The sequence below is a fragment of the Perna viridis genome, chromosome 7 (genome assembly GCF_037379345.1).
Source record: "Perna viridis isolate PV_CMFRI_1.1 ecotype Kerala chromosome 7, ASM3737934v1, whole genome shotgun sequence".
Taxonomy (NCBI): Eukaryota; Metazoa; Mollusca; class Bivalvia; order Mytilida; family Mytilidae; genus Perna; species Perna viridis.
Window position 1 is genome coordinate 19,874,680 of NC_142451.1, and position 121,896 is coordinate 19,996,575.

Here is a 121,896-nt window from a genome sequence, read left to right on the forward strand (position 1 = left end):
CATAATATTGTTCTAACACAAATTAGAGGCGGAGCCTCGTTTCTTAATTATGACCTCCATAAAGTAAACATTGTTGGTAATCCAAATTGCAGATGTGGATTCAAAGAAGGAACTCAATACCACTTTTTTTCGAATGACATTTATACCGTCTCTTAGGGCAGAAATTAATGAATGATTTTTCGTGGTTACCGGGAAATTTGCCAATTAATCTAGAATCATTTTTACATGGACATGAGGATCTATCCAACGAACACGTCGTATTATTATTGAAGTCTGTTTTGGAATATATAAAAAACTCAAAGAGATTCCTTGATGCTTAAGTTTATATTACTTCCGTTGAACAGGCACACCAGGCACACATGTCTCAGTTTGTTTATCTTTTGTCTTCCATTTTTAACCTTTTAAATCTTTTTTCTCCCTTTCTTCATCTGTTTTATATGACTAATTTTCAAAAAAAATTATTTCTGTATGCGCATGCTCACAAGACAAATTGTATATTTTTGTAACGGGAAAATGCTTCTTAAGTAAGATGTCCTTGTGTCTATCCCTTTTGTACGTTATTCGACCAATAAGATATATTTACACTAAACCTGAATGAGACATCAGTGATTCAATCATCATTTGCGAGTCAAGAGTTGCCTTTCTTTTTATTGGTAATCAGCTTTTCTTTTTTTCTATAACTCTAACATGTGTACATGCAATTTATATGCGTTAACATAAATATTTTATGATATTCGTTCGAGAAGTTGCTGTCCTAAAATCCACCATATTTTTTTCAAAACGCCGTTTCTATTACTTTTGTTGAACAGGTACACCATGACACAAAAACACACACGTCTCAGCTTGTTTATCTTTTGTCTTCCATATTTAATCTTTTAAAGCTTTTTTCATGTCCAACTTGAAGAGCTAGAATTGTAACTTTTGGTAATTACCTATTTTCACCAAGATAGATCTAATATACCGCAAAACTGTGTGGGAAACATTAAAATCTAGACATGAGAGAAGAAGGCTTCACTGTCCTAAAGGTACCGTTTTTACCAAATTCTAACATATGGTTTCAGATCCAATTTGTAAATTGTCTTGAGCTGTAGGCATGTCTATGAACATAATCCAGTTTGTAAGCTATGAATAGTTATTGTAACTGGAAGCTTCTACACATAATCCTTGTCATCATATCTGTTTACATGACTGAAATAAAAGAAAAAAACAATGAAACTTGTATATGATGACACAAGAAATAAACCAAAACAAAAGCAAAACAAAATAAAACAAACCAAAAAACAACCCAATGAAACAACAGCAAACCGTAAAGACCAATTTTTATTAAAAAATCTTTATAAACAAAGCAAAAGCAACAACAACAACGACAAACAATAAATATAAAAAAAAAATAAAAAAAAAACCAAAAAAAAAACAAAAAAAAACAAAAAAAAACAAAAACAAAAATAAAAAACTAAAACAAAACAAAAACAAAAACGAAGAACACACATTTAAAAAAAATAGAACATTGTAACTTCTTGGAACAAGGCTTCTGTTTTGATATCAATAAAAGGCAATTTATTATTCAACAAACCGTCGAATGAAAAGTAAAACTTCCCAGTTGAATCGTCTGGAAATACGTCAGTGAATCGTTCAAATAAGGTAACGCATTCCAATTTCAGGCGATGAAAAAAGAAGCTTTGACACCTTTTGTTTCTACAAGAAACACTATAGTGTATAAGGGTATATTCACTTGTAAAATTATATCTGCCAAAGTCTTGAACTAATCGTACAATCAGTGTTGTTGATTTTACTAGTCTTTTTTGTGGAAGAATACACCAGGACGAAAGAAACACACAAATAAAAATGAATCAGCTTTTTATCGGCCTTGATGGAATTTCACTTTGTCTGTTGAAATGATGAAATATTTCAAAAAAAAAAAATAAATAAATAAAATAAGATAAAGTAATAAAAAAAGAATAATAATAATGCGATTGTGTCTTATCTTTGAATTCTTACTTAAAGTTTACTTGCCTAGTGTTATTAAATATCAGAGCTCAATTACCTGGGGATCCTTCTGTTTAAAACAGTTCATTTAATCTTGAAGTTATAAAGTCTGTATAGATGTTTTATATAGAATGATATATTGGAAAAAGGATTCGAGTTATGAAAGTCATGTGTCATAATAAGTAGAAGCAATATAGTATATTCATGGAATAATATACGAATATATAGAAAAAATTGAATATGGGATAGGCAATCAATCTTTTTTTCTATTCAACTATACCCTTTATGCACTTAGTCTTTATCAAAATTTATGCAATTGTCCGCATTAAGAATAGTGTTAAAATTCTTTTTTCATACCTTAACACTTTCCAATGTAAAAATTCATCATAAATATTTTTTTCTTTTATGAATTCGCTAGGGAAGGCAAGACGGAACAAAAATTAGAGGGATGATTTATGAATTAAATTATCAAAATGATAATTTAAACATGGTAGTCACCTGATTCTCGTATGTTAAAGTTTCAGCTTGGAAACACATCATAGGTTTATGAAAAAAAAAACAACAAAAAAACAACAAAAAAACAAAAAACAAAAAAAACAAAAAAAAAAAGAAAAAAAAAACAAAAAGGAAACAACAACAAAAAAACCAAAACAAAAAAAACCAAAAAAAACAACAACAACAAAAAATCAAAAACAAAACAAAAACAAAAACAAAACCAAAAACATATGATTATCATATTATGCTCTATTTATAGATAATCACATGTTGCAAATGTGAATCTCATGTGTGGCTGTTCAAGTAAGAAGTCAAGGATTAAAAAAATAATCATATAGAAGTGCTAAAATAAAAAAAAGGGTTTTCAATTTATATAAATCTATATATGATTGTTACACATAGTGTTGCAGGTTGTTCCCCCAGCTCCCACATTGTCACAGGAGCATTTTAGATAAGTTTCTATAGCTTCATGAATTTCATCGTATTTTTTAAAATGTTTTGAGGGCGGCTATCTTAAAATAGCAACAATTGTTTTGAATTTTGATTTGACTGATAGGAAGCCATTGCAGTCGCCATTTTTTTTAAAACCGAGTATGAACCTTCTGCGATTGGTTTGTGTTTTTTTGATAATTTGTAAATGGTTTGGACGGCGGCCATGTGAAAATTTTCAAAACCTTTTTAGAAATTGGAGTGTTATTTAGTTTGGTTTCAACCCGTTTCTGAAGAGATGTGCAGAAGAAAGACGAATTTGTAAAGCAGCATTAAAAACAGTATGTTCCCCAACGTAGTTGGGTGAACATAGATATAAAAGTAAAGCATCAACAAAGCAAATTAGAAGAAAAAGATAAAAGCCAAATTGCACTGTACTTTTTTTGACAATATGATAAGCAAGCAGATTTTCCCAATATGTATGTAAGGAAATGAAATTACGTCAATATGTAACTCTTATATGTTGGTCACCGAATTAAAAGTTTTATAGTATAGAATGCTAATTTGCTTTATATATTTCAATGGCATTATATAGTTATCTGTCCCAGATTGATCAAAGTAAGCCTGGTAAATACGATAGCTTGTCTTATCTACCTACTGATATGTACTAATCAGAAGATTTTGACAATCTAGTTGAAATAAGACCTACGCTTTGTATCATTCTGCACTAAGGATCTATAACACTCCATTCTACTTTTCAGATTGCCATGTTAGAATCTTAGGGGTTTTACCGTTTGAATATTGTTTTTCAAAATAATGAAAGCTTATATTTACCAGGCCTATCACTAGGTTCATCGAAAGTTTTAGATCTTACATGAGGCGGCAAATAGTCTAATTTCAATTTCCCTGAACGCGTTTAATAAGCTATTCAGTTATTCCTTGTATTGCACACGGTAGAATTTCCGTTGATGAATATGGCTTTCTATTTCGATAGTTTTGCTTTAGAGCACTTCTTGTATACAGTTAATTGTTGAATTTGGATTTTAATGCTGCTGATGAGAGGTTTAACAATTTTGCAGAGCATATCGAAATTTGCAACATATATTATTGGGATTTGTTGAATTTTCTTATTTGCCTTTTAAGGCCTGATTTCAGGTGCCTTTAATGTAATATGATGTTGAACCAAAAAGATCAACATGATTGAACCAAACAGGTCAACATGATTGAACCAAAAATGTCAACATGATGATCTTAAACATAAGTGATATCAACGACCAAATTTCTATTTCTCACACTTGTATCTATGGATTGTTTTGATCGTCAGAGCCGCCACAATCAACAATAAAGTGTGTAGTAGAGTAATCAAGGGAACCAAGGTTATAGCGGTAATCCAGGGACAAAGACCAGACACGGAAAACAGACATACACAACAAGGTTTAGAATAGTTGATATTGCAGAAATACTCTTGTTTCTGTACTACAAATAACTTAAAGCGTATTGAATCTCCATTTTAGTACCAAAAACTACGAAATGCCAGTGCAATGCAAAGTTATTTATTAATTCCGCAGCCTCTATATCACTTGCCAGTTCAAACTAGTATTGTCATTTGCCTTTCAAAAAGACGCATGCTTATACTAAATGCAATTTCATTTACTAAACTGGAACTCAAAATATAGAATATTACATTGTTACACAGGATTGCTTGTATGCATCTTCAAATGGAAATACAATACATGATGTGCCATTAATACGTCAAGTCACCATTTTAAAACCTAAAACATTTACCTCAGAAGGACCATAACTTGCAAATAAATTATTGTCAGTAATACAAACAACATTAATGAATTATTAAAAAAAAAAACTTTAAGATGTGGCCAATAATATACACCGTTAGATGTTTAAAAAAATGAAAACTCTAGTGAACAGTAGACATCAGTAGTGCATTCCGAGAGAAATTAAAGCAGATGATAAAGAAAACCACCTAAAGAACAAAAGGCGTTACAGCAAACGCGAATCCTCTTAACTCATGTAAATGGATCATAAGTGTAATAATAATTTGGGTAAGGCTATGAACAAACCGTATGTTGTAGAATAGTACTTCCAGATAGTGTCATCTGCATATGCATAGATAGTAAAACGTTTGTAAATAACACATTCCCTCTTTATGCGATGATGAAAGAAGCTTGAACAACCCATATTTCTAGAAAATACACTACAGTGCACAAGTGAAAATACATAATTTTTCTTGTACTCGGGAAGTGTCTGTCGCCAAAGTACATTCGCCGAAGTTGATTTGACCAGTCGTTTTTTGTAAGAATATACATCTGGGGACGAAATACACAAGTAAAAGAGAATCAGTCGGATCACCATAATGAATGTCCCTTGTTTACTGGTTTGAAGTTTAGTTGAATGTTACAGAATATTCTATCTTAATTATGACTTTTTACATAATAAATGGAATGATTAGTATTCTAAGATTTATTTGATATGATAGGATTTGCAAATTGATTTGCATAAATTGAAACCTATGAGGAAGTAAATTATGCAATAACCAATGACCATTAAATTTGTTTGGCTTCTCAATAAATTGATCATATGAGAATTATTGCAAAATCTAGAATGATATAGCTAATAAAACAATTAAATAAAAGCAGCTTCCGTTTGAAAAGGCAAACAACCGTTGGATACACGCATACTTAATAAAGCTAAATATTGCGAAAAGCAATAAGAAATTAAAAGTATGATATTTATGATGGTATAAGCTGTACCAACATTTCCATATTAAACAATTAAATCGACTATTGGATGCAGAACATATTCTCTGTGACATTTTTTAAATGGCAGTATATCCTACCGTGGACAAATAAAAGAAAGGAAATGAAATTAATGAAAAAAAAATGAATTTATTAAATCAAAATCGTAATTTTGAAGAGATTTTATGTAGGAGAGTATTTTGCATAAATCGATATTATCTTTCCCTAAATATTACTACCAAAATTTTAGTCGACGGTATATAAAAAAGTATTGCACAGTCTCTTATGAGGTAATTGTATCTTTATTTAATGGTTGTTAGTTTATATTCATATTATATTAAACATATTTTGCAGTATTATCTGTAATTATTACGTTTGATTCACAGAGAAAAATACATGATAAAATATGTATCATATGGTGTATCATCCCGAGATATTAATATGAGCGTTAGGGCCTCTGACACGATGTTTTATATTGATCGATCGTAATAAGGGAACCCATACTCAGTTAAAATCCTGACTTAAAACATTATACATTGTTGTTTTTCCAAAGAAAATGGTACACCTAGATACAAATGTATAGTTCTTGGTAGGGAATCCTCATACTTTGTAAAAATAATTTCACATCATCTTCCAAATATACAGGGGGAGAAGTTTACAAAATGATGGATGTTTTTTTATAGACAACATATTTGTCCAGTGTGGTGGACGCGTTTTTCAACAAACGGTCGGCATTTCTATGGGAACAAATTGTACTCTTCTTGCAGACCTATTCCTTCACTCTTATAAGGCTGACTTTATAGCTGATCTGATCCGAAAGAAAAAATATCTTTTAGCTAGACCGTTTAATCTCAGTTTCCGCTCTATAGATGGCGTATTATCTTTAAACAATCATAATTTTGGGGATTTGATACATCGCATCTACCCCAAAGAACTTGAGACAAAGGATACTACAGACAATGTGAAGTCAGCCTCATATCTTTAGCTACACATATACATCGATGGTAAAGGAAAACTATTGACCAAACATTCATTATGGTGATCAGACTGATTCTGTTTCACTTGTGAATTTCGTCCCCAGATGTATATTCTTACAAAAATGTAATGATATGCTTTGGTGAAATTGAAAATGATGCAAATATATCACTGATTTTAAGAGTTATGTCCCTTACCCTAGGTCTACCTCCTTAAATTAGTGTTTTTATCTATAGAGGGTTCTCAAATATGATCGAGTTTTGGAGTTTTTTTAGGGAGGAGAGATTTTTTTTTATTTCAAGACAAATATGTCATTTTTTTTTCATTCTCATTAATCGACGTTGATCTAGTTTGTCCTGTGATTTGATATATATATCTAATTCATCATTTAATTGTTGTTTCTTCAATGGGTGGTACGTGTTTGGCAAAAAGTTTAACTTATTGAACCCTTGTGTTAAAATACTTGTTTTGACACAATAAATGCATTTGTCACATTAGTACACCATATAAAAGATTTTACAAAGAACGTGTATTTTTTCTGTATTTATTTAAGATTATTTTGCTACATTCCCTATTGTTTATCTATATAATGCAGTAAAAATCAACATACATGATGCTACTGATTTACATTTGTATTCAAGTTCATTCAACATAGAATCATAAAAGCGCAGTCAAGCAATTCCAAACCATTTGATTTTATTCATTGTGCCTTTTTACAAGGTGATTTATTCTAGACCAAATAGATGCGTGATACTTCGTTCAGCTGTGATATTCTTCACCCTGGATAATATGTTCTTTATGTCCTTAGCAAGTCGATAGCACTGGTTTCTTACGATCTAATGTCAAAACCGACATTTTAAATGTACTTCCTGTAAAAATTGCCAATCACAAACTAACTTGTTTTTTTAGATTGTTTTGTTTCTGTAAATCCCCAAAAAATTGAGCATGTTAATATGGATGTTGATATATGCACTTAACCGATTACATTAGACCATATTGAATTATCCATGCGCCTAATTATATTACGCTTAATGTCTACAGCCTCAACACTTTGCAAACCTGCTGGTTACTTCAGATAGACTATGTAAGCTTATGCAGAGGAACGCCATTTAGTTTTCAATCGCAAGCTTGTAGTTGTACTTAAAACGCAATGTAAATGGGGTTCTTACTACAATTTCGTAATATTCAAATTTTACAAAAAGGGGTACACTGTAAATGATAATGATAATCTTATAACTAGATCTACTTCGATTAAAACCCAAAACTCAATCATATTTGAGAACCTTCTACAAATAAAACACCAGTTTTAGGAGGTAGACCTACGGTAAGGGACATAACTCTTAAAAGCAGTGATATGTTTGCATCATATTCAATTTCACCAAAGCATACCAAGCTTTCATTTGAAACAGAATGAAATCCATTCAAGTCACTTTGATGCTTACACAAGATTGATGTAAAATGCTGAATTCAAACGTTCCAATGATTTGTAAGAGTTGTATCCCTTACCCTAGGTTTACTTCCTGAAAATGTTGTAATGTGAAAATTTCATCCTTGGTTTTGCTATTTTCGTTCTTATCCCTATTTTACCTGAATTAATTGTTACTATGATGCTAACCTAACGATAGTCGTGATCGAAAATTTCTTATTTTTTTTTATCAAGTTTTTAATTCTTTACAATACTAATATGGCGATTCGTCTCCGTGGTATGCGTAAGGTATCTCATGTCATTTAGTTCATTTGCACTCATCTTTGTAGAAATGAGTTATACCAACACTTACCAGTTTGTTTTAGTTCTGTGTAAGATATGTTTTTAAGTAAAACCAAGTGGATTCATCTTACATAACAATTCTTTTAATTTGTGACAACAAAGTCAACTAAGGTCTAAACTGAATTAATCGTTAAACCAATATTTGATTTTAGACCAAAGTTTTAAGTAGTTTCCACATTTTATTCACATATGATTTTCTTTGAAGTGTTCATGAGATATAACCGCTTCCGTAAGATAATGAAATACACTAGTTATCGGAGAAAAGTTTTCATCTGTGAAATTGAACACTGAATTACACTTACTGTAACAATTGATATTTTTCATATATCTACACTGCCGTCTGGATCTAATTTGAAAAAAAATATTAAACACAGTAAATGCAGCTGAAAGTGCATCCAATAGAATCGTATACCAAAATTCAGAATATTATGTTTTTTTAATACAAACATTTTACAAACATTCCAAACAAATCAAATAAAAAATGTGAGTTTTGCTCACAAAACTAATACCACAACTCCCCTATTCAGATTCACCCTTTGACCTTTAAAATACATATAACAGTAGGCGCACAATGGTAATATGTAATAATTAACCTGTGAAAGTTTCATTAAATCCCATTCAATGGTGTTAGATGAGTAAGAGAAGAGCCCCCTCTGCATAACGGAGAGAAAGAAGGAAATACGGTAAAAACAAATAAAGAAAGAAGGAAAGATTGACACCAAATCAAAGTAATTGTGATACTTAAATGAATACGTCAAGAAGAGATGACATGAGAGAGTAATAAAGAGAACCAAGGTTATAGCGGTAATCAAAAGAATGTAATCCAGGGACAAAGACCAGAAATGGAAAACAGACATACACAACAAAGAACCTAAAGTAACTAAAATCATACATACAAAGTAACAAAAGCAAATGAGCAACTCGGACTCCACTAAAACTGGGAGCATGGACCAGGTGCACCGGTAGGGTAAGCGTCCTCTGCTTTTCTAGAAACACCCACCGAGTTGCTCATTAAAGGTCAATTCCGGGGTAGACAAACGAGGAAAGGAAAACTAAGACACGTTGAATAAATTTTTTTTCATGGCGCAGATGGATACACCATAACGATCCACGAGTTAATGAGCTAAAAAAATACAGGTTATTGCAGTTGTTTCCTCACGAGATCTGATAAATTCGTCGTCGTCTAAATGTAAGAGTAAAAATGAAATTGACTTCTGTAAGATAGCTTGCTTATTAAAAGAATTATATAAACTCCAATGGTTATATACTATAACAAATAGTTGTTAGAACAATACAGAGTCATAAAACGAGTGACAATTAATTTTTAAAGACAGTTTCAAATTTGTCTTTTTCAAATGCTTTACAAACATATTGGATATTAATGAATTAAGCATGAATTATATGTCGTTATTAAGTAAAATCTTTGATGTCAGATCCTATTTTACGGACGGAAAGAATATCTTAATTATTTAAGGATTGAATTTTTACCAAGGCATGTGAAATAACCAACTCTGGGGCAATACACGATTCATGAATCGCGAGCGGTTTATGAACAAGCGTTAACTGCTCTAAAGTTGGTTATGCGAGTATAACTTGGTCAAAAATTTAAAACAACCCTTATGATTTTTCCCTTAACGCAAACCTTATTTAGTTTGGAATTATTTGAATTGCGAAATGCGGACCAATTGACGTTAATGACGTCACAGTACAAGTTATTTTATGGAAAATAAACTATCTGTACTCGGCGTCACATAAATAACATACTGCTAAAATTTGAATAAAAATATTTTCTGCGACTTAATTGACACCTACCGTCGTTTAAATTGTCTTAAATGACTTGCTCATTCGTTTAGCCAAACGGCTTCTTCCTAAACATTGAATCGTTAAATTCCGGTCAGATTTTAATTCTCGGTGCCAATATTTACATTGTAAAATGTCGGCCATGTTTACATTGATCCGGTTGCTAGGAGATGTTGTTTACGTTTAAATGGTTTGTCCAAAAACCGAAGAACCCAGAATGCATTGCGGCGTTATTTCGGATACCTCGGATTTATTTTACGCGAACAACGTACAATACCAAGAAGTTGATCAAGCAGACGATTGTCACCGGAGTTCGACGGGAACTTACGAACTTCGTTTGTAAACAAATCGTCCCGTAAAAACCAACATGGCGGATATTAGTATGGGATTTTCCCGTAAGGATTTGTTACGCATGATTTAAGCTAATAAGCGACTTGTTTAGGGAGAAGCTGTTTGGCTAAACGAATGAGCAAGTCATTTAAGACAATTTAAACGACGGTTGGTGTCAATAAAGTCGTAGAAAATATTTTTATTCAAATTTTAACAGTATGTTATTTATGTGACGCCGAGTATAGCTAAGATCAGAAATAAACAATCAAATTTGATTATTATTTTCTATTGTTACACTATTTTTGTCAGCCGCAACTCATACCAGACTTTTCATTTTCGAATCCGTTTCTTTTGCTGTAATTCTGGTATTCAGTATAGTTTATTTAGTTTACTCGTAAGCAATCAATTGTTAAATATGCTGGAAACAACTTCATATGATATTAAATCAGTTAGTATTATCAGTTGCAAGACCAAAGAACTATTAATTATTTGAAACGCCCAGTATGGTTTAAGTGTAAGTATTTGTAAGAATCAGGCAAAATGGGGAAAATCGGACCCATGCATGTCAAAAACCCACCGATCTGACAATGTAATATCACCCAAGAACACGTTCTCTATTTGAAAAGACCATTATTTGATCTCTGCATTACTGGCTTTGATCAGAAAAAAATTCAATAAAATCTTTGACAGAGTTATCTGCCCTCGAAATGTCCCAGCATGATATGGAAAATCTTGTCTGTTTTCCTTGATTCTAATGGTGCAAATATTCAAGTTACACTATCAAATTTTAAATGATGGTCTTTTTCATACCATGTTTCACCCACTGCCTGATTCTTACAGATACTAACACATAACATATCAATTCATCGATTATGTTTCATAACGAAAGGTTGAAAAACTCTAGTGAATTCGTAAGAATAACAGATCACCACTTTGTTTCGAATGGAGGTTGAACACTTCTTAAAGATGTTCAAATCTGTGATGTTTGTGTGAGTTTACTGTGCTTGCATATCGACGTAACATGACCAGGATTGATATTGGAAGTATAAACAGATAAATTGCAAGAGCTGGGCATCAATTGATTTTGAATCATGAATGAAAAACAATGTATTCTGTCGTATTTGGTCGCATCTGTATGTCTGCTGCAAGCTTTTGAAATTAGAATTATGAGTTCAAATATTAACACTGCTAACACAGGAGTTGAATTTTCAGGATCGATTGGTAATACTGTGGTATCCTCCAGTATTGAATGCATGGCAATGTGCAGTAGCGTTGATAAATGCGTAAGCTACTTTTACAGCGAGTCGATGAAAAAATGTGTATTTCACTCTACAAGTTTCACGTTTAAAACGCCGTCCGTGAGAAATACGGATTGGAAGCATTTTCATACACATGATGGTAAGTGGTGAATGAACTAAATTGGTAAAACAGTAAATTATACTAATGAATTAAAATCTAAAAATTCAAAAACCGACAAACAAATAATAAATATACAAAAAAAACAAAAACAAAAAAACAAAAAAACAAAAAAAAAAAAAAAACAAAAAAAAAAAAAAAAAAAAAAAAAAAAAAACGAAAAACAAAAAACAAAAAACAACAAAAAAAAAACAACAAAAAAAAACAACAACAAAAAAAGAAAAAAACAAAAATAACAAATCAAGTATCAAAAACAACATATACCCAACATTTTGAAATGTCGGTTGTTTAAACTTCATTTATATCGAAATTTTCAAACACTTTCAGTGTTTTTGTAACATCAATATACTTTAATTATTGTTAAATTTGGATAATTAAATACCCATGATTTTACAACCTCTTTCTAGCTAATAAATAGCATGCGATTTGAAATTTAAGATGCCAAACACCACATTGCATTAAACGGAATTGACCAGATGATCATCTGCATTGGTTGAACTTGAGTATCTCAAGTTAAATACCAGCTTTGCTAATGAACTCCTTTTAAATTTAAATGTCATTTAAGCATACATCTTCACTCATGCATTTATACTGCTAAAGGAAGATTTTTTTTTTCACGTGGAAAAAATTCAACTGTTAAGACTTTCATTAGTTGACTAATTGAGTAATCATACAATACTTTAACAATACAGTTGATAAAGATAGCATTTTCCATATATCCGTTACACCCTTCATTTCGTTCATTATAAAGCTAAGACAACGTAGCTTCGATGATATAATGTGATTGTCTTTATGGATATAAACCACAAAAATCCCCAAAAATCTTTCGTAACGCAGTGTTACAGTGTGAACCAATCAAACACACGACATGAGTGACGCTGACGATCAGCTGACTGTTCTAATACTTGGTGTAATTGTCGTTTTCTGTGCGTAGAACGTACACTCAATACTTTGGACTCATACGTGGTATCATGACCGACCAACGGATTTCTTAACGTCATTGGCGATTATTTGTTCATGAAAATCATTTATGTATTTTATTTGGCGAAATATTTTTATATAATTATCACAGAAGCAACTTTTTTTTAAATATGGATGAAATATATCCCCCGCGGTACCTTCTCTTTCTATGTCGTAAAGAAGTCAGTATTCGGAAAAAAGATTATTTTAATGGCGAAGTTTTTTGTTTCAATACTTTAGACGACAGCGTTTTCATGAAAACTGCGTCTACCTTCAAAAGAAAGTGAAATCTTATATAATGATCCCAGTAGCAATTTAAAATATGGATGAAATGTATGTTCTCTAGCAGTACCCTCGCTCTATGTTTTAAAGCAATTTTCGGAAGAGAGCCTATGCAAGTAAAAGGGATATAGTAAAAAGGTGACTTCTACATATATGTTTTAATTATTGCGTTTCAATACCTTAGTTGAACATGAATGCGAATGAATAATCTACCTTTAATGTTATACATCCGTGTACTATTTGCAACACGTTTGTCAACAAAAAAAATGAGAACTCGTGGTGCATCATAATTGGTAGCGGTTAAAACAATTCTGCAGAGGGGTTATTTTAGTTTACACTATGTAAATATCTTCTAATATTTCGTATGTTGTATGATTTAAAGAAATATATTATGAACATATTAGAATATTCCAATTTAACACTTTCAGCTTTTGAGTATAATTTCTCCGCATCAATAGAACAATTTTAATAGGGGTGTTTATCATTTCTTACAATCAAATTGTTTCATCATTTTTTTAAAATCAATTCAAAGGTTCAATTAACAATAAAGTTTTTAACGAACAGTGCAAATGCAGTTCAGACTAACCCAATATTGCGCGGGAAATTAGTGTCGCCATTGCCTGAGAAGATGTTACGGGAAAAAATATGTAATTTATTTTATAACTCAAGATGTGTTTAGTATTATTGATTTACTAAAAACAAAAGTTTTAGGTCTGATATGGTTACACATGGCAAGGATTAGTTAAGTCATCACTAGGATTTAATTCTATCTAATATAAACATGCACTATCAAGCAGACATTTCTATAAACAAGCACTCATCAAAATGCAAAAAAAAAAAATTCTCCACATATTGGTGCTACATGTGTACAATTTATTAGAAGCAATTGAGTGACCCAGATTTGCGAGTCTTAATTAACCAGTATTTGAAGAGTACATTATTGTTTTCAGTTATGTACATGTAAATTATGTAAAATTTTACAGAGGTCTATCCTACTATGCTGAAAATTTTATTTTTGTAATATCCATATATTTATTGCCCTATCATAGGAATCATATTACCAACTGAAAGGGTTTTCTATCTATACATGTAGCTACAGCATGTACTACAAGTATTATGCATGATTTTCAAGATAAAAGTTGAACTACCCTGTCTTTGTTTACACTACACACAATTACTTAAAAACTCTTCCACCAATTTTGATAAATTTGATTTATTGTATTTATTCGACTGACTTACAAAAAACAATAATATCGCATAATGATTTGACACCGTTCGCCGTTGTCAATGCATGTCCATAGACAGTTAGTTTCGTGTGATGAATACATGGAATATAAGTATTGTGTTCTTTCTCCTTAAGATTCAAAATGTCAGGAAAGTGGCAACAAGTTTTGCCCACTAATTTTAGTGGGGATTAATAGTGATAGAGGTGTCCAATCCTTCCTTCCGTATCTTAATTTTACTCCTCCTGCACCATTAAATGGAATTTAATGAAATTTTCATATAATGTTTTGGTTGCGAAAATTGGAAATTTTGCATTTGAAAAGGATGTGGTTACAGAATCACAGCGGCATCCCCTTTAAAAAAAGTATTGTAGATGAATAAAAAAAATCATGTAACAGTGAAATTAGTGTTTTATCATTTTCCCAGTGGAGTCCGAGTTGCCCATTTACTTTTGTTACTTTGTTTACATTATTTTGGTTATTTTTTGTTCTTTGTTGTGTTTGTCTGTTTGGCTTTGTCCCTGGATTACATTCTTTTGATATCCGATAGAATCTTGATTTCCTTAGTTACTTTTAAATAAAACAATTTTGACTACAGAGATTAAGCTTCATTATTACTGATTCAATAGATGAGTTCATTTAGCAAAACTGGTAATTACCTTGGGCTACTACAGTTTAACAAGGTCAGAGGTTAAGGTCGATTCGATTTAACTGAAGAGTAAGAGTCTATATATCTGAGTAACGGTGTACGAATGAGTGATTTGCATTTACAATACAATTTAATGGTAGGAAGATGTTTAAAATGCATTTTTTTGTTTGTTTGTACAAACTGTTTGGTGATTAATTGTTATATTTTGAATATAAGTTTGTACAATGAATATTCTTAAACTTGTGTATTTCAGAAAAAAATGTGTCTACGAATAACATTTTCCAAATACTTACAGGTTCAGGAAGGTGCCCTACAAGGTATTTTTACTATCGTAAACTGGACTTCTGTTACAAGGTCGGCTCAGCGGAACCAGTCAATTTCTTGAATATAAAGTCTAAATGCACAACATTAGGTGGAAAACACGCTGCAATTAATTCATTACAACAAGAAGAATATTTTATAGAGATTTTGGGTAGGTGAAATTCGAATTTTCTAGAAATATCAAACCTCAGAAAACCTCTTAATGCACAGAACAGTTGTAACATATGTTTTCCATCTATTTTAAGAAAAACATAAAAATCTAAGTTTTCTATACGCTTTAAGGCCATGATAAAAAACACACCAAAACATAAGTTTAGAACTGACGGCTTCATTCATGAAATTCTTGCGGTAATTTTACGTTTTCCATAAGGCATAGTATGGTTTCCGTATAGTATTGGAAAAAAATGTTTGTGTTTTGATGTGTACAGAAACAAATACTGCCATGTTTGTCCTAAAATATGTTTATACATGCTTCAAACGATATGATATACTCTAATTTGTCCCGTGTAGAATATCGAATTTTCTTGTCGTGTCCTTACATAAATGTGTTATAATGATATAACAAAAAGTACTGGAATAATGGATGGAGTGTACCGATTAGGCGAGTGTTTATATTTTTGGCATGATTAGTAAGCTTGTCACTTATCTCACCAACTGTATAAAAATAAATCATCCGTCTTGAAGAAAACACCATGTCAAAGAAGAACCAAAATTGTTTCATAAACAATGAACATTTGCTGCAAGCTCATAAAGAAGGGACCATTTCGTTCGTAACTGTTTCCTGGTCATTGCTGTTCGATTTTTAAATTGAAAGCTATTAGGAGCCGCCGAAATTGAGGAACCCATTAAGGTTCTTGGTATGACAACTTTTGGATAATTAAATAAAATAAATAATCGTTTATTTGCAAAGTAACCCAATATAAGTACAGGTCTGTGTGCACGTATATCACATACAAGGAAAATAAAGTCAAGTAAAGGAAACAGAAAAAAAAAACATTTTTTCTCATTTATTTTAGCTGGGCGTCCTGAGCCACGAGTGTGTCTAGCAGGAAACAAACAACCAGATTTAATGACATGGAAACTTGATGATGGATCGGAAATGACGTATTTTAACTGGGCGCCTACCGATCCGGATGGAGGTGCTAACCAGTTGTGTCTAGCTTTGTACAATGATCAATGGGTTGATACATATTGTGCTCCTACTTTTCTCCCATGGGATCCTGTATATTATTGTATGTATGTTTGTGAAGCTTAAACTCTCGGACAATATTTTAGTAAGCCTCTGAAGGTTTAATGATATTTCCTTTTAGTCTATGAAATAGATTGAAATCAAACAAATAAGTATTACTTTCCATAAAACGAAGGAATTCCTATGACGTATTTCATTTTTTCATATTATAACGATTATATATATTGAAATTTCCTGTAATCACTGTTTTTCACAACCTTTGAACTCGATGTCAATGCTTTTACGGTTAAAGAACATATACGTGTTACGTAAGATTTTTCAGTCTTTTCTCTCCAAATGTGAATTGATGTAATGGGAATTATTCCGTTTCATTACGTTTTGATGCTGATGCTCATAATAACATTTAGTCACCACATGTATATTTATTGATTCTTTTACTATATACTATGAAAGTACTTTAATTCATGCATACCGATTTTCGTGGATCAGGAAAAAAACACAAGTTCACGGATTCTTGAATTCGTGGTTTCAAGATTTTCAGTTATGCACATTAAAGAGAATCTCCTATTCGCTGGGAATCAAATTTCGTGGTAAGGCCTACCTACGAATACCACGAAAATTGGTTCCCCACGAACAATAGTACTTTCACAGTAGAATGTAATGAAACATGTTGTGCCTAGCGATAGATTAATTATGTTGACAACAAATGACACACCACAAAAAAAGTATTTATTTATTAATCTATTCTATCTTATTTGCCAGGAAAATATAACGAGAATAGGAATGGCGTATATGTCAAAGAGACAACAACCCCACCGAGATGAAAGTGTCAGCCCAAAGCCATCCAATTGTTTTTAATGAACGACGAAGAAATCCTCATACCTCAGGGCAGGCAGCAGCTGGCTCAAAACATCATTATACACAGGTATAGCGAAAGAGTAGCCCCTATATATTCAAGTAACATAAAAATAAACTAAAGGTGAAAACGAAACAAAACAGAAATTCCTGTCTTGGGACAGCCGCAAAAAATGTGGTGTGGTAAAAGTTATTTGGCGTGATCACAACCTTCCCTTTAATATGTGGCCACTGTGGGAAAATGAATATAAATTACATAAATGTGCAAACTAAGGACTACTAGCAGTTAACTGACATGCATATTTCAGTTATTATTCAAATTCTATGAACATAACATATTTGTTCATGATGATGATGATGATGGTGTATATGTAAGCTTTTAAAGTTTTTTTTACCGTTTGGTAGAGTTGAAATAATTTTGATTGTTTATTACTGAATCGTTTGGTGTTACTTTTTTAAGGTTATTTTATCGATCGATTCAACAGTTGACATTATTCGTACTTTCACTAATTGTCTCTGTAACATGTTTGAGGCCTTGTACTGTACTCTTTTTAAACAAAATTATTTGCAGCATTCATTGCATAAGCAAAACAGTCAAAATATTTATATATATTCATATATATATTTGAATTTCAACTCAGAAGTTGCAAGACAAATCAATTTAAGACACCAAAGGATAGAATTTCAGGTTCTCGACGGAAGGATGCCCGAGATTTGTTAGTTATGTAAGCTGTGTTCATGTTTTTCACACTTTTGAAACAAATGTTGTGATGTTATGCACGGGATGTCGAAATTCTTTTGTATTCAAGAAACGCCATAAAATATTTTTTGTGATGCGTGTTTTACGTCACATATGAGTGAGATTAGAATATTTAACATATATAGCTACATTCGTTTTGTATCCTTAAGATTTACATTGTTTCTTAAGAGAGAAATAAATGGTTTAATTCAGTGATTTAAACGTCATAATTCATAAATGTGAGGGAATATTTGTCATAATTCATAAATGCGAGGGAATATTTGTCATAATTCATAAATGCGAGGGAATATTTGTTATAATTCATAAATGCGAGTGAATATATATATATATATTCCTAGCTAGGCTATATATATAAAATTATGAATACACGACTAACAACTTATTTTAGGTAGTGATCTCAATATAGAAATTAAAAACAAAATATTGATTGAAGCTCAAAATTCATCCTTTTAACTAAAATCCCAAGGATATTGTGTTTAAGGCCCATACATTAACACTTGTAAACATTCAATGGGAAGGTCTTTCTTTTTTATTGAATTCAATGAATAATTATCTGGAATGAGAGTTAAAGAAATAGTAGGAGTATATATTACAGGGAATGTTTTTTTTATAAATGCAAAGAAAGCATACCCTACCATAGCACTGATTTAAGTTTCTGATCAAACCCATGATGCTCATTCTTTTGTGTGTGCTTTTATGGTTATTTCATGTTCTTTGATATTTGTGTGTCTTATTTCATTGTCTAGTCTTTAACAATGTTCTTTTGATTAACGCGTAATCTTGCTTTTAAAATTATTTGTCCTATTTTATATTAATTTGTTCTTTATGGTTCTGTCTAATCTCATAAAAAATAATTAAAACAAGTAAAATAAAAATAAATAAAATTATGAAAGAATTAATCATCTTAACATAAAATGAGTATTCTCACATGCAACTAAAAATGTTACTTAGGACAGCTGAACAATTGCAGATTTCAACATTTTTAGGATGTATATATATGACTACGGCGCTTTATTTTAATAAATATATTGCTACACCCATATTCTTTAAGAATTATTCATAATTCGATAGATTACTACAGGTTAATTAGTGTATCGCATTTTGAATTCGTATTAAACTAGCTTCTGTTTGCTTTAATTAAACTCGTTAGTCAATAAATTTTGAAGTGTTCTGTTAGATCATGTCAAGTAGAAAGATTGCATATATTGTCTCAATATTAACACACCGTAAGATGGTTTCCAGTTCTATTCTTTTTTTTATCATTTCACAAACCACAAATGTCATTTTATTTCAGACTAATAATCACAAATTAATTTAAGGAAATTCGTAAGAATAATGATATATGAAATATTTTTTGCACGTTTTTACGTTTGCACGTCATGAATATTTGCAATTTCAAAAATACCTTTCTTTTTTATTAATATATTTCATAACAATTTCATTCACGTTCTAATGACAGTATCATGAAATTCTATTTTCAATATTATTACCTCACGTTTTATTGTTTTTAATTTGATGTTTTTTGGTTTGGAAATATACATCAATTTGGCATAAACTATCAAATGTTCTAAATGCAGACAACTGCATGTCATTTAATTATCATTATTAAATGTTTTTCTAGCATGACGTGCTTCAAAGCTCTTAAAACAAAACGTAACGCTTTAAAGTTTACATCAACATTGCTCTGTTCGCTCGAACACTGAATGCTACATTTTATGATAGAATTTATATTATCTTATTTAGTCATCTAACGATATTAAAATTAGACATACATGAAAAATCCATAAAAAAGAGTTGCTTAACTGTAGAAACAGACAAGGGGACAAACTTATACAAAAAATTCACTTGAGGTAAAACTGATGACCGTAACGGCTGTTAAGATAATCTATTTTTAAGACAAATCTTTTTCCTTCACAATGTCGTTTATTCAAGATTTTGAAAAATAGTTATACTACATAATTTTTTTCTAGTAAATTCATTTAAAACACCGTTATATATGAATTAATTTATACATTTTCAGTAAACTATAGGTTTTCAGGTACTGATTATAAGATACCGATATGAATTCATAGATAGCGGAATTTATTCATTGATTACACTTTGAACAATTACATCATGTGTTACATCTGTTAGGAGTGCTGAACTAAAGTATTTATTATCGCTTACTTCGTCGATCATGTGACAATAACATGCTGCAGAAATATTTAGCATGCCTAAAAGTTTTATTTGATTTAATAAATTATATAAAAAATAGTCATTAGTTTATTTGTTATGTCTCTGGATACATGTAGATCTACGATGTTATTCCGGGTTATGGTTGTACTATACACTGTCCTGTTCTGTGGTATTGTATGGGTGGAAGCAGTAAGTTTTATGTGTTCTGTAAAACTAAGACTTTGTATAGTACTTTACGAAACAACTCATCATAGTAGGCGGACGTGTGTCAAGGCCGAGTCATCTTGTTCCTCAACCGGGTGATCAACGAATACGTGGTTCAGGCCGTAGTGTTTTCACACATCGCTGATAAGTTCTAGATTGAAGTAGAGCATGTAAAAAGGGGTCACCAACTGGGCTAATGAGGGGCTGTTATAGTCATTCTATATGATCAATCAAACTCTTGGAGCATTTGTACATTTTTTCCACCCAGCTGGATCCGCCAAAGATAGACAAAGAGATATAGGCATTCTTGTGTACAAATACATGAAAATCTCTATGTTATCATACATTTAAAACTTAAATATGGTGAGCCAAAGTGGACAAGAAGCCATCTTTTTATGATATTTATGATAATTTGATTACTTTCTTGTACAATGGTATATCTGTCGGTCCATATAACATTATATGGACTTGTAGAAAATTATATGGACCGCCTTGCTTTCAAATTAAGAACGTGATGTCATAATTTAATGTTTGTTTTGCTCTCTTTTTGTCACGCAAATGTTTAATATTAAACTACAAAATTATACTTAGAAATAAGATTCTTATCTGTTTACTTTCTTAGATACAAAATAAATGTTTAACTGTCAGTCCATGTAACGTGAATTATATGGACCACCTCACTTTGAAATAAAGAAGTTATAATGTAAGAAGTTGTGTATGTTTTCTCTTCCGTTCCGCATGAATGATCCAGAATAAATGATTTATGCATCCACTTATATTGTAAATAAGGCGCGATAATCACACCAGGCGACCGCTCGGGAGGATACGTGTATTACATCAGTAAGTAGGTTTTTTAATCAAAGAAACTCAAATGGGCAACATACAAAATATTACTAATCGTAGAACGCAGAAGAATGAAATAATAAATGCAGATTTTCAAAAACATAATATGGCAAAAACAAAAAACAAACGAACCAAAAACAGAAAACAAAACAACCAACCAAACAAACAAACAATGAAAAAATAATAAAAAAATCACAAAAAAAACATGATAAACACACACACAAAAAAACAGAAAAAAAAACAAAACAAAAAACATCTCCCACCAAAAGAACTAAAAAAAACCCCCCAAAAACAAGAAGAAAACACAAACAGACAAACGCATGAGTACTTGTAATTTGTTTATGCTTTATACTTTGTTTTAATTCCGACAAATAACTCCTCTTATTTAGTGCCTGACTTGAAAGGTCACATTTTATAGTTGTTAAGATGGAAGTGGTAAGCTCAGCATTGATTAGGTTGTTATGTTGTGCAATTGGCTTACCCAGGAATGAAACACCCTTTTTATGAACAGTTTTGAAAGTATGTGTATGGACAATACATGGGGTTTTAATTCAACCAAGGCAAAACAAAATTGACACATTTACAATAACTGCCATGAACTGATGTATAAAAAGACAACAAACCCAATTTTCCTGAATAATTATAAATACTCATTTAAAGACACAAGAAAAAATAACTTTGTCATCTATTGTATTGATGCAACACAATGCAATTTAATGTGATCGTAGTTGTTCTATGACTGTTAAGATTTATAACATTCAGAATGTAGAAGCCATCAAGGATGCCACCATAGTCTAACCTTTAAATCCACAGCCACACAATATACCAATCAGACTATTATAACAATACCTTATAGGTATATGTGAAGGACATTTGAAGCCGAATGGGAAAGTCCCTGTTCGTTTAGTTTCTTTGCTTAGGTCTGAAATTATAAATGATTTTACATAGGTCAGATCAAAATGTTATTTAAGATAAAAACGCTACTTATTGTATGTTAAAAAAAAATACAAAAACGTTTTTCATTAAACACCAGAAAAGGGCAAATAAACTAAAAATATAAAAGAAAAAAGACATAGAATATCATAAAAAAGCTGTATTCATCAAGTGTTAGAAAAACCACATCTTACTACGATACCGGAAGACATTTAAAGTATAATAATGTAACACATGCAAAATAAATGATAAATTTCAGCAAATCGAATTTCTTTGAGAATTTTATTTTACACCCTTTTGAGTCATTAAGGATGAGTAACATTTAAGCAAATTGCTTATCAAATTAAAAACAAACTAATCGATATTAAATGCATTAAATAAAAAAAAACAAACAAAAAACAAACAAAAACAAAAACAAAACAAAACACACACACAAAACACTAATAAAAAACAAAAACAAAAAAAAAAAAAAAAAACAAAAAAAAAAAACGAAAACAAAAACAAAAAAACAAATAATAATGTGTTGTTAGAATAATACAGTCTGCTTGTTGTCTCCGTGAAGATTTGTTCTTAAGACTCATACACTTAAAGGCTGTATAAGAAAAATGATATTAAATTATTGCATAACATTTTAACATAACATTTTTCAACTTGATGTTGTAGATTTCTTTGAAAAAATGTTTGAAAGCATTCAAAATCTGTAAAATAACTGATATCAGTTTAACCTTTAAAACAAAACAGATATAAAATTCTGGTTTCATTGAGGCACTCCAAAATATAAACGATAGACATTATTTATCATTAAATTGAAATCTTACCTCTAAATGGAATAACATTGTTCATTGAAGTTGTCATAACTGCAACAGTATTCATAATCAAAATGCACGACAAGATATACAGTACATTCATTTTCGTTAATTCCGTTTGTTAGCTCTTTTAATATAGTATCATATGAAAAGCCTTATATAGTTGTTTCACACCTACTCTTTTTATAGTTGACGTTACTAATGTACTGAAATTATTAACTACAATAATGGTTGCTTATACATTATTACTCTATTAAGTATTATATTGCAATGACTGATGTCGAACTATTAAACTAATACCTTAGCGACTTTTGTAAAAAGTTCAATGATAAATCTCAACCAAAGTTTTGAACTTAAGAGAAAATTGATCTAAATTTAAAATTTGTTGAATAAAAAAAAAAAAACAAAAAAAAAAACGGAATGATGAAAATGCCAAAACATATCGGAAACTACCTAAATACCGCTTCGATTGTTTTTCAATTATTTAACTTGATTTAATATAATTTAAAATGTTTAATCAAAGAGGTAGAGTTTGTGTTTCTTTTGTACAAATTGCTGCCTTCAATTGTACTAATTTAAAACACATCTTAGAGTTTCAATAACAAAACAAAGTTACGAGACCAATACCAAAAAAGTAAAAAGAATAACATAAAATAGAAATTAAAAAATCCGTTTCATTCTACAATGACATGAAACTTCTTTAATGTAATCAAATTCTGAAGTCTTCACCCTTTATAACATCTTTACATCTTTCAGGATACATTATCATTAGTTAGTGCACATTAACAAAAATGTGTTTTACATTGTAGTTAGATCAGGTTATAGAGAGTTGTGATTTGTTCCTATGAAGTACCTGATGCCATAAAACTGAATTAATAATAATAAAAAAAAAAACCACTAGACTAAGAAACCCCCTCCAATCTCCAAGAAATTGTTTTCGGATTTTATGATCAACAGATAGGAATTTTCTTTCATTTTTTAGGTCCCACGACACTGACAGTGCATTTCAATTTTTAAACAAGAATAAGCGATATCGCAAAAAATATTCAGTGGTTACCCAAGTGTCTTCTTCCCATGTAGAATTTTTCGTCCAGTTTAAATGAAATGAAGTACATGTATTCAAAAGGAAAGCAATGAAGAAGTGTCGTTACCCTGAGGATTGGCAATGTCCCTTTTTGAAGGATTTTTTTTTATCAATATGTCTACCTTGTATTATTAATTTACACGTTAGTAAACATAAATAGCAGTAATCAACTATTGTAAATATTCATAAACATAATTCTCATTTAACACTGAAGGTGAAATTTCATTTCACGATATAATTATAGTACTTGTTTGTTTTATTACTTCTATATAGAACGAAATATTCCTTGGTGTTATTCCATTCAACAGCAATTAAAGATCAATACCAAGACGCCTAAGATTAATCAAAGGAATCAAGATTCTAACGTATTACAGTTATATCATATTCTCTGATATATCAAAGTAACCAATCTAAAGTTTTATAAAGATCCAAACGCGAAAAAAAGTGTATAGGCTTAAAAATCAACAAGGCTTTAACAGTTAATATCATAGTTTTAACAGATGTATTAATAGGATGCAATGATGTTAAATACAGTAAAAGCATTATGGGTATTTAAGTGCAAGTTTTTGTACGAATCGTGCAAATTTGAAAAAAAAAATCAGAAACATGCATGTCAAACCCACTAATCTGACAATATAGTCTCAAGGATGCATTCTTTATTTGAAAACACAATTTTCTTCTCTGCATTACTAACATGTTACAAAGTGAGGATTTGCTTAGACAGAGTTATCTGCTCTTGAAATGTTCATTTTCAGTGCCTTTACTCAGTTTTCCAAAGTAATAGAAATTTCTTATTTTTTCCTTGATTCCGGTTGTGAAAATAGTCAGCTCAAACTTTCAAAATTATAGTTTTTTTTCGTACCATATTGCAGCTACTGTCTGATTCTTACAGACAGTTAAACCACAAAAATGCCCTTTTTAAAAGGTTATTTCTCGAGATTAAGAATATTTTTCACTATTCTAAATTAACAACTTAAAACTTAAAACACTTATTGCAGTTTAGCCATTATAGCCATCTTATAGAATAATTTCTATCTCTTTTGCAAATAATGAAATTAAAAGTTCTCTGAAGTCGATTTAAGACTAACATAGTTCTAGAAGTAACCATATTTTAAAATTGACTGTTTTTTTGTATTTTGCTTCATTTGATTAATTGTTTGTTTTTGCCTTTTCCGGGCGGTTACTTTGTAAACACTACATCAAAGTCTGCAATTATCTGCAAATATAGTTTTCTAGCCAAATATTGTTAAATCTAAAATTTCATGCATGACAAGTGTATAACTGATCAAATCGTTATAACTGTTATTTTATTAACGTCGTCGTACAATTGACATTACTTGTTTGTAGTTAGAACACTTATGTTGGCAATTCTTTCAATTTGATGACTTTTAATGTCAAATTAATTGATACAGAAATAGATGTTTGAAATAAGAGTTTTCCGGCTCAGTATTAAATATAGATGTTCTTCCTATTCTGGAATAAGTGTGAAATTCACAGTGATGAAGACACTGTTCAGGTGTCAATTGCTCTGCTCGTAGTATTATATAAGGTTGAGGTTATAGACTCTTTTTTTGGTAATCTACATGATCTGTATATGACTAGATAATTTTTTTGGTCATAATTTGATAAAAAAAATAAACATGCTGCCTGCATTGGATTGCATATGCTGTACAAAAGGCAATTTATTTCACCAGTAGCGTAAGGACACAATACCTAAAACAACTTTCGAAATCTTCACATATAATGTTTACCTCTTATCAAAACGTACTCATTTAGACTGACAGCTCCTTTGAGTTTTATAGCGTTATACGACATAGCTGTTTGTTTGTTTATGATATTCAGATTTTTAAGATTATTAATTCATTTTTTAAAATTTAAAACAGGCCAAATCGTTCCCTACATAAGATTGCTCATTTTCTCCTTTTTCTCATGGTATGCAAGGTTACATTTTCTGGTTTGATAACGACACTATCTATAGGTCATTCGTGGATGAATCTGGAGAAATGGAAGTAATAAATAAGTCCAGTGTTGCCCACTCACTATCCATTGATCCCGAAAACGGATGAGTGCATCTCTTTTTCAACATATGCTGTATTTTATTTTCTATATAAGAAAAAAAAAAAATCAAATGTACTTTCGTAACCAAAGTGCCATATTTATTAAATTCATGCCCCTTTTTAACGAATGAACTACTATGTTGCTATCAGTGATGATATATATTGATAATGGTAAAATATCAAACGAGTCGTCAGAGTCTTATTTCCGATTTCGGAAATAAGGATAAACCTTAAACTTTGCGGTTAAAAGATTGCATTATGCAGTATGAATAATAATTACATAAAGGATATACTTTAACATATTTGCTCGTGTATCGTTTTACTAACGACATGGAACAGCAACCTGAAGAAATTGAATCAAACAGCACTTTGGCGTACGTAGAATACACAACATCTTCTAAATAGTGTTATTGTGGATTGAGTCTGACATAATCATTTTGAAAGTGCAGATCAAATTGATATCTAACCGGCAAAAGTTTGTGTTGACGAAATAATCTAAATAATTTTTAAATATTATTTCTTCAACATTTTGTTGCAAAAATCGTCATTTCAATATTGGGCTGAATATGACCCAATAACGACAGGCTTCAGCCATTATTTACTTACATTGCCAGAGGTTTACTTTAGCCTCACCAAATACCATTAATGATTCTCTATATTGAACGAGACAAGATACACACAAAAATTCAAAATCTTTTCACTGCTACTTGTATTGAAGAAAAGCCATGTGTTTTATTTTCAACTATGTTAAACGTTTGATAACCAGGTTGTTTGCATGCCGATCGATTTTATATACATACATGAAGATCAATTTTAGACGTTACATCACCGATACCATAAAAAGGAAGTGTTATTTCATTATTTCTCATTTTTGATAAATCGAACTGGCAGCACCCCAAAAAGTACATTTTCAAAGGAACTTAGTATCAACCAATGTTTAATGGTGCATACTGATGCAAAAAACTGTGTTAAACTAATCAGGGCCTTAGAAATGTCTTCCTGTTTTCTTACAGTATTCACCTTTGTATGGTGTGTGTCCATCCCGGGGTTAGATTCACGAACACGGTCACTGCACATTTTTCGGACGGACTGTTGTACGGTAGGATACCACTTATGCCGGCTGTTAGTTTATCAGACATATTTTACAGCGTCCAAATCTTTTAATAATAAAATATAAAGTATGCTATATAATGAGGAAAAAATGACCAGCTTTTACGCAAATTTAGATTACTCGCATCAAAGCAGTTATGTGCTTTTTGTTCCATCTAATAAGGCTAAGCTATTGGTTTCCAAGATCTCAACGACTTTAAACTGTTGTTTATACAGGATAGTTTGTGTCCTCATCTTTGAATGGCTTATAACCTACATGACTGTTTTCATAATATCTATATCGCCTAGTCTTCAGAAAAGGATTATCTACTTCTTCAGAATAACTTCTTAGCTTCTTAATTTAACCTAGCTGGCATTTCTTTACGCTATATAATCAACGGATCATTGAGAGCCAATGACCTTAATCATGATATCAAAAGGTTAATTAAGTGTCAGTCCCTGTAAGAATCAGGCAATAAGTGAAACATGGTATAAAAAACTCATCATTTTGATAGTGTAATTTGACTATTACACCATCAGAATTAAGGAAAGCAGACAATTTTCCATATTATCCTGGACCATTGAGTTATAATTTCATTTTTTAAAAATGTACTGAAAAAGAACATTTCAAGGGCAGATATCTCAAAAACCTCATATTTCTAAAAAAAATCTTATCAAATGCAATGATGCAGAGATCAAATAATGGTCTTTTCAAATAGAGAAATCATCTTTGAGTGATATTACATTGTCAGATAGGTGGAGTTTTGACATGCATTTTTCTGATTTTTCCCATTTTACCTGATTCTTACAAATACTTACAATTAAAATAGCTTAGAGATAAATTTTTGAATAACATTTTTATAAAAAAATTAATAGAGGTTGAAACTAATAGCTTGATTTTCAAATTTGTTTAACTAATAGTTTTAGGCCTTGTATCGTCTAATTTGACCTTTCAGTGCGCATTTACTTAAACATGTCAAATAGGAATCAGATAAGTTAAAGTTTTTTAGTCATATGTTATTAATTTCATGGAGATACATGAGTATTAGCTGCAGAACCGAAACTCTTTTATTTCTTATCCTATATATTTGTGTAGGACATAGATGGGGGTTTTATTTATACATTACCTAAAGTGTCTGTGTGTTATATACACATATACTAATTGTAATGTTCGTACAGTTTGGCCCTACGTTAGTTGCAAAAACACAAATGTGATGTCCGTTTTTTTTCGGATATTAGGAGTATGCAGTAGGTCTTAAACAAGAAAACAAGAAAAGCTATTATGATTTTTTATGTGTTAAAGTGGTTTTATTACATTGACTATTCGATAAATGGAATTTAGAAATGCCGGCTGAATGGAAGTAATTGCTATAGTATTATGCTAATATACCAATTCCTCGGTTTCACTATGGGTATGTTTTAAAAAATATTTCTCGACAAGATAGTATCAAATCGAAAATCTTAAGTATCTCAGGTCAGTATTTCCGGTCTGGCATAATGTTTTCATTTTGAATCGAGTACAAATAGATCCTTTTTGATTTGATTTTTTTTTGTTTTTGTACATGTCATTTTAGTTATTTCATATTCTTTGTTGTGTGTGTCTGTTTTCATGTAACAATGCACATAAGGTTAAAATGATACACATTCACCAGATGCATATTGATAAATTTGTCACTTACACCTGGACCAGACTGCATTCATTTACCCACAAGAGCATTGAATGCCAATTGTGAATTAATGGTCCTCTAAATTTCTTTTTTACAAAATATTTGAGACAAATTTACGAAATGAAGATTTAAGTTAATGCAAAACATGGAGGAGTCATGCCTAGTAAAATACTGAATAGAAACAATCTCCTCCCAGACAACTTGTGCAAAAACAAAAAAAAAAAAAAAAAAAAAAAAAATAAATATAAAATCTGCAGACAAACACAGTTAATATACAGATCTTACAAAGCAAAACAAAACAAAATAACAAAAATAAGAACAGAGAAAATCAGGAAAACATATTAGCCCTCTAACAAAAAAGATGAAAAGAGAAGTTGTAAGTACACAATCTAGATAAGATCACATCACTCACAAAACATAACAGCAATTTAAAATCAGCCGAAATTATATCAATATTGTTGAAAAGAAATGTTAAATGACAAAATTATTTTGAATTAACCATGATAGGTGACTGTTAAAATCAAAACCTTGCAAAAAAGAAGGTTTGTCGTCCTTTTTGATTTGATTGACATTCATATAATCAATAAATAGAAAACAAGAAAATTTAAAGGTGTCGAAAATACTTCTGATAGTTTTCGTCTATACAAAATTATTGTTCATTTTCAAATTCGTGAGAACTTAGTCTTTTGTCAAAAATCAGCACTTAGCAACAAAAGTGCAATGACATTTCTCGTTAGGAATAATAAAATTCTTTGATAAAAGACATATTAATCGTTAAGTATTGATGTTTGTTTTTAATAAACGGAGAAACGCATAACAAATAAAAATAAAAACAACTCTGTCTCGAAAAAAAGAACGGCAGAAGACAATTATAATTAAATCGAAAATGGATTTGAACTGACGTTGAGTAAAGTTAACCATTACAAACCTAGTCGGTATTATTTCTATGATAAATAAAAATCAAATATAGCACTTTTACACTGTAATTCATATGTTTTTAGACTCTATATTTGTGTCATACAAAATTTAAAATATAAATGATTTTCTGATTGAAGAAAGTATATCTTGTCATTCATACATAGGAAAAAAATGTCATTTTTTAAGAATTGAATGAGATATTGTCAATGCATCATTCATCTGTGAACTTCACAATAAACTTTCATTTTGCTTTTTGATATAAATATCGCAGCGTATGTACAGTACAGTAAAAAAGAGAGAATTGTGACTTAATTTTAGTATTTCAAGAATTTGCTGTAGAATTTGGCAACCAACCTGGCATGCAATTTCCAATTACGTAATACTAGCATGCTGTATATTCAAACAGATCAAACCATTTTTACCGTGCAAAAAGGTTTAGTTTATCAATTCTTAATATCATGATCACAATAGGTCGTATATTGTAAACAAAAAACATGTGATAAGATCTATTTCGCCATGTTGAAGTTCAATATGGTTACCGATTTTCATATATCCATTTAGTAGTTTTAGCTACTGTCTTGTGTCATGAAGTATGATTCTCACAATTGTGGTTGATATTAAAAAAAAATACTTGCCTTTTCTATTGATCGCTTTGGCTGGTACTGACATTTTATATTATCTTTTTTTTTTCTACACAACTGACTTTAACATATAAACATATAAACATAAGATAAATCCATCTTTTAAGATTCGAAAGTTTAAGAAGGAACGTTTTCCTACATTTCTTTTGTACATTTTAATATTTGGATATGAATACCCATCCTATTTCTAAATCATTATTTTTCTTGTATCGTTCAATTTACGCCATATCAAATTAATATAGAATTTAAAATGCTCTTGACTTACTTTTTGAAAGTAAAATACTTGTCATATTGAAATGACACATGTAAATATAAACAGAAAGACTTATATAAAAGTCTGATTGTCCATATTTACCATTTTCTTTATATTAGAAACTTTTTGGCTTATTTTTTTATTATATTTTAGATTACAAGTTCTTAACCACATATTCATTTATAATTTATTTTAAAAACCCTTCCTCTATCAACACTAGCATCGATAAGAGACGAAAAGAAATGGATTACGACAAAAATATAGGGGTAAAGAGGTGAATTAAAAATTGTTATTTGGTTTCGTCTGAAATGTGTAAATATGCATGATGGATGAGATTTGCTAGCATTTGTGTTAAAATTATCTAGCAACTCTCATCCATCATTCATATTTGCACATTTTTTCGACGAAACCAAAATTGCAAGTTTTAATTCACCCCCGCTTTTGAAGGCAACAGATCGATTGACCATTACAATAAGTTCGTCAAAAATCACCCATATCTCCATTCTAAAGCTGTGGTTCCAAATGCTTATCTAAAGGTGTACAATGCTGCAAAAACATGCTCGTCTGATGAGATAAACAATCAACACCAATGTCGTTAACTACAACAAGAAGACGAAGATAAAAGGATTCGAACGAGCTTTATTATTATTATTATTAGTTACGGTTATTTATGTAAATCAATGCAAACAGAAAAAAGAAAACAAACAAACAAACAAACAAGAGGATCTTTTTATGACGGATAAAAAACTTTTCTGATATAATATCTTCCTACAAGCAAGGCATTAAATATTCTATGTTTCCCATATTCTACCCTATGCACCTTGCCTGGCATATAGTAGACCCGCGAGTCAAAGGTGTGTAAGAGCTGTGATTTCTACAAAATGAAACTAATCAAGATTTGTTACCAAGCCGTCACAAACCAGAATACACCATCTTTTGCGATGTGTTTTGCATATTTACTTAAGACACCTCATGCTGTTTGGCGAGAGAGGACTGCTTTGAACAGAAAACATGTGATAAGACTTCATTTGTAAACCAGTCTTGTTATATTCAAAAGCACGAAAGTCTGATATATTATCATATTATAGCATCTTACCCAAAAATCAGTTTAAATGTTACCGTTGAAGTTATCAAATATCATTTTACCCATCAACCCCAAGTTTGGAGTCAGTGTTCCGATGTCAGTTTAATATCACCTCTCCTGAGTTGTATGTATATGATATTTTAGGGTACATCAATAGAAACGAAGTTAAAAGAATGCAGCAGGTTCCCTATGAGGACATACACTCAACAGTTTAAAGAAATTCAAATTGGATTGATGACTACCAGATGAATATGAAGGAACATATTAATTTCTGAATTAAAAATATTTTTCCATTAATGGCAAATTTATTTGCACAATATTAATGTGCCTAAATGTTTACTTTGAAACAAATGTGAACACGGCAAGGTTCGATGTTTGTGAGTTTTGAGATAGATATAAAATATAAGGTATGGTATTATTGCCAATGAGATAGTCATGTTCCAAGCAACGAACAACTTCTTCAGGTTACCACACGATTTTCAATGATGTTCAGAGCCCATATCATAAGGGAAACTGTAAAATACCTAATAGTAAATGATATGACCTATTTGTATGAAACAAAGCTAAAAAGAATACTTGAACTATGATTTCAGATAATAACAAAGTCAGTAAATCATGTATAATGCATTTAGCATATTGATTGTAAGAAAGGTAAGATTATTAGAATAATTAATTAACGAGTGCCGAAGAACGCCTAGATTTAACGATTGTGTGGGACGTGTTCAGCGCACAAGTGATTACATTTTGGTTATAACCAATTGATTATCTTGTTTATTGTATATTCGTTGCTGTTTTCAACATAAATTAAATTTTTTTTAGAAAAGTCGCGTTGTGACATTTTTTTTTCGGGAAAAAGCCCAAGAGTGAAATTACATAATTTATTTAACATTGTGAAATATCGAATATTTGTATACTGGGAATGTTTCGTAATTAACTGCTATCTATATAATACAAATTTTTGCAAGAGTGACCTCCCTTCCCCAATGCAACACATGCACATACCGATATTTGCAATATTTATATGATTATTTCATTTTGTATCTACACCTACATGTATAATTATGAAATGTCGATCAACTTCATAGAACAGACACATTTTAATTGTATGAGGCATAAAATAGACCTTGTGAGTTAAGTGCAGAGCATATTTGTAAACATCACACGTTCAAATGGAGCAACCGTTTTCGGATTTCGTAGAAAGATATACAAGCGATTGGTATACAAAACAAGTTAATAAGATCCTTACCACGTACCTGTTCAATTTCAGGTTGTCTGCGCATTTAGACTCACGGAATCTCTATACCGGGACCATACAAGAGAAGGAATCTCTATACCGGGACCATACAAGAGAAGTGCAACATTTGAAGCTGGTTTATTTGTAAATGACTTTCCATTTTGCATGCAAGGAAATGTTATCTTGGAATCACATCGTATAATTAAAAAAATACATTGTTGGTTAATTTTCCTAGAAAGGTATGTACTAAGCAGTGTACGTTTTTGCTATTTTTCTGCCACGCAAATTTACGTATGCATCACTGAAGGACAGTCTATTGTCATCTCCTTCCGTACAAATGTCCCGGTTGGCTGCATTGCGTCACATATCAATCTAACCTCACAGAATTCGGGGTCGCTCAACGTTCGTTCGTCTCAACTCTTCCTCTCTCTCCTTCCTAAACGGACATCGTAGTAGCATTTAGATTCCAGACATTTTAAAGTCTGCTATTCAGTTTCTTCAATATTGTACTAATTTTTGTTTTTCTACCTTTTTCTGACGGATATTATCTATACTTATCTATATTATGAAAGTGATTATAAGAGTTTGCTGTGTTCTACACGATGTGAATTTAAGGATAGATAACAATATCGAATCAACATGAATACGGGGAAAGTCTAAACAACTCTTTACACATTGCTCTATATCATCGGCTAAAAAGATTATAAGCTCTGTATGCAATCTAATATCAGAAACTTAGTAGAGTTCTGGATGAATTTTCATTTTTAAAAGGTGATTGATCGATAAATATACTAGTTTAACAGACTGTGTCAGTCAAGTTATGATCCACACATCTCTAGATGTGAGCCTTATTTATTCGTCATAAAATTGTATATCAAACAACAATAACAATAATCTTCAGATTATTTGGACAGCTATTTGGTCAAAACTTCAATCGTGAAAAAGTGATATATGACTTTATTATATAGTCTATAGTATTGTCAATTGAAGTTGAATGCAAACGTAGCAAGTTGGAATTTTACAACCAGATACTAGAGTGCTTGTGATAGAATATTTACTAAAATATATGTCTAGGGACAAATTTCGATAAAACTATTGGCTATCATACATAGGGTTTATCTGTATGATAACCTCATACTAGAACTATAGACTAATTTGCATTAAAGTTTAAAAAACCACCCCGTTTTATTATATGTATATGCTGTATTGACTATTTTTGGAGTTGGTTTGGATAGTTCAGCTTGTCACTTGTCACCGTTAAAACTGTAGAGCAGTAGGAATAGAATGGACAGTTTATAACATCTTAATGTCAACCAGTGCTTTCATTTTAAATTTCCCGAAATACTATGATAGAATAAATATTTCTCCTATAAAATTCAATTTTTTTTAAATGTAACTGCGCCGTGTCACTTAATTAATTAGACTAAAACAATCTTTTCAATCTCCTTTAACAATAAAAAAGGAGTTTTGATTCTGTGCATTTCAGATAAGGTTACCAATAGGAACAGAAATCACATTATCAATATCCAGTTGGTCCGGTTTTATCGGGTCAGTTACAATCAAACGATATATGTATATATGATATTAGAGTAGCAAAAGTATGCTCCGTAATAATGGACCAGTCAATGATTATCAAGATTTTGCAAACTCTTGGAGATGGTACTAACAGTGTCTTTCATTACAAAAATAGATTTCTTTCAATATCGATTCATTTTTCATGTTTTCAGCCCTATTATACCTATTATATCATTCTAATTTTCTTCCAATACTGTTTATATGTTTTCATATACGATTTGAATTGTCCTAATACACTTTTCGATTGTCATGGTCTGAGATTTCTACGAACCGAAATGCTCAGCATTCATAAGGAATTATAAGAAAGACTGATGACGTCATTCTAGTAAACATTTGGATCCCATCATTTTACACGCATTCGGTGATTCAGTTGACTGATTCGGCATCCCTTTTAAACTATAATGATTTGAATTGTATGTAATCAGCCAACGAATGATTTCCGAGACTTGTTAGGTTCTTACTCACATTTCAATAATCGCTCACATATACGAAAATAAATTTGCCTATTGCTATTTTCAAGCTCCTGTATAGAGGGACAAAGCTGATAATGTTACTTACTCAGGACACAAGTATAGTTAACCCAAATAATCGTTAACGCTAGCGTAGGGAGCATATTATTATGATAAACATTCCAAATAAGTAGGTTGTAATATTTTAACGTTTCCTTTTCTTTATCTGTCATTTTCATTGATATTCATTGTTATATTCTATAATAATAGTTTAAACCAACAATCTTTAGATACATACTGTCTTTGTGAGAATCAGGAGGGAAGCACTCAGGACTTGACAGAATAAGACATAGTCCATTGTAAAATCACAGAAAGTACAGAATGCTGCTCCAGTGACTCGACCTCAACAACAGGTAGTGTGGTTACCTATCAATACAAGGAATGCAGATCTACACGTCGTCTCGTCGGTCTATACTTGAGAAATCCGATGATGCTTGAATTTTCCCCTGTAGAAATAGATGACAATGATATAATTTCGGTAAGTCATAAACGATCGACACAGACAGGACACACGTAACTACCCACAATGGGTGGCATCCAATGCTCAATACAGGAACATATTTATAATGACAGTTGACCTACATAAAATTAGAAGCAAGAGGTCAGCTACAGAATGATCGGAACCAGACGGTTATGACATCAGTCTTTCCTACGACGGATATAATTATGGAGGAGTAATCAAGGGAACCAAGGTTATAGCGGTAATCAAAAGAGTGTAATCCAGGGACAAAGACCAGACATGGAAAACAGACATACACAACAAAAAACATAAAGTAACCAAAATCATACATACAAAGTAACAAAAGCAAATGAGCAATAGACATTCTGAGACGTTGTATATATACATATATATAATTAATCGTCTAAATAATAGTCAACAATCACTTTTACGGGGTGATGAATCGTTAAAAAACGATGCGAAACATAACAATAAATTAAATAAACGTCTAAATATGTTTAACATCACCAGAAGATGGTAAAATTTAAATTGAATATTTCGGATAACAGATATCCTTCCTCAGCATAAAACTCATACAACTATATGAGCATAAAACTCACAAAACTTAACGAGCATAAAACTCACAAAGTTCAAGATCAAAACAGATTCAGAAGCTGAATCACGTACGCTGTGGGTGATTGTATCTTTATCAAAGGCTCACATAAGCAACTAATGAGGAGCCTGAATGAAAATAACAAAGAGGGTCTTTTTTATCAAAGTTACAATTAACTGTGGAAAACAATTTAAAAAAAATAAAAAGTCCAAATATAGTAGTGCGGCGTATTGATGTATAGCAAGTAGTGCTGTACCAGCCTTAGACCAAGACCTAAAAATGAATTATGTTTTCTCGTTAATTCCATCTGGAGAATTTGTTTGCAATTTCTTCATCCGAAAGCTTTCCCGATATACTCTTTTACATTTTGACCAGTTTTTATTATGTTCTATGATCGTCACAACAGCGCCCTAGACCACTATATAGCCTAGCTGGCCGAGTGGTCTAGGGCGCTGGACTTTGTGCAGGTGGTGTTGTCATTGATGGCACAGCGGTACAAGTTCGAATCCCGCGGAGTGAACGACCAAAAATTTGACAGTTCTAACATCGTTGGGAATTTTTTAGACCTTTCTATACGTTTACATGTCTTCTCCGTATCAATTTGTCCCGATGGAGCAGTGTAATGATAGAGTCGTCACATATTGAGACGTTGTATATATATATATGATTCAGTTTCAGACAAATTTAAACAAAATGAATTGCGCTCAGAAAAAAGGAACACATAACTGAACTTTGTCTATATGGGCATATAGTGTATGGTCTATAGGAGACGAATTGACAGTTCGTACGTCTTCGAAATGTCAGAGGATGCAGAAAAGCGATTGAAAAATTTCAGTAGGTAGATAAACGGATGAGAACTAACATTAACGTAGAGCCTACAAATAAAATCTTTCGCACAAATAATCTCGACTTGGAATTTCAAGAAACAATTTCTTAATATTTCATGGGGCCTAATGATTAAGTAGTTTCTTAGCTTCAATGACACTCCAACACAACAGTATCGTTTATGTTGTTTATTCGATGTCATGTCCCGCGAAAGCTGAATAATATATTCGACCTTTTGGATTTGCCATGGGGTCATAATAACGATCGTAAAACTTTTGAAGAAATAACCTTCGATCATCATTATTCTATCCCGAAAAGATGAGCCCCGTAAGGCTTTATTCTATCCACTGAAATAATCGCTAAAAATCATAAATTCGGAAGAAAACTAAATAATAATGTAACTCATATTGTAAATTTTCAATTTTAAGTTCGTAATTTAAAAGGCAACGATTGCGAAACGAATATTCAAAGACCGCCTGAAAGGCTATTCTGTAAATAAAATGGCATTTTCCCACTCTTTTGCCTCTTATTTAATAATGAGATCCAGCGTTAACCAAAAAAAAAAAAAAAACAAAATAAAACAAACAAACAAAAAAGAAAAAAAACACAAACAACAACAAAAAACAAAAAACAAAACAAACAAACAAACAAAAACAAAACAAAAAATGAAACTGAAAGTGTGCATCTTGTTAATCTTTCTACCGGAAAAAAAGGATTTTTTTGGCTAACGCTGGATCTCCTCTATGTGGTCATTTCAATTCAAACATTTTACCAGAAAACTAACTCTACATGAGAATTAAAATGAAACACCTGCACGACTGGGAAATCTAAGATACCCGGCAGTTTATTTTGTGTTCTTTTCACTGTGAGCAAGCAAACCATTCTAACACAACTTGCTACTTTTTTCAAATAGGATTCAAAGGGGAGAAAAAAGGTGTTTTTTTTTTTTTTTTTTTTTTTTACATATTTTTAAATCTCAAGAGTTAAGTTAATTACCACTATTTGAACGTTTTTGTACTAAATAAACTATTATTATAAAAAAAAATTGGCATTTTATTTATAGAAAGTTGAACTAACTTGTTTACAAAATTTGTAAATTAATGTACGTTGAAACTGATTGAAACTATACTCGGCGTCACATAAATAACATACTGTTAAAATTTGAATAAAAATATTTTCTACGACTTTATTGACACCAACCGTCGTTTAAATTGTCTTAAATGACTTGCTCATTCGTTTAGCCAAACAGCTTCTCCCTAAACAAGTCGCTTATTAGCTTAAATCATGCGTAACAAATCCTTACGGGAAAATCCCATACTAATATCCGCCATGTTGGTTTTTACGGGACGATTTGTTTACAAACGAAGTTTGTAAGTTCCCGTCGACCTCCGGTGACAATCGTCTGCTTGATCAACTTCTCGGTATTGTACGTTGTTCGCGTAAAATAAATGCGAGATATCCGAAATAACGCCGAAATGCATTCTGGGTTCTTCGGTTTTTGGACAAACCATTTAAACGTAAACAACATCTCCTAGCAACCCGATCACTGTAAACATGGCCGACGTTTTACAATGTAAATATTGGCACCGAGAATTAAAATCTGACCAGAATTTAACGATTCAATCTTTAGGGAGAAGCCGTTTGGCTAAACGAATGAGCAAGTCATTTAAGACAATTTAAACGACGGTAGGTGTCAATAAAGTCGCAAAAAATATTTTTATTCAAATTTTAACAGTATGTTATTTATGTGACGCCGAGAATAACAGAATTGTAGATATACCCACGTATAAATGATACGATTGTTTATTTTTTTGGCTAACGCTGGGTCTCCTCTATGTACATTTCACAAACAAAAACTCTTCAATTAATCACGCTTAAAATCGCTTAAAATGATTATGTCTCACAGTCTAACAGAATGAAATAAGTCTGATATAATCTTTGATCAGATGTCGACTTTAATATAGCCACTGCTATGAACATGCATGCATGTACCTGAATGCACTAACTTTGAACCGCGTCACTGTCCTTTACGTTAGCTTTTTTTCCTATGGATTCAACATTTGAATCTGATAGTTTTCAATGTTTGTTTGCTCTAATATCCGTATAATTTCATCGATGAAAGATTGCTCTACGTCCAGGTCTACTTTTGCATTGAATGTAGTACAAAAATGAGAGGCTTTAAGTTAGCTCGTATAAGCATAGCATTAATATATAGAAACCTGTAGCACGCTGTCTTTAGACAATTTTGTTTGTTCTAAATGTCGCAACGAATATTATTTCCTCACGCAATCCGGCAAAGTTTGAAACACTGTTATAATATCAAGCGTAAATAATGCTTTTTACTCGCTTCTGTTTTTGTTTTGAAAATAGGATAAATAAAAGCCATTTGCTTTGTTTGCCTGTAAAATTCACCTCTGGGTATTTATCTATTGCAATGATCAACACCTTTCTATATGACAAGTTCTTTCAAGGCTGCTTTCTCTATCCTGGAAAACATCTTCAATACATATACATTTACAATGTACACATATCAAATATGTCCCAACATGTATTCGATAAGTTAATATTGGCAAAATGTTTGTTCAATTTTACACATTTTTGTGTGCATAAAATCCTGTTGCTAAAGTTTCTTGTATATCAATTAAATTTTCCAACATTTTTTTCGTATTTAGTATACACCTACATATACGCCAAAAAAAGCATGAAGACACTTAAAATACTCGTATTTACATCAGAACTGTAACCTGATAAATATTTTGATGCACCCCCCCCCCCGAGGGACTGAATGGTTGTACAAGTAAATTCTTCATGTGTAAATATCTGTGCTTAATAGCCTACATGTAGTTTTAGTATTTGTTATGACAGGTCTGATATAAAATTTGTGCCTAGTGGTCCTGTCGTGGTAACTGTTGTCCGCAGTTCAGCTTTTTGTCGTCTTTTCCAATATTTAATGCACATTTTAGCTTCTATATTTTGTGTGAATGAATTTATATTTTTTTTTCAGTCAGCTGTATCCTGTGTTTTATTTTATTTTTGTGTTCAAAATACGTCTCCGGATTCAAGCGGGGGCGTGGCAGGCGTGCGCCTCCTAAAATTTTCAAAGCATGGGTTGTCAGGGGTTGATTTAGGTGGTTTTAGGTTAAAACTTTAATTTCTCACTAATTTTACCACAAAAAATACGTTGTACTCACTCTAGAAAAAATATAACTTTATAAGATTCTTTTAACTGCGCGCCCCCTTATAAAAAATCTTGGATCCGGCTTTGATTAAGCACGAATAACATTAGTGACTTTTAACTAGTTATGAAGATGTATATAGTCACTCATGCAGTGTTATCATGTAGTTGAAGAGGAAACGGTAACCAGGAGCGGATCCATGATTTTAGATTAGTGGGGCGCACAGTTAAAATTTCGCCAAGCGAAATTGTTTTTATGTAAGTTTATATTATATATATCCTTATATCATATTTAATGAGTTTGTTATGATTGTTACAGTAAAAAGCAGATAAAAATATCCCAGATATATTGGTATATTCACAACTTGGGATTAACGTTTCATTTCTTTTTTATTAAATAAAAATAATGGAACCAATCCTCCCATATAAATACACTAACTTTATGTTTAATCAATAAACATAGTGCGTCATGAGAACAAAATGCTGTAATTATAATGAATTGTGTTTTTATGTATGAAAGATTAGCTGTTATAAAATTGCAACAGTCATATAACCATGTAGCAATCGAAAACTGTCAAATATTTGAGGTATGACATTTTCTTTTTGTGTTCATTGATATGTGTTACGAAAAGTAAAGACACAAGAAAGTTCTAATTTTTTGGATGTGAGAGATTTCCTTATCTTACTTATGGGTTAAAACAGAGCGTTTGTGATTGAATATAGAGGTAATGAACAATTATATCCTACCAATATCGAATACGTTTTTAAAAGTTCTTTTAAAATAATGATTTAATGGTGAATAAACCATGATTGATTAATTCTTGCAGTTTGTTTATACTGTTTTTAAGTGACCCAAATTTAAGACTTGGCCGTGACGTATCACCAGCCTGATACATCACAATCAGTTTTAAATGCTGGTCATTTCAATTCAAACATTTTACCAGAAAACTAACTCTACATGAGAATTAAAATGAAACACCTGCACGACTGGGAAATCTAAGATACCCGGCAGTTTATTTTGCGTTCTTTTCACTGTGAGCAAGCAAACCATTCTAACACAACTTGCTACTTTTTTCAAATAGGATTCAAAGGGGAGAAAAAAGGTGTTTTTTTTTTTTTACATATTTTTAAATCTCAAGAGTTAAGTTAATTACCACTATTTAAACGTTTTTGTACTAAATATATTATTATTATAAAAAAAATGGCTTTTTATTTATAGAAAGTTGAACTAACTTGTTAACAAAATTTGTAAATTAATGTACGTTGAAACCGATTGAAACTAACAGAATTGTAGATATACCCACATATAAATGATACGATTGTTTATTTTTATGTATATATATTTTTATATAAGGAATGTAATTAATAACCATCATTGGTTCGATTCACACATGATATAAACCGCTTCGCGGTTTATTCTACGTAAATCAAACCTTAGTTCTTTATACAAGATAATATAATCAGATATAAGTTACACTTCTCTTTGTCAGACAGGATTGTTTCATTGGTAAAAGTAGTCCGGTTACATGGGATGGGATTTCAAGTTCATGACTTTATCATTGATCATGTGATAGGAAAATTTTGTATCCAAGATAAGATAAAGACGACGGCATTTTTTTCAAACAATAAAAATGGTCATGACAAATTACTGATTGTCAGATTTTTTGTATGTTGTATGTTTCATCTCCAGTTATTCTGACTATATCTGTTAATGTTGTTTTTGACATTGGCTAGTTGATTTGTGAAAAAAATGTTAATATATTATCGAAGGAGAGTCTTACAAATACATTAATCTTTCGAAAGACAATTTAAAAATAATGTAAAAGATGTAAAGGTCCCTGTATTGCAGATAGTAGCATATTATCGTTAATTGTCTATCGTACGTTTCTGTTTGGTTTATATTTAATTTGATGCGCATTTATCACAAGATTGTTTTGATTTTACATTGACAAATATTAAAAGTTTAAATTGCGTTAAATTGTAATGAATAAAAAACTGTCATCATACTAAACATATGGCATAAAATTCGTATATATCAAATTTTGCAGCAGTCACAAATCAACATATATCAAAACTTTCAACAGGCTGTGATTGGTAGTTTACGCGTTTTTGTATCCCGTGCATTATCGTTGGAAAAATTGTTTTGGTTAAATCGTAAATAAAATAGTTGTAGTGTGTCCTGATATGAAATACAAATATGTTCCAACCAATATATTGGCACATTTTGAAATAGAAATCCCGAAAATTCTATTTTTATTCAGAAATCAGAAGTCCTTGCAACTATTGGAAACACACCTTTTGAAAATTGGCTTTTTTTAGTTTTTCTCTTCAGAATTTGTGGATTATTTTACAAATGTTGCAATGGTCCATGTATGGTACAAACACATATATTAGATTAATGTATAATTAGAAAGCTATCGTATCCACATATAGTACTTCTTATGGTAATATATTTTATGTTTTGCCTATATGCTTAAAGTTTTCTGCTTTGTTTCCCATGAAACACAGAGACGTGTTCGCAATACACCTTAATGAAAGAAATAATAACAAAATAATCAAAATAAGAATTGACGGTTTGTTATGTCCTCAACAAGGGTTCAGTCATTTAATTTTAAACTTGATTGTATGTAACTTTGTATAACTTATTGAATTTTGAGTTCAATTTGAATAAAGAATGTATTGAATTATATATAATAACCTGCTTATTATCAACATACTTATGCTGGCAATCTTTCAATAATGATGAATTTAAAAGTCAAAACAATAGATACAGAAATATGTGTTTGAAATTGGAATTTTTCAGCCCAGTATTATTTCTAACGTTACATTCTGGTCTCGTATAAGCTTCAAATCCTCCATAATGGAAAGGTTGTACTGTCTCCTCTTTTTTATTTCAATTTCGTTATATAAAACTGAGGTTGTAGATTCATTGACCGGTAAGAGATGAATTCATTTCTTATAGTGGACGGGAAGTTTAAAAGCCAAAACAATACTAAAGCAAGTTAACTGCGTTTGCTAGTTTTCTTAATACTATATGCTAAATTAGTAGCGCCAGCACTGAAAACCGTTACAGTGCAGCGGACTGCTAATGATTTTTCGAACTTCAATTGACCGAGAGGGAATATGGATATATTACATGTCAATGGAAAGATAAATAAATGGCGTTTTTGAATATTATTCTTTTACAACTGGTAGGTGGTAAAGTGTTCTGCTATTTTGCATTAATTAGAGTAAAATTTCAGTAAATTCGTTCATTGTAGGTATCGTGAAACAAGTAATGTGTAAAGATCACATGTACAGAATTTCAAAAATGTAAAAAAGAACTTTTTTTCCGACAAAAAGTTACTATTTAATCAACGAACAAAATTGCCCCTATGGTTGCATATTAGTGCATTTTCAATGATTATACGATAAAAAACACTGTAGAATGTTACAATGTATATCTAAATATTTTGTTCTGAATTACAAATAAAATATACACAAAGTTCTCGATCTTCAACATTAGCTTAGCAAAATGCAACTACTAATTGTACTAAAAGTTTAAAATACGAAATCTATTCCCGGACAATCTGTTCTGTTTCCGAACTGTTGGAACAACAGAAAAGCGTGAATATTATTTACTTTTTTACCACGATCAATATTTTAAGTGCTTTTTAAGCAGATATATAATAGTATGACATTTTTTGTTTCTGTTATTCAAACATTTAGTGGTCAATTGAGTGCTGTTTTGAGGAAATTGGAACGAAGAACAGAATATTCAGAGTCAAGATAAATCACCAAAAATGGAAAAATTAGTCACAAGAATAACGTATATAAATTAAAAGATCAACATAGGCTTCATTTAAAACAAAACTGGGGTTTGTAACAGATCTGTGGTATGGTATTGATTTTAACGCCTTTTCTCTGTTTTCCCAAAGGCACCCGTCGATCTGTGTTTATATAAATGATGTCATTCCGGATTTAAACGATGGGGAGACTCCGGCATTGCTTAAAAGTCATCTAGTATGTGATGGTGAAAAAGAACGTTACAAAGTTTTTTTTGTAAATGGATTATTTCATATAAAATTTTACTATCACATGGACCGACCCTGAGCTGTGCAGGAGGGTTTGCCGGCCCTTTTTTATCCGAAATTTTGTCGCTTTCATGAGAAAAATAGACACAAATTCTAAATACTGTCCTAAAACCCCTTTCTTTTGAGAATTCCCGGTTGGCACCCCTCCTTTTCAATGTGTGAATCCTACCCTGCGGAGGATGTTGCATTGCAACCATCCGCCTGGTCCACAGTAAAACATGATAAGATATTTATATTGTACAACATGCATGTATATGTAAGCACAAGCTTCCATGCAAGTTCAAATTTTACAGTTTATGTTTTGTCAAATTTAATATGAAATCCAGCCTTGACATGGAGCCCTGAGTCCCATTTTTTGTTTGAGATTCCCTGATTCATGGTTAAATCTTGAACGTTTTATTTGAATCATATAAAGACAAATGCGAAAAAATACGACTGTTTCTGTATGTACCAAAACAATCTCAATCTTCAGTCTGTTCGCCAAAACGTTCTGTTCATAAAACAGTACGAAAAACTCATTTTGTAAAGCTCATTTTGCAAATCAAATCAAGAACATTGAGTTTGTTTTATTTAATATTCAGTACAGAATACAGAATACATTGTAATAGACAACGGTGTCTTATTATCTCTTGACAATGAAAATGCACTAAAATGCTACCAGTTTTAGGGGAATTTTTGTTTAATCAACTTTTGTCGAAAAAAGTTCTTTTGTACATTTTTGAAATTCTATATATGTGATCCTTACACGTCACTTGTTTTACAAAACCAAGAATGAACGATTTCAGTAAACTTATCAAATTACTTATCAAATTAAAGTGTATCAAAAAACCTCATTTATTTAATTTTAATTGACATATGCTATAGTCGTATATCCTCTAGGTCCATTCTACTCGAAAACTAAAGCACTTTTAATGCCTGTCCACAGTACTATTTACGTTACGTTATCAATTGCATGTACTTAGTCATGATAGTAGATTTTTTAAAATTTTTATTTTTTCTAAATTCTCCAACAGTCATATACAATCATCATTACATAAAAACACAACTTACATTGTTCACAAATATCACAACATGAATACATATACTCATTAAGAAATGTATATATTGTTGAAAAATATTTTTTGTAAAATATGGGTTATTTGTACAAAAAAATTAGAGTACATATAATAATAATAATAATAATAATAATAATAATAATAAAAATGAAGGAGAAATAAATCAGAGAGAAAAAAGACAAACAAACAAAAACAAAAGAGGAGAAGTCCTGTTTTCTAATTTGAAATACTTTTATAAATCTTTAATTTCACTTAGATACATCCTAGACATTAAACATATTTTAGAATTTACTCAACTTGAGATTGAACTTAGTAATATACTTATTTTTTACTGCTAACATTTTTTCTATCTTATACATATCTTGCAACTTACATTTTAATGCTACTATAGATAAATTGTTTTTTTAAAACACCTTGTATCATAAATATATTTCTTGATATTAAAAAATATAATGTTTTTGGGACCATTTTAGAAAGTTTTGAGACATCACCAAAAATGAAACTCAGTTTTGTAATTGGAATACTTAATCCATGTGAAAGAAACCAATATCTAACATTATGTAAAAATCTCGACCAATGTTACAATTCCATAGCAAATGTTTTATTGTTTCATTTTCTGTGTGACAAAATGTACAATAAGAATCATCAACAATTTTCATTTTGAAAAGAGGCTTTTTGTAGTAAGTATATAATGGTTTATTCTATACTAAAGCCACTGGCGTTTAGTATTCTTAGTGACTATAAATGGAAGCTTAAAAATACAATTCCATTCTAAATTATGTTCACTTAGTAGTTCACTCCATTTTTTGTCCATTTGGACAGATATAATTTTTCACTAACATATTGTATATATCTATTGACCCTTTCTTACTTCTAATAAGGTTTTGAAATACAGAAAGGATACATGGTCTACATAGAATAGTGGTACCTTTTATAAAATATTTCGCTGCTGATTTTACAGCTGCTCTCAAAATATTGTATTTCATAACATCAATATTTATTCCATACTTTTGTTGTAACTGTTTTACAGTACAAAATGAACCATCAGAATTATACAAATCATTAATATATATAGTACCATGATCAAACCAATCTTTGAAACATGGTGGCTCATTATCTATTTTAATTATATTGTTTAACCATATAGGATTTGAAAGAAAGTATTTCCAATTTGTGTCTCTTTTTCTATCAATTAACATTTCCCAAGATCTTAAAACATCTTTCCAAAAATAATTTTTTATCTTAAGAAATAACTTCTTTATGTAAACACAACCACAATTAAACAATTTGTTTTTGTCAACATAAGACATAAAAATATTTTGCCATTTACAATTTTGTTGACAAACTCTTCTGAGCCAAGTTGATTTCAATGCAATTATAAATACATTTAAAGTAATCATTTTTAGTCCACATTCTGCGTATTCTTTACATAAAATATCTTTTTAACCTTATTGACTGGTGAGTTCCAAATAAATGTAAACATGAGTTAATTTATTTTCTTGATAGGTTCTTCACCAGGATTTGGTAAAGAAATTATCAAGTGGTTTAGTATTGGCAGAACTAGAACCTTTATGGCTGTAATTCTACCAATAACAATAAGGTTTCTTTTTGACCACTGTTTTAACAATGATTTGATCTGCTCGATTCTGTCAAAATAATTTATTTTAACTACTTTGTTCAGATCAACGTCAAAATTCACACCAAGTAGTTTAAAAGATATTTCACCCCAAGAAAGCTTTTTGTCAGAACACAATATATCACTACTATATTTTTTGCTCCCAATCCAAATTACTTGGGTTTTAGAAAAAATAATATTCAAGCCAGAGATTTTTCACCGCCATCCAAAATTAAAGATGTGTGATCAGCAAACATTTTATGTTCCGTCTGCAAAACCTGAATACCATATATCCTTATTACCATGAATGTTGATAGCAAGAATTTCTGCACATGAAATAAACAAATAAGGTGAAATAGGATCTCCTTGCCTAAACCTACGTCCAATATGAAAAAAAAATCTGAAAGATTTCCGCCCTGAATAAGAGAAGATTTTATACTGTATACTGCATAATATTATGAATAAGTCGAATATTATCCCCGATATAACGCCCGCTAATAAAGCCTGTCTGATAAAAATCAATCAACTTTTCTAAAACTTTCTTAAATCTGTTTGCAATAACCGCAGAGCCAATCCTATATACTGCATTAAGCAATGAAATGGGACGCCAGTTTTTCGAAAAATGACGAGGTTTTTTTTTCCTTTTGGTAGACAAGTAATAATTCCTTGTTTCTGAGTAAGAGAAAGTTCACCTATATCATAACCATAGTTTAAAGATTCCACTACAAAGTTTTTATGATCTTTCCCAAAAAATTGAAAAATTCTGCTGAAAATCCATCTGATGCAGGTGTTTTATTGTTTTTGATTTTTTTCAATACAACACCTGCTTCATGGATGGTAATTTTTCCCTCTAGATTGTTTTGTTATCACCAGTTGAAATGCTATATTATGTTTGATATAAATCTGTTTCTAAATCATTCAGATTACAACCAGTATAAGAATCTTTACATTGATATAAGTTTTCATGAATTAATTTCGCTTCTTTTAATATTTCAAACTGATCTGTTATAACTTGACCATCATCTCTTTCTACTTTTGGAATAATTTTACTGACAAAATATTTTGATTCCAGTCCACAAAAAATATCCTGAAGGCTTTTCACATTCTTCCACCCATTGTACCCTTGACCTAATTAGTTTCCCTTACATCTTTTCTTTACGTAGATTTTCAAGTTCATGCTTCTAATTTTTCTATTCCTGATTCTAACTGCATAATTCTATTTCTTAAGTCATGCTCTTTTTTCTCAGATTCCCTTTTTTTAAAACTAGAAGAGGATATGGTTTTGCCACGAATTTCCATAAGTAAAGTTTCAAGAAATAGCTGCATATTTATCCTAAAGTAAATATCCTCATTATTCATAGTATCAATATTGTCAAAGTTGTAAACAAGAGCAGCATACTGTTTTTTTTAATATTTGAAAGTTTGTTTTTGACATTTTTCGTATATTCTGAGTCATACAATAAAGAATAATTGAATTTCCATAACCCCTTACCACGAACAAATGGATGGAACTATAAATCTAGAACTATCATAGAATGGTCAGACCTATAGCTAGGTTCAACAGAACAGTTTTTTAAATGAATCGATGTATTCTCTGAGAGAAGAAAAAAGTCTGGTCTAGCCTATTTGAAAGGTGTTCTTTTTCGCCAAGTGTACCTTCGTACCTTCGAACCTTTTTCTTCTATTAACTCAAGAAGCCTATTTCTAGCATTAGGATTGTTAATATGTAAATAATTATAAAAATCTAAGTAAGGGTTGAGAACAAGATTAAAATCACCACAAATAACAAACTTTTCATTACCAAAGTCATATATTACAAAAAAAAAATCATATCATAAAAATCAGGGGAGTCTGCATTTGGTCCATATATACATACCAGAGTTATTTTTTTTTTGAACTACAATATCTAGGATTAAATAGTTTCCACTTACATCTCTCTTTTCCATTAAAACACTAAATTCAAAATTATTGTTGAAAAACATTGCTACTCCTCTGGAGTTTGAATTCAGTGAGGAACAGTAGCATACATAGCCCCACATGGATCGAACATTTCTCTCGATTTCAGGTGAAAAATGTGTCTTGAAGACAATAAATATTACAGTGTTTTGATTTCAACATGTTAAAACATCTTTTCTCTTTGCAATGTCTCTCAATCCCCGACAATTAACTAAAAGGAATAAATGTACATACATAAGTTTCTCCTTTGACGTAATCTCAGTTGAATGTCATCAAACAGTCCAAACTTCAACTGAAGCCCATCTTCTGTTCTACCATAAATTCCACAATTATAGTACCAAACTGATTCAAATCAATCAGTTCCATCAAGTATTTTAATAAGTTCCAAATTTTTCCTAGTGACATCATCAACAAATCTTATATTGTTTGTTAAGTTCTTTCTTTCCCTTATCACACTTCTTTTAGCATCACTATTAAAAAGATAGTAAATTTGATTTTTCCTCAAACCTTACTTGCGGAATTATTGCATATAAAAGATTCCCCATTTTTATCATTTTCAGACATATACATCTGTATTCATCGTTATGATACGTTTTGATATTTGCGAAATAATTCGATTACATAAATTTCAAACAGATCACTCACTGATGATAGCTATCACAGGGGAGATATCAGTAATAGACCCAGAAAACGGTAACCTTACAGTAATTACCAATGATGTTTATCGGCCGAAATCGATTGACTACGATTCCATCCATGGCTATGTTTACTTCATTGACAGTTGGAATATAAACAGGTAATAATAACAATTATTTTCATTTTTCAATAAGAATAATATCATAATTTATGAAAGAGTAATAAGGGGGGCGGAAATCAAAAGACATGAAAATAGACAGACACACAGCAAAGAACACTAAATAACCAAAATGATACATACACAGGAACAAAAGCAACTGAGCAACTCTGACTGCACTAAGAACTGGGAGCATGGAACAGGTTCACCGGTAGGGTAAGCGTCCTCTGCTTACTGAGACACCCGCTGAGTTGGTCATTAAAAAGTCAAGTCCAGGGTAGATGAAAGAAGAAAGGAAAACTGTGACACATTTAACAAATCAGTTTTCATGGTGCAGATGGATACACCGTACCGATCAATGAGTTCATAATGACGACAATAAAACTTCTGTAGTGATGACTGTAATCTTGTAGCAACATAACCTTTCTCTAAAAGCCTAATTGTGAGAAGTTTAACGCGATACAAAAGTCTGCTTAGTTACAGCAGGCTCTGACATATCTTATGAGTTATGAAATTAAAACTCCATACAAAGTGCCGAAGGAAAGTTACCAATATGGAATGAAAAGTTACCGTGTTTTGATGTATGGTCTGGTCAATAGTTTTTCTTTGAAGTCTATCTCTAAGTGTAGGTCAAAATATGAATCGACTAAACAGTGTATGTAGTATCCTTTATCTTAAATACTTTTGGGTACATGTAGATGCGATGTATCAAATTCCCTAAACTTAGATTGTTTAACGATAACACGCCATCTACATCGATTCCGGGGGTTATATGTGTAGATGCATTATTGTACTAAATTCTATATTGATCTTAGCTGCGCATGTGATATGTCCACAAGTACAGACAGATGGCAGTTTGTTGCGGCCTTTTTACCACTATTATGGTATTTCTACAACGGCCATTTACATTAACACGAAAATATTATCGATACTAACTTTGAAAAAAATGTAAATGAATAAATTATATTTCTATAGGTTTCAGTACCCATCTTCAAGCAAAATTTCTATTGAAACAGTAATCTCTAACAATACGGGAGCACAACCTTTATGTGTTGCTGTGGATGGTCTGCATGGTTACATATTCTGGTCAGATAATAATAATAACACTATTCAACGGTCCTTCATGGATGGATCTGGAGAAGAGAAAGTCATAAATACCCCCGATGTCGCCACCTCACTATACATTGATCCTAAAACCAGGTGAGTACAGACATTGTTCGACTTGAACTGTACGTAAATTTCCTATATTGAAAAAATAATTAAATACAATTGCATAACGAAAGTGCCATATTTATTGATCAGGTCTCCCAGTCTTAAATTAAGTCCAAATGAGTTTCTATTTTGTTTTTATTATAATTTATTGAAACTGGTAAAATGTCGAACAACAACAATTATTGGCTAAAGTTGTCAAAGTTTCAGCTTTTTTCAATAATGATAATAAACCTGAAGAAAAAAAGATTGCAATGTACACGATGAATGATTAAGTAGCAGTCTTTCTAAAAACCAGACAGACGGTGATTTATAAAAGTGAAAAACCCACCAAATTCAGTTTTATATTAGAAAGGGTAAGGAATTACATAACCAGTCTTAACTTTTCATTTGGTTATTGCGCTTTTGAGATAAAAAATATATAGATTTTACATGAAATTGGCACTTTGCAAGAGTTGTCGTTCTTTATTTGCTTTCTTTTGGTTAATTTTAGTGGGAGATTAAAGCATGATTTAAAAGAAAGAGCAGATCTGAATGTAGAAATGTTTATCGTTATGTAATAAGTATAACATATATAGACTGAAAAAGCATCGTTTGTATGGTAGGTTCAGTCCTTTATTCAAAGTTGTCCTTTTTATTTGTTAAGCATTTGGTTGTTCACAAAACCAATCGTCAGTAATTACACTGGGATATTTGTGAAATAGCTGTATATTAAACAATTTTACAATATACCTCCTCTATTTTTCATTTACTTTAACATTATGTTAAGCACGTTAGCAAAAAATGAAACTGCCAGTATTTTCTGGATTGTATGAGTGTACATTCATTCCTTATTGAAAACCACATATATAAAATAATGATTTATTTAGATGGCTTTATTACACTGTTGACTTTGTAATGAACGGGATTCAGAAATACCGGTTGAACGGAAGTAATTCCCACAGTATATTGTCAGAATACTTCGTCATGGATTTCACTATAGGTATGTTTCGAACTATATTTGTTTAGCATAAATGCCTGTGTTGAATTTTATACCTATATATACATTGAGGTCAGTATATTACGGATTTTCAAAGAAACAAAAAGAACAAATATTGTTCCCGTATTTCCTAAAAAAATAAAGTCCCTGAATAAATATGATGAAAATAGAAGTAAAACAATGTACTACAAGACATAGGTTGAAAATGCATAACAGTATGAAATCATACCATACCTGGAAAGAATAATAGACATTGTTTGTGCAACAGAATATTACAAAGATGCTTTTCATAATTGAAGGGAAAATTGAAATCTAAAAAGCTCAAGAAGAAAACACAACAATTAAACATCAATGCAAAATAAGTCATGGTTGAAAGAGCATTAAATTGGACGAAATAAAAAGGCAAGGCAAAAATATCCCGACCTTTAACAAAAATATCTTAACAAAAACTTGTTCAAATAAATGAGGGAAAATACAAAACCATGATCACCTTCAGAAAATGGATAAAACGAGAACAAGAAGACATTGATTCTCTTTCAGAGTGGTTGAAGGCGGTGAGGTCTTTAATTTTGAAACGAATGAAAGTTTTAAGTAGGTCAATGAGTGCCAAGATTACACCAGTTTTCAAAGACCCCGATGTAGCAAAAACATTGTCTACTATACATGAAAAATATGTAGTCGTACCAGCAGACAAAGCCCAAAACAACATTGTTTTTGTCTGCAAAACGTTTTATATCCAATGTTTATTATCAGAGGTAGACGTAGAAAATAATAGCAGTGATAAGACCTACACTGCTACCACTCTCTCCAAAGAAGAGATTGTGGAAAACCATAAATCTGTGCTATCCTCTTTTGGTCTCTCTACCAAGGACGATGATTGTGATTTGCCGTCTATGTACTGGATTCCTAAACTTCACAAGAATCCATACAAACAACGTTTCATAGCTGGATCTGCAAAATGTACCATCAAACCTCTTTCAAAACTTTTAACTTCTATAATCACAACTGTCAAAGAGGGTCTACAGTCCTACCACAACACTTGTTACTCCCGTAGTGGTATTAATTCAATGTGGATCCTGAAAAATTCAAAAGATCTTTTGGAGACAATCAGTTCAAGACTATTATCTGAATATGATAGCATTAAAACCTATGATTTTTCAACACTGTATACTTCTATTCCCCATATTCAGTTAAAATCCCGACTTAAAAACATTATACATCGTTGTTTTTCCGAAAAAAGACGGTACACCTAGATACAAATATATAGTTCTTGGTAGAGATTCCTCATACTTTGTATGAAATAATTCCAAATCATCTTCCAAATATACAGAGGAAGATGTTTACAAAATGCTGGAATTTTTAATCGACAACATATTTGTCCAGTGTGGTGGACGTGTTTTTCAACAAACGGTCGGCATTCCAATGGGAACAAATTGTGCTCCTTAACTAGCTGACCTATTCATTCGCTCTTATGAGGCTGACTTTATAGCTGATCTGATCAGAAAGAAAGAATATTGTTTGGCTAGATCCTTCAATCTCAGTTTCCGCTATATAGATGACGTGTTATCTTTAAACAATCCTAATTTCGGGGATTTGATACATCGCATCTACCCAAAAGAACTTGAGATAAAAGATACTACAGCCACTGTGAAGTCAGCCTCATATCTTGACCTACACTTAGAAATCGATGGTAAAGGAAAACTATTGACCAAACTTTACGACAAATGTGATGATTTTCATTCAGAATTGTCAACTTTCCTTTCATCTGTGACAACATCCCTTCGGCTCATATCACAACTCATACGTTATGCCAGAGCTTGCCAAAACTACGCAGACTTTTTGTATCGCACTAGAACTCTAACAAATAGGCTTCTGGAACAGGGTTATGTTGCTACAAGATTAAAGTCATTACTACAGAAGTTTTATGGTCGTCATCATGAACTCGTGGATCGTTATGGTGTATCCATCAGTACCATGAAAACTAATTTATTCAACGGGTCATAGTTTTCCTTTCCTCGTTTGTCTACCCTGGACTTGACTTTTTATGAGCAACTCAGCGGGTGTTTCTAGAAAAGCAGAGAACGCTTACCCTACCGGTGAACCTGTTCCATGCTCCCAGTTTTTAGTGCAGTCAGAGTTGCTCAGTTGCTTTTGTTCCTGTGTATGTATCATCTTGGTTATTTAGTGTTCTTTGCTGTATGTCTGTCTATTGTCATGTCTTTTGATTTCCGCCCTTATTATTCTTTCATAAATTATGATATTATTCTTATTGAAAAATGAAAATAATTGTTATTATTACCTGTTTATATTCCAACTGTCAATGACGTAAACATAGCCATGGATGGAATCGTAGTCAATCGATTTCGGCCGATAAACATCATTGGCAATTACTGTAAGGTTACCGTTTTCTGGGTCTATTACTGATATCTCCCCTGTCATAGCTATCATCAGTGAGTAATCTGTTTGAAATTTATGTAATCGAATTATTTCGCAAATATCAAAACGTCCTAGTTGCTCATTTACTTTTGTTACTTTGTATGTATGATTTTAGTTACTTTATGTTCTTTGTTGTGTATGTCTATTTTCCATGTCTGGTCTTTGTCCCTGGATTACATTCTTTTGATTACCGCTATAACCTTGGTTCCCTTGATTACTCTTTCTGAACGTTTAAATCTTATATAAATCACACACTAAATTAGAACGTGAAAATGGAAAAGAATAGAACATTCATTCAAGAAGTGCATACATGATCTTTATATCTTGTCAGATTCCTGGAAAAGAGGTTAACAGGACAAACCTGACATAAAATTCTAGAGGTAGGTTGTGTGGACATACACATGTAGGTGAGAACAGTGAATACATTTCACAAAGACGCAGATTACAAAATGCGATGGCGAAGAATCGAAAAGGTTCGAGTGAAATGAATTAGTCATATTTGCAATATATACAGAAACTCGTACATGCTGCAAATCGTATCCATCTAAGGATAATGCTTTGATAATTGTTTCTGTATTCTTTTAATTTCAGATCGGGCAACTTCAATGATCTACTGTTATAATTATTTTAGCAGCATATTTATGGCAACCCTTGAAGGTGATTTCATTCGTTGGTTAAGGTCACCATTATTTATCAGACAGATTGATGTGTTTAATGAAACTGTTTACTATTTGGGATATGGAAATAATATTTACAACTTTGACACAAACTCAACTGAATGGAAGCATCTATGGAAATCTTTCTCCACTATTTATGATATGATTATTGTCGAACATGTTAGTAAGTATACAAATATAATTGTAATGACAATGGAAATAAGTTTACTCTTACCCAAGCCTTGTTTAAAAGATAGATTGCTAAAAGAGGTTAAATTTTGTTGATAAAAACGACTGATTTGAATTATTGTACAAATCTCTACTCTGTGTTTATGATTAAAGCTATGGCTTTTCATAAAGTTTTCACTGGAAAGAATGGTCATATGGAGTATGAAGAAACGAAAACACATGATTTAATAATTAGTTTTAAACATCAAATTTCTCGTTACATTCCTCAAATACATTTGTAGAAGGGTACGTATTTAACTGTAACCTAATTTTAGCCATGAAGTCTTACATACCAAGTGGTGGTTGGAATAAATTTTAAGTCATTTCATATATTAAATAAGTGACTTTAGACTGATGATCGGAATTTCGTTTATGGTTTTAGTGCTTAAGAACAAAGATATTTTTAAAGAGCTATGCATTCTTTCTAAATTTCAGCTAACTTAAAATGCAGAGAATGTTTTTTTCTTAAATTCGGTCTAAAATATTTTAAACACGCAAAAATAGAAAAGCCAAACCTAAAAGTCAGAATAAACTATCATTAACGACTTTTGAATCAAATCCCTGCCCTTTGATAAGGGTATGAAACGCATAGTTCTATACTACGCTATTTGAATAGAGTAAAATAGCTAACAAACAGCTTGATCTGCTGTGTGAAAATGTCATTTTTTCCTCGAAAGATATTAAACAAAGGGCCAGCAGACCCCCTATCCCCTAGAGGGATTTTATATTTCATAATTGATGTATTTTGAACACATTATTTCCAGTTTGCAAAAAATAAGGCAACGCTAACTGAGGTATGTAGAAACAGTGAAGGTCATGAGTAGTGAAATGCCCAAATTCCGTAATAATTGTTTCCAAATAAACAAATATAGATTCAAGAATGTTAGATGACATTGAAAAGTTAAGTTTTCAGGCCTACCGGGACACCTTGCCCATGCTCCCAGTTTTCAGCGGAGTTCTAGTTGCTCATTTACTTTTGTTACTTTGTATGTATTATTGAAGTTTAAGTTTTTGTGTGTGTCTGTTTCCATGTCTAGTTCTTGTTCCTGGATCTCATTCTGTTGATTTTTGCTAGAATATTGGTTGCCCCGATTACCCTTTGAATAGCCATTTGGTTTATAATTTATATCTAAACGATATTGCCAAAAATGATAATCAAAAATTACCCTCCCCCTAAATTTCCATGAAAAATACAGCAAATTTTGAAGTGACTTCGGTCAATATAGGTCAGCAAACTCGAAAGAGGACTTCTTTTGCAGACAAAGTTTTAAAGCTTGTTGATTATGATTACCTCTGCAACGTTGAACATTTAAGTCAGGTTGTATGAAAAATACCCCATAATTTAGGCAATAAGCTGATCACGAAAACACTATAAAACGTATTTCAGAGGTTTTCATAAGCAATAAGTGCTTATGTTTTGGTAAGAAAAATGTTTGATAGAAATATATTGGATCAAAGACTCGACACTGTTTCAACTAATAACTGAAAAGTCCTTACAAATTTCTGTAACTTGAAATCACCATAAAGAATGAACCCGTTGCATGTGCTATTGCATCAGAATTACGATGTAAACTATAGCTAATACTTGATTGGAAACCTAATGGTAGTAAATGGAACACTGAATAATCCTTCAGCACCTGCCTTTGGAGGTTTCATATCACAATTCATACGTTATGACAGAGCCTACCGTAACTTCAAAATTTGTTGTATTTTTCATGGAAATTTAGGGGGAGGGTAATTTTTTATTTGTATCGCGCTAGACTTCTGAGAATTAGGCTTATTAAACAGGATTATGTTGCCTCCAGATTGAAGTCATCACTACAGAAGTTTCATGGTTGTCATCATGAACACGTGGATCGTTATGGTGTATCAATCTGCACCATGAAAACTGATTTGTTCCATGTATCATAGTTTTCCTTCCCCCTTTTGTCTACCCCAGACTTCATATGAGCAATTCGGCGGGTGTGTTTAGAAATGCAGAGAACGACTACCCTACCGTTGCACTTGGTCCATGCTCCAAGTTTTAAGTGTTCGAGTTGCTCATTTACTTTTATTACTTGTATGTATTATTTAAGATACTTTATGTTCTTTGCTGTGTTTGTCTGTTTTTCATGCCTTGTCGCCTTTGTCCATGGATACAAATCCTTCAACTTCCACTAGAATCTTGGTTCCCTTATATATTCTATTGCCCCAATATTTAACACACACATACATGTGTTATAGGATAATTTCACCAGTTTCGTGAAAAAAGTTTCACACAAAAAAAACATAAAGATGTATAAAAGACTGAGTGGAAAACGGATATTCTTTGAAACACTTGTAAGCATACCAAATTGGTATTTTTGTATTTCACCGTACGGTCCAGGAGTAAAGTGGGGAGGGGGGTGAAACTTCCCAAAATATCATAGTAAGGGGATGTGCCAAAATATGGGTATGGTTTTCCGATTTAGATATATAAATTTGATAGTATAAATTAAGATCAACTGGGTTGGATACTCAACTGGGTTGGATGGTTTCTCATAAGTACATATACATATGCAAAAGTTATCATGTAGAAGGAGAAACAAATAACAAAAAACAATACTTTTCTAATGTTTTTATAAGTGCTTAAAAGCTTGGTTTGTTTATTTACACCCACTAGTTTTATCACAAAACTTGTTTACTAGTCACACAAACCGCATCACACCTCTGTTCATTGTTCTATTAATTAGACAACCAAACCGATAGACACGAGACCCTTCTCATGAACTCAAATTACTGACTGATATCCTGTGTTATATTTTCAAGTCTTTTGTATATAGTCTGAGCTTTGATTTACTTTATTATATGCCGTGTTCTATTGTAAGACATCAACGATTACCAAAGAATTGCACCATTAAAAGCTTTTGGAATACGCACCAACTCTTCAATGGAATTGAGGTGATAAAATACCGACCTATGCATTTAAAATATATGATAGTAAATATAAACACAAGAAATATGTATATATATATATATGATTTAAAAATTTCAAAGCATTTTTTTCATCCGTTCTAAAATTAACGTCAGGTAACATATGTATCGGTAAAAATGGGGCTGGTAAAGAGGGAAAAAATATTGCATTACGCGAAAAGAACGGACGGACACGTAATTATCCACACATTTTCTGATGGCATCACATTATACCTTGCCACTACGTTTGGCAAGGTATAAAAACTATAGATGATGAAAAGACAATATTTTATACGTCCTATTAACTGTAGCGGCTAAGTTGCTGTGATGACGCCCTGCCCCACTCCCATACTCTCCTACACAGTCTTGACGTATTTTTGTTAAGATTTTTCAGTATATTGTAAGACGACTTGTGTTAACATTGAATAGCGGTTTTGGACTAGCAATACGAACAAATACTTAATAAATTGGATTTTGAAATAAGTTCCAATCTTACAAATCAAACAAATCTTAGTCTTTGTAAATCTATAAAATTTGATGAGGAACGCATATTAATCGAAAATTTATCAAGTGCATAATGGTAAATTCTAAAGATTAGACTTGATGGCTATGAAAAATTTGCAAAAACCTTTAATGGAGGAATAGGATTATCTAAGTGTGTTCTCAGGGAATCAAACTTTCATCGTTAAAATTAGTCAAAAGGGACGAACAAAATATGTAATGCCGAATCAAAGTGTATACATTTGTAGTGCATTTTGTGATCATTGTTGGAAAAATTCACATTTGGCGGCAATACAAAGAAACTAAAGTGATAACAGATACTTGTTTTTTTTTAAAGATTATGATCACAACAATTTTGAACGGAAATAAGACATTTTTATTGCTCTTCAAACATATTTGTTAGACGAAAATGTATCAGAATTATTTATTTTTGTTCACTGTTTAGTATCAACTTGGGAATGTTGTAAAATGTTGAGTTTGTTTAAGTTCTTTTTTTTAAAAGGTAACATTTTTTACATCTAATTTGTAAATGAAAAACATCTAGGCTTTCTTTTGATGTCATTTACATATACATATTTACATATGTTTCACTTGGATGAAAAGATTTTTTCAAAGACGAATACACAGAAATGACCTCGTAACCAACTTTAAGACTCTGGTTTTCATGACATCGCTGCACTTGTTTTTTTTTTTTGCAAACAGGCGGATTCATGGCATATGTACATTTCTATTAACCTATATAGGAATAAAAAAATCATCAAGGGAGAGGATTTCGTCATCTGGCTAAAGGACTGAAGATAAGTTTTCTGAATATTCCATTTTATTTATATAGTTTCCGAAGAATGTAGAAGCTATACTGAGACTGATCAATTAGGGAAACGCTCGTCCGACTATGAAATAGACCTGTTCATGGATTTACCTATCAGTGATCACACGATTATAGAAGGATGGTACAGACATAACAGCGAAAATGGTGACGTCATGCCAACATCACCACCTGGCGTTAATCATTGTGGAACTATGAATCCAGTTTGGCTAAATGGTTAATATAACTCTTATAGATGAATGCATATTTTCATAAAAACGCAATCATGCATCCTTAGAGAAATAAAAAAAATACATTACTTTTCAATGATGTTTTCTAATGAAAATAGAAATATGAACCAAGTATGGACATGTGGATTACTTCAAAATTCTTACAAAACTTCCTACAAAGTTTCACTGTGATATTATTACTATAAAATATATATCCCATGGTACAGAAGTGGACAATGAATACTTTATGGTCGTCATCATGAACTCGTGATTCGTTATGGTGTATCCATCAGCACCATGAACACTGATTTATTCAACGGGTCATGGTTTTCCTTTCCTCTTTTGTCTACGCCGGACTTGACCTTTTATGAGCAACTCGGCGGGTGTTTCTAGAAAGGCAGAGGACGCTTACCCTACCGGTGCATCTGGTCCATGCTGCCAGTTTTTAGTGGAGTCCGAGTTGCTCATTTACTTTTGTTACTTTGTATGTATGATTTTAGTTACTTTATGTTCTTTGTTGTGTATGTCTGTTTTCCATGCTGGTCTTTGTCACTGGGTTACATTCTTTTGATTACCGCTATAACCTTAGTTCCCTTGATTACTCTGACAGTGTAGATTAATATAGTTTGCTAAATTTATATCACAGTTAAGGTAAACTACTTTTACGGTTATTTGTGTATATATACATTCCTCCTCGTAGGATTAATCTAGAGCTGTAACTTAGTACACGATGTATGGTAATACGGGACAATTTATCTAAGTGTTATTATTTAGGATAGAGGATCAAATTAATGATGAACGTCACAACAAATCAATATTATACAAACGTCTCAGAATGTGACGAATATATTCGCTACAATGCTTCATCGGATCAAATTGATACAGGGAAGATAACGTAAACTTATAGAAGGATCTGAAAAATTCCCAACGATGTTAGAACTGTCAAATTTGAGATGCAAGTTTTTGGTAGTTCCCTCCGCGGGAACTAGCCTTGCTGGCCGAGTGGTCTAGGGCAATGGACTTTGTGCAGGCGGTGTTGTCATAGATGTCACAGCGGTACGAGTTCGAGTCCCGCGGAGGGAACGACAAAAATTTGCTTCGCAAATTTGACAGTTCTAACATCGTTGGGAATTTTTCAGACCCTTCTATAAGTTTACGTTATTTTCCCTGTATCAATTTGATCCGATGGAGCAGTGTAGAGAATAGAGTCGTCACATTCTGAGACGTTGTATAATATTGATTTGTTGTGACATGCATCATTAATTTGATCCTCTATCCTACATAATAACACCTAGATGAACTGTCCCGTACCACCATACATCGTGTACTAAGTTACAACCCTAGATTAATCCTACGAGGAGGAATGACCCGGCCAGCGAAAGCTATATTTTTATAGCCTAGCTGGCCGAGTGGTCTACGGCGCTGGAGTTAGTGCAGGCGGTGTTGCCATAGATGTCACAGCGGTACGAGTTCGAGTCCCGCGGAGGGAACGACAAAAATTTGCTTTGCAAATTTGACAGTTCTAACATCGTTGGGAATTGTTCAGACCCTTCTATAAGTTTACGTTATTTTCCCTGTATCAATTTGATCCGATGGAGCAGTGTAGAGAATTGATTCGTCACATTCTGAGACGTTGTATATATATATATATCGGATTAAATGTAAACACGTCATTCCCTTTCAAATCACTGTTAACCTGAATTGAACGTTGTTTTTTGAAAGAAAAAAACAAATGAACCATAGACAAACACGTTTTCACAACTACTACTTTAAATTGGTTAGTTCATAGCTCCAGGAAAAAATGCATCCTTTCTAAACGTGCAGGTAATTCGGAACTAATAAACAGAGTTTACACAGTCTGTTGTGTTACACAACATAGATTGATTAATTGTTGGGGTTTAACGCCCGAGCAGCAATGTTACAGCTATATATAAGTGAGAAATATTGAACATTAATGTTAAAATAAAAAATAGAATATATAATGTACCATTTTACATACAATTATATGCGTTTTTATTTTCAAGGTGAACTTCCTACCAAACAAGACGGGAATGTATCGAGGGAAGTTTGCATTCAATCAGAGGACGATATCTGCAAAGACACCTTAGAAATAAAAATTTCTAATTGTGGCAGTTTCTTCGTTTACTACTTAATACCCACGCCAAAGAATGATTCATACTGTTTTGGTAGCCTTTATTAATTAAGTGCTAAGATGAAAAACACTGTGACAACCAAAAAAAAAAAAAAAATAATAATAAAAAATAAAATAAATAAAAAAAAAAGCGAAACAAGAAAGAACAGTTATCAAGAAATACCGATTTCTGTAAGTATGTACTATTTTTATCAGGGTTATACGATGGTGCATTTGTTTTGTTTCATCATAGATGTTCATTTTTATATCTGAATGCTAAGTCACGGGATTTAGCTGTTTAAAAATTATTAAATAGATTTATTAACATATACGTATTTTGAAACATCTTATGTCATTTATGAACAAATATTTTACAGGAAGTGGTGTTGTTGCTTGTCCAGGTGGAATGTCTTCGGAAACTGGATACTACCCAGGGTGTAGCTGTGCGTATATTTATAAATGTTGCCTTAGATGTCAGATAAGAGAAGGGATTCGAATCCCACTGAGGGAGCGACCAAACTTGCATCGCAAATTTTCAACCTCGCATCGATTCTAGAGTTGGGGTGTAGTTTAGACTTCAATATATATATGTGTGTGTGTGTAAAAAAGAAACAAAACAAAACACCCCCCCCCCAAAAAAAAAAAAAAAAAACAAAAACAAAAACAAAAACAAAAACAAAAACAAAACAAACTTTGGCTAACTTCAAAACGATTACTTGAAGACCTTTACAAATGCTTTTAGCGAGTAGAATTGAATTCTCCTACATAATTTTATTGTGCTATACTGGCTCAAACAGATATGTTTTATTGATATATAAAAAGAAAAATTGCGTTTATATTGGTGACATAATATTTTAACGGGATAATTTTCAACATAATAAATGAAATAACCCTGTAATACTCATAAAATACCGATATATAATCACTTTTACTTTGGATATCATTGAAATGAGGTAAAGTCATTGTAAAAATCGACTGCTGTTTTAATAATGCACCATGAGGCGATAAAAACACATCTGGGCTATTTATTCAAGCCTCACCAACAAATACTTCTATCGTTCAGTGTGTATTACCTATTTTCTATGTATTTCAAAAAATAAAATAGAAATAGAGGTTTTACATTCGATTTTTTATCGGCTTCTAAACTTGATTGCCCTTGGTGTGAAATAGAAGGCTTGGGTTGATACGGCACGTGACACAGATTTTGGCATCGCTGTAATATTCAGTATATATCATATCGTAATTTGATACATCAATAGCTGTGGTCTTGATACCCTCAGGTTAATCTAACTATGCTGATATGTTTCGAAAGATCTTCAACGAGAATAATAGCGATTTTTATCCTTTTCAAGTACGCAATTCTGAAAATTGTCATATTGTAGCATCTTACCCAAGGGTCAGCGTATCTGTTACCGTGCAAGCAACCCTGACGGAAGGTAAAAGTTATCAGATACCTTTCTACCCACCAACCCCCAGTCTGGAGTCTGTTTTCAGATGCCATTTTGATATCTCATCACCTGAGTTATATGTATATGATGTTATTTGGTATATCAATGGAAACAAAGTTAAAAGAATGAACAACGTCCTGTATGGGAACATAAACACCACAGTTTTAAGAAATTCAGATTGGATTGAAGATTACCAGATGAATATGGAGGTACACGAAAAGTCGAATATTTTATTGACGACTCGATCAAATTTTGGGATGAACAAGTTGCATTGAAATAACATTAACATGCCTTGTTTATATAACCTTATTTAATGTTGTTTTATCCAATTAAGCAAAATAAATCTGATGGCTTATAAAGGAAAAATAAATACCGTGCAATTATCTTTATTATGCAATCACCTTCTGTTATCGAGTTAAACGGATCACCATTTGAAAAAGAAACACATTTTGTAAAGTCAAAAGTGAAGAACAAATGAAGAGCCAACATGTAATTAACGACTTTCATTTAAATCAACGATTATAGAAAGCATCTTAGGTAGTTGAGTAGTAAAAAAAAATGAAACTTTTCTAGGTACACTGTGCATTAAGACTTAGAGAAACAGCAAACGCAATACCAAGCCCTTATCACAGAAGTTCAGTATTCCCAGCGGGTTTATTTGTAAGTACATTTTGTAAAAATCATTTCATTTATCTCTAGTAATCTTCTTGAATAAGTTAAATGTTTTCTGTCTTGTTTTAGATGATTATTTATTTCATCAACGAGTCAAATTGTCCATTTTACAAACAAATGTCCGAGTATTTCCTAGAATAAAATATATTTATCGATGTTTTAACGCTACTTGCGAATCTGGGAACATGCATGCATTAAATCTATCTTCTTCGGATAGTTAAATAATCGATCGTTTAAACGATAGTCCTGTTATTATGTTGTTTTTCTTTACATATGTTGAAAGCTGTCATCATCGTCATTTTGCAATCTGTAGACAGCTAAGATACATGTATTTCATTATAGTCATTTTGCAAGTAAAATATAGGCGGTTCTACAAGAACAATGTGTTCCAATAAACCAACGTTCTCAATGAAACACATACTTTACTGAAAATATACTTAATTGATGTATGCATGTATATTTTATAATTTGTTTTTGGTTGTTGAGCTTCTTAACAGTAGCTATATATTACTATCCATTAACTCCATATTAATGACGGGAAAAATATTCCGAAGCTTTAAAATTAAAAGATATTTCAGAATGGTGGAAAGATAATGGAAACGATACACCATGCAAACAAAAAACAAAAAAAAAAAAAAAACGCTTCAATAGGTTACAACTTTTGATTTTTTTTGTCATTTCCCATGTTTGTGTTTTTTAGCCAGACGAACTTGAGTATACTGTTGTAGAAGGCCAGTCCGTTCACATTTCTTTTCGTGCAACTGTCCCTGTTGGCTGCATGGCGTCACATGTCAATCTTACGGCACATTGCTCACAAAACCTGTATCTTCATCAACCAGACAAAAGCAATGTACAATCAGGTTGTGTGAATAATATCGCAAGTAAAGACATCATATTCAAAGCACAGTTCTGTGGTATAAAACTGTCAACAAATGATTGGAAAGACGAGAAATATTTAGAAGTTATTGGATATAGTGATGGATTATACAATAATAAAGGTCGCACAACGTTCATCCATGTCGGTACTTCCTCTCTCTCCTTCCTGAACGAACACTGGAGAAACATTCAGGTTCCAGAAATAAAAGTATGATAATTAGTTTGATTAAATTTGTTTTATTGATGTTCTATGTAATTAATATATAAATAACGTCAAATTATGAATTTGCGCTATTTTCTAGATGATATGAAGACGTTATCAATAACAGAACGACAAAAAAAAAACAAAACAAAACAAAAAAACAAAAAAACAAAAGCAAAAAAAAACAAAACAAAACAAAACAAACAAACAAACAAAAAACGAAAACAAGAACAAACAACAACAAAAAAAAAAAACAACAACAAATTAATTCATCCCCACTCTAACCAAAAAATGAAATCAAAGATGAAATTATATACAATTACATCGCTTGAAATCGTCGGATATGTTTTGTATCATAATCTAATATCAGATAGTTAGCAGAGTTATAATCAGGAATACAACAATTTTCTTCTGTAAAGGTGACTGTGATCGATAAGGATGCCACCCTAACTAACAGGCTGTGTCAGTCAAATAATGACCCACACATTTCCACCTACGATGGAAAGTATTATCATTTTATGGACATTGGTGAATTTGTTATGTACAGAAACGATAAAGGTCCTTACTGGGTAATGTACATTTCACGATTTATTATAAATAATATAAGTTGAACCAAATTCATACGCCATTAAAAGTAACTTTTATTTTCAATTTAATGATTAAAATTTTGAAATTGTAATACGGTGAATATACTATTATTCGTAAAAAAAACAAACAAAACAGCTCAGATAAAATTTCATTCGTTCAAAGTAAATTGCAACTTGATTATATAACGTAAAATAACGTTCAATTTGAATGTTAAAAAACATGCAAGTCACATTTCCAACCTGATGTTCAAATACCTGTGATATAATATCTATTGAAATGTTTCAAGTCTAGTGCCGCAATGATTTAAATTAGATGCCAATAAAGAGTATTGGTATCCATATCTCGAATTTATCTTTATATTGAAAGAAAATTCAATAAAGAAAACTCGAATAAACAGACTGTTTTAAATCACCTTATTGTTTTCTAGGTTCATGCACTATTGACTAATTGTGGATTTGGATGGGATGGATCAGCTTGTCACTGTGGTATTGCAATCAGAAGTCGTCAGTCAGTCAGACAAAGAAAGAATTACTACCAAACCCAATAACGAACGTAAAAATATGTGACGAGAATGATCTACATATCGAAAGTAATCGGAATAAATATAAGGTAATACAATTTATGACATCGTTATGTCAGACATTTTCTCTCATTCTTTTCAAAAAGCCGTACCAAATGTTTTTTTCTCCACAAAACTCCGTTATCTTTACCATGTAAACTCACCTAATCCTGTATTAATGAAAGACTAATGAAACATTTTCTGACTTCAGAAGTAAAAGTTGATCTTTTTTGCATTTTAGATAAAACTTCCAATTGGAACAGAGATCACATTATCAATATCCAGATGGTCAGGTTTTATAGGGACAGTTACAATCAAACCGTCTATTTATGATATTGATGAAGCAAAAGGACTGTGTGGTTTCCCAAGCGTCTCTAGAAACCCATCTGATGATTACATGCACCGTTATAATGGACCAATCAATGATGATCAAGAGTTTGCCAAATCTTGGAGGTAGTACTTACAGTGTCTGTTATCGAAATTAATGAAAATGAGTAAGCTTTACAGATGATGTAAACCTCTCTTGAAAGAGGGGAAATCATTCCTATTTTGCACAATTTACTTCTGCCGCTCTAAAAAGGTCTGTATTCTTGATAATTTATATCCCTATTGTTTTATATAACTACATTTACATACATTGATATGTTGTATAATGTATTGTTTATTTGTTCCTCTATCCTACATAATGACACATAAATGAGCTATCCTTTACTACCATAAATCGTGTACTATGTAACAACACTAGATCCAACCTTCGAGGAGGAATGACACGTTCATTGAAAGCTATATGTTATATAACATGGTTAGCCTAGTGGTCTAGAGCGCTGGTCTTTGTGCAGGCGGTGTTGCCATAGATGTCACATTGGTACAAATTCTAGTCTCGAGGACGGATCAACGACAACGAAAATTGCTTGGCAAATTTGACAGTTTAAAAATCGTCAGGAATTTTTTAAACCCTGATATTTATATATCTATGTATATATATAGATATGCACACTTTCATCATAGATTTTGCCTTATGTATTAATAGATATTAATATTTGCAAAACACAACATTTGTATTTTTTTAAATTAAATTTTAGTTGCTTGGTCCGATCGAACTACGGTTCGACTTTTCGAATATTCTGTTTGGTGTCAGGATATTGCATAAATTTGCTCTCATGGTGCAGATATATATACCGTAACGATCTACGAGTTCATGATTACGACCATTAAACTTCCGTAATGATAACTTCAATCTTGTAGCGACATAACCAAGTATCAGAAATCTAATTGTAAAATGTCTAGCGCGGTACAAAAGGTCTGTTTAATTGCGGCAAGCTCTTGCATAACTCCTCAAAAATCTGAATGTAAAAGACCAGTCATAGTATACTGAAATAAATGTGCATGATCCTATTTTTCAACTCCCCAATGAAGGTGTAAAGTGGATATTGAAACTTGCTCTGGAAGTAAGTATATTGAACCTAATGTGATAGTTGAGCTATTTACGATCTATTCAGGGACTTATCATTATCCATACGTCAAAGAAGAAGGTTTTGGTATGCACACGTTCCTTTTTCTTAATGTTACTTTGCAATTTAATATATAACACTAATATGCATTTTAGATTCATACTTTGTTCTGAAAATTAAGTGCCTTTATTATATTATTCATAAGAAAGAAAAGTTAAGGATTATGTTGTATTTTTAGATGACTCAATAAACGAATACACTGGAATATGTCATATTAACCATTCTGAAATATAACAAAATTGTCATTGTTTTAAATATTTTGTCTGTCAGAGTAACATCATCTGATGAACAACTATTCGTCGAAGAACCACAGTTTCTTACTGACTACGTCGTTGGACTTAATTATGATGAACATCAACAATCGTCGTCCTTAAATAAATATTGTCTTTGCGAAGACAAGGCAGGGAGTACTCAGGACTTGGGACAGTTCAATAAAGTTAATTGTAATTTAACAGAAAGTACCGAATACTGCTCCATTGACTCGATTTCAACGACGGGTAGTGTGGTTACTTTTCAATACAAAGAGTGTAGATCATCACGTCGTCGTCGTCGGTCGTTAGTAGAGCAATCAGATGATATAATTGAATTTACACCTCTAGAATTAGATGACGATGATATAACATCGGTAAGTCGTAAAAGGAATAAACTGAAGTCATATTATATGGTCTTTAGGTTACAGACCACCAATTCAACCAATGAGCATTTGGAACGTACGCAAAAATAGTCCTACGCAGAAATTACCCCTGTTCCTCATAGTGCTGTGAAAAAAGTTCTCATCTTATTTAAAAAATTTAAACAGTTTCTGAAAGGAAAAACATTTCTGTACATTTTATAGGTGCATTTTGCTTCTTGTGATGTGAAGCCTAATCTCCATAATGATTTTTAAATATACCCCTGTCTTGTGAAAACACTGGGATTTCCCATGCTATTTATAGACCCTTCACTTCCGGTGACCAGTACTGCACTGCAAGTCTGCTAACCCCACATGCCATTCTGAGGATTGTGAGCTGACATATGTAGAATCATGCTGATATATAGTCCTCTGTAGGTTAAAGTTAAGGTAAAGTCCATAGAAGCCATTGAATATTGTGAAATTAGCATAGAAGCCTATGGAAAGTGGAATTAGTGGTTTTTAGCCTTAAGATGAAGCCATGGCAAAATGAAAAGTTTCTTGAAATAGCTTTAAACTACTTGAAGATCTTGTTAACTTTGCCATGAGAGGAATACACTACAAAATTCCTTCAAAATATGCATTTTTTAAGTTATAGGTCCAAATTATGGAAAATTGGTCTTTTTGGCTGATTTTTATGTCCTATCTTGTAAAAAGTGTAGAAAATTTAGTAAAAATATCAAATATTAAACTTTGAGGGCTATATTTACCTAAATATGGTGGTAATAAGCACTTGAAATCAAGTTTTGTGTAGATTTGAGCAAAAATTAGGTTAGAAATGAGGAAAAACTCACTTTCATTACTGCGGTTAAGGCCATATCAGTATTCCCCTATGGCAACATGGAAAATCCATTATTGAGTACTTTTTTTGCTTTAGGTGCCCTTTACTGGTCATGTTTTAATGTGAAAACACTGTATTTACAAATTTAAAGCCAAATATATCACCTTTTGTGAAAATTTAAAGATTTAGGATTTTTGACATGTGATCAAGAAAAAGGGGGAGGCATGTCAGAAATAAATTTTTAAAAATAGACCAATTTCTCAGAAAATGATTACTTTTAAAACTATTTCTTCATTAATATTGTTAAAAAACAAGTTGTGATTGATATTTTTTATTTGAAAAGTCAGAAAAAGTTCTTTGCAAATATTTAATGCATTTAAGTATGGTAGAATATTGTCACTTTTTTGCTCGTACAACTTGGTTACCCTATATTTAAAAATCAAATATTTAAAAAAGTGCTTGTCACATTTCACTGAAACTTTGCAAATGCATTCAGTATGTGTGTTGGAAGATACCTGTATAGTTATTTATTTTTTCTAAGACAAAAAGTGACTCTTTAGGTTACAGACCACCAATTCAACCAATGAGCATTTGGAACGTACGCAAAAATAGTCCTACGCAGAAATTACCCCTGTTCCTCATAGTGCTGTGAAAAAAGTTCTCATCTTATTTAAAAAAATTAAACAGTTTCTGAAAGGAAAAACATTTCTGTACATTTTATAGGTGCATTTTGCTTCTTGTGATGTGAAGCCTAATCTCCATAATGATTTTTAAATATACCCCTGTCTTGTGAAAACACTGGGATTTCCCATGCTATTTATAGACCCTTCACTTCCGGTGACCAGTACTGCACTGCAAGTCTGCTAACCCCACATGCCATTCTGAGGATTGTGAGCTGACATATGTAGAATCATGCTGATATATAGTCCTCTGCAGGTTAAAGTTAAGGTAAAGCCCATAGAAGCCATTGAATATTGTGAAATTAGCATAGAAGCCTATGGAAAGTGGAATTAGTGGTTTTTAGCCTTTATATTTGTAGTTGCATTTGTTGTTTAATGTTCTTATTTTAGGTAAAAGCTTAGTGATAGTATTAAAGCTTCTGAATTATACAACATTATTGAATAAAACGTGCCTTGATATTACAAGTTAAAGAATATGCGAGTTTTTCAGGGACCAAGGACCTTTAGGAATAACTGGACTAGAGAAACAGCTTATATCGCATGTCAAGAACAACTAGAAGAAACTATACCTGCTGACACTTACAAGGAATTTTTAGAAATATCGGTTGACAATTTCATAGAGTCATGTGTAAAAGATATTGAGGTATGGTGTTTTAATACCCCATATACATTGTGATAATTTTTATAGTTTATACCACTTTGGTTAGAAAAAATAACTGCCTGAATTTCATTTGCTGCATGGAACATAAGATATCCTTTTCAAATTGATATAGCATTAGCACGTTCAATACAGTTTGATGTCATTTTATGTAGTTTCATCAGCTCATCTTATCATTCAATATTTTTAGCTGACGGGAGACACATCATTTTTATCGGACACTATTGATGCGATGGTGGTCAATATAATGACAGAATTAACCAGGAACGAGTCATTGTATGCAGTAAATTCTACTAAAGAAGGGAAACAAACGATCTTAGAAGATATCACAAGTAGATTGTGTCTAAATAATTGTAGCTCAAATGGGAAATGTGTCCGAGGTATACTGTTTTTTTCATCTGTACTCTGAGAATAGTTGATAAATAAATATCTCCCCTTTTGTTTTATGTTGCTTTCGACTGTCCATGCTGATCTTTTTATATAAAAAATAAGTATATTTTCATTGTGATTTCCGTAACTGATTCGCACAAAAATTTGTTAACACTATTTATTCAATGTTAATACATGTATCAACATTCCAATTTAGTCGATTCTGCTGATCATCAATTTTTAACGATAACAAATCCAATGTTTATCGATTTTTATAATTTGAATTAAACATGAATGAATAACTTTCTTATATCTCATTTTACTGCCTTTTAACAAATACAATAATTTTATTTCATTTTTTTAAAAAAATATGATAATTTTTATAACATTTCGAACATGTATTTCTGATAAAAACATTCATAAAAGTATTTTATGCTTGGTCGATGAGTTTCAGTTTTAAATTTTATCAATCGATTAATGTTCAAAATATGGTAGATTTGTGCGAGTAAGTGAAGGCGTAAAATCATGTCTACATAGTCATATGTATCATTAAGCGATATTTCATGTAAAAAGTTGTATAATTTTGTAGGATTATGTATATGTAATGTTGGTCATATGGGAGACGATTGTTCGATTGAGAGTTCAAATCCGCCACGTAATATTAGCGTCCCTGTGTCAGGTCTATGTCGGCTTGGGGAAAGGGAATGTAGGAAAACGAACCTTTATGGGAAGTTTTTATCAGAGGATGTTTGGTACAAAATACGGAAATACAAGGTAGGACTCTAATATTACAAAAGAAAATAAAACTGAACTGCATTTAAATACTCAAATCAACTCAGTACCATATTTTAAGCAGTTAAATTCAAACAAAGTATCATCATATATGTTGAACAAGGTATTTCAAAAGACGTGGAGAGATACAAACTATGTTTGAAATTGCAAAAAAAAATATCAAAAGCAACGCATTGTGAATAAAGTATGTAATTAAAGTTATTTTTGCTGATCAACAGATTGGCGAATCAGATGTTCAGTACACCACAGGCTGGGTGTCACATAAGGCAGAATACAGGAACATGTTTATGGTCACGGTTGACCTGCATGAACCTAGAAGTAAGAGATCAGCTACAGAACAACCATCAAAACCAGAAGGTTATGACATCAGTCTTTCCTACGACGGGCAGAATTATGGAGAACATGTCGCTGTTATTGTATATGATGATGAATGCTATTCCTGCAACTCCTCATTCGTCTGTATTTCTTCGGTAGGTTAATATAGACTTAATATGTGCAAAATACGATGTTTCTCTTACATTTCTTTGAACTGTCAAATGACAAAATTTATAAATTTATAAATAAAGGTAAATAAAACTGCATAACTATCCCCTTTCATAAAGTGCACGAATTTACATATAAATCTTTTTACTTTGGTGAGGTGTGCCTGTTTTTCGTGAAAAATACCATTTCCTTTAGGCTTTTTATTGAATGTTTTTTTGGCGTATGTCGCATTTGCATCATGATATTTGTATTTTACATATGGAAAACATATATATTCAGATCTTTATATGTTAAGACTTATGTAGAAATATTTTTTTGTGTGCATAATAATGCACCTTGAAATGAGATTTCTTTTCTGTTCAAAATCCTATAGGAAATATATGATTAATATATGATTTTTTTTATTAATTTTTTTTCATCGATTAATTCGTTGTCCTAAACATATGTTTTTAAAATATTTTTTTTCAAAACATATGAAAACATATGGATTTTTCCTGTGTATAACAAGGTTTAGAACAAACGAGAATACAATACGGTGTGAATTTTAATGTTGTTACAATCTTTGTTATAGGGCAACTGTGATATATCCGTGAGCAATGACCATGCTGACAATAAAAATGGTAATTTTAACAGTTAAAAAACAAAACAATATAGAAATTAAAAAAAAAACTACATAATACAACAAACAAACCAACAAGGTAAAAACAAACTAAACACAATAACTAAATGAATCAAAACGTTGTTCTAAATTCCCAAATCTTAAACTGTCGCAAAGGAGACGCATGCTAACATTTGTTTTGTTTAATTTGATTTTTAAGTGTATGTTTAATGAATAGAAAATGTATTAAAACGTATATATCATTTCTGTATTGAATCATGTTCCAAATATTTGTACACATTACACTTTGAGCTTTTAATTGTTTATTTTTGAAGGAATGATTCAATTGGCAAGAAAAAGTATTCTGAAATAAGAGTTATCCGTAAGCTACGCCAAACTAATAACGACAAAGCAGTTTAAAATATACACTGTACTGAAGATGACATAAATATTGAAATACTCAGTGTAGTCTTTTAATATTCTATCAATATGGTATTTATTTGTAGAAAAATCCAAAACTGTAACAGTAATAGCTGCTGTATCATGTATTGTTATCGTTGTTTTATGTGCAATCATTGGCTTTGTTATCTTTAAACTCAAGTTTGCAGGTCCAAAGTAAGTATACAATTTTTACAAATAATTTGTAAAATGTACTCTGTTTTCATATCTATTGACAGACACAATACAAAATTGGCATTCAAAGTTTCCGTCTAATATAAAGTTGTATACTATTGTGCATGTTCTATATTTTGTTCCTTATATGCACATTCGTTTGACTGTATCTATTCCAAGAAAATGTTGGCCTTGTATCTAATTTGTCCTTTTGTTTGAGGTTCTTGTAACAAAATAAATGCTAGTCCTTACTAAGTGCTCAGAACGACACACAAGAAGCGAGAAAATATCGACAAAATAAAATATGTTTTTCTTTCTTGTAGATCAAAAATAGACATTTTTAATGAGCAGATTAAGGGCCAGGGAACAAAAAATAGCTTTCAGCGAGAGAGCACAACCAGTGATGTTCACCTGGATGGAATCTTTTTCACTCCGTATGATAAAATTGACAGACAAGTGCCCCCAAAGAGTTTCGTCAAACAACGGGATCACTTTAACCAATAATATCATACTTTTATTATTTTCTATTGACAAGATGTTTTAACATTATGTAATACATGACAAACAAGTACAGCACTTGATTGAATTCAAATATAAGGGCTATTTTATATTTTTTTGTATCATTTGACTAGATTGTTTCATGTTTTTATTATAGATATATACTAATATGGTAGGAGTATATTGACTTAGAGACTTGATTTTTCAGCTAAACACATAATGTCTCATTTTTAAGTTTAGTAAGCTGTTGGGTGAAAATAATAAAGAGAACAATTTTTACCTAGACCAATGATAGATAACAAAATTATTTGTACACTATTGTAGTTTTTAATTACCCTACCGCTGCAGCTGGTCCATGCAACCAATTTTTTTAGTGGAGTCCAAGTTGCTCATTTGCTTTTGTTACTTTGTATGTATGATTTCAGTTACTGTATTTTCTTTGTTGTCTATGTTTGTTTTCCGTGTCTGGTCTTAGTTCCTGGATTACATTCTTTTGATTACCGCTATAAACTTGGTTCCCTTGATTACTCTTCAAACTAAAGATTTATTTTATACCTTTGGAATCTATTACATGTTAAGACTACGTCTGTCGATAATTAAAAACAATAGACGATATGTAGCAATTAAGATTTTATTTTTACTAACAAAGTGTTTGCTTAGTTTCATAATGAAGTGTATTTCATAGTGTGTTATTCAGCGACAAACAGTAGTGTGACAATTAATAGGGACAGCATACACAGCAAATAGTGTCAATATTTTCTTTTTTACAGTTTACAGGGCTTAAACTTCGTGAAAGTAAAAAACAAATTAATGTCAAGTACTCTAAACATACAGAAGTTGGTAAGAACAACAATGATTTAAAGCTACAGTTTAGTTTCCTACAAATATGACTGCAAAAAAATATATTTCACACATATAAATTCGTCTTTGAACTCTTACGTAAAAATTCAATAACAAGTTCTAAACATGAAAACAGAAAACCAAGACGATCTACATACGTAATGAGTAAATGAAACAAAATAGAGTACACATAAAAACTGGATATGAGTAATACAAGACGTCACACAGAACAAACTGAAGCAATAGCAATATCAACTCTTACAAAAAACTGGGTGTGACATCAGGTGCTTCGGAAGTGCAAGCAAGTTATGCTCCCCTCATATTGTAAGAGAGAGTAATCAACGGAACCAAGGTTATAGCGGTAATCAAAAAAATGTATTCCAGGGACAAAGACCAGACATGGAAAAACAGACATACACAACAAAAACAAAGAGTAACTAAAATCATACTTACAAAGTAACAAAAGCAAATGAGCAACTCCGACTGGGAGCATGGACTAGGTGCACCGGTAGGGTAAGCGTCCTCTGCTTTTCTAGAAACACCCGCCGAGTTGCTCATAAAAAGTCAAGTCGGGGTAGACAAACGAGGAAAGGAAAACTATGACACGTTGAACAAATTAGTTTTCATGGCGCAGATGGATACACCGAGTTAATGATGACGGCCATAAAACTTTTGTAGTGATGATTCCAATCTTGTAGCAACAAAATCCTCCTCAAGAAAACTATTTGTTAGAATTTTAGCACGATACAAAAAGTCTCGGCAAGCTCGGGCATAACGTATGAGTTGTGATATAAACATTCCATACGCAGGTGCTGAAGGGATGTTGCCACAGATGAAAGGAAAGTTGACAATTTTGAATGAAAAGTCATCACGTTTGTAGTAAAGTTTGGTTAATAGTTTCCCTTTACCATCGATTTCTAAATATAGGTCAAGATATGAGGCTGCCTTCATAGTATCAGTAGTATCCTTTATCTCAAATTCTATGGGGTAGATTCGATATTTCAAATCCCCAAAAATTAGGATATGTTAAAGATAATACGTCATTTATTTAGCGGAAACTGAGATTAAAGGATCTAGTTAAACGATATTCTTTGTTTGGGATCAGATCAGCTATAAAGTCAGCCTCATAAGAGTGAAGGAATAGGTCAGCAAGTAGAGGAGCACAATTTGTTCCCATTGAAATGCCGAGCGTTTGTTGAAAAACACGTCCATCACACTGGACAAATATGTTGTCGATTAAGAATTCCAGCATTTTGTAAACATCTTCTTCTATATATTTGGAAGATGATTTGGAATTGTTTTTTAAGGATAAGGAATCTCTACTAAGAACTATGTATTTGTATCTAGGCGTACCATCCTTTTTGGAAAAAAAACAACGATGTATAATGTTTTAAAGTCGGGATTTTAACTGAGTATGTGGAATAGAAGTATACAGAGTTGAAAAAATCATAAGTTTTAATACTATTATATTCTGATATTAGTCTTAAACTGATTGTCTCCAAAAGATCTTTCGAATTTTTTCAGGATTCGCATTGAATTAATATCACTACGGGAGTAACAAGTGTTGTGGTAGGACTGCAAACCCTCTTTGACAGCTGTGAGTATAGAAGTCAAAAGTTTTGAAAGAGCTTTGGTGGTACATATTGCAGATCCAGCTATGTAACGTTGTTTGTATGGATTCTTGTGGCGTTTAGAAATCCAGTACATAGACTGTAAATCACAGTCATCATCCTTGGTAGAGAGACCAAAAGAGGATAGCACAGATTTATGCAATTTTCTACAATTTCTTCCTTGGAGAGTGTGGTAGCAGTATATGTCTTATCACTGCTATTATTTTCTACGTCTACCTCTGATAATAAACATTGGATGTAAAATGTTTTACAGAAAAAAAAAAACAATGTTGGTTTGGGCTTTGTCTGCTGGTACGACAACATATTTGCCATGTATAGTAGACAATGTTTTTGCTACATCAGTGTTGCATTGGCACTAATTGACCTACTTAAAACTTTCATTCGTTTCAAAATTTAGGACCTCACAGCCTTTAACCACTGTGACAGAGAATCAATGTCTTCTTGTTCTCGTTTTATCCATTTTCTTGCGTAGTCTTCCACGGCATCCATAAGAACTCTAAAGTTATGATTCCAATTTATTAAGCACGGTTCACGGTACTTGGGACCTTTATAAAGGAGATTCGTTTTCGATAATGGACAAATCACCCGTAACGACGTGACCGGAAGGACCATATTTAAATGGAGAGTTTTTACAAGAACAGTCAGGTGGTTTAGCTTTGAAGTCCTTGATCCCAAGGTTCTACAATAGCCTTAAATAATTGATATTTTGGATGCAATGGGTGAAGTATAGGAATATGAAATAATTGGTATCGATTTGTCTTTGAAATATGGGTTAACTTTGTTGGTAACGTTTTTGTGGTGGCGGATGTTAGCCAAATTAATTGCATCTATACCTTTGTTGACAAACGGTAGTGGAAAAAATGGTCGTTTTTCCTCATCTTGAATTTCTCACAAACTGGTTTAAAGAGTCTGTGGAAACCAATATCTAAAATGATGGCAACAAGTCTATATAATGATAAGGTAGGTTCAGAAACAGGAGTGTCAAGACTTGTTTTGTAAAGGGGGTGTAGTAGAGAGAGAGGTATAGAATAGAGTTTAGTTAGAATGTGATGAAGGTGTTTTTGTATGAAAGGAAGAAGACCATCTATGGAGACTCTTAGGTGACGTATTAAGTTAGTTGATTAGCAACTTAAGTCATCGTGACTTCTTGTGTGAAAAAGTTTTGTCCGTAAGGGTACTAGTGAAGAAAGAGTCGGTTATTAGAATGTTGCATGTTTTGAAATTTTTATACCATATTTTGTTATAGTACAATGTGGTGTGTCATAGTTGTAGTCAAATATACCATTTAAAGTGATGGAACATGGTTGGATTACGTTGAAATAGTCGGATTTTTTTGTACTGGAATAGGAATGCTGCATACTGAACGTGGTATTAGGTGCTTTTTTCGAATTGACAGGGCACTATCCGTACCAGATGGGAGTGTGCTATGATTCCCACATGGAGATACCACAGTCTTACAAGACAAGGGTGTCTGGTCTGTTGTCAGGTTCGGACCTTTTTATACTGGGCGACGTCTGTACCAGTTTTTCATGCATTCGTCTTGTTAAAACCTATAATTATACTACTGGGTTGATTTGATGATACCCTCGGGGAAAAATCCACCAGCAGCGGTATCGATCCAGTGGTGTGAAAGAGTAATCAAGGGAACCAAGATTCTAGCGGAAATCAAAAGAATGTTATCCAGTGACAACGACCAGACATGGAAAACAGACAAAAAAATATATATCTATATCCAAAATATAGAGGCCCTATGCATGCAACAAACATGATTTACTTTTCATTAAAGACTAAAGGAAATAGTTAGAAATGGAGATGATATCGCAGTGATCTTGGACATAACCAGATTTCCAAAGCTGATTTCTCTAGTGACACAGCTCTGTAGATAAACATGGAAAACACAAAAGAAGAGCAAAAATAAAATAAAACAAATAAGATATAATTCAAAATGACTATTACACGTGGAAAATAATCCATAGTAAATTGGTCAAAATCAAATAGGCAAGAAAATTAAGGCAACAAGAAAATAACCAAACACTTTTCTGATCCATAGTCCCAGAAAAATCAGGCAAAATAGACATAACACCCACGGAACAGCTGGTACCGCAATGGTCCTGACTTGGTACAGATATTTCAATCGAAATGGTTTGTTAAATTTGGAAACCCACCTCTTCTATTGCTGTGTGAATATACTGGCGGTGATTAAATAGTACTCGCATGCTTTTGTGTCATAATCGATAAACAGCGAAAACATCAGGACACAGAACAAATTATAGAAAATATTCATTACTTATTATTTAAAAAGAAATTTTATCTCTAAAAAAAAAAAACAATTTGGAAAGCTTTTGATACGCATTTCCTCATACCCTTGATTCAGGAATCTGTTACGGAGATCTTTATGACGTTCAACAAGATCAGAGTAGTTAGCACTTGCTCTAGCGGAGCGAATCCACTGTGGAATGTAAATACCATATGCAGGAGATGAAGGTATATTGCTGCATAGATAAGGAAAATAAATAATATCCACACATTGGTCTTCAATGAATGACGAGGAAATAACTACACCAAAGTGCAGGCTTCAGCTGGCCTCAAACAGCAGTATACATAGGTATAGGCACAAGTTCCTGACATTGGGACAGGCGCAAAGAATGCTGTGGAAGTTTCCTTTGAAAACAGGAAATATATTAACTGATTATACGCTACACAAATATGCAAACAAATTACCACTAACAGTTAACTGACATAGTGTTCCAGACCAATGTAAACCTACAAAAGGTTATGTCCCCGTAAAAGTGTACATATGTTGGTTGGACATTACATTAACGGATGTGCTAATACAATGAGTGTCCAAATCATACTTTAAAGTAGTAAACAATAAAGAGGTTTTGGATAATTTTCTTCAGTAAAAAATTTGGTATTTCTAAGGTATTTTCTTTACAATCCTTTGTAGAATGAGCATATGAAATATTTTTAAAATATCTTACAAACAAGGTCAACAAGTCAATATATGAATGGTGTTTTCTAAAAGGAATTGTATAAATACAAAAATACCAAACATCTGTATATTGCGTATTTTGGTATATCGTGCACGTGCTCACGATGTATCATCTCATCTGCAGCACAAGAACCAAATGTATACTGAGATCTAAATCCCAGAATGAAATATCTTCATAAGTCTAAGAAATATTATCGACTAATTTTTTTTGCAAAAGCTTTTGTCATCCTAGAGTATTTCTGTGTTGTATCAGAAGACTGCTTTAATAATTCAGATTACTAAAGGGTACGAAGAGTATTGAATTCCTTTCTTCAATTGTTGAATCCCAGTTACAGATACAAAAATAGCCATATCAATGAAATTAATGACAATAATGGGTATTTTTGAATTATTTGAATACTATTAGTCGGGAATTTCTAGTTTAGTTGTATTTGTATGTAATATCAAATAAAGGTAAGGAACTTCCATTCATAATATTTAAGTACTTCTTTGTCTAAGAATCGGGGAAAATGGTATAAGGTGTGGCACACGAAAAAAAAACCGTAGAATTTGTTTGGCATTGTCCAAATACTTATACCTCATAACCTCCAGGTTATGTTGCTACAAGATTGAAGGCATCACTACAGAAGTTTTTATGGTCGTCATCATGAACTCGTGGATCGTTATGGTGTATCCATCTGCACCATAAAAACTGATTTATTCAACGGGTCATAGTTTTGCTTTCCTCGTTTGTCTACCCTGATGCGTCATGGAAAATTTAAATAGCTATCAGTTATTTCTAGATGTATGGAATATATTTGAGACAAAAAAAATATCATAATGAAGAAAAATAATGTGCCACATACTGCCCGATTCTAACACTGAATGGTACTTAAACACTATCATTGAAGCGTACAGAAAATACTGTGAAATATATACATATACACACCTATACACAAAATAACATATACAAAATGTAAAATAATAGTAACTCGATTTTTCACACGTATGGGAGATACAAAAATATCTATTACAAAATCAGAGGTAAAAATTAGAGCTTGCCGATAAAAATGAACTTATTTTCAACAATACTATATTATCTATGGTGGTAGATGAATCAGAAACAGCCTCCGTATCCGTGGTTATTATTGTCTGTTGTGGTGTTGCAGTAATTGTAGTTTTTGTCATCATAGGCTTAGTTAAGCACAAACTAATGACTGCAAAAGCTGAGTAAGTGATATTCATGTAGCAAACAATCTTTAAATCTATTTATATATAAAGAGTAATCAACGAAACCACGATTCTGGCGGAAATCAAAAGAATGTAATCCAGGGACAAAGACCAGACATGGAAAACAAACACACACACAAAAGAACATTAACCAAAACCAAAATTAACCAAAATATTACATACATAGTAACAAAAGTAAATGAGCAACTCGGACGCCACCCAAAACTGGGAGCATGGACCACGTGCACCGATACGGTAATGACAATGACTAGTACAATATATGATATTATGATCTGTTAAGTTTAATTTATTTGTTGTATTCATAATGTTGTTACTTTGTCATTAGAAGTTTTCTAATTCGTTTTGTGAGTTTGTGTAGTTTCTACTACATGCCGTAAAGAAAAACTTTAGTGTGGAAAACACGACAAAATATCATTTATTTGTGAAAATGATGATTCCACATGAGTTACATAAATGCGTTTTTTTATACAGAAATTGCTCCAAATGAAACTCAATACACTCTTATTAACCATTGCAATGAATTTAAAAGAAATATACCATAAACGAAACGTTCTGTTTTGTAACATATTCTGGCTTAAAAATGTGTCAGTTAAAAATGTAAGCATTGTTTAAGATTTCGTTTGTTGGAGGTCAAAGACATCGGAACAGCATACCAATATAGGAACAAACACAATCACAATTAAATGATCACAGATAGTCACGGTGTAGAAGATAGCTGTCATAGACAGCACTCCTTTTAATAAATGTAAAAAAAAACGCAATTACCCTCATTTTTATTGTAATAATAGTAATAAGGTTTCAGACTTTGCCAATGAGCTTGTAATGAGTCTCATTTTCACATGAAGTAAGAGTTATACATCCCTACCCGACTATCCTATAAAGTATTTGTTAATAAAATAAATTATTCTTTTAATTAAGTTCATCAGCGCAGTTGAATAAATTGAAATTCAAACTATATCTATTTCAAGTTATATGTATGGCTGTTATGTTTGCCGGTGATACTTACTAAAATAATGACAGAAAGTTATTAATTAACACGGTAATCAAAACTGTCAAACGAGAAACGAGATGAAACTATAAACCATGGCTTTTTCTTGTTTCACTCAAAAGTCATTTTTTCACCTAAATCTCATGCGGACATCATATTAAGTTACGTGAATGGTGATTTCGCATTAAACTTAATTCACACGCTTTTCATGATAATAATTTGTGTATGTGCAAACACAAAAACAATCCAAGTACGACATTTTTAATTTCTGTTTCTTAATTTGATTTTTGAAAAGCGAGCCAATTTAATCAGGTAAACAAACAATGATAATATTCGTTGAAGCGGTAAAACAGATATAGGCAACGAATGGAGTATATTGACTATGTCATTTAAGGAGAAATCAAGGGAACCAACATTCTAGTGAAAATCAAAGCAAACATAATCCAGGGACAAAGACCAGACTTGGAAAACAGACACTTATAACAATACATACAGAGTAACAAAAGTAAAAAAAAAAGCAACTCGGACTCCACTAAAAACTGGGAGGATAGACCAGGTGCACCGATAGGGTAAGCGTCCTCTGCTTTTCTAGAAACACCCATCGAGTTGCTTATAAAAAGTAAAGTCCGGGGTAGACGAAAGAGGAAAGGAAAACTATGACAAGTTGAACAAATCAGTTTTCATGGTGCAGATGGATTCACCGTAACAATCTACCAGTTCAAGATGACGCCCATAAAAGTCATAACGTTTGTGGTTAAGTTTGATCAATATTTTTCCTTTACCATCGATCTCTAAGTGTAGGTCAAGACATGAGGCTGACTTCATAGTGTCTGTAGTATACTTTATCCCAAGTTCTGTGGGGGTAGATGCGTTCTATCAAATCCCCGGAACGAGGATTGCTTTACGATAATACATCATCTAGATGAGATTAAAAGATCTAGCTAAACGATGTTTTTTCTGTCATATCAGATCAGTTATAAAGTGAGCCTCATGGGAATAAAGGAATGGGTCAGGAAGAAGAGGAGCACAATTTGTTTCCATCGGAATGCCGACCGTTTTTAGAAAAAGACGCGTCCACCACACTGGACAAATATGTTGTAGATACAAAAGTCCAGCGTTTTGAAAACATCTTCTGTATATTTAGAAGATGATTTTGAATTATTTTTACAAAGTATGAGGAATATCTACCGACTACTATATATTTGTATCTTGGTGTACCATCTTTGAGAAACAACGATGTATTATGCACTTGCGTCGGGATGTTAACCGAGTATGGTAATAATCTGGAATCGAGGATCTCCAAAAGATTTTTCAGGATCCCCATTGAATTAATACCACAACGGGAGTAACAAGTATTGTGGTAAGACAGGATACCTTCTCTGACAAATGTGAATATAGGTTTTGAAAGAGGTTTGGTAGTATATTGTGCAGAGCTAGCTATGTTACGCTGTTTTTATAGATTCTGTTGACTTACGGAATCCAGTTCATAGACCGCAAATCACAATCATTGTCTTTTGTAATATTATTTAATATCAACTCTTGTTTATATGTATCTGAATATTTAATTGCATAACTTATAATTTTTTTTTTCATGTTTTTCTAGTAATTTCATCTTAATTTTCATGATGTTCTCTTTGTTTGTGATAACCTCGCCTGTTTTTATTAATCAATATTATTATTCTTTCGTTGTTGTCGAAAATGATTTCCAAATGTTCATAACAGCATTTGCGGTTTCGCATAAGTATCGAACAATTGCATGTGTATTGTATACGTTAAACAATTTTGTTTTAATATGGGTGTCTTCTCAAATGATTCGTATATTTTAATGTGTGAAAAGTTGTTTTCATTGTTCTGCTTATATCTATCAATGTACGGATTATTGTGGATAGACAAACAATCATTTATTGTAAATTTGATGCTTTTGGGGTTATGTACTATAGCAAATCTAACTTCGGTTGTTTTGGTTTGTCAGCTTTGACAATGCAAGGATTGTACAGGTCTATTATCGTTCTTTGTGCTTTATTAACTAAGTTAGAGAATACTTTCTCATTATCTGGTTTGATTCATTTTCTTTGATACTATCTTCGAATGCCAGGACAAGCAAAATACTGATATTAGGGATAACGTTATAAAATCTGACACATATCTGATAATCGGTAACAAAATATAAAATACAGTGGCAAAAAGTAACTTGAAGTTGAACTTGCATAATGCATTTTTGTGCAGCATGTTAATAAAACAAAATTTCCAGCTGGTACATGGCCTTACATAAGAACCTTTGAATTTGCCAAAAACATTAAAACATCCTTCTTTTTTACAACTTTGTTATTGAAGACATGTTAACCCTAACTTCTTCTTTATTAGATTGCACGTATTATCAGTTTTCTGTTAATATCAACCAAGCTATGTATAGAGTATGACACGCATACTTTCGGAAATTTCTGAAACTACTACATGTAATATTAATATCAAATTAACTCATTGTAGTATGTATGGTTGCCATGGTAACGTGGTCGAACTTTTTTCCGCCAAAAAATGTCCAGTTTTAACAGGCACAACATGTGAGAACTTTTCAATTATCAGTTGTTTTTATATTTACTCTCATTCTATTTATTTCTTAACTTTTTGTCTCTCAATTATTTTATTTATAACAGACTGTAACAAAAAAATAGCTCCTCTGTTGATGTTTTCAAAGAGAGGCTACATTCATTCAGCCCTAGAGCACCTGAATGCTTCAGCATAGGCAAAAAAAGGAAAACATATGGCTCTGTCAGTTGAGGTGTTAGGTTGGCAACCTGAACCTTCCTTTGAAGCTTTACCACTTGACTGGTAATCCAAACTATACTCACTCCCCGTGCAGGTCCGGGTGTTAAAAAATAGGCCTGCAGCAGCGCTAAGCTTGTGGTAAAAGGCGACTAAATGGTGCTCAGAAACCTAGCCGGGGGCTAGACGCTCTGGCCACAGAGCAACTGGGATGTGCGCACCAGGTGGTGGGTTCGGGTAGCCCTGGCATGTTACATGCGGGGATTGTCAGGCTATTATTCGGAAAACCTGACAGCAAACCATAGTGGTGCACCGTGTTGGGAAATATGCCACGTTCCTCGCACGTTAAAGAACCCTGCGTTGGTATTCGATAAGAGTAGGAACCTTTGCGCTCTGCCACAGGAGGCTAAATTGCCCGATCTTACCCATCCCCCTTTTTCTAGTGGCAATCAAAATTTGTCAACCCTATTATCCTTGTGGCCATCCCTTGTTTCATTTCATCATCATTCATGTTCAGTGTATAATCCATTTCATGTTCATCGCCTGAATATAGCTGAAAAAATGCTGCTCGGGCGTTAAACCCCAACAATCAATCAATCAAACTATCCTCACTGTGGAGACACGTTGAAAGATAACCATTACTATTTCAAAGTTTGTCCATACTATCAACTTCACAGGTAGTCACTGCAGGATGTCTGTATGGAACTACAGATTGACTTTAATTTTCAAACATACTATATGGTAATGAACTCCTGACGTATAATAATAATGTTAAGATGATGTTGGCTGTTAAAATGTATATCAAGAATACTATACGGTTTTAGCAGTATAAAATTATATGGGCTGATGGTAGTTTTATGGACAGACCAAAGTATATATTTAATTTCTATTTTGTTAAATAACAAAAACGAGAAGAATGCACATGTACAACGTGTAACTACTTTGGCTTTCTGTGTCATGTTCTTTATAGTTACACGTGTATATACTAGGTGCCTTTAAAGACGCATTAACACACACAAAATGAAATAAAAAATGAATTTGTTTTATTTTATAGATCAAAGAAAAACGTATTTATTATCAGATTAATAACAAGAAAACTAACCATAACCTTCGGAGAGAGGGCATCATCGGTGATACCCAATTGATGGAATTCTGTTCAATCCGCATGATCATATTAAGAGTTGTCCCCAACGAGTTTCTTGAAACAACGCGATCATTATAACCTATAACTAATTTTACTATAAAAATCATTATTTCTTTGTTTTCATTTGTCTGGGTGTGTTATCTATTACATGACAAAAAGCAAAACAAAGCAATTCACATATTGTAATCGGAGTACTTATATTTTGATATTGAGGAAAGATTATAAAACGTCTGTGTTATTCTTTTAAATTATTTCATGATTTTAACATAACAAATGCACACACACACACACACACACACACACACACACACACACACACACACACACACAGATATATATTACATTGAAAAAGATATTTAAATGTAAGTTTTAAGAATCAGGCAAAACGGAAAATCAGAAACATGCATATCAAACCTCACCAATCTCTGCATCATTTAATTTGCTCAGAAATTTTTCAATACTGTTTGGGAAAATGAGGTTTTAGACAGTTTTCTTCCCTGCAATATTTATTTTCAGTGCGTTTCAATGAATTGTAACTCAAATGTCCAGCATGTTATGGAAAATCTTTTCTGCTTTCTTGTTTCTGATGGTGCAAATAGTCAATTAACAATATCAAAATTATAGTTTTTTCATACCATGCTTTACCTACTGATTGGTTCTTATAGGGTTTAAGTATTTAAGCAAAAAAAAAGCTTAATTTTTCATTTGTTTAACATCCGTTAAATAAGTAGTTGGTGAAAAAAAGAAAACACCTGTGACATATCATATTACGTACTACTTCCATAACAACTATTGACGTCAAAGAATTTATACACATATTCGTACCTTTAAAAGGACATTTTATAGCAATACGTTTTTACACAGCTTTGTAAGGACAGAGGATAGAGATTTTTTTTCTTAATTCAAAATATGAAATATAGCAAAACATGTATTCATTATTAATAATTAGGTCATATTTTACAATATTTCATATCGTAACAAACGATTTAATAACGATTAGGAAGTAGGTAGAATTGTCTTCTTGTATTGCCTTCTGGTGAATGCTGTATTAGTTATCAAATGACGACGTCAATCATAAAAAATCAGCATCAAATTTATCAAATAAGCAGAATACGTCACGGAACAAACAAAATTTCTATAATAGTAAATGAATATTACTTTTCATATATGATAGATTGACTGATACAAAGCCGCAAAACAGTCATTTTGTCATATAAAAGACACAACTTCAATTAGTTGACGCATGACAATCTATTGATGGATTAATAATGTTCCTGGAACCGGAAAATTTATCCATTACCGCTTCGTCTGATACTTGTTGCCAGCTTTGAGTTGTTCGAGCAGTCCATTTACATTTGTTGTTATGTGCGTCTGTTTTCAGTGTCTTGTCTTTAATTGTTCCTGGATTACATTTTATTGATTTCCGCTAGAATAATGGTTTCTTTGATTACTAATTCCTTATTAAGATAGTTCACTTCAATTACTTTTTCAGCAATTTGAAAACAGCACAAACCCACAGTGAATGAATATCAAGGCTAAGGATAATAGCACAAAACACATACAAAAACTATAGCTATCTGATTATTACTATATCATAGATGAGTGGTCGTGGAAATAGGGACAAGTCCTCTGTATATTTATATAGAAAAAAAAAAGATTCAATACGGGTTTGGAAAAGGAACACTTTTTTCAGGTACAACAATCAGTGTATATTATTTATTATTTATACTGTCGTTTTTTTAACATTAACGTTTAATTCAAAATAGACTATAATAAATATAATTTTTAATTAAAAGTCTACAGAATATGATAGTTTGCACTTTGGTTTCGTAAAAAATTAAACGCATCATAACTGAACACTCATAACGTGCATTCAAAGGCATAAATAAAAGAATATCCCTTGCGTGCATTTTAACGCACGATAAACGATTTCATCATTGAGTAGGTTTGAATGCGCTATAATCGAAAAATTATGTCATAATTTCAATTTGTTCCTTTTAGAATGGCTTTGTGTCATTTTCTTAAATATGTTATTTCTAGCTGAATTGTAAATAATAAATTATTCATTATTTTCTTTTGAATTGTCAATTTCATTCATTTTGAAGGTTTACCCATTAAAAAGCTGAAACTACCATATGATTTTTATGTGGAGGCTAGGGTGGTAATTATGGAAAAACATGACTATACTGGACAGGTCATACATGTAAAAAAGCAGAAACTATTATCTATTTGTTGAAAAAGATTTCGACACTTTTACATTTCAAAAATGATGTCTATTTTTTTAATATTTTAAAATGAAAACAAAGGATAACAAATCTCTTACTGGTCTCTGACCCAAACAGACATGTCATTATTCAAGGGTTGAATATTTTTTTTTGTTTTGTTTTTACGAAAATTATATAAAATCATTATATTTAATTAGTATTCTAGATGATCCAGTACCTGAATAAAAACAGGTTTTTTATGTTATCATGAAAGAACTTGATCCAAGCTGTAATATTCATGTGGCCTTTGAAGTAATATTGAATTTATATGCATGTATGCTTAATACACACAATTAGATTTAAACGAGACAGATGACAAATAATATTAACAACAATAATTGAATGAAAAAAAAAAAAAAAAACGAAATGATACAATGAAGAATAAAATTTAAGAAAATACAAATTGCAAAATAACAAACGTAAGACTTATACATAAAGCAAATGATTAATATGTAGCAATATTAATGCCCTATTATAAAGAAAGCTTCCCTCGTTTGTATAAACAAAAAAATTCTTCTCGAACCGTAGAACGGCAAATACGTTTCAAAATCCCAAAAGTATTTGTCGAATACGTATTATTTTTTTTCTTTATAAATAAATAATATGCTGTTGAGCAATCAATATACAACATACTTATATAAGGTAAAAAATAAAAATCGGATATTTCCATTAAAAGTGCTTTATTTAAGACTGCAGGCTTTTGATTCACAAGAACGTTTAAACGCCTTAAATGTTGTATCATGGTTACTACATTATAAAACCAACATGTTGGTTACATGGGCTAATTTTAAAGCTTAGATACTGAACAATTGTATAAATTTACATAAAACCTTGTCTTGACTATGTTATTTCAAAACAAATTGACAAATAACGGTTGGAATAAAAAACTCTTTTTTAATTTCCCAACTAAGTTTTCGTTTATATATTGTATCACAAAAGTTTGACTCGAATACATCGTTTTTATCTATATTATAAATGCCTAGAATATGAGTGAGTTTTATAGAGACAGGGATTATATCTTAAATTTGCCTAACAATTCGTACTTGTACATACATATTTGATGATTTCAAATCTTCAAAACTTATAACACGCAATTAGATAGCAATTTCAATGTAGCCATATAGCAATTACAGAATGAGTTGCAACGTTTGTTGTTATGTAAATACAAAACAATTTTAATATGAAAATATAATTTGAAATGAATAATTCTAGATTACAATTTTTCTAATTCATGCCCCATGCCCTATGAACATTACAAATTCATATTTACAAATGCCAAAATCTCGAATTATGCATGTAACGTGTTTGATTTTTGATTATTATTTAATAAACAAATACATTTTACATATATTTACAACGTGCACAAAACATTCTGTTTAAACAAGGTTTTCCAGATTTTACAAGGTACGCAAAATTTTCTCTTAAAACAAGGTGTCCAGATCTAATTACATGTCACAATATTCATTACATTTCATATCCCCATACATACATGTAACTTAGTAGTATCATACCCAATCAAGGAAAAGTTTATATCATCTACCCTGACAACAAAATGTTTATTGTTATTTTAGAGATCTAACTGATCACATTGTCTCACGAAACTCCTCGGAGGAAGCTGTTTGTCAAATTTATTCTCGGGAAAATGAATAACGTCATTGAACTGAAACTGGATATCACTCAGTGAATTCTCTCTTTGACGTTCGCCCTTCTTTTCCGTATACTGCTTATTGAGAACATCGACCTTTGACCTGCACAAGGAGGCAAAAATGTTTTCATGTTTTCACATGTAAGACTTAAGGAAATAGTACGAACTTTATCTCGGGCTTTTTTCATGCAGGTGTACTTGTAAAACCTGGCATGTTATTACTTTTATTTTAACAGTATCAGTCCTCAAGTTATTATTATAATGAATTTCAATGGTTATTAATGTTTAAAAAATGTTGCCTGTAACTTTATTCACGAAGACATAAAACGGGTACGATACGTCAAATTCCTTTGATTCTGTTCGATTTTGATCGAAAATTGTGACTCCAACTACACAAATATCACAACATTCTTTTATCATTGTTTGCATTAATAAAAAGAAAAACTATTTTTTTCTTTTTTTTTTTTTTGTTACGAAAATATATAACAGCAGAGAAACATATAGAACATGTATTAACGTGATCCTTAGAAATGACTTTTTCATAACTTGTATTGCTTTACTTCTGTAAGTTATTGCATAACATCATTTATTTTTATGTTCTCATAATTGACTCGAAAAAATATCCACTTACCTAGGAACTGTACATTTAACTTTATATATGATTACACCAAGAACGACACAAATTCCAACGGTAACTGCACATGACACGGTGGCAGCTATTATAGTCGATGTCTTATCTGCAAATACATTATCATTACAGTAAACATAAGTATTTTGTTCATTTGGCTTCGATTTCAATCTGATAAAAGTCCTGTATGTTTGGTTTTAACAGATCCAATAACGATAATTTCTTTTTGTGCAATACATAATTTTGATAAAAAGAATTTGTCCATGTTTAATGTCAGAAGGGATTTCTCGAAATATTTCTTTTCCAAAAATGTAATTCTCTTTCCATTGCTTTTTTCTGTTTGTACAAACATTGTGAAAGACAAGTCTTGAAATGTCTAACTCATTTTGTAATGCTTGTGAGAATTACATATCAAACATAAAAACCCTAACTGTTGATATAATACACCAAACCATGAAGTAAATAAGTAATTTGAACTTAAAAGTCTTTTGAAAATTATCAACAATTGTATGAAAATGCAAGATAAAGAATCCTATATGCACATTACAGATTTCTTCTTCATCAGCAGCATTGGAACCAAATGCTTAGAGAGGTCGAGATCCAAATTGAAAATGTATAGAAAAATAAGTAGTATCAAAACTGTAGAACAAGAAAGCTCAATACACCATCGAGTGAAGTAAAGTACTAAGAATGACGCCTTCTTGAAGCATTCTTATTTTTTTTTCAAAAACTGCTATATATCGAACAGTTTTCGCAGATGATCATGCATTTGTAGGAGACCACACTTTAAAAAACGCGGTTCTATTGATAACAATAAAAAGTTACATAAATTATAACAGTACGAAGTTATTCATAAATTACTTACATGTACCTGGGCACCGTTTCACAAAGCTTACATAAGACTTACAAGCATGCAATTCTTAACAAAACAAAGAGACTTACGTGTACATCAGTCTTGTGTAAGTATTGTAAGACGATGCCCACGCTACTAAATTACCCTACGTACGTTCACTTATACAAAAAGCAGTACTTTACATTCGATTTGGTTGAGCATAATGTGTATGACCTGATAAAGTTGTTTATAGTTTCAACAGAAGTTTTAAAGGATACATAAAATCTGTTGATTTTCTTCTTTTTACTCAGACGTATTTGAGAAAAGAAGTTTTTCTCCAGGGGCTTTAGATGTGAATTGCATACGCAGTTGCTCAGATTTTCCACATGTATATCTACTTAATTGGGAATGTTTTATTAATCAAAATATTGACATTTATCTTCATCAAAATACAGCTCAACTCGTAAACAATTCCACGCTTATTTCCTTATTTTAATCTTTACAGGTAATGTACATCTCACTTTCAAAATTTAATATAGAGGGAGAGTTGAATGTAAAAATAATCAAAGGGAATCAAGATCTTAGCGGAAATCAAAGGAATGTAATCTGGGGACAAAGGTCAGATATTGAAAACAGACATACATAACAAAGAACATTAAATAACCAAAATAATACATAAAAAGTAAGAAAAGTAAATGAGCAGACTCCACTAAAACTGGGAGTATGGACCAGGTGCACCAGTAGGGTAAGCGTCCTCTACTTTTCTAGAAGCACCCATAAAAAGTCAAATCCAGGGTAGAACTATGAATAACTAAAATATATTCTGACGTAAGTGAAAAAATTTGTCGAAACGGTAGTAGACGATTCCGCAAGTGTGGAGGCTTTTTTTTCTAAAATATGACATGGAACTCCGTCCGTCAGAGGTATAGCCTAAATTCATATTAGAGTTCAAAGGAAAGGAAGTATACCACTTATGTATAAATGAATACTATTATAAATATAGTGTTGTCAATCATTCGTGATTTAAACTTTTCCAGTGATTCATACATATCGGGTTCATTTTGCAATTCTGAATTTTACTTCCGCATAAAAACGAATGAAATTAAGAATAGACTAATAAAACCAAATTGAATTGTTGGTTTACCTCCTCAGGGTCAATCAAATCATTTCATCTTACCTTTGGTATGATGCTCTTTTATCGTCTGGACATTACAATTTCCCTAAAACAAAATTTAACCGAATTAGTTGAACATTGTATGTTATATTTTTAGTTCCTAATATTGTAATTATTGCCACATTATTCTTTAGTCGTACACGTAAGATAACCAGTTTTTTTTTAAATCTTTTCTATAACCATTTTCCATACTTCCAATATAATGACATGCACATAATTTTAAAAAGTTTTTACAATTTACGTTCTGGTTCTTGCTACTTTTACGTACCGTAGAAACACAGAAGAACGAAGAGTTGCAGGAATAACATTCATCATCATATACAATGATAGAGACATGTTCTCCATAATTCTGTCCATCGTAAGAAAGACTGATGTCATAACCTACTGGTTCCGATGATTGTTCTGTAGCTGATCTCCTTCTTCTAGATTCATGTAGGCTAACCGTAACCATAAACATGTTCCTGTATTCAGCCTTCTTTGATACCCAGTCTGTGATGTACTGGACATTCGATTCATCAATCTGATTCGTCATAGTAGTTATATAAGTACATTTATATCAAAGTGATACAAATTGGGCTTCACAGGTTTCAAAGTATAGCCATAAAGTATAGTTTTTACATTTCATTTTTGCACAATGTGAATTTGGATGATGTCGACTTTATGTGTGTGGTATTGTTTATGATATTTTATTTTATAAATAAAGAGTTGAGGTATTCGGTCGTATAATTGTACAATTAGCACTACAAGAAACCATTTGGAGGTGTCAACTCGATTCTTTGTCTTTTAAGAATATAGAGTACATATAAAACATATGAAACGAAACCAATTATATTAATATTGCTAATCGTTTTATTTATTTAATTATATTTTTTTTGATTGTTTGTTTTTTTTTTATATTTACAATTTCTTGTTTAATTTATTTAGGAAGGAAAGTAAAACGTAATCGGAGTTAAATACAAATCTTCAAGAAATACCTGATACAGATTTAATAGTATTATTGTCATTGTTTTTTTTAAAATCATCAAGTACACTGCATGGACAATGATGAAAACGAGCAGATTGTACTTTGAAAATTTCAACATGCAAAATCCAACATTTATGTTGGGGCCTGCAATGTTTATTCCATGAGAACCGGTTTGGTCATCGGGTCATAGTCCTAGTTTTACCTCGTCCTACTACCTCGGATATAACATTTTATGAACAACTCGGCAGACATTTAAACAAGTACAGGACGCTTTGCTCTTCCGTTGCGCCTGATTTACACCCCTAGTGTTTTATTGGAATTCGGGTTGCTAAATTAACTTTATTTCAAAGCGCATTATTGTAGTTATTTTTTGTCCTCTCTTAAGTCTTTTTGTTATCTTATCTCATCCCAGGATTATGTTTTCTAGATTTTTCTAATTGTTTGGACTATTTGGAATACAAATATACTTATTGAAGATTTAAAGGATAGAATAAAACAAGCTTTAACTGGTGTCTTTTTTGTTATGATTTCATCGGAATTAAAATATCGTTTTTATTGATTACCCTCTTACTGAATTTAATCAACATGCGTCATTCTTATACCTTGTATTGTCGGATTTTGTACCATACATCATCCGTCAGAAAGTTTCCATAAAGGTTTGTTTTCTTACAAGCTCGCTTCCCGAGCTGACATAAACCCGATACAGGGACGGTAATATTACGAGGTGGGATAGAACTCTCAACTGAGCAATCATCTCCCATGAACCCAGCATCACATGAACATGATCCTACAAAAACAAACGACAAATATCAATAATGTTTATAGTAATAATAATAATTATTATATCGATGACAGTGTTTTATCGATTGTTTCCAGAGTAATAACCTCACTGTGAAATAAATTCGGTAATTTCACTCTCGGACTACCTCCCGTCAAAACGTCACCACTTTGATATCAATCATTTAAAATTCAAATTGAAAATATCGATAAATTTTGAAGAAAATATATATAATAAATAGGATAATCGATTGGTTATCGTGAATAACCGAAATATGATCACTCGTGCCAAGAACGCATGAGGATTTAACTCGTGCTCGGAACAAGTTCCGTACACTCGTAAAATCTAGGTATCTTCGGCCTCGTGATAATATTTTGGTTATTAACAATTAATTATTCTATTATAATTAAAAGACAAAACATAAGTGATCAAGTTGATTCCATTACCACTCGCATTAACTGAATGGTTGTAGGAAGTATTAAATAATCTAACCAAATTCGAATTACAGCGTGTTAAACATAAGAATAGTACCTTGAACGCACTTTCCTTTTGAGCTGCAATTGTTAGAACATAATCTACTTGTTATTTCGTCCAGTACTGTTTGTTTACTGCCCTCTGTGGAATTATTAACATATAATGATTCATTCCTTGACAATTCTGTCAAAACATTAACAACCATGGCGTCAACTGTGTCAGACAAAAAAGACGTATCGCCCGTCAGCTTAAAAGTAAAAAAAAAAGGAATTGCCCAATTTTATTGTCATGATAGAAAAGACTCAACCTTTCGTACATTAAATTTGATTATGTATATAAAGGGTAATGACAAAACTACCAAACTGAACTGATATTACTATACTGGATAATATATAATGTAAGATGTATTTTTGAATAAAGTACTACCTCGATATCTTTAACACACGATTCAATAAAATTTTCCACTGATAATTCCATGTGTTCGTTGTATGTATCTTCAGGCAACGCTTCTTCTAACAGTTTAGTACATGCCGTAAAAGCTGTTTCTCTTGTCCAACCATTTCTAAAAGTCCGTGCAACTTAAATATATATAACAACACTCACATAGATGTTTTACTATTTAACCAACTCTTTTGATTCTTGTTCAATCGTTGTGTTTCAGGCTTACGAGTAAATATGTACATCAATTAAGGTTTGATTTAACCTAGCAGAAAAAAATATCTAAGATAGAGGCCATAAAACTATTTTATCACCACTTACAGAAGCTGATTCATCTTCATCAATTTCTAAAGGAGTGGATTCAACGACATCATCCGAATTCACAACAACAGATCTCCGACGGCGACGTGATGACCGACATTCTTTGTATTGAGAAGTAACAACACTACTTGTCGTTGAGGTCGTGTCACTGGAGCAGTATTCGGTACTTTCTGTTAAATTACAATGAACTATATTGTAATCTTCCAAATCCTGAGTACTTCCTGCCTGGTCTTCGCAAAGACAATAGGTATCTAAGGGCGATGTCATTGGATGTCCACCTTCATTTAATTCAACTACATAGTCCTTGAAAAAGTTTGGTTCTTCGACAAAAAGTTGTTCATCTGGAGATGTCACTCTTAAATTTAAGATGTTATTTGTCTATTACAAGTCAACCATTTACTTCAGAAATCTAACAGTATCTTAAAATCGACTTTTGAACTATTGTGCGGGATAATTTTGAGCTTTGCCGCCCACATCATGATACGGTGGCAGTATATAGAACTATGTTCTGTTGCATCAAGTGTGTACACAATACAAAATTTTTAGCACACTTGAAAACAGTTAATTCTGGACACAACGAATGATTGGGAAACAATAATTATGATTTAAATTTCATTTCAAGTTGAAATTTCTGCGTTAATTGCATTATGTCAAAACCTTGAAAACCATAAAAGATATCTGAAATCTCCTTGAAAAATGCAGGCACGAATATATATGAAATTCTAAAAACAAAAAGTCAAAATTGGAACAGAAAAAAGTTGTTTTTATGCGTGGCCCGTTTAAGTTTCTTATTATTAAAAAAAAACGCAAGAGATATTTAAAATCTAATTTAAAATGCCAGGCAAGAATTGAAAAAAAGAATCTTAGAAAATACAATTTCAAAAGGGAACCAAAATTTAAATAAAGTGAATTATATTTGCTTATTATTCATGAAACTTTGCAAATACATATTTAAAATCCGACTCTTAGCCCATTTTCAATAGAGAGGAACAAATTAGTTAAAAAAATTATCGGTTCTCCGCCATGTTCTTATGAACATTTGGAAAAAAAATTCTGAAAGATGCGAGAAATTTATGGACGACAAAAACGACAACGATGAATGCGACGGCACAATACCATTATACGAACGCAAAAATTGCACGATCGTATTAAAACGACATCGGGCATATATATGTGTTCACTATTAGTTTTGTTTTCTACTTTATAATTAAGACTTACAGAGTGATTGCATAATTCAAACATTTTCTGTAAGACATAATAAAATAAAGATAAGCAAAATTGAAAAAAAGAGAGTTTTACCGATAAAGTATTATGTTTCAAGGATTACCTCCAAGATTTAGCGAATTCGTGATCATCAGTGACTGGTCCATTATTTCGGTGCATGTAATCATCAGATGGATCTTTTGAGACACTTGGGAAGCCACATAGTCCCTTCGCTTCTCCAATATCATAGATAGACGGTTTGATTGTAACTGTCCCTATAAAACCTGACCATCTGGATATTGATAATGTAATCTCTGTTCCTAAAGGAAGCTTTACCTAAAAGCATGCAATCAAATATTTTCTACAGTATGGCATGCTATAGTGGTAGAGTCTGAACAAGCTTTCTTGGTTCATATGAAAGAAAGAAACACAAACTTATCATTTTTATCCTTAAAAATAATAGAAATTGATAATGAGTCAAGTGTGCTAATAATTTACCAAAGAGTAATCAAGGGAATCAATTTTATAGCGGCAATCAAAAGAATGTATTTTAGGGACAAAGATAGCACGTACATTATATCTATTCCTACTGCTCTCTACAAGCAGGTCATTTTCGTCGCAGATCTTTAAGTTCGTTATTGGGTTTGGTAGTAACTCCTTCTTTGTCCTTGAAATGATCTTACACGTTCTTAGAACAAACAACGACTGTCGACTTCTGATGGCGACACCACAGTGACAAGATGATCCGTCCCAACCAAATCCACAGTTTGTTAGTAGTGCGTGGACCTTTAAAGTTAACAACAATGAGTTCATTTTAAAAGATTACATTGTTAAATAATAATTTGCAATAATTTAAAAAAGAAATACCATTGCAAAAAGATATGTTACCGTTCAATCCAACTTCATTGATACATTTACATTTATTCTCCAAATTTTGGGTAGGTCTTTTTGTGGAAATAAGCAACTTTTTGGCCAGTTTGCACTTTATAAACTGCGAAGCGGTTTTTAAACAAGCGTAAACTGTCCTATAGTTGGTTATGCGAGCAAGATTTGGTCAGAAATTCAAATCATCCTTATATTTAATTTCTAATAAGTTAAAGTCAACATAAAACCCTTTCTCTTCATTTTAATAATTTTTGAATTATTTAAATTGCGGATTGCGGGCCGATGAGAACATAACTGTGGTTCATTTCCGATTGTTATAAGAGCAGTACGCGACTTCTTGGGCGTGGCTTGTGTATGGTAAATTACTGCCCAACTTAATGATGTAAACAAATACATGCAAATCTCCGTTGTGTTTCAGCTGTTTTAATTCATTTCATCAGCGTGAATGAACATCAAATTCATATTTGATAAGAATAAAAAATGTTATGTTTTAGAAAATTTGTATCATATTCTGTAAAAATCACTTTCACATGTACACGGCAGCACCCGCCACGTGCCAATCGTCAATGAATGAAACATTATACCTTATAATGCAAACAACTATTGATATATCTAACATCGTTCTACTTAATATACTCTTTTCTGCATTATAAAAATGAAAGTTTCACTAGCGACCATTCAAATGACATAGCGTAAAGTGTACATGTACAGCAAAATATGGACAAATATGGCGGGTCTAAGATTACCGTAATAAGTTACGAAATGCAAAAATGTACCGTAATTGTCCTATTAGAATAAAATTATTTAATTATATTAACGTTTGAATTCGGAAAAATATAACACTGTATGTTTTAACTCGTATGTATGATATTACCCAGTATGGACCTTTATCGTTTCGATACATGACAAATTCGCCTATCTCCATAAAATGATAATACTTTCCATCGTAGGTAGAGATATGTGGGTCATTATTTGACTGACATAGTCTGTTAGATAAACTGGCATCTTTATCGATCACAGTCACCTTTAATATATTTAAAATATGAATATTAGTAAGATGTAGCTAAGGCGGAGTCCTTATTATTTAATAAACAAATTTGTTTTACAGTCAACTGCTGGAAATGTAATTTATTTCATTTTATCATTTTTTTCTGCCACTGTGACTTTTAACAAGACCAGCCCTAAAAACTCGACATTATCACCAGTACTACAAATAATATATTTTGTGACAATGTATCCTCATATTTCAGGTTAACTTCAATCGTCCACACTTGTTAAGCGCCAATCTGTGTACGAATCAGGCAATTGATGACACATTATTATTTCAAGATTAATCAAGGGAACCAAGGTTATAGCTGAAATGAAAAAAATGTAATCCAGGGACAAGTACCAGACATGGGAAACAGACGTACACAACAAAAAACATAAAGTAACTAAAATCATGCATACAAAAGCAATGAGGAACTCGGATTCCACTTAAAAAATGGGAGCATGGACCAGGTGCACCGGTAGGGTCAGTATCCTCTGCTTTTCTAGAAACACCCGCCGTATTGCACATAAAAAGTCAACTCCGGGGTAGACGAAAGAGGAAAGGAAAAATATGATAAGTTGAACAAATCAGTTGAACAAATCAGTTTTCATGACGCAGATGGATACACCTTAACGATCCATGAGTTCATGGTGACGACTATAAAACTTCTGATGTGATGACTTCTATCTTGTAACAACATAACCCTGTTCCAGAATCTAACTGTAAGAAGTTAAAACGATACAAAAAAAACCTGTGTAATATCGGCATGCTCTGGTATAACATATGAGCCGTGATATGAACACTCCATACGCAGGTGCTGAAGGGATATTGACACAGATGAAAGGAAAGTTGGCGATTGGGAATGGAAAATTATCAAGTTTGTTGTAAAGTTTGGTCAATAGTTTTCCTTGACCATCGATTTCTAGGTGTATGTCAATATATGAGGCAGTGTCTGTAGTATCCTTTATCTCAAGTTCTCTGGGGTACTTGAGACGTATCAATAGATTTGGTCTTTTTTAACTAAAATATATTCAATACATCTAGAATACAACCAAAATACTTCTTAATTTATCCCGAAGCATCTATGACATAGATATATTATGACTGCTTATATAGGCAAAATGTGCTACAAAATTTTCCAGCCATTTTTCTTCAGCGTATTTCAACTTAATTTGACCTATCAATATCATGAAAAGGCAATCTTTACGAAACACTTTAATGGTTATTTCTGGAGGTCATGTGGTATAAATACTTGGATAATGCTATAAAATCTCTACGTTCTTTTTCTTATACACATTTTGCCTGATTCTTAAACAGAGAAGTATTTATGTAATTATTTGTACTGTGTACAAATGACGCTAGAGCTACAAATGCTTAGTTTAGAAAAAAAAAAAAAAAACGGCCTACTTTTACGTCTGGAACGTGTATATTCTTCCAATGTTCATTTAGAAAAGACAAAGAAGGAGTGGAAATACGGATGAACGTTGAGCGTCCCTTTGCGTTGTACAATCCATCACTAAACCCAAAAACTTCTAAATACTTCTCATCTTTCCAGTCATTCGTAGAAAGTTTTATGCCACAGAACTGTGTTTTAAAGACGATGTCTTTACTTGCGATGTTGTTTACACAACCTGCTTGTACACTGTATTTGTCTGGTTGATGAATGTACAAGTTCTGCGAACAATGAGAAGTAAGGTTGGCATGTGATGCCATGCAGCCAACAGGGACTGTTGCCTTAAATGGAATACTTATTGACTGGCCTTCTATGACGGTATACTCCTGTTTACCTGGCTGAATAACATATTACAAGTAAATTAAAAAGAAAATGCAATCAGAACGTAATTTATTTGCAACATTTTGTTTTACAAACGGTGATGACTCTTATAAGCATTATATAGACGAATTAAAATGTAACGTCAAATAAAGAATATATTCATGTAATATTTTGTTTGTGTTCAATATGGTAAACAAAGTTGATGACATGCTAATCATTCTTGTAGCAAGCACTTATAAGTACACATTATTCCCATTCAAAGCCCATATACTAAGAAATTGTTATAAGATATATAGAAATTTAACCAGCAAATTGTTCTGTTTATTTATTGGGGACTTATATATTATATGGTGTGAAATAAAGTGATGTAAATAACCCATTTACTAATTTCGTGCAATTGCAATCGGTAATACAATGCGTTTAGGTATAGTTGTTTTGGCCTTTATTTTAAAGATGATGCAACGTCAAAGCAATAGGAAAACTATAAACAAATAATCATAATATTTTTCATAGTTTTCAGCATTTTGTGCAAATATATCAAACCGAACTGTTATGCCTAGAGACAATGACTGAAATTGGGATATAAATTTCAAAATATGTAAAAGTCATAACTGAAGTTCAATTTTATTCAGTCTAAAGTAATGTTAAACAATATGTATATAACATTTTACGCTAAAATCTGTTTTTTTTATTAGTCTATAGCTTTAAAAGTCAATTTAAGTTTATCAAGATGAATTTGTGTATTCAAAATTAACCTACGCTATTTATATGGTTTATATGGCCTTTACATGTAAACAAGTGGTTACTGGACATTAACTCGAAGTCTATGCAGATTGCATATAAGAGAGGGGTGACCGTAATCAATTATGTTTATGATTGAGTCCTTACTAACACACATTTTCTGTTTGGGTCAACGAATTAATTGAGGCCCTTGAAAAAAAAAACGTGAAGTGCGGCCTATGAGACGGTGATTTCCTTGTGTATAAAAGGGTTTGCGCTTCTTTTGCGAACGATTTAGGTGTAAATGAGCCTTTTTGTTCAGAACCTTTGTTTCTAATTTCCAGGTAAGTTTTAATTAGAACCTTTACAACAATATTGACGATCTTGGGATTATGATTTATAAGTTCTTTGAGAAAAAAAAATCAATCAAAATTTATTTAGAAAGGTTATGGAAGATTCAACTTTTAATAAAGATTTTTTTAATACTTAAATTGCAACTCTTATGTAAATACTTTATTCAAATTATGTATTTTTGAATTTACGTATATCAATGTCTTCCGGTGTAAATAAACCCTTTTGTTCAGAAAGTCCGTTTCAAATTTACAGCTGTAGCACACCCAAGCGAAATTGTCAGAGCTGATGTTTATCTCTCACAAGCCAATCGACAGCAACATATAAACACAACAAAAACAAATCTGTCATGAGCATCCGATTGTGAGTTATTGTGTCATTGTCCACTAAACACGATATTCATCAATGCACGTAGAGAGAAACAGCATACGAGCTTGTAAAACAGAACCCCCCTGATATGCCATGAAAAACATTTTCTTTATGATAGAACAAATTCTGAAATTCTGAATATTCGCATTTTTCCGATTTTATAGTAATTGTTACCCCAAAAGGAAAATCTAAGCGCCTGAATTGATCAGATATGTTAGGTTCATCATTATCTTAACTATGAATGCCTAACATATGAGTTATACAATGTCAGTATGCTGTGAATGAGATTTCTGTTTGGTACTGAGACCGATTGTCTTGGGTAGGGGTAACATTTTTAACATTTTTGGAAAATCCTTTTTTGCAAATTAATTTTGTATGGTTTATTTATGTAGAAAATTTTTTGAGACGTTTTGGTTGAATAATACCTTGTAGTCGACTTTATTTGACTTTTGACTGAAAAATCAAAAATCCCATTTTTTTGCATCTTTTGATAAATTCTGACTACGAAAATCGCCAAAATATATTAAAAGAAACCCAGAAGTATATTTGTGATAATACTAAACAGAATATACAAAATAAGCCAGTTTTTACTGAAGCATCAATACTCTAGGGGTTTTGACATTGAAAAATGTGTCGATTTAAGCGATATTTCGGCGGGGTAGGGTTAATTTTTTTTCATTTCACCACAAAACCCTAGGTTTTACTGCAATTGGTACCATTGTAAAGCTGAGATATTGGGCTACATGTTGGTACATAATGTATGTCAGTTTACTTCTTTTTTGTAGAAAGAAGAAGTTCGTAGAATCAGAAAACTTTTTTTTTGATTTTTTACTCAATGAGGTATAAAAAGCAGAAAAAAAAAATCAAAAATGCATTAGTTTATTTTTTTTGCAACACAAAGTTTCGTGAATGGGAGGTATAAGGGTATTGTGGTTAATGAGTGAGGGGTGCACGGGGGGGGGGTGTGGTTAGCTCAGCCCACATACTAATGTATTTCACATTAGAGGAAGGAAATAACAATTCATTCAACTACGGAAATAATGGAAATCTTACAACAAACTTACAAATAAACCAGCGTCAAATGGTGTACTTCTCTGATATGGACTGGGAATTGAGTCAACCGATGCTCTCAGTCGTAATGAACAGCTAACCTTTTAATATGTATAATGTAGTATTTAAAGTTCTTTGATCAGTTGAACGTTTTAATCATGTAATTGTTACATTTAAAATGAAGTCATTAGTTTGAGTGTTATATATTTTTCCTTTGATTATTCAATTTAATATTTCAGAAATATTTAAGTATTTTTTTTTCTCTCTAGCACCTTCTTTTTTTCTTGATTTTTTGTTTTTGTTAATGGTTATGAAATAATGTAGAATTAGTCTTTGTATATGCAGGGTGTTGTTCTCGGGAAAATAGATATGTGGTTCAATACACTAATAAAATTTTAAACAACGTACCTTCATATTTAGCTTGAAGCTATCAACCCAATCAGTATTTTTCAGAAATGTGGAGTTAATATTTTCGTACAAGACGTTCTTGTTCCTTTTTACTTCGCTCCCTTCGATATACCATGTTACATCATAAACATATGACTCCGGGGCATTGATAGTGAAGTTACATTTGAAAACTGATTCTAGGCTTGGGGTTGGTGGATAAGAAGGTATGTTGTAACTCTTTCCCATAATAAGGTCTGGTTGGACAGTAGGAAACACTTCGATTTTAGGGTAAGATGCTATGCAATAAAAAAAAAGGATTTTATCATGTATTAACTAAAGTATTTTCGTCAAATAAGAATTTGCCAGATGTGCTTTAAGAAAAACACTTTTTAATATAAATGTTGTCTACATTTGTAGTTTTAGTACTTAAATGATTGTCTTGTTTGTTTTATTTTATATTTCTGTTAACTTTCGGCGTTTTATCGATATCATAAATAGGAGTGAATTGTAGCATTCTTTGAAAGAATAAACATTTTCTTCAGCTAGCAGTGTTATTGTCTAATATACTTTCAACAATATTTACCCTCGACAAAGTGTGCTACCCTATATTTTGTCTAGTGCTGAAAGGTACGGTTACTTCACCGCTAGTAATTTTTCTTTTCGGGAAAAGCAAAACACTTTGTTAACCCTTAAAGAGATGTTATATAATGCTGGAATTTATTATTGACAACATAGTTTTCAAGTGTGATGGCCGAGTTTTTACACCGATGGTAGGTATTTCACGGGATAAATTGTGCTCAACTACAAGCTGAATTAATTCTTTACTCTTTTGCAGCTGACGTACTTTATAGCTGATCTTATCCAAGGAACAAACAAAAAATCATCTCTTAGGAAGATCCTTTCATCTCAGTTTCCGCTATACAAATGACAATCTTTCTTTAATTAATCCAACATTCGCGGATTCCGTGCAATGCACACAGGACTTGAGATAATGGAGACACTTTTAAGACAGCTGCATATTAGCATTTTCTTTTAGAGCTACGGAAAGGATAAACTCATGACTTAACTTTACGACAAACGCAATGATGTCTCATATCGTAATGCCATTTTCCTTTTATCGGTTGCAAAATTCCTTCAGCACCTGCATAGGTTTTTTTTTCACAAGTAACTCCTTATGCCATTGGCTTCTGGAACAGGATTTTTCGCTACAAGATTATGGTTACCAATATGTCGTCATCATAACCCAGTGGACCTTAGGGGTGCTTCTATCTGCACCATGAGAATCAATTTGTTTCCCACTTTAAACAATCCTAATTTCGGGGATTTGATACATCTCATCTACCCAAAAGAACTTAAGGTAAAAGATACTACAGACACTGTGAAGTCAGCCTCATATCTTGACCTACACTTAGAAATCGGTTGTAAAGGAAAACTATTGACCAAACCTTACGACAAACGTGATGATTTTTCATTCAGAATTGTCAACTTTCCTTTCATCTGTGGCAACATCCCTTCGGCTCCTGCGTATGGAGTGTTCATATCACAACTCATACGTTATGCCAGAGCTTGCCGGGACTACGCAGACTTTTTGTATCGCGCTAGAACTCTAACAAACAGGCTTCTGGAACAGGGTTATGTTGCTACAAGATTGAAGTCATCACTACAGAAGTTTTATGGTCATGAACTCGTGGATCGTTATGGTGTATCCATCAGCACCATGAAAACTGATTTATTCAACGGGTCATAGTTTTCCTTTCCTCGTTTGTCTGCCCCGGACTTTTTATGAGCAACTCGGCGGGTGTTTTTAGAAAAGCAGAGGACGCTTACCCTACTGGTGCACCTGGTCCATGCTCCAAGTTTTTAGTGGAGTCCTAGTTGCTCATTTACTTTTGTTACTTTGTACGTATTATTTTAGTTACTTTATGTTCTTTGTTGTGTATGTCTGTTTTCCATGTCTGGTCTTCGTCTCTTGATTACATTCTTTTGATTACCGCTATAACCTTGGTTCCCTTGATTACTCTTTGAGCATTTTCCATGCACTCAGATTTTAGTGGAATGCGGGTTTCTTATTTAGTTTTTTTTCTTTTTATGTGTTATTTTGTGTTGTTGATGGTGTTTTTGTTGGGTATCTCTATTTTCCATGTATTGTCATTATCCCTGGAATATATTATTTTGATTACTGTTCGAATCTTGGTTTATTTAATTACTAATTTGAGAATTGGAAGATTGTATCAAATATTTGTCTGCGATAGATTTCAAGTATATTGTAAATTGCATTCACAATATAGAGTTTTAAACATAAATCAGAAATGTTAGACAAAGCTCGTTAACTGTCGGCAAAAGTATTTATATGCACGTGTTGACGAGGAGGGAATTTCCGTGAGATTTCCTCGCGAGTTGTTTAAAACGTCATATGGCAAAAAACGTGGTGAATACATGTAACAAAGTCGCCACCGAACATGAAATATGTACTTGTTAAGTAACGTCAAAATAGACAAATAGGCAATCGTGTCTTTAAATTATATGTATTATGTGATCCTATAGAAATCATTTTCGTTAACCAAAAGACAAGAAACATCTAACAGTTTCATTATAATCTCCAACACCAAATGCGCACACGTGTTTTAAAGGCTGCAGAATATTCATTAATAAGTCATCAGCTAGTGTCTAGGTCCATGTTTTAATGGCACGCGATTGTTACCTTGATCTTGTTAATGTACTTACAACTACACCCTGGATAGAAACCTGTTTCTGATGACATTCCGTCTGGACAGGCGACTTTACCACTTCCTGGAAAATGTTCATTGTTAAAAGGTCGGGCTATTAAGATAAATAAAGCAAATGCCAGAAGAAAAAAAAAATGATAGCGATTGATATATACTGTCGAATTGTATTAAAAAATACCGTATTGCAATTCATTATTATACTGTATTCTGTAATCAATTGTGATGAATATTTTCAAATCTATGTAAAATATGCTTCTGTTTTAATTTGAAGGGACTTTTAAAAGTCATTTTTACACCTAGAAATATCAATTTTGCATATCATTCTTAAACAATGTTACCAAAACAATAGGATGCATTCTCTGGTGTAGGTTTTAAGTAATACACGTAAAAACCGCCACACGCAGAAATCTCTATTTGTAAAATTTCTTCGCAAATATCAATTTCGGTCTGTACACATGCCTCTCTTGATACATTCCCCTCCTCTGGATTGGGCAGTTCACCTAAATATAGATGTTATGAACAAGGTCTAAAAAAACACTATGAATCAATACACTCATTCAGTTTGTATGTGGCGTTCAGCCAAGAAGTTATGAAAAAGCAATTAAATACTTTTCTTATCCTTTGGAGATTTTTTGTTTTTGGTATATAGATGTTAGCAGAACATGTCTGAATTTCGTCAAAATTAAACATTTGTCGAGCACTGCCATGGGCAAAAGGTGCGCCATGAAGTATTTTATGCATAACTAAGCAATCCCGGATATTTACGGCTGCAAGAAGAGGGACAAAAGAAAATGGCAAAGAATAATCAAGGGAACTAAGATTATAGCAGCAATCAAACGAATGTAATCTAGGGACAAAAACCAGACATGGAAAACAAAAGAGGAAAGGACAACTATGACACGTTGAACAAATCAGTATTCATGGCGCTGATGGATACACCATAACGCATGTAGTGATGACTTCAATTTTGTAGCAACATAACCCTGTTCCAGAAGCCTATTTGTTAGAATTCTAGCGCGATACGAAAAGTCTGCGTAATTTCGGCAAGCTCTGGCATAACGTATGAGTTGTGATATAAACACTCCATACGCAGGTGCTGAAGGGATATTGCCACAGGTGAAAGGAAAGTTGACAATACTGAATAAAAAAGTGATCACGTTTGTCGCAAAGAGTGGTCAATAGTTTTCCTTTACCATCGATTTGAGGCTGACTTCACAGTGTCTGTAGTATCCTTAATCTCGAGTTCTTTTGAGAAGATGCGATGTATCAAATCCACGAAACTATGGTGTTTAAAAGATAATACGTCATCTATATAGCGGAAACTGTAATAAAAGGATCTAGCTAAATGATATCCTTTCTTTCGGCTCAGATCAGTTGTAAAGTCAGACTCATAAGAATGATTGAATATTTCCTCAAAATAAGTTAAAAATAGTAGAAATAAATGTATCTCTGTATTTCAAGGAACTCTTATTTATGAATGATACAGAACTTTTCATGGAAAGTGTTTGACTCAAGTAAGAAATGAAATTCCCGTCGTTTTTTTGCTCAATTTTCATGATGAAGCAACAAGTTACTTAGATAATGTTGAACATTTTAATTCATCATTCTAAACATCAATATCTGTTTTGTGCTAAACAAGTTAATGTTGCAATTAAGGTAAAAACATTTATAATTTCGATCTATTATAAACACAAACCCTTCCCCGTAGATATATCTACCCAAATAATACATTTGCATAGATAAATAATGCGAGAAACTGCTTTTCTTGCAAAATAAGTTATAACATTATTCCCAGGTTCGCTTTTCGAATAGTAGATCCCCAAGTGTTTGTGACTAGACGGATCTTGTGTGTCAGCATGCTCGGTATGCTTACGTGTAATAAGCATACTTTTATTATTTTGGCCAGTTGCATTCCATTAGCAGCTGGGGAGATCACTTACACGTATCAATTACACTTTCAAGGGTAAAACCTAATGAATAACATTGAGGCATAGGCAAAAAAGTGCATTGATGACGATGATGATATCTTCAAGACATTTGGGAATTTTTTGTATATAGACCATAGATAAGCAATTAATTCAAGGTGTTTGTTTTACAACCGCAAAATTTGTCTTTATTTTGTTCAATATATACCATTAAGCCAAATTGGATACAGAGTTCCGCAATGCTTAACACCAGGTGGTGTTGTTGGCATAACATCACCATTCCGACTACTATGTCTGTACCATCCTTCTTCGATCGCGTGATCACTGATTGGTGTATCCATTGACAAGTCTGTTAAATAGCCTGATGATCTTTTATCTTTACCATCAGTTTCTATATGACTTTCACACTCTACAGAATCTTGAAATATATAAAGGCATGCAAAGCGTTACATTTTAGTTCCCTATGTACGTGATTTCAACAAATCTACCAGTGCTTTTTTTTGAAAGGACAATAAAGAATCTTTCAAAAATGGTGAAAGAATATAAAAGTAAGAACACAAAATTTTTAAAATCTAACACGAGTTTTCATTAAAACATTTAATTGTCTATTCTTGTCAATTATTGTTATTGCTATTTCATTTGTTTTATGCTCCTATTCACAATACTACATACGATATGCATGTAAATGTATGTTATATTGCATGAAGACATTCGAACGTTGAAAAGTTTTGAATCCTTGGTGTTAATTTATTGTTTTCGAATCCTTATATAAGATACTGAAAATGTATTTATTAACGGTTTATTTATACTACTAGAACTGCTGGGATAAAGTGCATGTATTGGTATTTTTTTTTATTATTTCTCTGTATGTTTACACTATATAAATCAATACCAAATATACAGATTTACCTCAACCAATACCATTGTCCATTTAACATACTATACTTTTGCCGTTATAATAACAGACTAGGTTGACTTAAACAATTAAACCTTAGGTTGTATTAGAATATCTGATCAATTCGACATTAGAAATAAAACAAGTATTAATTCCTTTAAAAAAACCATGTTAAGATTTGTTTGGAATTCGAATTAACTTCGGTAAATAAACAGTTCAGAAGTAGTATTGCTTTACTAATCGTTATACAACGTAACACCACGGTTGCATCGCAAATACAACGATATAGTTAAATTTAATATATATATATATATATATATATATATATATACAACAAAACATGACTCAAAACAGTTCTCTTGAAAAAGATGTAATTTGGACGTGATTTTTTGACCTTTTAACACAAACGCAGAGTTATATATTACTACTCGGTTATCATGAATATACATGTTTGCAAAGTTTAAGTATATTAATTAAATGCAATAAACCTTTCCCAGAATTTCAGGATGTAGTCTATTATATCATCGATTGTCGCATCGAAAATGATCAAAACGTTGACCAAAATGAACTGACCCTTAGCGTTCATTTATGTCTACTTTCTATATAAAGCAGTCTTAAAGGAACAGGTAAAAGTAAAAGTAAAGGTTAATTTTATTTAACGTCGTTGAATAAAAATTTATGACAGTTTGGCTAATATAAGTCTCATATTTAGGCCATGCTTGTTGAGGGAGGAAATCCCGATATTCAAGGCAGGCATCAGTGAAACCACCGGACAAGGGTAGGTGGCTGGAAACTTTAACACGTGTAAAACCCAAACCCACAGTGGAGTCGACATTGTGATTTTAACTCTTGCACTTTAAATACTCTGTCACAGTCATTTTTTGTCTTAGTCATGCCTTGTCTACGTTTACTTATTTTCAAATATTAAAGAGTAACCAGTATTTCTGTGAAGATAAATGTCATGATTTATTACATTGTGTAGATGTCTTCGAAGTTTGCATTTCAGGGAACGAATCTACGTCAGCAGTTCCCATTAAAGGTGCGGGAAAACACAGTACATTCCTGTATATAGGGGAAGGCCGCGCCAAAAAGAAAAATGAAAAAGAAGTTATTTTGAGCCAAAATTACCCCAAATTCAGAATCCTTTAGTCAAACTGTATTTAAACATGTTTGAATAAACATTTTAAAAACTAAATCCGCGATATCTAAGCTAAGGTAAGTGTTTTACTCCTTGATATTCCTCCTTTTTCATCGCTAAGATAGGTGTGTCATGTGATAAGGTTTGACCCCAAAACGTCACTTCCGGTTCCAAAAATATCCGTTGAATGAATATAAAACCACGTTGGAAACAGCTGATTACACCATTGAAGTTAAAGGATTTGTCGAAAAATAGTGAGTCAAGAAAATCTAATTGATTGGTTAATAGGATAAGGATTGTTGCTGAATCTGAGCCGTTGCATTTGTAATTTCTGTAAGGGTGCATTTTGGGTAAAGAAAATACAGTTCATACAGCCGAGATAACTACATTTGGAGGTGTTTAAATAAGAAGTGTAACAGGGAAAATATCTTTACGTCGTGGATCTTGGTTCGAAAATCACAACCTAACACTGGAACAAATTGTTTACATAGCTTTCTGGGTTTACAAGTGTAATCAAGAACTTGTGATTCACGAAATTGAAATTTACCAACGGACAATCTTTGATTGCTATAATAACGCCCGAGAAATTTACATCAAACTCTTAGAAAAAAGAAATGGAGACGTTGTTAGAAGTCCAGGAAAGACATTTGAAGTAGACGAAAGCAAATGTGGAAAACGTAAATATCACCGATGAAGAAATGTTGATGGTGTATGGATATTTGTTGGCATAAAACGTGAGTCTATGAAGTGCTTTTTCACGTGTGTTGCACACAGAACAGCAAATAATATTGTGTCTTTCATAAAATATCACATTAAACCAGGTACAACAATAATCAGCGACCGTTAGAAAGCTGATAATTCTCCTGATAAAGAAGGATTTCACATCTGACTGTAAATCACTCTGTAAATTTCGTTGATTAAACCAGAATTAATTACCGACTCCCTTATCCCTAGGGAAAACAGAACCTACTTTAAAAAAAAACAAGAGTTCTACTTGCCAATTTAACTGACCTGATTAACAGCCTTGATGATTTCCAGTAAAAATGAGTCAACATTTAACTTCACGCTCCGCGAATCTCAAGCCTTGGCTTTTTTAACCGGTTGGTGAGTTCTCAAGCATAAATGCTGGCGGTGAAGCCTTGGCTTGGTTCGTATTAAACTTATTTTATCGATGAACACACGAAAAACTCGAAGCGTACACAAAGTTGAAAGTGGCGGCGTCTTCGATGTTTTCGTAGCAACAGCACGTAAATTCATCGCACATGCGCGTTTATATATGTTATTCTAAATTTCCGGGGACTGGTAAAGTAAATTCTTTCCCATTTCATACATGCATTTTAAAAACATTTCTGGTAATAACATATCAATAGTGAAATGCAAAATAAGACATCATGGTTAGTAAGAATAATACATTTTTTATACCAATCATTCACTTCAAACACCAATACTTACCTAATTCTTTCATAATTGCAATATCATATAAAACCTCCGACGATCCCCAAATAAATTTAAACACATTTGACGAGTCGAGGCTGTATAACAAATAGCTGGATTCCAAAAGGTATAAAGTGCTATTTATGATGTCACCTTTTCCGTATATCCAAATAAACGGATGAAAATAAACCATAGAAATGTTACCTCCTTCAAGCGACGCAGAAAATAACGCATAATATTGACAGTAAATTTGTTGAGCTGCCCTGTCTAAAAAAATAACAAGAAATATCTATATATATATATATATATATATATATATATATATATATATATATATATATATATATATATATATATATATTGAGAAGTTAACATTCCGATAATTTTAGTAAAATCAAGGAAATCATGTTTAAAACGGGGGTACACCTCCTGAAACATGTAACGTTCCCAATCCCACGCACACAAAGCACACGAAACACGAAACACGATCCCACGAATCACGAAACACGCACACGAAGCACTAGATACACGAAAGCCACACGAAACATGTTGCACGAAGCACGATAAACGAATGATTGTGTCCACTGGCAGGAGTATTCTTCTCAGTAATTGGTATATTTCGAAATCTTACTTGCAAAACGAAACTAATAATAATTTATGATATACAGTGTACGTTTTCGTCGAGTTTTGTTGATTGCTAACATCTTAGATTTAATTTTACATTAATGTGAAGTATTCTTTAATAAATACATTCGATATACACAATTTTCAAAGTTCTATTAATGTACATTGCGAAAACATTTTGACTGGTTTCTGAGTATGAAAATATTGAAATCTCAGAAAATTTGAATAAAGTATACTCAATTTTTAGATAATAGAGTACTTTTGACTGATGCGATACCATCTAATAGCTGTGAAGAAAGTAATTGTTAAGTGAAAAAAAAGTGGATATTTATTGTACATAAATCATTGTGAACACATTTCCTTGGTCCAGGAGAATAAAAATACCAAAAATTTATAGAGTACTCTATTTTGACATAATTTAGCTCTTTTAACTAATGTGATAAAATCTTACTTGTCTAAAAAAAGATAATGATATGAAAAATATCCATTTTTATTATATATGGTACATTGTAAAAACATTTTGACTGGTCTCTGAGTATGATAAAATTAAAATGTCATAAAATTGGGGTAAAATATACCTAATATTTAGATAAAAGTGTAGTTTGGTTATGCGATACCATCATATTGCTCTGAATATAGACAGGAATTTCTATCTGAAAAATGTCCATATTTGTTGTATATGGATATCAAAATTTCATAAAATATTTGAAAAATTACTTTTTTTTTAATATAATTTAGCTCTTTTAACTAATGCAATACAATCTTATTTGTCTAAAAAGGAAAATGTTGCATTGTTGATATGAAAAGTGTCCATTTTTATTATACATAGTACATTGTGAAGACATTTTCACTGGTATTCAGGTATGAAAATATTAAAATTTTATAACATAAGGGTAAGATATACTTAATTTTTATTCTCGAAAGACAAACTATTACCTCTAGGGGAATGATCGACTTGAAATCATAAACAGTTATACATGTAGTTTGGAAAACTTTTCCCCGATCATTCCGGAAGGCCATTCAAATATTTACAGTATTTTGTTATATATACAAATAATGTTCGAATGTTTGAAACCAATTAATTAAAGTATTTGTTTCTGACAAAATATTGTCTTTTCAATGTAAAAGGAATATGAATTTTGGCAGGGAAAACGAAATTACAACGGTATTCCGTAAAATTGATTTATCATAGGAGCTATGTTTATCATCCACTCAGAGAACAGAACCGTTGCACGAAGAACGTTGCACGATACACGAATAACAAAGCACGAAGTGCGCACATGAAAGGCACACGCACGCAAAGCCCACGCTGCACGATACACGATCCCACGAAACACGCACACGAAGCACGCTATAATGGGAATGTTACACGTTTCAGGAGGTGTATTCATAATTTGGGGACCAATTCAGGACAAAATAATGTGAATAAACCAAGTTATAAAAGTAACACGTAAATGCCCCCAAAAAAGAAATGGGCAGCCACACTTTTCTTAAATTGGCATTTTTGACCATGCCAACCGGTAAGGTAAGCCTCCGCTGATTGGAACAATTTGGTCAATAAAAGTTGCCAATCAAACTATATAAGTCGCAGTCGTGATTTGTTTCAAGTAAACAGTCCTAGATATGGGTTTACTAAAATATTACAGTGAATAGTTCAGTTTTAATTTATATGTCAATGCACAAGTAAATCATGTTAACCACTGAAGACGTCAGTGTCACATGGGAAGATGTAAGATGTAAGACAAATATGTTTGTTCAGTCACACACCATCCCAAAAGTAAATTACACGCAAATTGCGTTCAGTTTCAATTATCATGACTTGCTAACAAATGAACTCTATAGAAATCATCGTGATGTGTATTCCAAAGAAAACCATGTTAAATGATAAAAGGTTATTGTTTGTACTGCTCTCTTTATGATCATTCTATATTCATATAGTAATGGTCAAATATATGGGTATTTTCATATGGGTTAAGAGTTATTCAACTTTTGTTATAAGTTGAATCCTCGAATTTCGGTAAAAAACATTAATATGCAAACTGTAGGCAGGAATTTGTAGAAGGTGTGAGTGTGTGTGTGTCCTTAGGCTAGCGAGGTGCTGTTATGGCCGGGGCTCTTTGGTTTTAAGTGCAAACCTGCAATCTAGCATGCTCTGATGCAAAAAAACAAAACAAAAAAAAAAAAAAACAAAAAAACAAAAAAACAAAAAAACAGACAAACAAACAAACAAACAAAGGACAAAAAAAAAAAACACACACAAATACCTTTTACTTATTTATGATATGTATTTACTTACATGTTAAGTGTACACATATATGTACATATCCTCTGAGTTATCGATGTGTACAACCGGGCCCATTTGCCGCGAATGGAACAAAACAGTTTGTGAGAAATTTGGTTGCCATTTTTACAAATATTGTACGCATGAGTACAATAGCATTTCGTTCATTTCGTTTTATTAAAGCACATACCGAGGACATTCCTTCATGATGAAAACCTGGTATTCAATTCCCTGATGTGACCTGAACTTCTTAGTAAAATATACATTACTTAAACTACTGTATCACAAATGTAGTTTTGTATTGAAGCATTGACAGAATAACAATAAAACAACTTTGTTTGTCGACATTGGAGCCTACTTATTGTATAGCAATATATTGTCCCAATAGAAAACAATGCAACGTCTGCGTGCAATAAATTGCCATATTGCACTAGTTCAAATATAGCTATTTTTTGTGGTGGTTTGGCGTTATCCGAGTCACAAATTCATTTGAAACAATTTATATTGCCATACAATTAAAGAATGTTTGCATGAATACTGTAAACTCGCAAACTCGTCCATATCAAATTCTACCTGCGATAATATTCCCCAATATTCATGCAATATCACCATATCAATATATATATATATATATATATATATATACGACGGGAAACTGCCACTAATGTCGATTATAAGTTATATTTGCCATGAATGTTATTTTTTACTGGCGTAGCTGTATCCTAAGGACTGACTCACTGTTCGTTTAATAGGTCAATTTTGTTGTACAGAAACATTTTCAGAGAATTGTTGCAGTAGTGAGCTATGTATGATAGAACAATAAATAGATCCACATTATAGGGTTATTGCATGAATACTGGTGAATATTCCCGAGCAGAATATTATATTGCACGAGCTTGCGACAATGTGAAATCTACATTAAGACTTCGTGCAAGTTGGCAAGACGGGGATGGGTCTTCCGACCAAGGTTTTGCTATTTTCTAACTATCATTATAACGGTCAATATTCTGAATAAAGCAGATTCTGCCAAACAAGGAGGGAACGACCAAAAATTTGCATCGCAAATTTGACAGTTCTAACATCGTGGGGAATTTTGCAGACCTTTCTATACGTTTACATATCTTTCCTGTATCAATATGATCCGATGGAGCAGTGTAGCGAATAGAGTCGTTTACATTCTGAGACGTTTGTATAATATTGATTTGTTGTGACATGCATCATTAATTTGATCCTCTATCCTACATAATAACATCTAAATGAACTGACCCGTACTACCATGCATCGTGTACTAAGTTACAGCCCTAGATTAATCCTACGAGGAGGAATGACCTGGCCAGCGAAAGCTATATTTTATATAGTCTAGCTGAAAGAGTGGTCTAAGGCGCTGGACTTTTCTGAACTAATTACAAATATTCCTTAATCTAATGCGTTAACTACTTACAGTTCAGAAAAAGAATATCTTTGCATCTCATTCAAAGTATATTGTGTAAAAATGTTGTAGTCACTTACCTTAGATTAAAAATTCACAATAATATCCGGACATTATAGTATGGTTATCATTACCATTCAGTCGACACTTCTGAATTCCATTCGTTAGTCCACCGTCAATGTAATAAAGCCACCTGCATAAATGAATATTCCAGGGGTTTATTTCATTCAAAACACTAATCCTCGATGCTCATATAGCCCATTTATTACACTTTTGAGATAAAAACGCAAATAATAAATAAAACAGGAGTAAAAGTTAATAAGACCATCTTTATGCATATGAATTTGTGTCGTTTACTACAAAAAAGCAATTGATGGAAATTAAATTGTTATGCCTTTATTTGCTGGACTGTTTTTTTTACTTTCCAGTTTTTGTTGTGATATTGCTTTTTTTATATGTGGTCTTTCCTTTCAGACTGTTTCTTTTGAAAACTACCTAGATTTTATCAGTTCGTTGATTGTTGTAGAACATGTACCCTTCATTGAATATAACCTCAAAAACAAAAGAAATCCGCACTCTTTGGAATACAAAATAAATATCTTTAACAAAGAAACGCAAAGAAACGAAACCATTTGATGCATAAGAATGCTGCCACCAGAAAGAGTTACTTAAAGCAGTTGAGTGATCTACTACTTCACAAAACTACGTACAAAATTAAAGAGTCACTTAATTTAGACTTGACTTTTAACTTCTCTTGATAAAAACCACTATTGCTGCATTAAAGGTAAAACACAAACAACATCAACATTTGGGTGTTAGTATGAGGCATATGGATCGGATATTTAAGCATTGTAAAATCGTATTACCAAATATTTGAAATACTTAAAATAGTACAACTGAAAATAAGTGATGCATTTCTACTAAAGTATAGTATACATACTCATTAAAGGGATCAACCGACAATGAGGAGGCTACGCCAACGGTATCAATTACTTTTATTTCTCCAGTACCATCGAGGACCGATCGCTGGATTGTGTTATTCTTGGTATTTGACCAAAAAATGTAACCATGTAGATCATCAACTGCAAGGTCTGTTACTGTAACATTTTTGAGTATAGTTTCGACAGAGATATCTCCTGGTGATGGGTAGTGAAACCTTTACAAAATCAAGACACATATCAATATGTGTATAAAATACATTTGACTTATGTGTAAATCAATATTGATACTTGATCCAGCGTCGTAGCATATGATGTCTAAATTTCGTTTTTAGAGCGCGATGAGATTTCACGAAATGTTTTAAACCGTGTTATTTTTGTCTTATGAAAATTAGATCAAGGTTATGTTATTGATGATTCCAGTCATCACTGCAAAGTAACTACGAACTCAGTTGCAGCTAGAAACAAATGGATAAGAATTATGTGGTCATCTCTTCCCATAAAGCTGATTTGTTCATCGTAGTTTTCGTGTTCGGTATTGACTCTGCGGACAAAACACACATTTTCATAGCTCTTTACTTGTGTAAAATACTTATTCTCACAATCACGTCCACATATAAAAAAATATTCATAGAAAGAGTCTATCTTTGTGTCATATTATGGTTGAATGAATGTTAGTTCGATATCTGTGATGTATTCCTGTATGTTCCTGTATGTTCTTAATTGTTGAGTTAAGTTTGCATCCAAATACATATAACAAAAATCGTGCCATTTTATATAAAAGAGACGTTCAGCGAGAGTGAAAATTAAGGTTTTTTTTCACGTACAGACTGATTTACTTTAGTGTGTAGATTACGATATTTTATTGTCATCTTGGATTATAACACACTCGGCACAGTCACTGGCCAGTAAAAGAAGCAATTATTAATCGTACCTATTAATATTTCCTCTGTCAACATAGTAAACATAGCTGTGAACGGGGTCGTAATCTATGGACGTTGGTTCAAAAACATCCGTGGTAATCACAGTATAGTTACTACCGTCTAGGTTAATGACTGATATCCCACCTTGCATAGCAAGCATGACTTTGTGGTCTTATGATGTAAAACAAATTCAATCATTACAAAACTTTAATCTAAATCTTGAATCAATTAAATGAATTCAATATTAAGAGTTGAGTTGAGAGAGAACTACACAGCAAGTATCTAATTATCAATATGTCATGCGGTATGGCATGTTTATAAGTTTCAAGGAGAAAACATAGCGTTTGTAATTATAATCTAAAAATTGGGTACTCTCCATTTTCAATACAGATATACCTGGTCGTTGTCTATTATACAAAGATATACATTGATTCTAGTTATCAATAAAAATGTTTCACTTGAATTATGGTTAGTTGGTACAAGAAATGTATTGTTAAAATTTTATTCATGTTACTGAAACTTTTTCAAAAAATCTTTGACATTGGTTAATTCGTAAAGTCACGTAAACATTTTGTTCTGCAGACAACTTGACCTCAATTTTTTATTCAATATTTTATAGTATAACATATCCTGTGGTCACATATTTAGAATATATGATGTTTCCAGAAAAGTAGAGGACGCTTACCCTTCCGGTACACTTGGCCCATGCTTCAGATTTTAGTGGAGTGCGAGTTGCTCATTTGCTTTTGTTATTTTGTATTGATGATTTTAGTTACTTTATGTTCTTTGTTGTGTATGTTTGTTTACCATGTCTGGTCTTTGTCCCTGGATTACACTCTTTTGATTACCGCTATAACCTTGGTTCCCATGATTACGCTATAAAACAATATTAAAAAAAACGATTTTCTTACCGGATGATGATATTACAATATCAAATGTACATAATAAAAACAAGAAACATTTTAGAGCACAGTGCATTTTCTCCATTCGTAATCGTTCTGTGCATTTAATGTAACAGGAAGTTTTGCTATATTTAAACTGCTGTAGAAAATTCCCAATTCAAACTGTAATTGCATAGTAGTATGTACATATAGTGTACCAAATGTAAGTTAACTAACCTTTAAAATAATCAATACCTTAGCCATACCTTTAAATATGACTTCAATTACACAAGTGACGGAAAATGGGACAGATATACGATCAGACTGTATTGGTACAGTTTTGTTTCCCAAAATGAGATCAAATGACTCAATTCTTACATGAAAACATAATTATAAAGTCAGTGCATGTTATCTTATCATACCTTGTATCTGACGTCAGATGCCCACCCCCCCCCCCATGTTACTTATTTAAGTAGATGCACGGAATGTAGGGACCGAATTTTTAATATGCATCGACAAGCTAAATCAAAATTCAATTAGAACTTCAATTGAACAAAAGTAGTATGTGTATTGTTACATAATTTCTTTCTTTTATAGTTACATATTGTGTTTCGAAAAGCATATAAATATTCTTAAAAAAAACATTTGAATCTCCGAAGAATTTTTTTTACTATCTGACTTTTTTACGATTTACAATAATTAAATAAAATCATAGCCGAAGTGATGTAAAGTAAAGAAAATGTATCTTCCCCGATCGAAATCTTATCACGTAACTGAACTATTTCACTGAGAACCAAGATTTTGAAACAAATTTTAATATTGAGAAGTGGCTGAATGTATAGCATGACATGTTTAATGTATTTTTATTTCAAATTCGCTATGTAGGTAATAAACTGTGAACATATTTTATTAATGGATACCAATTTTTGTGTAAAAGGGAAGAAACATAAGTTTGTGCATTCTTGAATTCGTGGTTTTGAGGTTTTCAGTAAACACGTCAATGAAAATCTTCATTTCTTCAAATTTGATGCAATAAATGTTTATTTGCAGTAACTTAATAAAATTGTCAAATATGAAATATTTAAATTTAACTCGTTTTTTTTTATTATTTAAACCAGGCGTAAAAAAATCAAAGCCATATAGACCAAGGGCCAACATAGCCCCTATCTCCTTATAAATGTATTCAAAACATTTCTGCCTGTTTGACAAAAAACCTACAGTGCTAGCCCGTCCATAATGAAGGCCGTGACGTCGTGAAAATTTAGTAAATGAAACTGAGTTTTCGAGTAAAAAATTTTCCCTTGAAATTTTTTGAATTCGGAGATCAGCAAGGGACAGTGCAGACTGGCAATATCTTAAAAGAATGTTTGCAAGCAGGCATATTTTCAAAGCCTGGTTTTATGAAACAAAACCCTATCTGTTTGTTTTAATATAACTGCATCGTTGAACTTCTAATGAAGGTTGAATGAATGCCCCCTCCCATCCCCGATTAAGGCAGTATATGTGTATCGTAAATATTAAGGTAATAGATAGTTATTTTTTTTAAATATATCATAAATAACTCATTTCAGAGCTACGTATGAATTACAAATGCTCAATGTGGCTAAAATCTATAGGATTGAAGAATTGAACCCGTCCATTTTCATATAAGAACAGATAAGACGCTACAAATTTCTAAAGTCATAATGTTACCGCTGCAAACAATAATGACAAGGATGAAATTGTTATAAAATCACAATAACAAAGTGAACAAAAGCTAATGTCTCATATAAATGGGGCCTGCTGATGAAAAATGGGAAATGTTGGACTTGTACTCTTCAATCTTCATTAGTTAAGTTCTTTTACTGTAGATAAAATGAATCAGTTATACTAATTTCTTTCCCGAAATATTTAGTGTTGATTGTAATAAGATATTTTAAATCCATGCTTGTTCATTAAACAAGTTAAATTCTGATTTTTTTCTATTTCATTTTGCAATTTCTTCTATTCAAACGCTTCCCACTTAGCAAAAGAATACAGTAAAAGTTAGGCATATAATGTTATATCAAGATCACAAATATAAATTGTTCTACAGGCGCCACAATTCACTTGTCAATCAGTATGAAGTGTAAATCAACGTTAAGAGAAATTTGCATCATTGGGTAAGATCTACCCTTTGGACATGTTTCGTAAAGCAAGGACAAGTACTCTACCAACGTATCTGTATGGTCGTCCCTATCCTTCAGATGGCAATTGTTTTGTGTTTGTTTGTTTGTTTTTTGTTTGTTTGTGATTTGCTCGGTGTTGTTTGCGCTTCATCTCCTGATATGATTTCTCAGTTTACTTTAACCGTTTTTGCAATTGACCTTATAATAACTATCTATAATTTCACAATCACATTTTATTCTTTAATCATTTGATTTACGTCGACTACAAATCAAAAATAAGATTTTTTTAATTCCATTGTGTGTTGAAAATGAGCCTAACAACAAATGACGATAGTGCAAAATGTAATACATGTACTATAAAGATAAAAATAAATCTTTATATAGTACAGTCAGGTTTCGTCATCCTATTCGGACGCAATTTGTGTTGTAAAAACTTTCGTTTAAGTAAAAACCTAAACATAAGCTACTAATTAAATCAGAAATTTAGACATGCTAAATGTAGGAACTCTTCCCATTCAGATGTATGTGTGTGTATTTTTTCATATGCCCATAGCGAGTCTCGCTATCCAGAATTGTCATTCCGTGGCGAAAATTAACATGTTATGCTCATATAACAAAGCATATATTTACTGCAAGATAATCCTAGAGATTTTAACTTCCAGTATTAGAATTTCAACTTTCTAGATCCACAGCTAGATATCGTTACAACATTCAGTTATTTTAATGGTATTGTATAAACATTGTAACATATTTTGACCAGTTAACTAAAGGAGCTGTAGTGTTAGATATTGTTCACAAAATAACTAACTTGCTTGTTGTTTAAGTGAAATCAAAGGAACGAACCAGAAAAAGAATGGAAATCAAAACAACGAAATTAGACACACGCAACAGTGTATATGAAATCAAAATGACATGCATACAGCGAAACATTAAATGACCATTCCGGACTAATTGCGGACTAGTTTTGGACAAGGTGCATCGGTAGGGTAAACCTCCTTTTTTTATCTAGTAACCCATCGAGTTGCTCAAAAATTGCCACGTCCTTGGTAAACAAAAGAGGAAAGAAATACCATGACACGATGAACAAATAGGACCCCTTGGTGCAAATGGATACAGCATGACGATCCTCTAGTTCATGATATGATGACGAATATGAAACTATTGTAGTGTTGATTTTCATCTTGAAGCGACATAATCCTTTTTAAGACGCCTAATTTTTGAAAATTCAGAACGGTACAAATTTCGCCAACCTCTGGCATAACTTATGAGTTTTCAGATGAAAACATCGTACGCAGGTTCTGTCGGGATGATGGGGCTTTGCGTTTTTTTTTTGCTTTTTGTTTTGTTTTTGTTTTTTGTTTTTTGGTTCTCAGGTTTTTCCGTGATTAAATAATTGATTATTAAACGTAAAACGACATAAATCAAATGCTCTAAACAACCATTGAAAACAATCATTAATTCATATTTAATTTCTAATCACCTTTGATTAACAAGTTTGTAGAATATACTTATAAATCCCTATAGTATCATACTATTTACCTGTGTTAAATTAAAGATGTAGAAGTTGGTAACCATATTCCAGAATCAGCAGCTCTTGCAGAAATTAACTTCTTTTTATTCCTTCCTCACAATATTGATCAATTTTATTTTGAAACAAATTCACTAGCGATTATAATGAAAGAAAAATATCCAAAGAGTAAGCATGTACTATTGATTTCAATTTGTCATAATATAAGACAGGTAAAACCTGAAGCACTTTCAGAAAACCTG

At 32.0% G+C, this 121,896-nt stretch overlaps 2 protein-coding genes across 5 annotated transcripts; one reads left to right on the forward strand and one right to left on the reverse strand.

Moving 5' to 3' along the window:
• Window positions 1–43,147: 43,147 nt before the first annotated feature.
• LOC148611717 (von Willebrand factor D and EGF domain-containing protein-like) lies at window positions 43,148–74,195 on the forward strand. The gene is given in 23 exon segments (XM_088592542.1): window positions 43,148–43,251; window positions 49,651–49,810; window positions 50,783–51,007; window positions 51,886–51,998; window positions 55,023–55,271; window positions 59,580–59,789; window positions 61,807–61,968; window positions 62,291–62,356; window positions 63,296–63,570; window positions 63,935–64,021; window positions 64,734–65,117; window positions 65,531–65,680; window positions 66,127–66,202; window positions 66,205–66,308; window positions 66,500–66,711; window positions 68,040–68,394; window positions 70,391–70,543; window positions 70,749–70,938; window positions 71,517–71,701; window positions 71,938–72,189; window positions 72,774–72,822; window positions 73,307–73,415; window positions 73,736–74,195. Coding segments are annotated over 23 exon segments (4,023 nt in total). The 5' UTR covers window positions 43,148–43,175; the 3' UTR covers window positions 73,917–74,195.
• Window positions 74,196–87,271: 13,076 nt separating this feature from the next.
• Window positions 87,272–115,398, reverse strand: LOC148611718 (von Willebrand factor D and EGF domain-containing protein-like). 4 transcript variants are annotated; one of them, XM_088592546.1, is made up of 18 exons: window positions 115,318–115,398; window positions 107,645–107,854; window positions 105,850–106,011; window positions 105,510–105,575; window positions 102,807–103,081; window positions 102,413–102,499; window positions 99,542–99,925; window positions 97,979–98,128; window positions 96,793–97,005; window positions 96,344–96,555; window positions 95,015–95,371; window positions 94,684–94,834; window positions 94,315–94,504; window positions 93,608–93,792; window positions 92,310–92,561; window positions 92,045–92,087; window positions 90,039–90,144; window positions 87,272–89,510 (listed from the first exon to the last, which is right to left on the reverse strand). In XM_088592546.1, exons 2-18 carry the CDS (start codon window positions 107,775–107,777, stop codon window positions 89,330–89,332), a joined length of 3,147 nt encoding a protein of 1,048 aa, XP_088448672.1. In that variant the 5' UTR covers window positions 107,778–107,854; window positions 115,318–115,398; the 3' UTR covers window positions 87,272–89,329. The 4 variants fall into 4 exon arrangements, with proteins under 4 accessions (XP_088448672.1, XP_088448669.1, XP_088448671.1 ...); XM_088592543.1 differs by lacking the exon at window positions 115,318–115,398 and adding an exon at window positions 110,922–111,166; XM_088592545.1 differs by lacking the exons at window positions 105,850–106,011; window positions 115,318–115,398 and adding an exon at window positions 110,922–111,166.
• Window positions 115,399–121,896: the final 6,498 nt, after the last annotated feature.

Excerpts from the sequence above, each read along its gene's own strand:
- LOC148611718 (XM_088592543.1), bottom strand. The coding sequence starts at position 111,096 with ATGGTTTATTTTCATCCGTTTATTTGGATATACGGAAAAGGTGACATC. Across the intron at positions 96,556-96,792 it reads GCAGTAGGAATAGATATAAT|GTAAAGCTTCCTTTAGGAAC; the intron begins GTACGTGCTATC and ends GCATGCTTTTAG. Across the intron at positions 93,793-94,314 it reads AAAAGGAAAGTGCGTTCAAG|GATCATGTTCATGTGATGCT; the intron begins GTACTATTCTTA and ends TTGTTTTTGTAG.